The following is a 134,008-nucleotide window of genomic DNA, read 5'->3' as shown; positions in this document are numbered from 1 at the left end:
CTGCTCTCAGGCTGGAGAAGTGACGGGAAAGTAATTGATGGCCATCCAATGAGGCACTGCCCAACCAAAATGAAGGCTTGCCCTGCAGAACAACCCTCAACAGGAAGGACTAGGTATCCTTAAATAGAGCAAAGGTAAAAGAGGGCAAAACTGGGCAAAACTGTAGATAACCGCCACAAATGGGGATTAGCCACCAACACTGAATACCCATGTGGGGGAACACTACAAACAATGGAAAACATCCTACGATAGGACCACTGGGACCTCATTGCTTAGATTAAAGCCGGCCATACATGCAGAAGACTGACGCTCCAATCCTGTGAGAAATGCCCACACACGCTAAGGACTAGCCATCTGAGTTCAAGAGGATTGGGCACCCAGGATAGGCCCACATGCTTACGTTTTTGGTACTTATTAACTCAGTTTGGTACGTTATCGGTATCAAGTACAATCGGTAGCCTACGTCTAAGTTTGAGTAAGCCGAATTTTGGTACTTTTTTCTTTCTTTATTTTTTATATAAAATAAATCTATGAAATCTGACTTGCAATAATCATATGAAGGAGCGTGATAGGCATTCTCTGTCGGCTTCTATGTGGTGGTGATTTGGCTGCTATGGTTTTAATGTACTTATTTCTCTTGAAGTTATTATAGGATTACTTTTCCGTTTATCCCCATTAATCTGAGAGTCCAAGTGTGTCTGGGAGGAATATTCTAAATGGATTTTTAGAACTTTCCGGAGATTATCTCATGCTGAAGCACTAGTACACTTTTAATTAGGCATACTTGTTTTCGCTTTAATTTGTAGAAATTTTAAAACGATTGCGTTGATATAGGCAGAGAGAAAATGTGAGAGAGATATATACATAAGTTGATAGAATTATCAGTAGCTACTTTATTTATCCTCTAACCATCTTTTACACCTTCGTTGTTTCCTATGAAGAGAATTCATAAGACCTAATCCGAATATTAATTTTGTTCCTTTTGTTTCAGTATCAGTTTATTAACAGAATACAAGATACTATTACACGAATAAGGCAGATTACTGTGTGGTTTTAAAGATAAAATATACTATGAAAAAGGAGAGGAAATTTAAGGAAATCATAACTTGGTGAATGAAAATGTGAGGGGAAAACCTAAATTAAAGAGCAATGAACTTGTGAAATGCAATCGGTTTATCTTTATAATATAAAAAGTGCTCCGATCAAGGGACGAAGTATGGAATACTATTCTCACGGTTGAGACCGTGACTGTGCGCGTCAAAATAAGCAAGGCAACCCCGTCAGCATTCTAGACTGTGCCCACACATGCACAAGACTTCTGGGCCATACTGCCAATCGCGACGGGATTGACCTGTCCGGTCAAACATGCAGATAGAATGAGAGGATATGCTAGTTGCTATGGGTTTGTCCTGTTTATCCGCCCCCCCCCATACACGTTAGGGAATGGCGCAAACGCGCCAATCGCAATTAAGTCAGCGCTCCAATTCTCTGCATGTATGACCTGCTTAAGACCTCAGAGAGCCAAACGACAACACCCTCGTTTCGGTTCGACATTGGCTTGATAAGGTATAATGATGATGATGAATAAAAAATTGTCCACAACAGCTTCTGTCAATCAAAAGATATTTTGCATTTACAAAAGCTTCATCATCAACACCAATAAATTCTCAAAAGCTTCATCATAACACCAATGGCTTGCGAATAATTTTATAGCTCATGCACAATTGTGTCAAAAGCACTACTAGGATTTTAATGTCTTGATGCCACATTTGTCCTCATATATCACTTCTAGATCATACATTGGTTACTGTAGAAGGGAGAAACCCACAGCCAATGTCCAATGATGGTTGTGGTAAATAACTTCTAAAAGAAAAAGAAAATATAGCCTGTGTGTACTGTTAGGCTGTGTTAAATATTCTAAGGGAAGAAATCACCATCATTGTTTAGATTTGGGCCGCACAAATATTCTTACTTTGATCACTTTACTTTAGGGTTTTTTTTCTGGTCCATTGCTGCAGGGGAATCTTACTCTCTACAGGGCCTTTATAGTATGCCTCAAAATAATCAGTTAGATTTTCATTCCTATTTGCCTCCTTCAAATCAGCACTCTATTTATTTGACCCCATCTTCTCCACTTGAAGTAATCAACATTATAAAAAAACTAAAGAACAAAAAAGCAAATATTCATTCTCCCCCTACTAAACTATATAAGAATAATGCTAGTTTACTTGCCTTTCCTATATCCTTATTGTTCAACCGTTGTATTGCCTCTGGCATTTATCCTGACATTTTAAAAATAGCATGCGTTACTGTGCTACATAAGTCTGGTGATAAATCGGATGTCAATAACTATAGACCAATAAGTTACCTTCCCTTATTGAATAAAATTTTTGAAAAATTATTGTACAATCGACTCTACTCTTTCTTTACTAGATGTAATATCTTTTCTTCCTGTCAGTATGGCTTTCTGCGTGGCGTTAGTACAAGTGATGCTGTAAATGACCTTCTTGAAAATATCTACAATGCGATGAATAAAAATGAATACCTTGGTGCGGTCTTTTTAGATTTGAGTAAAGCCTTTGACACAGTGTCTCATGATGTGCTGCTTAAAAAGCTCGAACATTATGGAATACGTGGAAATGCATTACTCTTACTAAAATCCTACTTAACGAGTCGTAAACAATTTGTGACCCTCGATGGCCATCTCTCAGAGGTTATGGATGTCAAAATAGGTGTTCCCCAGGGATCAGTCCTAGGACCGTTATTTTTCCTCGCCTATATCAATGATCTACCTCGATCAGTAGGTAGGTTAAGCTCCATACTCTTTGCCGATGACACTACGCTTCACTTTAGACATAAAAATATCTACTCCCTCTGTGATACACTAACCAATGATTTAACTCATGTAAAAAACTGGCTACTAGCAAATAAGTTAACCTTAAATGAAAGAAAGACATACTTCATAATCTTTTCTCTACGAAGAGTTCCTGATAACATAAGGGTTTCTATAGGAAATCACACTCTGGATCAGAAGTCCAGTGGTAAATTTTTAGGGATAATTCTTGATAATAAACTAACTTTCTGTGAGCATGTAAATATGACAGTTAATAAAATTGCCAAAGTAATGGGTATCATATATAGATTAAAAGAGTATTTCCCCTTATATATTATAAAACAATTGTATCACTCGTTAGTATCTCCTCACCTAAATTACTGCAATACGGCGTGGGGGAGTAGTAGTAGAAATGTCTTGCAACCATTAATTGTAATTCAAAAAAGACTGGTAAGAATCATAAGCTCCAGTGATTACTTAGCTCATACATCGCCACTTTTCCGGTCTCTCTCGATATTGAAGCTGGAAGACAATTATAAGCTCTCCTTAATGAATATGATGTTCCAAACACTTATTTTGAACAAATTTCCAGATTTAAGACGAAAAATAATTCAGGAACAATCAGTTCATCCATATGGAACAAGAAATTCAAACTTAACTCTCCCTTTCATACGTATTAATAGATGCGAGCAATCGTATCTATACCAAGGTATTAAACTTTGGAATACTCTGCCCGCTTATCTAAAGGCACTGCTTAGCGTTCGGTCTTTTAAGAAATCATATACAAATCTCCTGTTATCTGGGTATTAAGCTTTATTAATAAATATTTATACTTGCCTACCTAACCACAACGCAAGTATGTTTCATTGTTTAGAATATTTTTTTATTTGTAAAACTAGTTCTTTTACTGAGTTTTTTGCTTAATATCTACAATTTTTTCAATGTATATACCATTAGCTTTCATATACCATCTTTCCTTATCATATAAATATGCATTTCCATTTGTTTTTAGGCTAAGATTCTCATTTATATGTATCTATTTGTATACATATGATTATGTATATGTATGCGTACATTTTGTATATCTATATCCATATTTACTTTATTTTTTATTTTTACTTAATTGATGATATTATTTTGTTGTATTATTGCCCGAAGAGCTCTGCTCCACATGGGCTTGGACTGAGTCTTTTTTTCTTTTTGTAAATCTTTGAATGTAAATATTTTTTGTCCAATAAACATTATTATTATTATTATTATTATTATTAAAACTCATAACTAGACGATAGAATGTCACAGGATTATGTCATAGCCCACACTGCCAATCTAATCTTACTGAAGATGCTGATCTGTCCTATGCCCTTACTATAGTGCAGTGCAGCAGGATCCAGTCTTGCTCATTTGCAGAAGGTAGCCGTACCATTCTATAGGTTCCAAGAGCAAGATTTTTGCTAGCATTAGATCTGCTTATAATGTGAAACAGGAAGGGAAATATGGCATCAGTAAAACAAGATGAGTTTCAGGCAGCTGGTCTGTTTAATTTGCCTATTTTTCAATTTTATAGCCATGGTAGGTTCAGTTATTTCACATAATTCCAAGTGATCTTTTGGTTGCCTTGTGTACTTCCGTAATGTGAGTATTAAGAAATACACATTAGGAGAATGTGTACCTTTATAAAGGGTCACAAGTATGTTTATACTTTGATAATTCAAACTAGACGCCAACTGAGTTTAGCAATTACAATTCGATTTAACAATTGGCTGTAGTTTGCTACAGTCACCATCTGCATAAAAAAAATTATGGTACATTAATATTTAATATCTGTGTATTCTTATCCACTAAGGTCTGTCTTTTGGCAAGAATTCACCAAATGTCATGTTATGGGTTCCTTAAGTAGGGCGAGTTAACCAATTGAAAACTACTACTTCTGTCGATTGCCCAGAGCTTTCCTCTGGATTGGGGCTTTTTGAGAAAATGTCGTAACAGGCCCCAATGAAAACTGGTGTGTGATCTCCACAGATGTTTTGTCATGGGCATACTTGTATAGCAGATGCAAAACAGTTGCATATGTATTCAGTTCAGCTATTTCTTTATTTATTTGGTATATTTTTAATTTTGTTACCTTGAATTCTTCTTATTTAATTTCTCGTGACTTGGTTGATGATTATTTTTCTTCTATTTTTTAGTTAAAGGGATGTTCTTTATCTTGGTGTATTACAACTGAAATCTTTATATGATAAAGATTTGTATTATAAAAACAGCTGATATAAACATTCATTGAATGAAAGTAACTGAAAAATATTTGAGAAAAAATATCTGTTCGCAATAATTCACAAAGACTTTTTTATTCATGGGATTCTAAAATAATTCAAGCTTCTACTTTTTAAGTTAAATGTTTTACATACATCAACTTGAAGAATTTATTACATAAAAATTAAAAGGAGGGGAGGTTTACTCAGTTCACCTCAGCTTGGATGCTGTGGTGTGTGGGAAGAGCATACTTACCTGGCACAGGGGACACCATGATCACGAAGGTGGTTCCCCCAAGGCGAGGCTCACCATTGCACTCCGGTGGTGCTGACCCTTGCGATTGACCCAAATGTGGTCAACTCGGGTGCGAAATTTTTGGTAGCGGGGGACTGCGTTCGCGCTATCCTCCAATAATATGAATCATTGTACAAGTTACTTTTTGGGTACACAAGAACATCCCATGAGTATTCCCAGCTTAAAGATACGTCTATAATAGTATTAGCAGCAAAAATATTCTGCTGTTATACATAATGCCGAAACATCCTATTAGTATTCAAGGTTGAAAGATCCTGGTAATATTCATAATGTAATCAGTTTGCTCGTGTTCATAGCAGAAATATTCAGCTAGTATTCATATACAAAACACTCTGCTAGTGTTCAGACTAGAAACCCACTGCTTGTATTAATAGCAGAAACATTCTAGTAGTCATAGCAGAAACATCCTACCGATATTCAAAGTTGTACCATTCATCTAATATTCATAATAGAATAATTCTGCTAGTATTCAGAATAGAAACACCCTGCTAGTATTCGTAGCAGAAGCACCCTGCTAGTATTCATATCAGAAACATCCTGTCAGTATTCATAGCAGAAACACCCTGCAAGTATTCAAAGCAGAAACACCCTTCTAGTATTCCTGGCAGAAACACCTTGATAATATTCATAGCAGAAAGACCCTGTCAGTTTTCATAGCAGAAACACCCTGCTCATATTTATAGCAAAATCACCCTGCTAGTATCCATAGCAGAAACATGTTGCTAGTATTCATCGCAGAAACACCCTGCTAGTATTCATAGCAGAAACACCCTGCTAGTATTCATAACAGAAACACCCTGCTAGTATTCCTGGCAGAAACACCTTGATAATATTCATAGCAGAAACACCCTGCTAGTATTCCTGGCAGAAACACCTTGATAATATTCATAGCAGAAACACCCTGCTAGTATTCATAGCAGAAAAATCCTGTCAGTCTTCATAGCAGACACACCCTGCTCGTATTCATAGCAAAAACACCCTGCTCATATTCATAGCAGAAACTCCCTGCTAGCATTCTTAGCTGAAACACCCTGCTAGTATTCATAGCAGAAACACTTTGCTAGTATTCATAGCAGAAACACCTGCTAGTATTCATAGCAGAAACACCATGCTAGTATTCATAGCATAAACACCTGCTAGTATTCATAGCAGAAACACCATGCTAGTATTCATAGCAGAAACACCATGCTAGTATTCATAGCAGAAACACCATGCTAGTATTCATAGCAGAAACACCATGCTAGTATTCATAGCAGAAGCACCCTAATAGTATTCATAGCATAAATACCTGCTAGTATTCATAGCAGAAACACCATGCTAGTATTCATAGCAGGAACACCCTAATAGTATTCATAGCATAAACACCTGCTAGTATTCATAGCAGAAACACCATGCTAGTATTCATTGCAGAAACACCCTGCTAGTATTCATAGCAGAAACACCATGCTAGTATTCATAGCAGAAGCACCCTAATAGTATTCATAGCATAAACACCTGCTAATATTCATTGCAGAAACACCTGCCAGTATTCATAGGAGAAACACCCTGATAGTATTCATAGCAGAAACACCCTGCTAGTATTCAAAGCATAAGCACCTTTCTAGTATTCATAACAAAAGCACCCTAATAGTATCCATAGCATAAACACCTGCTAATATTCATAGGAGAAACACCCTGCCAGTATTCATAGGAGAAACACCCTGCCAGTATTCATAGGAAAAACACCCTGACAGTATTCATAGCAGAAGCACCCTAATTGTATTCATAGCATAAACATCCTGCCAGTATTCATAGGAGAAACACCCTGCCAGTATTCATAGGAGAAACACCCTGATAGTATTCATAGCAGAAACACCCTGCTAGTATTCATAACAGAAGCACCCTAATAGTATTCATAGCATAAACACCTGCTAATATTCATAGGAGAAACACCCTGCCAGTATTCATAGGAGAAACACCCTGCCAGTATTCATAGGAGAAACACCTTGATAGTATTCATAGCAGAAACACCATGCTAGTATTCATAGCAGAAACATCCTGCCAGTATTTATAGCAGAAACACCCTGCTAGTATTCATAGCAGAAACATCCTTCCAGTATTCATAGGAGAAACATCCTAATAGTATTCATCGCAGAAACACCCTGCTAGTATTCATAGCAATAGCACCCTAATAGTATTCATAGCAGAAGCACCCTAATAGTATTCCTAGCATAAACACCCTGCTAGTATTCATAGCAGAAACACCATGCTAGTATTCATAGCAGAAGCACCCTAATAGTATTCATAGCAGAAACATCCTGATAGTATTCGTAGCATAAACACCCTGCTAGTATTCATAGCAAAAACACCCTGCTAGTATCCATCGCAGAAACATCCTTCCAGTATTTATAGCAGAAACACCCTGCTAGTATTCATCGCAGAAACATCCTTCCAGTATTTATAGCAGAAACACCCTGCTAGTATTCATAGCAGAAACACCATGCTAGTATTCATAGCAGAAGCACCCTAATAGTATTCATAGCAGAAACATCCTGATAGTATTCGTAGCATAAACACCCTGCTAGTATTCATAGCAGAAAGACCCTAATAGTATTCATCGCAGAAACATCCTTCCAGTATTCATAGCAGAAACACCCTGCTAGTATTCATCGCAGAAACATCCTGCCAGTATTTATAGCAGAAACACCCTGCTAGTATTCATAGCAGAAACACCATGCTAGTATTCATAGCAGAAACACCCTGCTAGTATTCGTAGCAGAAGCACCCTAATAGTATTCATAGCAGAAACATCCTGATAGTATTACTAGCATAAACACCCTGCTAGTATTCATAGCAAAAACACCCTGCTAGTATTCATCGCAGAAACATCCTTCCAGTATTTATAGAAGAAACACCCTGCTAGTATTCATCGCAGAAACATCCTGCTAGTATTCATAGCAGAAACACCCTGCTAGTATTCATCGCAGAAACATCCTTCCAGGATTTATAGCAGAAACACCCTGCTAGTATTCATAGCAGAAACACCATGCTAGTATTCATAGCAGAAACACCCTGCTAGTATTCATCGCAGAAACATCCTTCCAGTATTTATAGGAGAAGCACCCTGCTAGTATTCATCGCAGAAACATCCTTCCAGTATTTATAGCAGAAACACCCTGCTAGTATTCATCGCAGAAACATCCTTCCAGTATTTATAGCAGAAACACCCTGCTAGTATTCATAGCAGAAACACCATGCTAGTATTCATAGCAGAAGCACCCTAATAGTATTCATAGCAGAAACATCCTGATAGTATTCCTAGCATTAACACCCTGCTACTATTCATAGCAAAAACACCCTGCTAGTATTCATCGCAGAAACATCCTGCCAGTATTCATAGCAGAAACACCCTGCTAGTATTCATCGCAGAAACATCCTGCCAGTATTTATAGCAGAAACACCCTGCTAGTATTCATAGCAGAAACATCCTGCTAGCATTCATCGCAGAAATACCCTGCTAGTATTCATAGCAGAAATACGCTGCTAGTATTCATCACAGAAACATCCTTCCAGTATTTATAGCAGAAACACCCTGCTAGTATTCATCGCAGAAACACCCTGCTAGTATTCATAGCAGAAACACCCTGCTAGTATTCATCGCAGAAACATCCTTCCAGTATTTATAGCAGAAACACCCTGCTAGTATTCATAGCAGAAACACCCTGCTAGTATTCATCGCAGAAACATCCTTCCAGTATTTATAGCAGAAACACCCTGCTAGTATTCATCGCAGAAACATCCTGCTAGTATTCATAGCAGAAACACCCTGCTAGTATTCATCGCAGAAACATCCTTCCAGTATTCATAGCAGAAACACCCTGCTAATATTCATAGCAGAAACACCCTGCTAGTATTCATCACAGAAACATCCTTCCACTATTCATAGCAGAAACACCCTACTAGTATTCATAGCAGAAACACCATGCTAGTATTCATAACAGAAACACCCAGCTAGTATTCATCGCAGAAACATCCTTCCAGTATTTATAGCAGAAACACCCTGCTAGTATTCATCGCAGAAACATCCTTCCAGTATTTATAGCAGAAACACCCTGCTAGTATTCATAGCAGAAACACCATGCTAGTATTCGTAGCAGAAGCACCCTATTAGTATTCATAGCAGAAACATCCTGATAGTATTCCTAGCATAAACACCCTGCTAGTATTCATAGCAAAAACACCCTGCTAGTATTCATCGCAGAAACATCCTGCCAGTATTCATAGCAGAAACACCCTGCTAGTATTCATCGCAGAAACATCCTGCCAGTATTTATAGCAGAAACACCCTGCTAGTATTCATAGCAGAAACATCCTGCCAGTATTCATAGCAGAAACACCCTGCTAGTATTCATCGCAGAAACATCCTGCTAGTATTCATAGCAGAAACACCCTTCCAGTATTTATAGCAGAAACACCCTGCTAGTATTCATTGCAGAAACATCCTGCTAGTATTCATAGCAGAAACACCCTGCTAGTATTCATCACAGAAACATCCTTCCAGTATTTATAGCAGAAACACCCTGCTAGTATTCATAGCAGAAACACCCTGCTAGTATTCATCGCAGAAACATCCTTCCAGTATTTATAGCAGAAACACCCTTCTTGTATTCATCGCAGAAATATCCTGCTAGTGTTCATAGCAGAAACACCCTGCTAGTATTCATCGCAGAAACATCCTTCCAGTATTCATAGCAGAAACACCCTGCTAATATTCATAGCAGAAACACCCTGCTAGTATTCATCACAGAAACATCCTTCCAGTATTCATAGCAGAAACACCCTGCTAGTATTCATAGCAGAAACACCATGCTAGTATTCATAGCAGAAGCACCCTAATAGTATTCATAGCAGAAACATCCTGATAGTATTCCTAGCATAAACACCCTGCTAGTATTCATAGCAAAAACACCCTGCTAGTTTTCATCGCAGAAACATCCTGCCAGTATTCATCGCAGAAACACCCTGCTAGTATTCATTGCAGAAACATCCTTTCAGGATTTATAGCAGAAACACCCTGCTAGTATTCATAGCAGAAACACCATGCTAGTATTCATAGCAGAAACACCATGCTAGTATTCATAGCAGAAACACCCTGCTAGTATTCATCGCAGAAACATCCTTCCAGTATTTATAGCAGAAACACCCTTCTTGTATTCATCGCAGAAATATCCTGCTAGTGTTCATAGCAGAAACATCCTTCCAGTATTCATAGCAGAAACACCCTGCTAATATTCATAGCAGAAACACCCTGCTAGTATTCATCACAGAAACATCCTTCCAGTATTCATAGCAGAAACACCCTGCTAGTATTCATAGCAGAAACACCATGCTAGTATTCATAGCAGAAGCACCCTAATAGTATTCATAGCAGAAACATCCTGATAGTATTCCTAGCATAAACACCCTGCTAGTATTCATAGCAAAAACACCCTGCTAGTTTTCATCGCAGAAACATCCTGCCAGTATTCATCGCAGAAACACCCTGCTAGTATTCATTGCAGAAACATCCTTTCAGGATTTATAGCAGAAACACCCTGCTAGTATTCATAGCAGAAACACCATGCTAGTATTCATAGCAGAAACACCATGCTAGTATTCATAGCAGAAACACCCTGCTAGTATTCATCGCAGAAACATCCTTCCAGTATTTATAGCAGAAACACCCTGCTAGTATTCATAGCAGAAACACCATGCTAGTATTCATAGCAGACACACCCTGCTATACTCTATCGGCTCCTTCATGGCAATCCGGGCGTTGTCTCCTACGTTGCCAAATGTCCTTCTCTGGAGTGTTTAAAGGCCTACCGCTCCTGTTTACCCTTTTAATCCCTGCGCTCGAATGTCTCCTGGGGCAATATACTGGACCTTTCTAGGGATTATCCCATACTACTGAGTTTCCGCATTCTCTAATCAACTCGTATGTGTGAATTTATCTACCTACACTCACAAATTCCATCTCGTGGAGGCTCTACCATTTGTTATATATATATATATATATATATATATATATATATATATATATATATATATATATATATATATATATATATATATAATATATATATATATATATAATATATATAATATATATATATATTATACATATATATATATATATATATATATATATATATATATATATATATATATATATATATATATATATATATATGTGTGTGTGTGTGTGTGTGAGAGAGAGAGAGAGAGAGAGAGAGAGAGAGAGAGAGAGAGAGAGAGAGAGAGAGAGAGATCCTGTGTAAATTTAGGCAGGTAAACTGAAATAGTGTCATAAAGATACATGGGTTACACAGAATTATCGACAACAATTAAATATATTATCTATACGTAGTATAGACGCCCAATTATCTTCATTAAGAGTATCCGATACACTTTCTTTTTATATTCTCATGCCTTCTTTCTATGGACTTTGTTCTAGCTTTGCAATTTACTTTGAATATTTTGTTTTAGGTTTGGCACGTTTTTATCTTCAAAATATAAGATACTTTTGCTTGAGTGTCATACCTGATGAAAATCTCAATTTGTGTTTCATAGTCTTTGTAAGGATTTATCAAAACAAATAGATGATAGTTTTGAGTCATGAATGTTATACTGATAACGATACACAAGAATGCCAGGATTATAGAGATTTATATCTGCACATCTTTTATATTAAAAATATGTAACATTTTTTTATTTGTATAACGAGGACTTCCTTCCATGTTCTTGGTAGGGCTACAGACTCCTCAATGACTGACTGTTTTTGTTGAGCCGTCTTTATGGAGACACACGCTGTTTGACATATTCATACCCTGAGGTCAGCTTAACGCCTGAGAAGGATGTGGCAGAGCTGTAAAATTTTGCTGCCACGTTTAAGAAGAAACGTGTAATTTTATTGTTATTAAAAGTAAAGAAATTACGAGGGCATTTAATAATCGCGAATATTTATTATTAATTAATTATATTTACATTTTTCTAACTTATGCTGCCTCCATACACCATACAACGTGATGGTAATATTTGATATGGCATCGCCGCTCCCGGCCCAAACCCAGCCTTGTTCGCCTTAAAGGATCCGATGGAGTATAGTATTCATAGCAGAAACACCCTGTTAGTATTCATAGCAGAAACACCATGCTAGTATTCTTAGCAGAAGCACCCTAATAGTATTCATAGCAGAAACATACTGATAGTATTCCTAGCATAAACACCCTGCTAGTATTCCTAGCATAAACACCCTGCTAGTATTCATAGCAAAAACACCCTGCTAGTATTCATCGCAGAAACATCCTGCCAGTATTCATACCAGAAACACCCTGGTAGTATTCATCGCAGAAACATCCTTCCAGGATTTATAGCAGAAACACCCTGCTAGTATTCATAGCAGAAACACCATGCTAGTATTCATAGCAGAGACACCCTGCTAGTATTCATCGCAGAAACATCCTTCCAGTATTTATAGCAGAAACACCCTACTAGTATTCATCGCAGAAACATCCTTCCAGTATTTATAGCAGAAACACCCTGCTAGTATTCATAGCAGAAACACCCTGCTAGTATTCATAGCAGAAACACCATGCTAGTATTCTGAGCAGAAGCACCCTAATAGTATTCATAGCAGAAACATCCTGATAGTATTCCTAGCATAAACACCCTGCTAGTATTCATCGCAGAAACATCTTTCAGTATTTATAGCAGAAACACCCTGCTAGTATTCATAGCAGAAACACCATGCTAGTATTCATCGCAGAAACATCCTTCCAGGATTTATAGCAGAAACACCCTGCTAGTATTCATAGCAGAAACACCATGCTAGTATTCATAGCAGAAACACCATGCTAGTATTCATAGCAGAAGCACCCTAATAGTATTCATAGCAGAAACATCCTGCCAGTATTCATAGCAGAAACACCCTGCTAGTATTCACCGCAGAAACATCCTTCCAGTATTTATAGCAGAAACACCCTGCTAGTATTCATAGCAGAAACACCATGCTAGTATGCATAGCAGAAACACCATGTTAGTATTCATAGTAGAAGCACCCTAATAGTATTCATAGCAGAAACATCCTGATAGTAGTCCTAGCATAAACACCATGCTAGTATTCATAGCAAAAGCACCCTGCTATTATTCATCGCAGAAACACCCTGCTAGTATTCATCGCAGAAACATCCTTTCAGTATTTATAGCAGAAACACCCTGCTAGTATTCCTAGCAGAAACACCATGCTAGTATTCATAGCAGAAGCACCCTAATAGTATTCATAGCAGAAACATCCTGATAGTATTCCTAGCATAAACACCCTGCTAGTATTCATAGCAAAAATACCCTGCTCGTATTCATCGCAGAAACATCCTGCCAGTATTCATAGCAGAAACACCCTGCTAGTATTCATCGCAGAAACATCCTGCTAGTATTTATAGCAGAAACACCCTGCTAGTATTCATAGCAGAAACATCCTGCTAGTATTCATAGCATAAACACCCTGCTAGTATTCATCGCAGAAACATCCTGCTAGTATTCATAGCAGAAACACCCTGTTAGTATTCATCGCAGAAACATCCTGCCAGTATTCATAGCAGAAACACCCTGCTGGTATTCATCGCAGAAACATCCATCCAGTATTTATAGCAGTAACACCGTGCTAGTATTCATCGCAGAAACATCCTGTCAGTATTCATTGCAGAAACACTTTGGTGATAATTATAGCAGAAACACCCTGATAGTTTACATAGCAGAAACACCCTGGGAGTATTAATAGCAGTTTTCCTTGTATTTTTACAAAGACAATATTAATAAATCAAATTTATTATGAATTTTATGTTCCTTTTTGGATATCAATAAACTAAAGCAATGTTATTTATCATAATTTAATCAGAAATTAATATCTTTTTGCGAGGCAGTCGCTACTTCATCTTCTCTCTCCTTCCCTGACTCCGCTAATTTCGCCGGTATTACCCACTTTTGAGCTCTTATTAAAGCGAATTTTCTTATACCTTATGTTAGCGGGATGTTGAAATTGTATTCTCCTCTTTGGCATGATGAAATTCTAGCCGAAACCAAGAAAAACAGACGTAAAACGAGTGAATGTTCAAGGTTAAACTCAAACATTGTACTCTTTATGAGGTTTGTGCTAGGACTGAAGGTTGAAAGATATAATTACTATGTAATACATCGTCTTGTGACTCATGGAATCTATATAGATGCCATTTCCCATAATTTGTTTTATAATAACGATCAAAATTTACGATAACAGAAAAAATATTGCATTTTCTTGTAGGGAACAATGTATTTGCTTTATTGAGGTACTTTTATTAATTACCCTGTAAGTAAGATGAATTTTGACAAAATATTCCTTATAGACATTCTCCATTGCAAAGCTTAGTGATTTTTTTTTTAGGATTTTGTGTTTTTCGTCCTATACCCCCATATATTGACATACCGGCCAGGCCCCATAAGTATGTGAAGAATCATACGGCATAGTCCATGTCAATGGTGAAATCCATGTTATAGTAGCCCTATATAAAGAAAAAAAAGTCTTCAACTTCTTGAAAGCCTTTGTATCATCAGTCCTTCTCATATCAAGTTGGAGCTTGTAATACAAATTTGGGTCCGCATTTTCGAAGGCTCTAAAACCCACAGTCGAGCTCCAATAGCTTGTAACCATTTGTAACTAATCTCTTGTCAACATATGTTGGTTGAAAGATGTACAGCAGATCTCTTAAATATTTTGGACTTACATTTCCGATAACTTTGTGAGTCATTTCACATATTATTATTATTATTATTATTATTATTATTATTATTATTACTTGCTAAGTTAGAACCCTATTTGGAAAAGCAGGATGCTTTAAGCCCAGTGGTTCCAACAGGGAAAATAGCCCAGTGAGGAAGAGAAACAAGGAAAAATAAAATATTTTAATAACAGTGACAGCATTACAATAAAAATGTCCTACATAAGCTATAAAAACTAACAAAACAAGAGGAAGAGAAATAAGATAGAATAGTGTGCCCGAGTGTACCCCCAAGCAAGAGAATTCTACCCCAAGATGGGGAAAGACCATGGTACTGAGACTATGGTACTACCCAAGACAACAGAACAATGATTTGATTTTGGAGTGTCCTTTCTCCCAGAAGAGCTGCTTACCATAGCTAAAGAGTCTCTTCTACCTTTACCAAGAGGAAATTAGCCACTGAACAATTACAGTGCAGTAGTTAACCCCTCGAGTGAAGAAGAATTAATTGGTAATCTTAGTGTATGAGGACAGAGAAGAATATATAAAGAATAGGCTAGACTATTTGGTGTATGTGTAGACAAGGGGAAAATGAACCGTAACCAGAAAGAAGGATCCAATATAATACTGTCTGGGCAGTCAAAGGACCCAATAACCTTCTAGCTGTAGTATCTCAACGGGTGGCTTTAATAGACCGCCAATGTATAGGCCTATTATATTTTTTAACTTTCTAAAGTTGTAAATCGGGTAAATTTTAATAGAGTTTGAGTAGCTCTTTTGATATTTCTGTGATTATGTAAAATTGGGTGACATGTAGGGCAAAATAAATTGTCAACATTTTTATGGATGTGAGCAAGTTTGGTTTTTGTTTCCCACCCCTATGAACTCAGTTTTATTCTTATTTCATGTAATTGCTTAAATGTCATCCATTCCCTAACATTATTAAAACATGTATTAAATTCTCAGCTGTATCATCTTTGTACTGCAAGGAAAAATAAAGTTTTGTATTATCTGCAACAGCTGGAACTTTACTCCATGTATCTAAAATACTTTTGATAGACGAGTTGTATTAATACAAGATAGGATTGTTCCCAGGATACTTACCGGGGGCACCCATTTTCTTAAGTGTTCATATGATGAATAAGAAGGAAATTCTGCAAAATCTTCGTAACATTGGATTGACTAGAAATAATCTAGGTAGCTGTTTACAGGCTAGAGAAGGGCGGGAAGGGGACTGATGGCCATCCAATGAGGTGCTGCCCAGCCCAAACGAAGGCCTTCCTGGCGGAGCAACCCTCATCAGGAAGGACCCGGTAACCCTAGACAGGGCAAGGGTAAAAGAGGACAAAACTGGAGATAACTGCCAGCAATCCTGAAGACCCATGTGGGGCAACACAACAAACAGTGGAACACTCCTACGATAGGCCCACTGTGACCTCATTCCTCTGATTAAGTCCTCTGAGAGGTATTCAACAACACCCTCCTGTGGGTTTGACATTGGTACGATAAGATATGATGATGATGAATATGAATTTCCAATTTGTACACAAGTTTCTTTCAACCAAAAGATATTTTGCATTCACAAAAGCCTCATCATCAACACCAATAAATTCTCAAAAGCTTCATCAATAACACCAATGACTTGTGAAGAATTTAATAGCTCTTGCACAACTGTGTCAAAAAGCAGCACTAGGATTTTGAAATTAGGATGCCACATTTGTCCTCGTATATCATTTCTAGATTATATAGTGATCTCTGTAGAATTTAGTTGCCTGTATGCTAACTGCTTATCAGGCAATACTTATACCAGTATTCTTCCCAAATTACTAGCTAGTTATTAAAGAATTACATATTCTAGCATTTTTGACATGGAGGATGGATTCAAAACAGGTCTGTATGAAGTCCTAATAATTGTGAGCGCCTTTCCGAAATGGTGTAACTGTATCAGCTTACACTCTCTAACACATGTATTTACTATTTTTTTATTAAATTATGTCCACAAGATTTGAAAAGTATTTTTACTCTTACCACCTCAGGTATATGAATTGAATCAATTGGACAATTCCCATATTTACGCTTAATAATCCTAATAACATTTATCGCAGGTTACTTTGATAAATCCTGTCAATCTTATTTATGTATATGGTTCAGCACTACCACTAACCTGATAAGAAATCTCCACAAAAGATAATCCTACTTTTTATTTTGTTAAAGAATTCCAAGAAATTACTAGCTAGTTCTTGGTGTCTATAACCATTTGGGAGCCTTTTCTCATTCCCATATGCCATTAGGCAATTAAAAGGGTGATATAACTCATTCTTGTGAGTTACTGCACCATGTATTTTTAGATTTTCATATTCAGTTTTCCTCTTCTTACTTAGTTCCTGGTTGTGGTAGCCTATTGAAAACGCCCCAAGTTAGTAATTTATTAGACCTGCCAGCAGTTCGAGACTTGCTCAATAACGATAGTTTTCAAGTAGTGTTTGCATCCTCCCCTTCCTTGTGAACTAGGGATGTATGGGTGGGGAGAGGTGTTTGGGGGAACATGTAGATCTTGGAGGAAAAATGACTGGAGATGCCCTGACCCGGATTAAGTGAAGCGAGGCTTACCATTCAAACTGTCAGTTTTCGATTGCCAATTTAATCTCCGACAGTGTAATGGAACTTAGAGTCGGTTCTGTTCAGACCTTTGTTTATAGACGGTAACTATTTTCTTGTGCTTTTCATTAGTGATGGCTCCTTCTTGTATTGCTTTATCAGAAAAAAGTAATGTTAAACTTGTTGCTTAACTTATTGGTGAATTTATTACAAACTCCTTGGAATATTGAACTACAGTAAAGTCGTTACACTTTACAGCCCTCTATGAATTACATTGAATATAGCTTGTGATAATATCACAACTGTTGTTACTGATTTTTGCCTAAAGGAAGGCAGTTTTGTGTTATCATGGCCTCAATCAAATCCTATTTAATCCATCTTCCAGAGTAGTAAGTGATTTATTCGCGTATGGATTTTTTTTTTCTGTTATTGTTCTCGAAATTGAAAATTATTAATAAACCAAGTTTAAGAATTTTACATGAAAGGTATCATAAAGATAAAAATGTATAAAAGAGACAGTAAATGATTAACAATAACAATAGCTCCGTATGTATCTTTGGCTCCAAGACCCTTTTTACCTGTCGGAGATTAACTTGGGAACCGAGAACTGACAGTTTGACTTGTAAGCCTGGCTTCATGGGTTCAGGTAAGAACTCTGGGTGCTACTATAGCGTGAGGTCTACCACACTATAGCGTGAGATCTACCTCCCGTTAGCACTATAGCGTGAGGTCTACTGCTGAGTTATTCGTCCCTCGTAGATAAAACACATTTCGTACATTTGTTTAAGCAATAAACGCTTAATTTAAACATATCTTAGAAATGACTGAAATAGATAATTGGATCTAATTACATTGAAAAAAAAAGGAATAAAGGTAAAAATAAACATTATTTCCATACATTTATTCTAGGATACACTCTTCGTACATCAAACATGGTATCATATATTTCCATACATTTATTCTAGTGATACACTCTTCGTACATCAAACATGGTATCATATATTTCCATACATTTATTCTAGTGATACACTCTTCGTACATCAAACATGGTATCATATATTTCCATACATTTATTCTAGCGATACACTCTTCGTACATCAAACATGGTATCATATATTTCCATACATTTATTCTAGCGATACACTCTTCGTACATCAAACATGGTATCATATATTTCCATACATTTATTCTAGCGATACACTCTTCGTACATCAAACATGGTATCATATATTTCCATACATTTATTCTAGCGATACACTCTTCGTACATCAAACATGGTATCATATATTTCCATACATTTATTCTAGCGATACACTCTTCGTACATCAAACATGGTATCATATATTTCCATACATTTATTCTAGCGATACATTCTTCGTACATCAAACAGGTTATCATATATTTCCATACATTTATTCTAGCGATACAGTCTTCTTTCATCAAACAGGTTAATCTAGCGATACACACTTCGTACATCTAAGAATGACACAAATAGATCATTGGAATTTTTTCTCATCGCCTTCCAGCAAAAATGATCAAGATGAGACTGGAGCAGCTGACGAACAACACCTCGCATTCTCTTCAGAATCATCGTTTTAGCGTCCAACCACGATCGCTCAATTGATATCTCTTTTAGGCCGAGGGGAAAACTGATTTAGGAGCTCCATTTGCTTCCTCTTTTATGGACAGGTCACGTTTTTGATGGATTTGGGCAGTTCACATATTCGATGGTTAGGTGCGGGCCTCTGGGACGCTGGTCACGCGGTAGACCTCACCCTCCACCTGGGTAGGTGACATATGGCGGTAGACCTCACGCTATAGTAGCACCGAACTCTGAGTCAGGGCATCTCCAGTAGCATTAATCCTCCTAGCTATTGACCTACCTGCGGATTCATCAGTAGCCCTTGCCCTTGCCTGGCCCTCCCTTGTCCTAGCCTTGTTCCAGGTTCTATGGGGCCATGGTATATTGTCAAAAAAAAAAAAAAAAAAAAAAAAAAAAAAAAAAAAAAAAAAAAAAAACCTGTCCAGAGAAAAGCTTTGGGCAATTAACAGTAGAAGAAAAAATTCATAGGTTGATGGAGAGGGGGCTCGGGCATTGATCATAAGTATATAAGGTCAGTCTTTGGGGATAATATACTGTCTTTAGTGCATTGTCACTCTCCCTTGCCTCAGTCATTAAGGAGTGGCCTGTGAACCCTTTAAAGCACGATAATCAATCCAATTGAAGAAACAGTGGTCACACTACTTGATCTAGTGTGAGATTTTTTTAACTACGTATTGGACATAATTTGATGCAAAATAACCTAATAGGAATTTATTCTTCCTAATTCATATACTTGCCTTATCTCCATGGCTCTTATTATTAAGTCATTGCCTGTGTTGGGTCACCTTTGTCCTACAAGTAAATATGCGCTCCATTGTTTCCTCCCCAGCCCCTCAAAGGATTTGAATCGGCACTAGAATGTTATATTACTTCACTGTCTTTTACAAAAAATCCAATAAGAAGTTAACATAAAATGGTCGTTCATTTATTGAATTATATTTGTGCTTATGATAAGTTTTAGGCATCTTTAATCCACAGCAAATATATAATATACTTAAATATTTGAATAATATATTGCGTGCAAACTAAGAATAATTTGTTAAGAGCAGAACTAAATTCCATTGATCTACAAGTACACCATGTCAAGGATTAAGTCTAGTGTTTCTAACTGATAACCAGTAAAGCTTGTCACTTTAAAATAAGCATACGCCTTTCCACTGAACTTGGGCGACTTGACCAGATGACATTTAGTTTGTGGTTTCTTTTAGCTTTCTCCACAGCTTTCATTTTACTTGGGTAATATGCTTGGTAGATGATATAAGCTGGTAATATACTGAGGTGATGCTATAAGCACCTGGTTATCTGTACCGAACCGAACCAAGCAGATGCAAATCACTTATTATCAGGACATCGTAGTGTGTATTACAGCCAACTCATGTTGGCACAGGCCTTTCCTTTGGTCAGCCCGTAGGCCAAATATCAGGACAGCTAGTTGTTAGATATTGAGTATTCTATAAATTATGCAGCTTTCCATTCGTGTTACTTTGGCTATCTATGTATCAAGGGGTGTATGTATGAGTGCAGCCACCTGTATGTAAATCTATATGTATTTTTTGTAAAGAAGACATTTCCCTTCATTAGGATTTATTATAACAAAGGTTTTCCAAAACTTTGAATAGGTGAAATCTCCATTAGGACATAAGCTGTCAACAGACAAAGAATAAAAGATATTTGAAAATCACTTGGGGAAAATATCTCTTTTCAATATCTGTATACAATAATTCAGTAAGATATAATTATTTATAAGATTATAAAATGGTTCAAGCACGTACCCATTAACTTAAATGTATTATATACATAAACTTGAAGAATTTATTACATACAAACTAATATGAGGAGACGTTTACTCAGTTCACCTCAGCTTGGATGCTGTGATTTATGGGAAGAGCATACTTACCTGGCACAGGGGACACCATGATCACGAAGGTGGTTCCCCCAAGGCGAGGCTCACCATTGCACTCCGGTGGTGCTGACCCTTGCGATTGACCCAAATGTGGTCAACTCGGGTGCGAAATTTTTGGTAGCGGGGGACTGCGTTCGCGCTATCCCCCAATAAAATCTCTAATTATCTTGTAAAAACTAAAATAGTTTAATATGTTCGAGGACATTCCGGATCATAAAGTTTTCATACATGACCTCTTTAATATTTTCAGAGTAGGTCCAGTAGGATGATTCAACGTGTGAAGTATCACCCTATTGGTTATACTGAGGCTTGTCTTGGCTGGGTATGGCTCTTGGCCATGCTGATTCTCTTGCACATGTGTCTAGAAAACTCTGAAAAGATTGCTCTGGTCGGGGCAATACTCTGAAAGCAGATTCTTGTGAGCAGAGATTTCGTAAGACCACACTGGTCAGGTCTTCCACTCTTGGGGGCTATGACTGACAGTTAAAGAGCCCCTGTCCGGAAATATGGTCCGGGCAATCTGTGTGTGTATGTATTGGTTATACAGTTGGTAAACTGAAGAGAATTAGACATTTATGATTTTGGAGCATTTGTAGGCTGGCTCAGGCATAAAAGAATGGTTGACTTAATTTCTCTTAAGTTTAGTCCTCACATTAATTGTTTGCTTGGGGCAGTTGTAGGGGTGTGTGTATGATGCCGGCCATGCCCCGTAACTTCCTTATTTTCAACCCTATTGTTAAGAATACCTGGGTCGCAGATAAGGACAAGGCTTGTAGGTTAGGTGTGAAAGTTTATGTTAGTGGTATTCTGTACACGCTGGGGGCCTATCCATTATCATGCATGTTAAAATAATCTGATTATGTGATTCTCAGTTTTTTTTTTTATTATTTGACCCGCCCCATATGGCGAGACGAAACTGTAGTGTGTTGTCCTGTCACCCGTACCTTGAAACCTCAGTTGGACATTAAAACACAACGAGTATAAAGGTGTTTTTGTTAATCCGAGTATGAAGGTAGATAGAAAGTATATTAGAAAGAATATGAATTAAATTAAAAGAAATATCAAACAACTAAAAATCAAACTTTACCATGTTATGGGCCCAGGATGCTCCCAGATTTCCAACTGTGAAATAAATATCATAGAAAAAAGGAGAAAACTTGGAAGTAGAACAACATCCTGTACTACACCATTGAAGGACTGAACTACAAGGGTGCCGTGAAGCAGAGAAGTACACAAAATGGCGGGTTAAGACAGAAAAAAAAGAGGCATGAAATTCTGAAAGAATCAAATTATTTCCTTTGGGCGAAGAGAACTAAAGCCCCTCTCACTCAGAAGAGGTGGTGGGAATGTATAGATCCAGGATATGCTGACGATCAAGACGACTGGACGCAAATGCAACTTCAAAGAAATAACGATGCACCGAGTTATATAAACACAACAAATGGATAATTTAGATCAGGACGACATCATTGAATATAACAAAGCAAATGAAGCATGGGATATTTTAAGTGATATCCACACAAAAATGGATACATTTCAAATTGTTGATGTGCTTGAAGAACTGTGTAACTGCAGAAAAACTGAAGAAATGTCAATGAAGGAATATATAGCGTATGTATACTGATTGGGCAGGGATGTAAATGCAGCTTTAGGGGAAGAAGTAGCTCAATTTTGAAACTTAATGGTAGCTGCGTTTGTGCTGAGAGGTCTTAAACATATTCCCAAAAATCAAATTATGTTAAAATCACAGTTCTCAAAAATTGAAGATTTAAATATCAAAACTGTAAAGTCAGTGCTGCTTTTTGAGGAGATGCAAAATAAATCGAAGCAAGAAAAGAAGAAAACCTTTTAGTTTATAAAATGAACCTCAGAAGAGATTCAAGAAAAGAAGATGGAAATTCAAGTACAAGTTATGAAAGAGAAGAAGGCGCAAGAGGCTTTAAGAGAGAGGACAAAAGATTTCTCTGCTATGCTTGTAGCCAGCCTGGACATATAGCAAGATACTGTAAAAAATTTGAAGAAAAAGGAGATAAGGAAGAAAGAAGAGACAGAAGAAAGAAGACACAATTCTGAGGACAGACAAAATAAAAGAAGCAGGAAAAGAATATCAGGGAAGAAAGCACAATATGACAGTGATAAAGACCATGAAAGTGAATCCAAAGAAGAGGAGCTATCAGGGAAGGTTGCCAAAACCAGAACAGATACAAAGGCAATTGTTTCAGTAATTGAAAATGGAAGGGAAATGACAGAAAAAGTGAATGCTATTGTGAACAAGTCACCAGTGAAAGAAGATTAATATGGAACTTGGATTCTGGTGCTAGTGATCACATAACACCTCATAAAGACATAGTTGTTGATTTTGATAGTAGCATCACAGGTAACGTAAAATGAGGCAATGGCAAGAAGTCTTCAGTTCTAGGTAGAGGAAAAGTGATTATGAAAATGAAAGACCAGTATGGTGGATATGAGTTGAAATTACAAGAAGTATAATATGCCCCAAATCTAGATCAAAACCTAATGTCTGAAAGGATATTCTATGAAAAGGGTTTTAAGTTAGTTACCTACAAAGGTATCAAACAAGTAAAAGATGTAAAAGAAGTATTTCTGAAAGGATACTGGAATTAGGCATCGAAGATGTATTAGTGCAAAGGTAAGAAAAATTTTCAAGGAAAGGAAAGAAATTTTAATAAGAATGAAGATATAGAAGTCACAGGAAATAGAGCAACGATAAATTTGTGGCAGAGAAGATATTGACTTGTACTACCCTTACCCAAAGTTTGTGAAGCAATGGGAAAACTTGAATACTGTACTACACAACATGCATGGAAGGTAAGTCCAAAAATAAGCCAATGCCTGCAAGTCAATCAAGCAGTAGTGAAGTACTGGAAATAGTACATAGTGATGTTTGAAAGATTCCTGAGCATCATCGAATGCAAGTGGAAGCCACTACTTTGCTACCTTTTTAGACCGCGATTCAAGGTACAGTGGAATTGCTATAATGGAGAAGAAAAGTGAAACAATGGAGAAATTCAAGGAATACATGGACAAGGCAGAGAGGAAACACAACAGACTTTTGCAATGCCTCCACACTGATAATGGAGGAGAGTATGTCGGCGAGGAATTCTCGGTTTCTCTAATAGAGAAGGGAATAGAGAGACGTCTGACAATCCTGTTATCGCCTCAAGATGCATGATAATAGAGTCTGGAGTACCTCACAAATTCTGGACTGAAGCCATTTGTGGTGAAAGAATGATGGATAAAGTGGACTATATACTTAATGTTGTTACTGACTAAAAAGCCGCTACAAATGTCTTTTCGTAACAACTACTACTGCTCCCTTTACGGCTTCTAAGGAATAACGGGAGATATCTCTCCCCCAATAAACTATTAATTAGTATAACCGATATTCAATAGTACTACAGTCATATAATTCCCAATAATAGGACTACAATCCAAGTCCTTTCATCTACTGAGCAGTCTCTACTGACATGGACTCAGTTCGTAAGTCTCAATAAGATACAACGAGACAAGTTTGTTTTTCTCTCTCTCCCTCTCTCTCTCTCTCTCTCTCTCTCTCGTAAGTACTCACGGGTAGATTTTCCGACCTTAGAGGACCGCAGTTTGTAGCCTCGTTTTCTATAAGTTGCACAAACTTCTTACTATGAACACCTTGATGTTAAGTAAGTATTAGATCGATTCTTAATTACCAACTATGCATTAAAACAAGAACTTAAATCAGTGGAGGATATCGAAATGCACTTGTCAAATTGTAGTCAAACTTAGTTTAATAGCTAAAAGTTAAATTTTACATAAATGAGTGATTATGCAAAGACAAACTCAAGGGATTTTTGGGCTCAAGCCATGTCGTCCTGATGGTAGGTTCCTATAAGTAGCTTCCAAGGGATATTTGAACTACAGTGATATTCCTAGAGAATTTACCTTTAGGTCTCCAGAATTCTAACTCCTGGCGCGAATATCCTTAAAATTTCTCTTAAGGATATCGCATAAATCATGGGACGTATATCTTGATACGACACATAGCAATCTTCACCCCGAATAGCGTTTTCGCCTTGAGGGGGAAGAGTGGCAAATTAGAAGGGGAGCCGTTATCAAGGTTACCCTTCCTCCCATACTAATGTTGAGTATCTAGATGGCGCCATATCCAAGATGGCGGTTATTCCTATTTTTGTAGCGAATTCACACGGTGGTGTTCCCTTTTGATCTCTTCTTTTTTATTGATTTTGTGAGGATTATTATGCAACCCCCAGCTGTTTTGGCCTCTGGAAAGTTGAGTATTGATTCTTTACAATGTATAATTTTTAGCTCCTGTTCCACATTGAAATTAGAGTAATTAATTGTGTTAGGAGCTAGGCCTGTCACCAGAGGCACCATGGGTGTTATGGTTCATTATGCAAGAGTTATTTAGTTAGCAGAACGATTCCCGGTTGTAATAGCAATAATAAATTGTGAAAGCTATTTAGGCACAATTATACTTGTAAATATATTTATTTTATGCATAATTTCCTCTTCCTTTTGTCGATCATATAGGTTAGAGTTTCGGTGATTTAGGTAACCGAGATCTCGTCTTGCTTAGGCTAGCTAGCCTAGGCGATGTAGTATACTTTCAGACATTATCCCCGTTTACCCTCGTGTATCGTCTTATTAATTCAATGGGAGATAGTACATCTCTTAGAATTATATAACTCGATACTTGTCTCCTGTGGAGATTTAAGGGTAATCTCTCCTTCCCTCTGAGTGTAGCCATAGGCTAAAACCCTATCTTGGTCTTGCCATTGAGTAGACACTCCGGCTTGACTAGGCTAGTGTTTTCTGTTTCTTTCCCTGGCCGGAAGATAGCTGACATTGGGTTTTTGACAGAACCTTAGAGTATTCAGTCTTTTGCCGGTGGCCAGCCGGCAGGGTGAGTAGCCACTCCCCTGCTGGCCTTAGCCGCCGACATAGGAGGCTAGAGCTCCCTAGGCTGCACTTGAAGTGGTTGTATGATGCCGCCACCTTCTCTCCTGCGGTCTAGAAGACTAGTCCTGTGCTCGCAGACCCTAGGCTGAAGAATATACATTCTTCTGCTGCCTAGGATGGCTCCGACACTGAAATGATGTCTCTCTCAGGTTGAGAGGGGACGGCAAGCCTGCCGCCTCCCCCTTAACTCTATTAGCAGACCCTAGGTTGAAGAATAGGTATTCTTCTGCCTTCTAGGACAGCGCCGATATTGAAATAGAGTTTCTTCGTTGTGTGGTAGGACCGGCAACCCTGCTGCCTCCTTCCACACTTCATACAGGACCCTTTTCCCTACCCCCTCTGTCCTTTAGCGATGACTTGGACATCGCATTCCTTGTGGCCGTCGTCCTGCAATCTTACCGCTTGCCGGCGGGTTGCGGGGGCGGCCGGGCTCCTACTTAAGCAGCTGTTTAGCAACTCAGTCTTTCTCTTACGGACATAGGATCCGGGAAGGTTGTGCCGGCTATGGCGGCTGCCGGTGGGAGACCCCTCTGCTGCTGAAGGTTCTTGAGTCCTCCCATGGACTGCCATCCACAGTCCTGTCAACGGTCTTTGCGGCTGGATGGAAGCCTAAATGATGCATTCTCCCCTTCCATTTGAACCTTCCTTCTGGAGGAAGGCAGTAAGTTTATATACTTACGTCCTTATTTAGTGTAATCATACATTGTGATAAGGAAGTCCTTCACTCCATGCTTTCTCTCTCTGAGCTAGTGCTGCTGCTAGCCAGGACGGCGCCGTCAGGTACTTACTTAGTCGGAGGCATGCCGACTGTAACGGTGCCGCCGGGTACAAACCTGCTGGCCATGCTGATGGCCGGGCCGGCGCTGTCAGGTACTTACTCAGTCGGCGGCATGCCGACTCTACCAGTGCTGCCGTATACAAACCTGCTGGCCATATGCCGGCCGGACTGTGCCGCCAGGGACTAGCTCTGCCGGCAATATGCCGGCTGAATTACGGTATATGATTATACAGTAGCCAGTATATTTGCAGTAGAGTATATACTGCAGATAGAAAACTATTGTATATATTATACAGTAGTTATTTTCCAACATATATTGTGTATCCTTACCCAGTCTTTTGCTGATACCAATCCTATATTGAAAGAATAGAATTCCTTCAATACTCTGATTAGAAATCAGTCAACAATTTACCCCACAATATTAAATATTTAGAAAGGTCAGTGGTAGTACACTATCTATCCCTAAAGGTTAGAACCCTTATCTTTGAGCTTCCCTGATCAGGAAGCTCTATAGTTTTAATATTGGAAGGGAAAGTCACAACAATTGGCTGGGTGGGATACACAAGTATGTGTCTTTTCTAATTTCTTGTGCAGTCGGCGAGATGCCGGCCGGACCGTGCCACCAGGTGCTAGCCATGCCAGCAACACACTGGCTGAACTACAGTATATGATTATACAGTAGCTAGTATATTTGCAATATAGTATATACTGCAAACAGAAAACTGTAGTATTATTATACAGTAGTTTATTTCTAACATATCTTGTGTACCCTTGTAAAGGCTTTTGCTGAGACCGAACCTATATTGAAAGAATAGAATTCCTTCAATACTCTGATTGGAAATCAGTTAATACTTACCCCACAATATTAAATAATCAGAGGGGTCAGTGGTAGTGTACACTTCTTCTATCCTTAGGGGTTAGAACCCTTCTCTTTCGAGTTACCCTGATAAAGGAAATTCTTTATCTTCAATATTGGGGGGAGGTTACAGCAATTGGTTGGGAGGGATACACAAGTATGTGTTTCCCTATTTCTTTCTTGATTACTATCCTAAGCTATAATGATTGAAATATGAATAATTGCATATTTGTTTATCATGTAAGATAAACAATCGTATACTCATTTTGTTTTCCTTTCTTTACCGAAGAAACCCCAGATTACATGCGATGCGATCTTCTGCAATCTTAAGAGTAAGTATTTCTACGGTCATACAGCATGCAGGTCTCATGCCCCCTGCACCATTATTACCGAATCCCTGCAATATAGGGACCCTTAAGTCAGCAATATCCGCCGGACCTTAGTGACCGAAGGTTTTGATGACCCCAAGTCAACAGTGTCTAGGGATGCAGCACGTAAAAAGCTACGCAAATGGGTAAGAGGGCTCCAGGAAAACTCTCAGGAGCCATACCTACCTAACGATAGGATGCATAGTTTACTGTTCCTGAAAGCGGGTAGTGAAATGGTTGTGCCCCAAGCACGACTCGCACCTCCCTGCGTCCAAATTACCATCGAGACGGTTGGCGGGGAGGCACCTTCTTCCATCTCTGCCGGCCCCGGAGCCGTTACCCTCGACGTCTTCACTTTCTGCCCCTCCATTGGACAACACGAGCCAGGCGCTGGCCCATCTTATGGATTTAATGGAGAACATTCGCAAACGAGGCGAGCAAGGGAAGCGAAATCCAAGAGAGAGCTCAGTGAAGCTCCACTTATCGCCTCCCGAGGGTCATTCAAGCGACCGAGAGACCAAGACCTCCCGACCTGCTCCAAAACCAATCCCTGGAGGTATGCGGAGGTTATGCCGATTTTGAACGTCAAACTCTATATCTCAGAGAAGATGGGAGCTGTCCCCTTAGACGATATCCAGTTTTGGCCAAGCTTTAACGCTTTCCCTGATTGCTTCATTCGACTGAAGCATGAACCAATATCAAAAGAGGAGACAGAATCGGGGGAAGTCATGGTTTCGACCACGATAAGGCACAGGCTCTCTTGTTAAGTAGCCTGAGAAAGGCGGGTTATTCGGTATCGAAAGTATCCGCCTTGAGAAAGAAACGCCCTACCTTTCTTGCTCCTGCTTCAATAGCATTCCCCTTTATGTGGAAGACATTTAAATCTGTTGCCAAGGCAGTGGAGGCAGGCAAACCATGCCCTGCACTTGAGGAGTGCAGGCCTCTGTCACTAGCCTTACCCATGCTGGAGAAGGAATGGAAGGAAGTCCACCTAACCTTCTCAGTAGGGAAACTGGACGCGGACGTCGCTGGACGACAGTTTAGCGATAATCTCCCTGAAATTTTGGAGTTTCTCTTGTGCAAGGAACAAGAGAAGAAGGAGAGACTTGCTGCCTCTTTATCCCTACAAAACTGCATAGAGATGTGTGTAGGCCAACGAAGTACCCCCGACATGCTCATGGTCTTGGCCAAAATGCATATGGCCACCTTAGTAGAAGACCTATATGCTTTTACGAAGGCTAGGAGTGCCTGTAGAGAGTTCTTGTTCGCTGCTGCAACAGTGAAACATGAACCCAGGAAGCTGATATCTTCAAACATCTGGGGTAAAGACCTCTTCCCAAACGATGTAGTCAAAGAGGTGGTCGAGAAAGCCATCACGGAGAATAGGAACCTTCTACAGAAGTGGGGCATCTCTTCAAAGAGGAAGTCTTTCCCGGATGTGGGTCCCCAACCTAAAAGGAAGACGAAAAAGCCTATACTTTTCCCTCGGCCTGCCCAACAACATCCCACAGTTTCTATGACAGCGGTGCCCTAGGTAGGCGGTTGAGGAGGTAAACCCTCCGATCAATCAAAGCAAGGAGACGCTTCCGGTAGGAGGGAGGCTCCAACAATTTTAGGATCGTTGGACCTTTGATCCTTGGGCCCAAGGCCTAATCAAGATTGTACTAGGACGGAAACTAGACATATCTCTACCATTATTTCCTCAACTCTTCCAACACTTCAACGCTGTATTAGAAGAGTATACCCTACAGCTCTTGAGCGTACAGGTTATAAGGAAAGCAAAGTCCATTAAATTCCAGGGAAGTCTGTGTTGTGATCCCAAGAAGGACTCAAGAAAACTCAGAGTCATTCTGGACTTGTTGCCACTCAACAAGTTCATAAGAAACAGCAAGTTCAGGATGTTAATCCTTCTGCACATAAGGACCCTATTGAAGAAAGGGGCGTTCACAGTCTCGATAGACCTGACAAATGCCTATTGGCATCTTCTAGTCAGTCGCCCCCTCTCCTCCTACCTAGGATTCAAGTTTCAGAAGATAAAGTATGTTCTAAGAGCCATACTCTTCGGACTAAACATAGTCCCAAGTATCTTCACGAAATTGGCAGACGCAGTCGTGCAACAACCACGCCTAGAAACTGTTCAGGTAACAAAGTACCTGGACGACTGGCTGGTGCGGGCAGCACCCAAAGAGGCTGGTCTGCAAGCATCCAAGGAAGTTACCCAGTTCCTGGAACTTCTGGGATGCAAAATCAACTTCAAGAAGTCTCGACTCTCTCCAGCTCAAAGGTTTCAATGACTTAAAGTCCATTGGAACCTGATGTCACATTGTCTCTCCTTTCTTTTAGGGAAGAAGGAGATCGCAGGGTTGGTCAAGAAACTACTGTAATCCGACAGGATTTCAAGACGCTAACAGGAAAGAGTACTGAACTCTCTCCAGTTTGCAGCAGTGACAGACCCAGTGCTAAGAGCACAGCTGAAAGATGTGTCAGGAGTCTGGTGAAGATAACGCATCAACGCTCGAAGAGATCTAAAATGACCAATATAGGCCTTACTTTGATCACTTCTCAACCCATGGTTGAAGGCCAAGAGCCTAATGAGGACCGTGCCCTTGCAACCACCTCTACCATCGATTATCATCCACATGGATGTCTCGACGGAATAATGGGGATTTCACTCCCATCAAAAGATAGTCCAAGGGTCTTGGTCATCTCTGTTCAAGGCTCTTCTCATCAACATTTTGGAAGCCATGGACAGCGAAGTGATAGCGAGACGTCTGAGCCGACAAGGCTCGAGATCGTCCCAGATGATCTAAGCGATATTAGCTATCCCTTGCCTAAAGAAACGGCACCTATCAGTAGTTCACTTACAAATGATCCGCAATGTGACAGCGGAGGCTTTTCTCAGGCTCAAGCCGATAGAGTCAGAATGGCCCACAGATGCAGACTCATTCTCTTCCATCTTGGAACAAGTCCCGAAACTGCAGATGGACTTCTTCGTGACGAGCGTCATCAAGAAACTACCTCAATATGTAGCCCCATACGAGGACCCTCTAGAGAAGGTAACGGACGCCATGTCCCTAGTTTGGAACGGATGGACCCGGAATTTCCTGTTCCTTACATGCAATCTCCTGCCGAAGGTCCTCAACATGCTGAGATCCTTCTAAGGAACGGCAGCTCTAGTGGCTCCCAAATAGCCCAGGAGCAACTGGTTCCCCCTTAGTGAGGGAACTGAGGCTGATGCTGGCCCTTGTACTGAACCCAGCACTATTTCAACAGGTTCAGAAGTTAACTGTCTTCGATTCATCACAGAGAACCCAAAACCTTCATTTCATGATTTTCTCACCCTAGCGGTTAAGAAAAGATTTGGGATCTCAAAAGGCAGTATAGACTTCTTAGAAGAATACAAGTCCAAGTTAACCAGAAGACAATATGAATCGTCTTGGAAAAAAGTGGGTTGCTTTTGTTAAAGAAAAAGGACCGAACGAAATTTCAATAGACTTCTGTCTGTCCTTTATCCACCTTCATAATCAAGGTCTGGCAGCTAACACGATAACTACGTGTAAGTCAGCCTTGACTAGACCTCTTCTAGATGCCTTTCAAGTGGATCTGACGAACGAAATCTTTAACAAGATCCCGAAGGCATGCGCTAGTCTAAGGCCTACGGCTCCTCTGAAGCCCATTTCATGGTCTTTGGACAAGGTCCTACATTATGCTTCATCTGTGAACAATGAAGATTGTTCTCTCAAGGATCTAACCCAGAAGGTTATTTTCCTGTTCGCTATATCCTCAGGGGCTAGAGTTAGTGAAATAGTAGCCCTGTTAAGAAATGAGGGCCACATTCAGTTCACAGAAGTGGGAGAACTGAATTTCTTTCCTGATCAAGCTTTTCTCGCCAAGAACGAGCTACCCACTAAAAGATGGGTCCCTGGAGAATCTTCCCTCTGAAGGAAGATGTCTCTCTATGTCCCGTAGAGTGTCTAAAGGTCTATCTTTGTAGAACTTCAGACTTCAGGGGAGGACAGCTCTTCAAAAGAGAAACCTCAGGATCAGACTTATCCCTAAAACAACTGAGTGTGAAGCTCACCTACTTTATTCGCAAAGCGGATCCAGACAGTACACACGCAGGTCATGATCCGAGGAAAATTGCTTCATCACTGAACTTTTTACAGTATATGGACTTTGAGCGTCTTCGCTCATATACTGGATGGAAATCATCCAGAGTGTTCTACAAACACTACGCTAAACAAGTCCATGAACTGAGGCATTATGTGGTGACGGCAGGTAGTGTATTAAAACCTGTCGTCTAGTGCTGCGATGAACAATTAATATATTAGGACTATCAATTAAGGTGAAAAAGGTTGACACTTCCAGTGTGATACCTTTCAAATGAGTGGCACCATGGTGACACTAAGACTGTTCAAAATCTCAGTGTGGAATTATACAGATAACTCTTGTGCCGTGTGTACATAGTACACAGTGTTGATAGTATACAACATTTACAGAATTTATATTGGAAAAATTTATCAAAATTTTTAGTTTTAGAGTGGCACTCATCATTCCTTCCTTTTCAGGGAGGAAAAATATTTTCTGTACGTTGCACGTATAATTCCTTTAACCCGTTACATTCGTTACACTCGTTATTCCATTTAATCATTTATTTGAAATAAATGTCTAATAGAATGTAATTGCGTCCTATTGTGCCCTGCAATTTGCACATTAAATATGCCAGAGTTCTCTTAATTATTTATTTAAGTAAACCTCATTTCATAGTATGCTTACAAACAATGGATATAGTTGACACTGATATTGTTCTGACAATATATTCAAACCGTGAGACCGTTTGTATTTCAGGTGGATACTTGTGTTTGTTCATACAATATATGCTAACCTTGAGGCCCCTTTTCTACTGTCTAATATGACTCTTCCCTGCAGGGGGCCGGAAGCACTAACACTGTCTATGATTAGTGGTAATGACGGATAACAGTAAAGTCATTTGTCTTAATGGTCCAGATGACCTTAGAAAAATTGTCCCAAGGCTAAGAGACCTATGAAAATCCACAGATACAGTACTTTCTAGTAATTCTCTGGTAAACTTCCATCATGACGACATGGCTTGAGCCCAAAAAACGGATTTTGAGCGAAGCGAAAAACCTATTTTTGGGTGAGATAGCCATGTTGTCCTGATGGACCCGCCCTCCTTTTCTATAGAAAAGGCCTTGGCAGGATCCCTCCCAAAACTACTATATCTGTAGCACCATGCTCAATGCTACAAGGAATAATCGCCATCTTGGATATGGCGCTATCTAGATACTCAATAGTAGTATGGGAGGAAGGGTAACCTTGATAACGACTCCTCTTCTAATATATCACTCTTTCCCCTCGAGGCGAAAACGCTGTTCTGGGTGAAGATTGCTATGTGGTATATCAAGATATACGTCCCCTGATTTATGCGATATCCTTAAGAGAAATCTTAAGGATATTCGCGCCAGGAGTTAGAATTATGGAGACCTAAAGGTAAATTCTCTAGGAATATCACCGTAGTTCAAATATCCCATGGAATCTACTAATAGGAACCTTCCATCAGCATGACATGGCTATCTCACCCAAAAATAGATTTTTCGCTTCGCTCAAAATCCGTTTTATAAGGCAATGGCACTTTAACAAAATTACGACAAAGTTTAAAGAATAAGGGTAAATCACCACTTCTAATCTTATACACACACACACATCCACCACCGCCACGACACCCAATAACATATCAGCTCAAAGTTTGAGCCTGAGGCCCAGAGCAAAAAGCTGTCTCCTTCGTCATGCATTCAGATTTTATTTGAGGAAAGGAGACAAGTTATACAATTACAAAGTATGTAAGACTGCCTACAAGATTTACATTAACACAAAAATCCTTGATACAATTTCAAAGATCAACATAAAAACAAATCCAAAACACACAGCATGTAATTTTAAACACATTTCTTAAATGTAATTAGCTGTTTGGTGGTGTGTGACAAATACGTTCATGGGTAGTGTCATGCCCATACATCTATGGAGGAGCGCGAACTAGGTGAATCATAGTGCGAACACTGCTCTCGTTGTGTTCTAGCCTTTGACCTCAACTGATAGATTCTCTGGCGAGATGTAAACTAGTTACCTTCAACTACTACCACAGGTACAACACATTCGCCAGAAGCACATAAACGAAACTTCTTATTAAAACTGAAATTTATATTAACATTTTGTAAGCATATTTTACAGTGATTGACCATACGTGAAATGCTACATACTAAAACCATAGTCATGCATGAAACAAACAATAACGTAAGAGTGTCATTCTCTCGTAAAATGTGGTTCTTTAACTCTTAACATAATATGCAATTAAGAACATACTTCTACAAAATACGAAGACATGCAAATTTCGGTTTCATGAATAAAGACACAAACGAAATAACAAATTCTGTTTGCCAATTACCCGACATATGAAAATTCTCAATAATAAATCAATCAATAACCTGTATGAACACGCAATACTTATAACCTAACGGTAAGAGGAAGATTATGGTTATACAGACGCATACACAAAAATGTTATGTTAAATCGTTGTGAGAGGAATTTCTCGCACTATTCTTCATGCAAATTACATCAAGAATAGAACAATGTCAATTGCCATAAACAAAATTCTATTCATGCTGTGGAATGGGAGAAACCTCAAATGTGACAACCTGAAATTGATTAAAGTGTTTGGCTGTGAAGCTTGAGCTAAGCTAAAGGAGAGACTGAAGCTCGAAGTTCAAGCAGAAAGATGTGTCTACATGGGGGTTTGCCCAAGCCAAAAGGGATTCAAGTAGCGGAACATCAACAAACAAGTCATGATCAATGCCATTAACATTGACTTTAAATAAGAGATTTACCCTTTCAAGATAAGGGAACCAGCAGTAGAAACTGCACCCAAGAAGCAAGTAGTAACTTTCTTCTTATCTGACTCAGACACTCATAACAACTCCTATTGGGAGAACCATTTCTCAGATGATAACACCAGCAATGAAAACAGGGAAGAAAATCAAGATAATCAAGAAGACAAACCTTAAAATTTTGAAAACAGTAAAGAAAATCAATAAGAATTTCTTGAAAAACAAGAAAATCATCAAGAGAACCATGACGAGGAACGTATTTTTGTCAACGATCCCAAAGGACGAGGAAACCAAGGAAGTGCCAATGTTGCAAGGTCAATACATATTTCCAGCATTTTCCAAAATACCTATTGACTGTTGAAGAAGCATTCAATTGTCCTGACAAAGACAAATGAGAAGCTGCAATGCTGCAAGAAATGAAATGTTATAAAGCATGGACTCCTTGAAAACAGTGCCAAGACCAACAGGACACAAAATGATTGATTGCAAGTGTGTATTCAGAAGAAAATACGTCGAAGTAGGTGAGGTAGGGGTACACAAAGCAAGACTTGTGGCCAGGGGGTTCTGCCTAACACCTGATGTGGACTACCTCGAGACTTATGATCCTCTAGTGAGGAAAATCAAGCATTTGACTGTTACTTGCATTAATTGCTGAAAATTCATGGTCTGTTGAACAGCTTGACTTTAATTCAGCCTATCAAAACTAGATTCCAATGATCTACAAGTTACCCATGTCAAGGATTAAGTCTAGTATTTCTAACTGAACCAGTAAAGCTTGTCACTAGTATTTCGATAGAAGTTTAAAGAGAATTTGAATAACCATACGGATTTCAACTTAACTTGGGCGACATGACCAGATGACCTTCAGTATGTGGTTTTTCTTAGCTCTCTCCACAGCTTTCTTTTTCCTTGGGTAATATGCTGAGCAGATGATATAAGCTGGGTAATATGCAGGGCAGAGGATATAAACTGAGTATTATGCGGAGCAGGTAATATAAGCTGGGTAATATGCTTGGTAGATGATATGAGCTGGGTAATATGCTTAGTAGATGATATAAGCTGGTAATATGCTGAGGAGATTGATATAAGCTCCTGGTAATCTTTACCGAATCGAGCCAAGCAGATGCAAATCACTTATTATTAGGACATCTACTTATTTAGATATTGAGAAGATGCAAAGCTCTTGTTATAAGGACATCTACTTATTGAATATTAAATTTTCCTCTTAATTATTAATATTAATCTTCATTTTTTTTTAACAATCTTGGATTCTATAAATTGTGAAGCTTTCCATTTGTGTTACTTTAGCTATCAATATATATCAAGGGGTGTATGTATGATAGCAGCCACCTGTATGTAAATCTATATGTATTTTTTGTAAAAGAAGACATTTTCCTTCGTTAGGATTTATTATAACTAAAAGGATTTCCTAAATATTGAATAGGGGAAATCCCCTATGGGTGGGGGGGGGGAAGGTTTAGAACTTAAGCTGTCAACAAAGAATAAAAGATATTCAAAAATCACTTAAGCAAAATATCTTTTTACAATAATTCACTAAGATGCATTATTTATATTATAAAATGGTTCAAGCACGTTCCCATTAACTTAAATGTATTATATACATCATCTTGAAGAATTTACTGCATACAAACTAATATGAGAAGAAGTGTACTCAGTTCACCTCATCTTGGATGCTGTGATGTGTGGCAAGAGTGGAAGTTCCTTTAGGTAGGAAAACAATTTGGAATGCCTCATTTACTTGAGGCAAACATATGACACGAGATCGACGGGCTGCCAACGCAAGAGCCCGTGTTCAGTCTATGTAGACTGAACAATCTATAAACAAGCAAGCAAGCAAGCGAGTGGCAAGAGCATACTCACCTGGCACAGGAAACACCGTGTGACCGTGATCACGGAGGTGGTTCCCCCAATGCGAGGCTCACCATTGCACTCCGGTGGTGCTGACCCTTGCGATTGACCCAAATGTGGTCAACTCAAGTGTGAAATTTTTGGTAGCTGGGGACTGCGTTCTTGTTATCCCCAATAAAAACCCTAATTATCTTGTAAAAACTTAAATTTTAATATGTTTGAGGATATTCTAGGTAATAAAGTTTTCTTACATGACCTTATTAATATTTTCAGAGTAGGATAATTCAACGCCGCGTGAGGTATCACCATATTGGTTTACTAAGGCTTGTCTTGGTTGGGTGTGGCTCTTGGCCAAGCTGATTCTCTTGCATATGTGTCTAGCAAACTCTGAAAAGTGTGATTGATCTGGGCGGAGCAATACTCTAAAAGCAGATTCTTGTGAGCTGAGATTTTGCAAGACGCTGACAACACCGGTCAGGTCTTCTACTCTTGGGGGCTATGACTGACCGTTAAAGAGCCTCTGTCCGGAAATATGGTCCGGGCAATCTGTGTGTGTGTATTGATTATACAATGGATAAACTGAGGAGAAATAGACATTCATGATTTAGGAGCATTTGTAGGCCTGCTCAGGCATAGAAAATTGGTTGACTTAATTTCTCTTAAGTTTAGTCCTCACATTAATTGTTTGCTTGGGGCAGTTCTAGAGGTGTGTGTATTTTCAACCCTATTGTTAAGAATACGCTGGGTCGCAGGTAAGGACAAGGTTTGTAGGTTAGGTATGAAAGTTTGATAGTGGTATTGTGTACATGCTGGGGGTCCTGTCTATTATTATACATGTTAAAATAATCTGATCATGTGATTCTCAGTTTTGTTTCTTTGTAATTATTTGATTTTCATTTTTACCGCCTGGAATTAAACTTTACCAAGTTATGTGCCCAGGATGCTCTGAGCGCCAACAGTGAAATAAATCTCGTAATAAAAAGGGGAAAATTAGGAAGTAGAACAACATTGTGTACTACATCGTGGAAGGACTGAACTACAAGGGTGCCGTGACACAGAGAGGTATACAAAATGGCGGGCGAAGACATGGGAAAAAAAGGCATGAAATTCTGAATGAATTGAATTATTTCTATTGGGCGAAGAGAACTAAAGCTATTCTCATTCATAAGAGGTGGTGGGAATGTATAGATCAAGGATATGCCGACGACCAAGACAACTGGACGCAAATGCAACTTCAAAGAAATAACGATGATGCACTGAGTTATATCACACAACAAGAGGATAATTTAGAGCTGGACGACATCATTGAATATACCAAAGCAAAGGAAGCATGGGATATTTTAAGTGATATCCACACAAAAATGGATACATTTCAAATTGTTGATGTGCTTGAAGAACTGTGTAACTGCAGAAAAACTGAAGAAATATCAATGAAGGAATATATAGCGTATGTATACAGATTGGGCAGGGATGTAAATGCAGCTTTAGGGGAAGAAGTAGCTCAATTTTGAGAGGTCTTAAACATATTCCCATATATCAAATTTTGTTAAAGTCAGTTCTCAAAAATTGAATATTTATATATCAAAACTGTATAGTCAGTGCTGCTTTTCGAGAAGATGCAAGATAAACTCGAAGCAAGAAAAGAAGAAAACCTTTTAGTTTATAAAATTAACCTCAGAATAGATTCAAGAAAAGAAGATGGAAATTCAAGTACAAGTTATAAAAGAAAAGAAGGCGCAAGAGGGTTTAAAAGTGGGGACAAAAGATTTGTCTGATATGCTTGTAGCCAGCCTGGACATATAGACAGATACTGTCCAAAATTTGAAGAAAGAAGAGATAAGGAAGAAAGCAGATACAGAAGAAAGAAGAAACAATACCGAGGACAGACAAAATAACAGAAGCAGGAAAAGAATATCTGGGAAGAAAGCACAATATGACAGTGATAAAGACCATGAAAGTGAATATAAAGAAGAGGAGCTATCAGGAAAAGTTGCCAAAACCAGAACAGATACAAAGGCAATTGTTGCAGTAATTTAAAATGGAAGCGAAATGACAAAAAAAAGTGAATGCTATTGTGAACAAGTCACCAGTGAAAGAAAATTCCAAATTAATATGGAACTTGGATTCTGGTGCTAGTGATCACATACCACCTCATAAAGACATAGTTGTTGATTTTGATAGTAGCATCACAGGTAACGTAAAATAGGGCTATGGCAGGAAGTCTCCATTCTAGCCAGAGGAAAAGTGATTATGAAAATGAAAGACTAGTATGGTGAATATGAGTTGAAATTACAATAAGTATACTCTGCCCCAATTCGAGATCAAAATCTGATGTCTGAAAGAAAATTCAATGAAATGGGATTTTAGTTAGTTACCTACAAAGGTGTTAAACAAGTGAAAGATGTAAAATAAGTATTTCTGAAAGGATACTGGAATTAGGCAGTGAAGATGTATCAGGGCAAAGGCAAGAAAATTTTTCAAGGAAAGGAAAGAAATTTTAATAAGAATGAAGATATAGAAATCACAGGAAATAGAGCAACGATAAATTTGTGGCAGAGAAGATATTGACTTGTACTTTATTACCAAAAGTTTGTTAAGCAAAGGGAAAACTTGAATACTGTACTACACAACATGCATGGAAGGTTAGTCCAAAAATAAGCCAATACCTGCAAGTGAACCAAGAAGTAGTGAAGTACTGGAAATAGTACATAGTGATGTTTGTCAGATTCCTGAGCATCATCGAATGCAAGTGGAAGCCACTACTTTGCTACCTTTTTAGACTGCCATTCAAGGTACATTGGAATTCTATAATGGAGCAGAAAAGTGAAACAATGGAGAAATTCAAGGAATACATGGCCAAGGCAGAGAGGAAACACAACAGACTTTTGCAATGCCTCCACACTGATAATGGAGGAGAGTATGTCAGCAAGGAATTTTTGGTTTTTCTTATAGAGAAGGGAATAGAGAGACGGCTGGCAATCCTGTTCTCTTCTCAAGATGCATGATAATAGAGTCTGGAGTACCACACAAATTCTGGACTAAGCCATTTGTGGTGAAAAAATGATGGATAAAGTGGACTGTATACTTAATATTGTTACTGACTAAAAAGCTGCTACAAATGTCTTTTCGTAACAACTACTACGGTTCCCTTTACGGCTTCTAAGGAATAACGGGAGATATCTCTCTCCTCAATAAACTATTAATTAGTATAACCGATATTCAATAGTACTAGAGTCATATAATTCCCAATAATAGGACTACACTCTCAAGTCCTTTCATATACTGAGCAGTCCCTACTGACATGGACTCAGTTCAAAAGTCTCAATAAGATACAACGGGACAAGTTTGTTTTTCTCTCTCTGCCTCTCTCTTCCTCTCTCTCTCTCTCTCGCGTGTTCTCACGGGTATTCAGAAGAAAATACATTGAAGTAGGTGAGATAGGGGTACACAAAGCAAGACTTGTGGCCGGGAGGTTCTCCCTAACACCTGGTGTGGACTACCTGGAGACTTATGATCATATAGTGAGGAAATCAAGCATTTGACTGTTACTTGCATTAGCTGCTGAAAATTCATGGTCTGTTGAACAGCTTGACGTTAATTCAGCCTATCAAAACTAAATTCCAATGATCTACAAGTTATCCATGTCAAGGATTATGTATAGTATTTCTAACTGATAACCAGTGAAGCTTGTCACTAGTATTTTGATAGAAGATTAAAGATAATTAGAATAACCATACGGATTTCAACTCAACTTGGGTGTCATGACCAGATGACCTTTAGTTTGTGGTTTCTCTTAGCTCTCCACAGCTTTCTTTTTACTTGGGTAATATCCTGAGCTGATGATATAAGCTGGGTAATATGCGGAACAGATAAAATAAGCTGGGTAATATGCGGAGCTGGTGATATAAGCTGGGTAATATGCAGATCACGTGATATAAGCTGAGTAATATACGGAGCAGGTGATATAAGCTGGGTAGTATGCTGAGCAGGTGATATAAGCTGGGTAATATGCTGAGCAGGTGATATAAGCTGGGTAATATGCTGAGCAAATGATATAAGCTGGGTATTATGTGGAGCAGGTGATATAAGCTGGGTAATATGCGGAGAAGATGATATTAGCTGGGTAATATGCGGAGCAGGTGATGTAAGCTGGGTAATATGTGGAGCAGGTGATATAAGCTTGGTAATATGTGGAGCAGATGATATAAGCTGGGTAATATGCAGAGCAGGTGATATAAGCCGGGTAATATGCTGAGGAGATGATATAAGCTGGGTAATATGCGGAGCAGATGATATAAGCTGTGGTAATATGCTGAGGAGATTGATAAAAGCTCCTGGTAATCTGCACCGGACTGAACCAAGCGGATGCAAATCACTCATCATCAGGATATCTACTTGTTTAGATATTGAGAAGATTCAAAGCTATTATTATGACATCTACTTATTGAATATTAAAATTTAATCTTAATGATTAACATTGGACTCTTAATTTTTTTTTTTTTTTTTTTTTTTTTGCAATCATGGATTCTATAAATTGTGCAGCTTTTCCCCCCCAGATGCTGAAGCCTTGATGAGGATGGGGGGCTTAGGGATTAGCAGCTGGGCTCTAATGAACAGTGGGAACTATTTCCCATTGGACCTCGGTGCCCAGCTGTCGATCCAACTAAATCAGTCAGCACTTTCTCTTTTACTTTTGATAATTTCTTTTTTCTCCCATCTCTTCCTTTTGGGCTCGATATTGTTGACGACTTTGGCATGTTCGATTTTACATTGGATGCTGCTTTGGATTTGGCAGAGTGTGGGATGGACTGCATTCCATCTCAACCTGTGCCAATTTAGACGCCATCACCCTCTGGCAGACCCCATTGGGTGCAGACCAAGTCTGTTAAGAGTCGGGCTCCAGTGATCCGGTTTTAAGTCACCCATATTTGCGGGTAATGGTTGACGCCAGGCATTGGAGTCGACGGTGGGAGTGGCTAACTACTCCCACTGACCAGTGTACGCCCACCTTAAGAGAGGCAGCCCCTCTCTAATAGAGGACTGGTCCCCGCTGAAGCCTCTTCTCGTGTTGGGCCACATGGGATAGGAGGACTGACATCCTCCGATAAGAGGTGGATAACCCGGCTTGCTTTTTCAAAAAAACCCAACACCTCTGTTGACGACCTGGAAAATACAAACATGGACCTCGGTACAGACAGCTCCAACTCGGGTTCTAACATTGTAACGTTAGAACCTTATTCACGTCATGTGAATAATAAAACGCTAGAGAAGAAGAGAGAGAGAGTGAAAAATGATGACAGTACAGAAAGATATAGAAAAGTAGAAGTATTACCTGGTCACTATGAAGTAGTGAATTATGAAAATTTTTTTATCTTGGAATTTGAAAACGGAAGAAATGAGCGTATAAATGTTTTTAAAGCTAATAGGGAAATAGTTACTTTATGTGGAGGGCAGCCAAAAATTTTACCCCAGGGAAATGGAAGTCTCTTGATAGAGACACTGTCCCCATTACAAGGTGAAAGGTTAAAAACACTTACAACATTGAATGGTCATAGCGTAAAATGCGTTTCGCACCCTACTTTCAACCAGAGTAGAGGTGTGATATATGCTCCAGAATTGTTGGATATAGAGGAGAAAGAAATAGAGGATGAACTGAAAAATCAAGGAGTAGTTAAAGTAGTCAGAATGAGAAAGAGAGTTGGAGAACAACGTATCCCTCTTGTTACTCTGATTATAACATTTGATCAATGCCGATTACCAAATGTTATAAAAGCTGGATGGCTATCTTTGAAGGTAAAACCATATATCCCGTCACCATTGCGATGTTATCATTGCCAAATGTATGGCCATTTAAGCCAGAAATGTAAAGAAAAACTAAACAATAAGCCAGCTATTTGTGCCAACTGTGGAAAAAGTAGTCATGGAGTATGCATAGAAAACCCTAATTGCATACATTGTGGGGAAGCACACCCAGCTACATCTAAAAGCTGTGTAAAGTTTATATTTGAAAAAGAAATCCAGGCCATTAGGACCATGGAAAGGGTTACTTTTAAAGAGGCTCGTAAAAGAGCTCTTGAAAAGCAAATAAGACCAGGGCAACCTTTTTCAATGGTTCTGAAGAAAAACTTGCCAAACCACTCAGACGAAAATTATATCTCTACTTCTAAGATAAAGAAACAAATGAAAGTAGTTCAAGAGGTTAAAAATCCCATCGAAAATCTATATCCAGAAATTGTAGAAAAATCAAAACGGATACTTAAAGATCTGAAAATTATTCAAAAGCCAACTACTCCGATTTTAAACAATAGTACAAACCTCTCACAGGCCGTGTCCTTGCCTGATCTGATGGAGGTTGCACTTGAAACCAATTTACCTGGTGAACCCGTAGTGGGGAAGGTGCAAAAACCTGACAGATCACAACCTTTTAATCGGAAAAGAGAGAGACCTCCCTCCCTCTCTCCTCCTACCATAAGAAACATTAAAGTCACGACTTCCAATAAATATGATATCTTGTCTGCTGATGTTTCTGAACAACTAGAAGGTAAATTGAACCAATCAGAAATTCAAGTTGAGGTCCACCATCCTCCTCAACAATTAGATCAAAAGGACACAAAGAAAAAGAGAAACACAAAACCCACTATATCAAGATCCTCTCTAGAGTTACCTCCGGGAAATATTGTTAGATCAAATATTGCCAATGGGAAGACTTCATCTAAGGTGTCTTCCAAAAAATAAAACATAGTTTTTTCCTCCATTCTGCAATGGAATTGCCAGGGTTTAAGGGCGAAATATGAACAACTTAAGCTCCTCATGCGTGAGCACTCCCCTATAACAGTATGTCTACAAGAAAGCAAGCTCGATGCTAATACTCCTTGTCCTCGAGAGTATGTTAGCTATAGGACACCATATGATCAACGAGCAGGGAGCCATGGGGGAAGTCTTATATACGTTTGTCGAGATGTTCCCCAAATATCTTTGTCTATCTTTTCCCCTCTGCAGGCAGTGGCTGTACAGATTGATATAGGGAGAAAATACACAATCTGTTCTCTTTACTTGCCTCCAAATGATAACATCTCATATGATAATATAGTAGAGGTGATTAAACAACTCCCACAACCCTTTCTCTTACTAGGAGACCTTAATAGTAGACATCCTTTATGGGGTGATGTTTTAGCAAATGCAAGGGGTAATATTATATCGTCAATTTTGGAGAATGAAGATGTCGGACTCCTCAATACAGGAGAGCCCACACATTTTCATGTACAGACAGGTACCTTGTCCTGCATTGACCTATCAGTCGCAAGCTCTAACTGTCTTCTCGATTTTAATTGGAGAACATTAGATGATTGGCCTACTAGTGATCATGCACCAATCATTATAAACACCAACAATGGTCCACCTTTACAAAGATCACCTCGATGGAATCTTGATAAGGCGGACTGGAATAGATTTCGGGAGTTAAGTGAAATTGAAGGAAATGCAGAACAGTTTGAAAGTGTTGATGATACCATAGACTTACTTAATGGAACTCTTCACACAGCAGGAGTGAATTCCATTCCCAAAACAACTGGGATATTCAGACGACGACCAGTCCCCTGGTGGTCATCAGAACTAACTGCCCTGCATAGAGCTACAAGTAAGTCTTTAACTCGATTGCGCATGCGCCGTAATGAGGAGAATTTAGTCATATACAAGAAATGTAGAGCACAGTTCCGCCGTGCCATGAAAGAAGCTAGGCGCCAGTCTTGGATGACCTTTTTTTCCTCCATTAACAGTAGAACACCAACATCATCTGTGTGGAGGAAAGTCAAAAAGATAGCAGGCAAATTCACCCCAAACCCACCACCAGTGTTAAAGATAAATGGCAAGTATATGACTGGAGCAACCGAAGTTAGCAATGCCCTGGCTGACCATTTCTCAAATGTATCGTGCAAGTGTGAAGCAGCTCCTGGTCACCAGTATAGGAGCAATGAAGAAAAGAAAGTTTTAAACTTTGCAACAAGAAAGCAAGAGTCATACAATTCTCCTTTTACTGAAAGAGAATTTGATTCTGCTCTTGCTACTTGTAACGATACAGCCCCTGGACCCGATGGAATTCCATATGCAATGATTAAACATGTACCTTTTAATACAAAGTTATTTATTTTAAGCATTTGTAATAGAATATGGCATGATCATAGTTATCCAAGTGTTTGGGAACTAGCCATTATTTTAGCCTTTTTAAAACCCGGTAAGGAAAAGTTTTTAGCAGCAAACTACCGACCTATTGCATTGACATCTTGTTTATGTAAAATCATGGAGAAGATGGTCAACGAAAGACTGATTTGGTACCTTGAAAAGAAGAATATTTTATCACCCATTCAATGTGGATTCAGGAAAATGCACTCAACGACTGATGTGCTGATACAACTTGAGTCCTCCATTTGTGAAGCCTTTGCTTCCAAACAGCACCATGTGACAGTTTTTTTTTATCTTGAAAAGGCATATGATACCACATGGAGATACGATATACTTAAAAGAATCCATGAGTGCGGATTGAGAGGTGAGCTACCACTATTCATCCAGTCATTTCTTTCACATAGAGTTTTCCAAGTGAGAGTTGGGGAAGCTCTATCACAGAGTAAGTGCCAGGAAGAAGGAGTTCCTCAGGGGAGTGTGCTGAGTGTAACCCTTTTTGCACTAGCAATTAATGGGATATCCTCAGTCATTCCCCGGGATGTTCTCGCAACATTATTTGTGGATGATCTCTCCATATCATTTGCTGGGGCCAGAATGGCAATGGTTGAGAGAAAAATCCAACTCTCTATTGATAAAATTATCCATTGGGCCGATATGAATGGATTTAAGTTCTCAACAAGTAAAACTACAATTGTCCATTTCTGTCGTATACGGGGAGTACATCCAGACCCGGATATATACATCAAAGGTCAACGGATCCCATGTGCAAGTGAAGCAAAATTTTTAGGGTTGATATTTGATTGTAGGCTTACATGGGTTTCTCACTTAAAAGCATTAAAAGCTAAATGTGTTGAAGCTATGAATCTTTTAAAAGTCTTGTCCCATACGTCATGGGGGGCAGACCGCAATACAATTCTAAAATTATACAAGGCCTTGATATTTTCCAAAATTAGTTATGGTTGTGAGGTATATTCTTCAGCCACCCCAAGCCGGTTAAAAATACTAGATTCAATACATCATGCTAGCATTAGATTGTCCACAGGAGCCTTTAGAACCTCCCCTATCACAAGTCTCCTTGTTGATGCTGGGGAGTTGCCTCTGGACCTTTACCGGATGTCTTCTATTATTCGGTATTGGTTTAGATTGCAAAGACTCCCCAATTCTTCAGCCTTTCAAACTGCAAGCCTTGTAAGGCACTCAACCTACTTTGAGTTGCACCCAAAATCTCCTCAACCTTTTGGGTTTCGGGTTAACCAGTTATTAAACAATCTGGATATAATTAGAAATAAGGTGCTTCCATTCAAGGTATCATCAACGCCTCCATGGAAATTACCTGACATATCTTTTTGTAAATACTTTATTGGAGTTAAGAAGAATATGACTGACTTAGAATCCAGGTCTCTTTTTATGGAACATGTCGAAGAACATAGGGGATCGACTTTTATATATACTGATGGCTCCAAATCTGATGCTGGCGTTGGATTTGGAGTACATAGTAATGATTTTAATTGTAGAGGTGCACTTCCTCTAACAGCTTCCATATTTACTGCCGAACTGTATGGCATATTAACCGCTATTGAGAAAATAGCTTTGGAAAAGGAGGGTAATTTTACAATTTTTAGTGATGCAAGGAGTGTTCTACAAGCTTTAGAAGTTTTTAATTCTAGTAACCCTCTAGTTTTAAAGATTTTAGAATGGCTTTTTATTATTGGACGGAAAGGTATAACTGTTCGATTTTGTTGGGTTCCAGCACATGTAGGTGTGTCTGGGAATGAGAAGGCAGATTTACTGGCGAAGAATGCGGCATCCGAGTTGCTACCAAGGAGGTATCCCATTCCATGTAATGATCTCCTACCTTACATCAAGAAATTGGTTTGTGATAAATGGCAACAGCACTGGGACAGTCAAGATGGCAATAAAATGAGGGAAGTAACAAATATCATATCACCTTGGAGGTATAACATGATACCCCGAAAATGGGAGACGACTCTTTGTCGTCTCCGTATTGGTCACACACGGTTGACACAGGAGTTTCTGCTGAAGGGCCAACACCAACCGTATTGCGAGGACTGCTTAGTACCTTTAACAGTGAGGCATTTGTTGACCGAATGCCCTAATTTTACTTACTTAAGAAATAGATATCTGTTTGAGGCTCGAGGTGAGGATGGCAGGTTTATCCTTGCCAATATTCTTGGACATGATGTGTCTTACTATGCGAGCGGAATTTTTAGATTTATTTCAGAAGCAGGTCTTCTGAAAACTATTTAACTATTGTAATGACTTCTTAATTTTTATGGTTTTAATCGAATTCTCTTTTAATTTTCATATACAGTAAATGGTATCGGCGTCAATGACCTTAGATGTCAGGATGCCAGAAAACTTTCAATCAATCAATCAATCAATTGTGCAGCTTTCCATTTGTGTTACTCTGGCTATCAATATATATCAAGGGGTGTATGTATGATAGGAGGCAGCTGTATGTAAATCTATATGTATTTTTTTCAGAAGGAGGCATTTTTCTTTGTTAGAATTTATTATAACTAAAACATTTTCCGAAATATTGAATAGGGGAAATCCCCTTTGGGGTGTTTTAGAACTTAAGCTGTCAACAGACAAAGAATAAAAAAAATATTTAAAAATCACTTAGGAAAATAACTCTTTACAATAATTCAGTGAGATATATTTTTTGGGCTCAAGCCATGTCGTCCTGATGGAAGTTCCTTAAAGGCAGCTTCCTAGGGTATATTACAACTACGGCGATATTCCCAGAGAATTTACCTTAAGGTACCCAGAATTCTAACTCCTGGAGCGAGTATCCCTAAAAAAGACCTTAGGGATATCGTAAATATCAGTGGACGTATTCTTGACACGCCTCATAGCAATCTATACCCCGAATAGAGTTAACACTTCGTAGGGGTCAAATAGCAAGAAAACGAAAACGATAAGAAAGGGGGGAGCCGTTCGTAAGGCATCTCTCCTCCCCGTTTCGTAAGCGTGCCCTGCGCCGCTCGCGGCGCCATCTGTATTCCTTTTTGCGTAGCTATACGACTCGGTGTTTTTCCCTGTGTTACTACCAAAATCTTGGATTTACTCGTTTATAATGCTTTCTCCAACTTCTTCTGCTTCGGATAAGTTGAGTACTATTTCTTTTATGTATAAATGTAGGCTCTTGTTTAAAATTAAAGTAATTAAAAGAGTTATCTTTGATACAAGAGCTATTGCCTGCTGGAGGCGTCATGGACGCTGTCGCTCGCTAGAATAGGATTTATTTGTTAGCAAGAGCGACGTTCCCAGCCCCTTTGCGCTTTAATAATTAGCTGCTTAGCTTAATTAGGAATTCTGTTATGATGCGATAGTAGTGTGCCTGGCGAAAGTTTTGCCTAGGCTGACCAACACTAGTCTTCGTAGGCTAGCTGTTGGCCCTCGTACTTCCTGCATGATAATTAGTCTTCCAAGTGTGATTTTATATTGCTTAAAGCGTTAGGCAACGTTATACATATAAGCTTTTTTCGAGTACTTTCCAAGATAGTATTGGAGTGAGTTTCGGTGAATTAGGTAATCGATTCTCTTAGTGCCTAGGCTAGGTTGTCTTAGGTCATTATAATATTATCTGTTTCCCCGTTTGCTCCCTTCTCTTCGGGGAAGGGGCAAACCCTTTCCCTCTGTTTAAGCCTTAGGCTTAACTCTAGTGGTTTGTTTGAATTAAATTTCAAATATATCTATGCTGGAGTAGTACTGTACCTTCCTGTTCCAACTGAATTGGTTCGGAGGGGGACAGTACAGCAGTGTATTAGTCTGAGTCCGTGTTGGTCTAGCGTGGGGCAGAGTCTCCCTTGCTGACTGACACGGGCATAAGGGGTTTATCCCCCTTGGATCACCTTGTTGGGTTCCTGTAGTGATCCCTTCGCTCGGTGACCCCTCAGACTTGTCCTCTTTGCCGTTCTGGATTCGGGATATGTTCCCTTTCTGGAATAGCAATTCCTTCCTTGCCTTGGTTTTAGGGAGGCAGCCAGTAGTGCCGGCCTCCCTCCCGGGATTTCTCTGGCTGAGATGAGCTCTCTTAGTTGGGAATAACCCTTAACCAAGGCAAGGTTGGATAGGACCCTCTGTCATTCCCTTCTATTTTTCCGTTTCCTTTGTGTCAGTCGTCCGCATCCGTACCTAGCCTAGGTTAGGATGGGGAACTGACGTGGTCCCCTGTCGGCCGGCAGAGTGTGCCGACCGGCAGAGACCCTTTCTTTTGAGTGCTGCCCGGTCCTTTCTTGGTCCCTCCACCGCTGCCGTCTGTAGATTCAGTAAGCAGCGGTTAGGAAGCCTGACTTAGTGTCTCCCCTTCCTCTCGGCACTCTTTCGGGTGCCGGGCACAGAGGCTCATAGCCTCTTAGCCCGGCACTCATTCTGTTGTCTTCTTATGTGTTGTCCTTGCCGTCTGCCGGCCTACAGACCGGCCGCCGGTGGGGGGGGTGTTCTCCAGTTCTCTTGCTGTCGGTCGGCGGTGGTTATATACCTTTGCCGGCCGGTCTCTTGCTCATCTGCCGGCCACTATGAGTGGCGGCCGGCAGCCGAGCGCTACCTGGTGTGGAGGCCAGCCGGCAGGGTTTGCTTACCGCTGCCGGCCGGCCTGCTACACTGCCCGGTTAGCCGGCCACTAAGAGTGATGGCCGGCAACACAGTGCTACCCGGGTGGCTGCGGACCGGCAACCACTGCCGGCCGGTTCAGGCATGAGATCTGGAGTTCTCCCCAATAGGGGTGATCTGGAGTTGTGTACTTGAGATCTACCTTTGGAAAAAAGGGGGGGGGGGGTACTGACCGGCAATAGCCGGCCGGCACACCACCCTCATGTACTGTATCAGTTCTTTCTTGGGTGGTGTATTCAACCAAGGGAGACCATGATATAGTAGGTTACAACACTGTCTTTTCTAACTTACTTGTGTTACTTTGTGCAATCACTTGGTGTCGCCTTACAAGGATAAAAAAGAGAATTCTTTTCATCCCTGGCCAGAATGGTAAAATTTTACCTTAGGTGTGAGCTACACCTAATTTCCTTGGGAAATATGATCTCTGGTTATTCGAGTAAAGACTAACTACGTGATTTTTGGCTGGTGGGCTTCCACAGGTGATTGTGTGGGTTTCACAAGTAGGTGTCTTTCCCTTATTCTTTGTGAATACTCATATTTACATGTGAATTGAAATTCACTTGATATTCATGGAAATTTTCTTCTTTTACAGGAGGAGCATCCGAAATGTGATAGTGTCTTCTGCAATGTCCGCAGCAAGAACTTTTGCGGACATGTCTCGTCTAGGAGGCACGCGGCTTGCGCAGCCTCCAATGATGACCATCGCTACTGGGATCCGCAGGTATGTGCAGTATGTACTAACCTGCTATCAGAGGCTTTTGAATCCCCTAGGTCGGCGGAGTCAAGGGATGCAGCGAGGGAGAAGCTCCGTTTATGGGTAAGGGGTTTTCAGAAGAACACCACTGGACCTTATCTTCCTAATGAGAAGATGAGGGCATACCTTTTTCCCAAAGCTTCCACTGACGCTGTTGTTCCCCAGCCTCGGCCGGAGATCCCTCTCGTCCAGATCCCAGTGGAGGAGGATGTTACGGATGCCATGCAGGACATCCAGCTGGATGACAAGATGTCTGACTTGTCCGATCGTGCGGAACAGGATCTCCTCGCAGAGGGTGAGGAGGAGGATCAAGATCCTATTGCCGTGGAGGAAGAGGTTCCCGTACCTTCAGACGTTCCGGCTCAGACCCCTGAACCTATCCCCTCTACTTCGTCCGCTCTTCCAGCAGAGCTGGGACAGGCTCTCTCTTCCATCGTTGGTATGATCCAACAGATGCAGAGGGAGAATAATCAGAAGGCCGCTACTTTGGAGCTCCAGATGCAGAAGATCACAGCATCACGTGGACCTCCAAAGAAGCTCAACGTGAAGGACCTTCCTCTGTGCTCGGATGCCAACCCGTGGAGATATGCCGAGCACATGCCGATGACGATCGGGAAGATCGTCATGTCGGAGAAACTGGGCTCAGTTCCCCTTGAGGAGGTGGAATTCTGGCCCAGTAGAGGGGCCTACCCGGACTGTTATGTCCGTCTGAAGAAGGAGCCGGCCTCGAAGGAGGAGACGGAACCGAAGGAGGTGATCATCCTGGATCACTCCAAGGCTCAAGCTACCCTAACATCTGCATTGAAGGAGAGGGGGTTCTCAAACTCTAAAGTTGCTGCTTTGAGTAAGAAGCACCCCTCCTTTGTATCCTCCCCGGCTAGGGCCTTCCCCTTTATGCAGAAAGGGTTCGCGGCCGTCTTGAAGGCGGTTGAAGCTGGCAAACCGTGTCCATCTCTGGAGGAATGCAAACCACTGTCGTTGGCCTTGCCGCTGGATAATAAGGACTGGAAGGGGGTACACCTCACTTTCTCGGTTGGGAAGTTGGACGCCGACATTGCAGGTCAGCAGTTCGGCGAAAACCTTCCCAAGTTGTCGGAATTCCTCCTACGGAGGGAATTGGACACAAAGGAGCGCCTGGCAGCCTCGATGTCTCTCCAGACTAACATGGAGACAATGGCTAGCGACCCCAAGATGCCTGAGATGTTCATGGTAATGGCCAAGATCCATCTGGCCACGGTGACTAAGGACCTCTATGGCTTTGTCAAAGCGAGGAGGGCCTGTAGAGAGTTTGTTTTCGCCTCGGCCACAGTGAGGCATGAACCCAAGAGGCTCATTTCATCTAGCATCTGGGGTAAAGATCTCTTTCCCAACGAAGTGGTCAAAGAGGTGGTGGACAAGGCAGCCACTGAGAACCGTAATCTTCTCCTTAAGTGGGGCCTGTCCCTTAAGAGGAAGTCTTCCCCTGATGAGGGCCCTCAGCCAAAAGGAAAGGCGAAGAAATCGAGGTTTTCTTCCCGTCCAGCCAAGCCTTTCAGACCACAACGACAGCAGCAGCAGCAGCCAGCTTTGCCTCCGGTACCACAACTGGTAGCCCAGACCCCGACCACCTTCCAATGGGTACCCCAAGCCGTGTCATCAGCATCCCCGGCATTCAATCCAGTGTTCGAAGGGCAATCGACCACGTTTCGAGCAAAGCCCAGAGGTGCAGCCAGAGGTTCGGTGAGACGCCCCTCTAGGGGAAGAGGATTCAGAGGTGGTCGCGGCCAGGGAGGCAAGACTGCAGGGCAGTCAAAGTGAAGTGTCGCCGGTAGGTGGGAGACTACAGTATTTCCGGGATCGCTGGACCTTCGATCCCTGGGCCCACAGCCTGCTCAAAAATGGACTGGGTTGGAGTTGGTACAGTACTCCGCCCCAGTGCCCTCAATTTTTCCAACACTCCACCCCCGTTTTGGAGGAGTACATCCAAGATCTGTTGGAGAAAAAGGTGATCCGGAGGGTAAAGTCCATCAAGTTTCAAAGGAGGCTGTTTTGTGTTCCCAAGAAAGACTCGGGGAAACTCAGAGTCATTCTGGACTTGTCACCACTCAACAAGTTCATAGTGAACCACAAGTTCAAGATGTTAACGTTACAACACATAAGGGCCTTACTGCCCAAGAGGGCATATACCGTCTCCATCGATTTGTCAGACGCATATTGGCACGTTCCAATAAGTCGCCATCTCTCCCCCTACCTAGGATTCAAGCTACAACAAAAACTTTATGCTTTCAGAGCGATGCCCTTCGGGCTAAACATAGCCCCAAGGATCTTTACGAAGCTTGCGAGCGCAGCGCTCAAACAGTTACGCCTAAAAGGGTTCCAGGTAGTAGCCTACCTGGACGATTGGTTGGTGTGGGCAGCATCCAGAGCGGAATGCTTGCAGGCTTCCCTACAAGTGATCCAGTTCCTGGAATATCTAGGTTTCATGATCAACAGAAAGAAGTCTCGTCTTTCTCCAGCTCAGAGGTTCCAGTGGTTGGGAATTCACTGGGATCTAGTGTCACACCGTTTTTCCATTCCGATGTCGAAAAGGAAGGAAATAGCGGGGTCTGTCAGGAGACTTCTAGGTTCCGAGAGGATATCAAGACGCGAACAAGAGAGGGTTTTGGGCTCTCTTCAATTCGCATCAGTAACAGACCCAGTGCTAAGAGCACAGCTAAAAGATGCAGCGGGAGTCTGGAGAACCTTTGCATCGAAAGAGCGAAAGGACTTGAAGAGACCGGTCCCACTTCGGCTACGTTCTCTTCTCAGACCGTGGTCTCAAGCCAGTCGTCTAAAGAGGTCAGTACCTCTTCAACCACCCCACCCGTCAGTGACAATCCACACAGACGCCTCAAAGGTAGGGGGGGGGGTCACTCCCATCGGAAAAAAGTGGAAGGGACCTGGTCCAAGCTATTTGGGACTTTTCACATAAACTTTCTAGAAGCTATGGCAGTGCTTCTTACCCTGAAGAAAGTATCCCCACGTCACTCGATCCATGTAAGGTTGGTACTGGACAGCGAGGTGGTAGTGAAATGTCTGAATCGGCGGGGATCGAGATCTCCACCTCTCAACCAGGTAATGTTAGCCATATTTCGACTGGCGGAGAAGAAGAAGTGGCACCTGTCAGCAGTTCACCTTCAAGGAGTCCGGAATGTGACCGCGGACGCTCTATCCAGGGTTACACCGATAGAGTCGGAATGGTCCCTAGACGCAGGATCATTCTCCTTCATCTTGAGACAAGTCCCAGAACTGCAGATAGACCTCTTCGCGACGAAGGACAACAAGAAGCTGCCGAGATATGTGTCCCCATACGAGGACCCCTTGGCGGAAGCAGTAGATGCGATGTCCCTCGATTGGAACAGATGGTCCAGGATCTACCTGTTTCCCCCTCACAATCTGATGTTGAGGGTCCTCAACAAACTGAGATCCTTCAAGGGAGTAGCAGCAATAGTGGCCCACAAGTGGCCGAACAGTGTATGGTTCCCTCTGGCTCTGGAACTACGACTAGAGTTTCTACCACTCCCGGACCCAGTTCTGTCCCAGCAAGTCCAGAAGTCGACTGTCTACGCTTCATTACAGAAAACCCGGACCCTGCAGCTCATGATTTTCTCTCCCTAGCGGTGAAGAAACGGTTCGGAATCTCGAAAGATAACATCGACTTCCTGGAAGAATATAAGTGTAAGTCTACTAGAAGGCAGTACGAATCAGCATGGAAGAAATGGGTAGCCTTTGTCAAAGACAAGAATCCGCACGAGATCTCTACGGAGTTCTGCCTATCCTTCTTCATCCACCTCCACGGACAGGGGCTGGCGGCTAACACGATTTCTACATGTAAGTCAGCTCTGACAAGACCCATTCTATATGCCTTCCAGGTAGACCTCGCTAACGAGATGTTTAATAAGATCCCGAAGGCCTGTGCTAGGCTTAGACCTTCAGCTCCTCCAAAGCCTATTTCGTGGTCGTTAGACAAAGTCCTTCATTTTGCCTCATTACTGGATAATGAGGAGTGCGCATTGAAGGACCTGACTCAAAAAGTGATCTTCCTTTTTGCCCTTGCTTCTGGGGCCAGAGTTAGTGAGATTGTGGCCCTCTCGAGAGAGGAGGGCCGGGTTCAGTTCCTGGATGGGGGAGAACTGAACCTGTTTCCGGACCCTACGTTTCTCGCTAAGAACGAGTTGCCCACCAACAGGTGGGGTCCCTGGAGAATCTGCCCTCTGAAAGAAGATGCATCTCTATGTCCCGTAGAATGCCCAAAGGTCTATCTTCGTAGAACTTCAGACTTCCATGGGGGCCAACTATTCAGAGGAGAAACATCGGGCTCGAATTTATCTTTAAATCAGCTTAGGGCGAAAATTACATATTTTATTCGCAGAGCGGATCCTGACAGTTCACCCGCAGGTCATGATCCGAGGAAAGTTGCTTCATCCTTAAACTTCTTTAACTTTATGGATTTTGAACAACTTCGTTCATACACTGGCTGGAAGTCTTCCAGGGTATTCTTTCGCCACTATGCTAAGCAAGTGGAGCAGCTAAAGAGGTCTGTGGTAGCAGTTGGTTGCGTCGTTAACCCTGCTGTTTAACTCTGCGAGGAACAGTGGAATTATTTGGGACTTTGATTCTTGGGTGAGTGTATAGTTATATGCGTTGGTATAACTAGTAGTGAAGGCTCTGGGAGCCCACAGTGACTGTTCCAGCGTTATGGTGATGGTAGCACAAGTACAGACAGGTGTGCCGAGCGTTGCTGACGCCAATGTCAGTGGATAGTAACATGGACGTTAACTTTGATACCTTGGTATGCGACAAGTGACCTGATTGTTTTCTTTCAGATAACCATACATCCATGCACTACGGTACTTGTGTAAATTGTTGGTCATCCACCTATCATATGTATATATTTGTGGTAACCATGTCTATTTATTGTTACTCAATAAACTTGTTCTCGGGAACCTTGCGTCTCCTTCACCTATATTGATTTCATGTTAATTATTGAGCATTTAGCCTATGTATATTAATCGGGGATATCTATAATAGCCTATTCCTTAATGCAAGCCTTGTTGCACTGGTTTATACTTTCCTTAGCATAAAGGGCTCCACCCCTCTCTGAGGACGGTGGCGGCAGCAAGTTTAATCCTACGCAGATATAACCTTTTTGTCTATTTTTACTTCGACCAGGGTGCTGGTCGGGATTTTTTCCCTTGGATGCTGTAGTTCCGTAAGGACTATGCTTTACTTCATATAGAGTGAGACCACTATATTGTACTGGCTGGCGAGTGATTCATACATAGGTATATGTACTCTTCGTTCGTTTCTAGAGTCTAGTAGGACTCCTCCCTGTAGGGGGCAGGAAGCGCTTTCATGGCTTATGATTAGTGAAAAGATGTATAACGGTAACATCTTAGGTCTTTCAGTCGAATTGACTAAGAAACATTCCTGAGGAGTACGGCACGTATTGAGAATCCACAGATACAGTAATGCTCTGGTATACTTCCATCAGGACGACATGGCTTGAGCCCAAAAAACGGATTTTGAGCGAAGCGAAAAATCTATTTTTGGGTAAGATGGCCATGTCGTCCTGATGGACCCGCCCTGTCCCTTTTCGAAAAAAAAAAAAAGAGAAAAGGGTTGTAGGACCCCTCCCTACATACAGTATCTGTAGCACCTCGTGTATCGCTACAAGGAATACAGATGGCGCCGCGAGCGGCGCAGGGCACGCTTACGAAACGGGGAGGAGAGATACCTTACGAACGGCTCCCCCCTTTCTTATCGTTTTCGTTTTCTTGCCATTTGACCCCTACGAAGTGTTAACTCTATTCGGGGTATAGATTGCTATGAGGCGTGTCAAGAATACGTCCACTGATATTTACGATATCCCTAAGGTCTTTTTTAGGGATACTCGCTCCAGGAGTTAGAATTCTGGGTACCTTAAGGTAAATTCTCTGGGAATATCGCCGTAGTTGTAATATACCCTAGGAAGCTGCCTTTAAGGAACTTCCATCAGGACGACATGGCCATCTTACCCAAAAATAGATTTTTCGCTTCGCTCAAAATCCGTTTATTTATAAGATTATAAAATGGTTCGAGTACGCTTTTTTTAACTTAAAATGTATCATATACATCCACTTGAAGAATTTATTGCATACAAACTAATATGAGGAGAAGTTTACTCAGTTCACCTCAGCTTAGATGCTGTGATGTGTGGCAAGAGTGGAAGGTTCCTATTAAGTAGGAAAACAATTTGGACTGTCTCATTTACTTGAGGCAAACATATGACTCAAGATTGATGGGCTGCCAACGCAAGAGCCCGTGTTTAGTCTATGTAGACTGGACCAAGGTCTATAGATTAAGGAGGTCTTCTCAACCCCGACCAAAAATATGACTCTTCTGCGCAGGTACAGACTGTGACGTAGGCAGGACCTATAGGTGCGGCCAAGGTCTATAGACTATTTCTACCCAAGCATACCAAAGGTCGATCACCCCTTGACCGGGCAGTTGTTTACAAGCAAACGTGGTGTACATTTCCGCCTTGCTGATTAAAGCTGTTTTATATATAACAAAAGGCCCAATTACTGTCCAAAACAACATATAAATGCCTTCAGTACTTCGGTAAGAAAGGTCTGCTTGAAAATAAGCATTGGGAAACCACAACTCAGTTTATATATCTTGTAGATTCCTGATTCGATTTATTCAATTCTCGAGTACCTCGTGATAGGAAGCCATCAAGAAATGCCTATGGGATGAATTTGGACCTACAAAATAAAACGTTGCAAGATATGATTCGAGTATCTAAAGAAATGAAAGTAATTAAAAGCAATAGGCTCTATCCTCTCCAAAAAATGACTAATTATATTGTGCAATTCTCTAATGAAGCTGCTGAAAATGGTCAAAGCTAATTTTGATACATCATATATTCTCACTTATAGGCTAAATCAAGATGGTCTTGAACACTTTTTTGGCTGCATAAGACAGATGGGTGCATGCCATCAACACCCATCACCCGTCGCATTTAAGCACCGAGTCAGAGCCCACATTCTAGGAAAAGACAGCAAACTGTTAGGATCAAACTGCAACGTTGAAAGTTGCAATAGTGATATGATGACGTCAGGCTCATTTTCCAGTTTTCCTGTTGAACAAAGCGCATCCTTTGTAGATGAAGAAACTTCTATTAAAAAATTGAGTCTATCAGGAATGCTGTTTTGTTTGCCAGTGGAATTTGTTAATGATTTGCAAAATGATGAATATGTGGAATATGACACTGAAAAAGAAGCATTAGGGAAAGCGATAGAAGATGGAGGCTTACAATACGTAGGTGGTTATATAGCTCGTAAGTTTCCTAAATATGAATTCCTTGGAACTGTAGCGACGAAGGGAGATCGCACGTGGATTGGCGCCATAAATGTAAGAGATGGAAAACTAATGCAACCAAGCGAAGAATTTTTGGTGCATTTAAAAACGATGGAAAAAATGTTTCTTTGTCATCATGGGGAAAAGTATCTAAAACCTGGAAAAGGAGCGACAGATAAATTGACTGATTTAATTAGAGAGAGTTTTAAAAGCAATGATATCCCATTACCATAAGAAGTGATTAAATTTTTTGTTAGATGTCGTACATTTTTTAGAATTCGTGTTTTAAATAGGAATATTAGTTCATCAAGAAAAGCGCAGAATAAAATGAAAAAGCTTTCAACGTGATATAAAACATAACCGAAATATATATTGTGTATATATCATTTTTTATTTTATTAATTTAAACTGTCTGTTGCTCGACAAATTTCAGTTATTTACATCATCAAATATTTGTTTGGTTGTTTGAGTGTAATAAAGTTATGTATTTGTAATCTTACTTTTATTATCCTAAAAGAATAAAATATAAATCTTCGAAAAGATTGAAAAATACAAAGCAGAAATCATGGTTCCTTTATTTTCTTATGAAGTTCCACAGCTTACTCAGCCACGGTTAAGTCTGAGTGACGTCACGCTCTGACCGACCCGACTCCCACCATCCGGCTACCTGCGCACTAAGGTGGCCTGAGAAGACCTCTTTATCTATAGACCTTGGACTGGACAATATATAAGCATGCAAGCAAGCAAGTGGCAGGAGCATACTTACCTGGCACAGGGGACACCATGATCACGAAGGTGGTTCCCCCAAGGTGAGGCTTACCATTGCACTCTGGTGGTGCTAACCCTTGCGATTGACCCAAATGTGGTTAGCTCGGGTGCAAAATTTTTGGTAGCGGGGGACTGCATTCACGCTATCCCCAATAAAACTCTATCTTGTAAAATCTAAAAGTTTAATATGTTTGAGGATATTCTGGGTAATAAAGTTTTCATACATGACTTTATTAATATCTTTAGAGTGGGATGATTCAACGCGTGAGGTATCATCATATTGGTTATACTGAGGCTTGTCTTGGTTGGGTTTGGCTCTTTACCAAGCTGATTCTCTTGTATATGAGTCTAGCAGACTGAAAAGTCTGATTGATTGGGCGGAGCAATACATTAAAAGCAGATTCTTGTGAGCTGAGATTTTGCAATATGCTGATAACACCGGTCAGGTCTTCTACTCTTGGGGGCTATGACTGACCGTTAAAGAGCCTTGTCCGGAAATATGGTCCGGGCAATCTGTGTGTGTGTATTGGTTATACAATGGATAAACTGAGGAGAAATAGACATTCATGATTTAGGAGCATTTGTAGGCCGGCCCATGCATAGAAGAATGGTTGACTTAATTTCTCTTAAGTTTAGTCCTCACATTAATTGTTTGCTTTGGGCAGTTGTAGGGGTGTGTGTATGATGCCGGCCATGCCCCGTAACTTCCTTATTTCCAACCTTATTGTTAAGAATACGCTGGGTCGCAGGTAAGGACAAGGTTTGTAGGTTAGGTGTGAAAGTTTGTTAGTGGTATTCTGTACATGCTGGGGGTCTTGTCCATTATTATACATGTTAAAATAATCTGATTATGTGATTCTCAGTTTTGTTTCTTTGTATTATTTGATTTCCATTTTTACCTCCTGGAAGTAACGAATGCCAACGTCGGTCGTTCCCTTACCATAATGTAAACAAACCCGCGCCATACGGCGAGACGAAACTGTAGTGTGTTGTTCTGTCACCCGTACCTTGTAACCTCAGTTGGACATTAAAACGCAACATGTGTAAAGTTGTTTTTGGTAATCCAACTCACGGAGGTAGATAGAAAGTATTAGAAAGAATGTATAATAAATGAAGAGAAATATCACACAGATAAAAAATCAAACTTTACCAGGTTATGGGCTCAGGATACTCCGAGCGCCAACAGTGAAATAAATCTCGTAAAAAAGGGGAAAATTAGGAAGTAGAACAACATCGTGTCCTACATTGTGGAAGGACTGAACTACAAGGGTGCCGTGACACAGAGAGGTACACAAAATGGCGGGCGAAGACAGAGGAAAAAAAGGCATGAAATTCTGAATGAATTAAATTATTTCTATTGGGTAAAGAGAACTAAAACTACTCTCACTCAGAATAGGTGGTGGGAATGTATAGATCAAGGATATGCCGACGATCAAGACGACTGGACGCAAATGCAACTTCAAAGAAACAACGATGATGCACTGAGTTATATCACACAACGAGAGGATAATTTAGAGCTGGACAACATCATTGAATGCACCAAAGCAAAGGAAGCATGGGATATTTTAAGTGATATCCACACAAAAATGGATTCATTTCAAATTGTTGATGTGCTTGAAGAACTGTGTAACTGCAGAAAAACTGAAGAAATGTCAATGAAGGAATATATAGCATATGTATACAGATTAGGGAGGGATGTAAATGCAGCTTTAGGGGAAGAAGTAGCTCAATTTTGAAACTCAATGGTAGCTGCGTTTGTGCTGAGAGGTCTTAAACATATTCCCAAATATCAAATTTTGTTAAAGTCAGTTCTCAAAAATTGAATATTTATATATCAAAACTGTAATGTCAGTGCTGCTTTTCGAGGAGATACAAGATAAACTCGGAGCAAGAAAAGAAGAAAACCTTTTAGTTTATAAAATGAACTTCAGAAGAGATTCAAGAAAAGAAGATGGAATTTCAAGTATAAGTTATAAAAGAAAATAAGGCGCAAGAGGCTTTAAGAGAGAGGACCAAAGATTTGTCTGATATGCTTGTAGCCAGCCTGGACATATAGCAAGATACTGTCCAAAATTTGAAGAAAGAAGAGATAAGGAAGAAAGCAGATACAGAAGAAAGAAGAAACAATACCAAGGACAGATAAAATAAAAGAAGCAGGGAAGAAGTAGCTCAATTTTGAAACTCAATGGTAGCTGCGTTTGTGCTGAGAGGTCTTAAACATATTCCCAAATATCAAATTTTGTTAAAGTCAGTTCTCAAAAATTGAATATTTATATATCAAAACTGTAATGTCAGTGCTGCTTTTCGAGGAGATACAAGATAAACTCGGAGCAAGAAAAGAAGAAAACCTTTTAGTTTATAAAATGAACTTCAGAAGAGATTCAAGAAAAGAAGATGGAATTTCAAGTATAAGTTATAAAAGAAAATAAGGCGCAAGAGGCTTTAAGAGAGAGGACCAAAGATTTGTCTGATATGCTTGTAGCCAGCCTGGACATATAGCAAGATACTGTCCAAAATTTGAAGAAAGAAGAGATAAGGAAGAAAGCAGATACAGAAGAAAGAAGAAACAATACCAAGGACAGATAAAATAAAAGAAGCAGGAAAAAAATATCTGGGAAGAAAGCACAATATGACAGTGATAAAGACCATGAAAGTGAATATAAAGAAGAGGAGCTATCAGGAAAAGTTGCCAAAACCAGAACAGATACAAAGGCAATTGTTTCAGTAATTGAAAATGAAAGTGAAATGACAGAAAAAATAAATGCTATTGTGAAGAAGTCACCAGTGAAAGAAGCTTGCAAATTAATATGGAACTTGGATTCTGGTGCTAGTGATCACATAACACTTCATAAAGACATAGTTGTTGATTTTGATAGTAGCATCACAGGTAACGTAAAATGGGGCGATGGCAAGAAGTCTCCATTCTGGCCAGAGGAAAAGTGATTATGAAAATGAAAGTATGGTGAATATGAGTTGAAATTACAAGAAGTATACTGTGCCCCAAATCTAGATCAAAACCTGATGTCTGAAAGAAAATTGAATGAAAAGGGATTCTAGTTAGTTACCTACAAAGGTGTCAAACAAGTGAAAGATATAAAAGAAATATTTCTGAAAGGATACTGGAATTAGGCAGTGAAGATGTATCTGGGCAAAGGCAAGAATATTTTTCATGGATAGGAAAGAAATTTCAATAAGAATGAAGATATAGAAATCACAGGAAATAGAGCAACGATAAATTTGTGGCAGAGAAGATTTGGACATGTACTACCCTTACCCAAAGTTTGTGAAGCAAAAGCTAAACTTGAATACTGTACTACACCACCTGCATGGAAGGTAAGTCCAAAAATAAGCCAATGCCTGCAAGTGAATCAAGAAGTAGTGAAGTACTGGAAATAGTACATAGTGATGTTTGTCAGATTCCTGAGAATCATCGAATGCAAGTGGAAGCCACTACTTTGCTACCTTTTTAGACAGCCCTTCAAGGTACAGTGGAATTGCTATAGTGGAGAAGAAAAGTGAAACAATGGAGAAATTCAAGGAATACATGGACAAGGCAGAGAGGAAACACAACAGACTTTTGCAATGCCTCCACACTGATAATGAGAAGAGTATGTCAGCAAGGAATTTTTGGTTTTTCTTATAGAGAAGGGAATGGAGAGACGGCTGACAATCCCATTCTCTCCTCAAGATTTATGATAATAGAGTCTGTAGTACTTCACAAATTCTGGACTGAAGCCATTCTTCATGCAAATTACATCAAGAATAGAACAATATCAATGGCCATAAACGAATTCCATCCATGCTGTGGAATGGGAGAAACCTCGAATGTGACGACCTGAAATTGATGAAAGTGTTTGGCTGTGAAGTTTGAGCTAAGCTTGGGGAAAATCCAAAGCTAGAAGTTCGAGCAAAAAAATGTGTCTACCTGGGGGTTTGCCCGAACCGAAAAAGATTCAAGTTGCGGTACATCAACAAACAAGTCATGTTCAATTCCATTAACGTTGACTTTAAAGAACAGATTTAACCTTTCAAGATGAGGGAACCAGCAGTAGAAACCACACCCAAGAAGCAAGCAGTAACTCTCTTCTTATCTGACTCTGACACTGATTGCAACACTGATTAGGACCCACTTAAATAAGGTCGGCCAAACGATGGTCAGTATTTTTTCTTTCTTTCTTTCTATCCTGTCAACTGAGCCATGGCCCGGCCTAGTCTCGTGCGTTCTGATAGGACCATATTATCAATTTGTATAAATTTTGATAGTTAACACGTACTAGGATATATGTTTTTTTCTATCGAAGTATTCAAACAATATCCTAACATATGATAGTAAAGAATGTAAAGTATGTATTATCAATGTATTGAAACCATATTCTATCATAGGATAATGAAGAACGAAAAGTATATTAGTCTTCATTTGATATAGCATGAAATTTTCCGACTAATTTAAGATTTATGGGAGCCAGTTTTCTGTTTAAGACCTAGAGAACAATGATGGATAAAAATACAAGATCAGAATTTGGTATAGTTTGTTTTTACTGATAGTGATGGCACATCAAAATACAATATCAATATAGTAACAAATCATAGTTCATATGGACATTCATACACAAACACACCCTTTTATATATATATATATATATATATATATATATATATATAATATATATATATATATATATATATATATATATATATATATATATATATATATATATATATATATATATATATAGAGAGAGAGAGAGAGAGAGAGAGAGAGAGAGAGAGAGAGAGAGAGAGAGAGAGAGAGAGAGAGAGAGAGAGAGAACTGGGAAATATAATATTACATAAGTTTAATTTCTTTCCTATATTGTTTTCCGTCAGATTTGTTTTTCAACTTTTTGATTAATCTGATGGCGTTGTTGAGGTAGCATATTCTGAAAAATGCAGACATCTTGGCAAAAAAATTCAACACTTCTTCAGGAATCTCCTTTTCAAGTTCTCTTGAAGCCTTTTTAAGTTCTTCCTCGAGTGTTTTAAAACAGATTTTTCCTACACCTCTTTAACCCCGACTTTTGAATTCAATCCATGATTTACCTGAAGTTTAACTAGTTTCTTGATTGCCCAAATGTGGGTATTTGATGAAATTTTATTTAACTATGTAACCACCAAGATACTTCAGAGCTTCTTCTATAACAATGTTGACCGGTTTTTCAAGTTTGCATCATCAATTGGCATGTCATCTTGCGTTGAAAAATCAAAATAATTTTCACAATCAGGCACCAAATCTTTAAACAAAAGGCTTGTCAGGCACAATTCTAGCGCCATCTCCATTTCTTTGGCTTGATTTTTTATTTCATTTGCTGACATATTAGTCAACATGTCCTGATTGTTAAACTTTCCATTAGAGTTAGTTTTTCCACTCAAGATTTCAACATTTTTGCCAAGCAATAGTGTTCTCATCGTATACTTGAAATCTACAGGATTTGGATGATCATATGGACCGTTCATCCTGCTTATGCCACCAAAGAAATGTTCTAGGCAGTCCTGATTCAGCCTTTAAGTTAAGATATAGTTAACGCCGAAATTGTTTTTCACCATATTGAAAAGTCCAATCAGTGACATTGACGAAAGTATCACCCCTTTCTGATATCTATAGATACACTTGGTTTTTAGAAATTTGACTTTCATTTTACTCAAACAGTCTATCATTTTATCATTAATTACATTTATTTGTTGGTTCATGTGCATTCCAAATCCACTGCGCATTTGCAAATCTCCAATCATTTGGTTTGAATTCATGACATCAAACCAATCATTTATGAGAGATATGAAGTCAGACTGAGAGAGCCTTGGTCCACGTGATAAGCCTGGTTGGTGAGTCATTCATAATCCTCTATGTCTGGCTGACCTTGTTTATGTGGGTCCTGGGAGAACCATTTCTCTGATGATAACACCAGCATTAAAAACAAATATGACAATCAAGATAATCAAGAAGACAAGCCAGAAAACTGGGAAAACAGTAAAGAAAATCAAGAAGAAACGCATGAAAAAAAAAGAAAATCTCGATCATCAAGAGAACCATGACGAGGAACGTAATTTTGTCAAAGATCCCAAAGGATGAGGAAACCAAGGAAGTGCCAATGTTCCAGCATTTTCCAAAAGACCCATTGACTGTCGAAGAAGCATTCAATTGTCCTGGCAAAGACAAATGAGAAGCTGCAATGCAGCAAGAAATGAAATGTTATAAAGCATGGACTCCTGGAAAATAGTGCCAAGACCAACAGGACACAAAGTGATTGATTGCAAGTGTGTATTCAGAAGAAAATACGTTGAAGTAGGTGAGGTATGGGTACACAAAGCAAGACTTGTGGCCAGGGGGTTCTGCCTAACACCTGGTGTGGACTACCTCGAGACTTACGATCCTGTAGTGAGGAAATCAAGCATTTGACTGTTACTTGCATTAGCTGCTGAAAATTCATGGTCTGTTGAACAGCTTGACTTTAATTCAGCCTATCAAAACTAGATTCCAATGATCTACAAGTTACCTGTGTCAAGGATTAAGTCTAGTATTTCTAACTGATAATCAGTAAAGCTTGTCACTAGTATTTTGATAGAAGATTAAAGACAATTAGAATAACCATACGCCTTTGGACTCAACTTGGGCGACATGACCAGATGACCTTTAGTTTGTGGTTTCTCTTAGCTCTCCACAGCTTTCATTTTACTTGTGTAATATCCTGAGCAGATGTGATATAAGCTGGGTAATATGCGGAGCAGATGATATATGCTGGGTAATATGCGGAGCAGGTAATATATGCTGGGTAATATGCGGAGCAGGTGATATAAGCTGGTTAATATGCGTAGCAGGTGATATAAGCTGGGTAATATGCGGAGCAGATGATATAAGCTGGGTAATATGCGGAGCAGAGGATATAAGTTGGGAAATATGCGGAGCAGATGATATAAGTTGGGTAATATGCTTGGTAGATGATATGAAATGGGTAATATGCTTAGTAGATGATATAAGCTGGGTAATATGCAGAGCAGATGATATAAGCTGGGTAACATGCAGAGTAGATGATATAAGTTGGGTAATATGCGGAGCAGATGATATAAGCTGGGTAATATGCTTGGTAGATGATATGAGCTGGGTAATATGCTTAGTAGATGATATAAGCTGGTAATATGCTGAGGAGATTGATATAAGCTCCTGGAATCTGCACCGGACCGAACCAAGCAGATGCAAATTACTTAATATCAGGATATCTACTTGTTTAGATATTGAGAAGATGCAAAGCTCTTATTATGACATCTACTTATTGAATATTAAATTTTTCTCTTAATGATTACTAATGGAGTCTTCATTTTTTTTTTTCGTGGATTCTATAAATTGTGCAGCTTTCCATTTGTGTTACTTTGGCTCTCAATATATATCAAGGGGTGTACGTATGATAGCAGTCACTTGTATGTATATCTATATGTATTTTTTGTAAAAGAAGACATTTTCCTTCGTTAGGGTTTATTGTAACTAAAACATTTTACAAAATATTGAATAAGAGAAATCCCATTGGGGGTTTTAGAACATAAGCTGTCATCAGACAGAGAATAAGAAATATTTAAAGATCACTTGAGGAAAATATCTCTATACAATAATTCAGTAATATTTAATTGTATTATATACATAAATTTAAAGAATTTATTACATAAAAACTAATATGAGGAGAGGTATACTCAGTTCCCCTCAGCTTGGGTGCTGTGGTGTGTGGTAAGAGCATACTTACCTGGCACAGGGGATACCATGATCACGAAGGTGGTTCCCCCAAGGCGAGGCTCACCATTGCACTCCGGTGGTGCTGACCCTTGCGATTGACCCAAATGTGGTCAACTCGGGTGCGAAATTTTTGGTAGCGGGGGACTGCGTTCGCGCTATCCCCCAATAAAAACTCTTAATTATCTTGTAAAAACTAAAATAGTTTAATATGTTTGAGGACATTCTGGGTTATAAAGTTTTCATACTTGACCTCATATAATTATATTTTCTAAGTAGGATGATTCAACGCTTGAAGTATCACCCTATTGGTTATACTTAGGCTTGTCTTGATTGGGTCTGGCTCTTGGCCATGCTGATTCTCTTGCACATGCGTCTAGAAAACTCTGAAAAGTAAGATTGCTCTGGGCAGAGCAATACATTAAAAGCAGATTCTTGTGAGCTGAGATTTTGCAAGACCCTGACCACCCCGGTCAGGTCTTCTACTCAAGGGGGCTATGACTGACCGTTAAAGAGCCCCCGTCTGGAAATATGGTCTGGGCAATCTGTGTGTGTGTGTATTGGTTATACAGTTGGTAAACTGAGGAGAATTAGACATTTATGATTTTGGAGCATTTGGAGGCCGGCTCAGGCATAGAAGAATGGTTGATTTAATTTTTCTTAGGTTTAGTCCTCACATTAATTGTTTGCTTGGGGCAGTTGTAGGGGTGTGTTTATGATGCCGGCCATGCCCCTTAACTTCCTTATTTTCAACCGTGTTGTTAAAGATACGCTGGGTCGCAGGTTTGTGGGTTAGGTGTGAAAGTTTATGTTATTGGTATTCTGTACATGCTGGGGGTCCTGTCCATTATTATACATGTTAAAATAATCTGATTTGTTATGTATTATTGTAATAATGTACTATATTATTTCAAGTGTTGCAGGTATTGCGCAACATTGCATCATATTGCATGAATAAAACATGTTATGCTTTGTACATAAGTGTAATGATTTGTTTTGGTATTAGGATTCAAACATTTGTTGATTACCTCAGAGATAGGATGTGATTCTTTATAGTTTTGTACTGGAGTAGGATTTGAGTCTTTTCAGAGCGATGCTCTTTTGTTTAGCAATGTTTTGGTTTTGTCAGATTGTGTATGACGCTCCACACACACTTGGGAGTCAGCTGTCATAGAACAATGTAGTCATAAGTTGCATTAAACTTATTTTTTAAGAATACCAACGTCTTATTTAATCCAATACAGACAAATTGACGACAAGAGATGGGATCAGCTGAGAAATAATTACTAACAATTGTTCATCTATGTTCCAGGTAATTATTATGGTTAATAGAACTTCCTACAGGAGCCTTTGTAGATCAGCGGCCAGGTCCTCCCGCGGACATAGAAAACGGGAATTTCTTCCCGGTTTCTAACCCTTCGTAAGACGTGGCCGTTGTTCTACAACAGAATGTTCTGCCAAAACTCTAGAATAGAACACTGCCTAACCTGAATGTGCCCACCTAACCTTGCCTACAACTCGTGTCTCTCCTTAACGGGGGGGCTAGCGCCCCCCTGCGACCCCCCGTACATAGCCGTATAATTATTCTTAAACACCTAAACGGGGGGGGCTACCGCCCCCCTGCGACCCCCCTTACACTTGCCTATTCTTAATCGGCCGACATCATGCATACATGTGGCCGCGATCACACAAACCAGAAACGGAGAGGGTTGTACTTACATTATTTCCTGTTCAGCTTGCGGGTTTATTCGTAACCTCTACAACGGCGCCCCACACTTATTCAAAGTCACTGAAGTCCGAGTCTTCAACTGGTATTGGCTTTCTGCCGAGAGACAACTTCTTCTTCTTTTGGGGAGGGCACGTTGGAGGGGCACTTTTAGGAGATGTACGGTGATGGGACACCTTTTTTTGTGGAGGGGACGGGTGTTGGGACGGACCAGGACTTTCGGAATCAGAATTGTGGGTATTGAGCGGATAAACACGTTTAACTAATTCCAGGAATGCCTTCAGTCTACACCCCTTACCGATCAAATAACGTTTTTGAATTATATACATCGCAAAGTAGCTTTCGTATAAATGTTTCTGAGTACCGAATTTCGGTAGAACAGATCTTTTTAGTACTCGCCACTGTGATTCGATTGTATTGGTGTGCACACTGGGATCTTTTGGACTCACAAAGTTAATGCTATGATTAACAGTTTTGTGTTGAAGAAATTGATCCTTGATATTATTATAGGCCTTCCAACAGTCCGAAATTATTGTAGTTTCGGGATGGACGCACTCTAATAATATCGGGAGCAATGTCTTTTCCGAACGATCCTCGACAACCCTGAAAAAAGTCTCACGTGTTTCCCGGTCAATCCCGCCGAACACCCATTTGCCATCGACCTTGCTGCCAACGTTATATTTTCTTTTTCCGAATTTACTCTCGTCTATCTCGACAATATGTCCTGGTCCGCCAATTTTTTTACTGTCCATCACTAAGATGTCCGCACACACGTCGCGACAGAAGTTGTACCAATCAACTAGTGTGTGAGAGGCAAACTTTTTGTACATAGGGAGAATCTGGTTCTGAGAAAAACCATAAATAAAACTTGCTAATATAACGAACACATCTTCGTACGGTAGCTTTGATCGTGAAAAAAAGCTACCGTGGTTAGGGGCGATCTTCTTTCGGCAATAACTATATGAACAACGCCAAAAAAACTTAGCTTTTCCACTATTCGCCGATTTTCCATCATACTTGTAGCGCATTTCACCGATATGACATTTTGCACAAATGCCGGAAAAGTCGCCTAAAAGTCCCATTTTATATAAATATTTTGAAAACTCAGCACTTGTTGTAAAGTTCATAATCCTCAACATACTAGGATTGACTGAATTGAAAAAAGATTCACAAGTATCTACACACTGGTTAGTTGCCATCGCGCCACGTTGGTAAAGAATGAGCATTTCCGACCCTCGATGGGTGCTCCCGTTTCCGTATTTGAATTTTAGAAAAAATGAGTTATGATTGGGTGAAAAAGTTAATCCCCGTTAATCCCCAGGTCAAGTGGGGTCCCATTGGGTCGTTTCAAATTGCCGCGGCCGATTAATAATTCAGAATTCCGCCGCTATGGCGCTGTTGATTCGATCAGAACGTCATCTATAGGGAATTCTAGGAACTATGGGAGCGAGAAACTGCGTGGCAAGGTACAGAGCTCGTTCGACTTATAAATTTCACGTCGAATTAGATGGTTTTCAAAATCTTTGTATATCGGTATAGTAAGTACTTACCCTGGATATTTATAACATTCTGAACAGTTAATATTCTATACAAGTTTCCGATAAAGTTGAAAATAAGGCGGCCGCTATCATACATGCAGTTGGCCGCCATCCTACACACATCCCCCTGTCCATTATTATACATGTTAAAATAATCTGATTTGTTATGTATTATTGTAATAATGTACTATATTATTTCAAGTGTTGCAGGTATTGCGCAACATTGCATCATATTGCATGAATAAAACATGTTATGCTTTGTACATAAGTGTAATGATTTGTTTTGGTATTAGGATTCAAACATTTGTTGATTACCTCAGAGATAGGATGTGATTCTTTATAGTTTTGTACTGGAGTAGGATTTGAGTCTTTTCAGAGCGATGCTCTTTTGTTTAGCAATGTTTTGGTTTTGTCAGATTGTGTATGACGCTCCACACACACTTGGGAGTCAGCTGTCATAGAACAATGTAGTCATAAGTTGCATTAAACTTATTTTTTAAGAATACCAACGTCTTATTTAATCCAATACAGACAAATTGACGACAAGAGATGGGATCAGCTGAGAAATAATTACTAACAATTGTTCATCTATGTTCCAGGTAATTATTATGGTTAATAGAACTTCCTACCAAAGTAAAACACCACATGATTATGTGATTCTCAGTTTTGTTTCTTGTAATTATTTGATTTCAATTTTACCGCCTGGAAGCAACGAACGGCAACGTCGGCCGTTCCCTTACCATAATGTAAACAAACCCGCCCCATACGGCGAGACGAAACTGTAGTGTGTTGTCCTGTCACCCGTACCTTGTAACCTCAGTTGGATATTAAAACGCAACATGTGTAAAGGTGTTTTTGGTAATCTGACTCACGAAGATAGATAGAAAGTATTAGAAAGAATGTGTATTAAATGAAGAGAAATATCACACATAATATAAAATCAAACTTTACCAGGTTATGGGTCCAGCTTGATTGCTTGCTTACAGATTGTCCAGTCTACAGAGATTGAACACGGGCTCTTGCTTTGGCAGCGCGTCGAGCAGTTACCTGGCTCACGGGAAACCTGCTCTATTTTACTGGAGCTCTTTTCAGAGCATATTATTCAACATAGGCAATATTGTTGACTACAGTATAATATAAAGCAGGGCCACACTGCTCTCACATAACTAGTCCTGCAGCCGCTCAGCTCATTGAGCATTGCTGCAGGTGCAACCGCTCAGCCCTAAGAGCATAGTCGCAGAAGCCTTCATCCGCCTGGTCTTGCAACCGCTCAGCACCTTGAGCGTGGTTGCAAGTGCGGTCGCTCAGCACCAAGAGCATGACCGTTTGTAGACCAAGAAAACCCAGTCCAATTGGAACCAAAGTGAAAAGTTTTAGTTGTAGGTAAAAGTGTTGATAGAAGTGAGTCCCAGTAAGTAGGAGAGACTGGGAGAGGAGAGAAGGATCTCAAGTAGTAGAGTAAAGGAGCAGTTTAAAGTAAAGATGCTTATCCCTGCTCAAGTGGGAGTGCAACTAAGATGGAGAGGAGGGATTGAATATTACTGTCAGAAGTATTGACAAGGGAGAAGACTTTGATTATGAGCTGTGTTAGCAAGGGGATCAGCTCTTCCAATGGCAAGGATGTAGCTTGGGCAATGATGGAAGGGATTGAAGGAGGGGAAGGAGGATTCTGAATAGGATTGGGGTTAGGATCAGGGTTGGACACAGGAATAGCAGCTGGCGTTGGAGCTGGAGCCAGCCTCCGAGGAGGTCTTTTTCGAGGTTTCCTCTTCGGCTTTGGTTTTGTCGTTTTTGTGGTCACTGCAGTAGGGTTAGAGACTTGCTGAGGATTCAGTCTTTTCTTCAGCCTTTTCAGGCGTTCTGGACATCTTTTGTTCCATGCATGATGTGGTTGGGAACATTTGGGGCACTTAGCCCACGTTTCTCTCCCTTCATTATGTTCATCAATGCAGTTCTGCGTTGGATGTTTGCCGCTACAGATTCCGCAGACGGTCCAACTTTTGCAATCAGACTTATGGCGCCCAAACCGTTGGCAGTGGAAGCATTGGAGTGGTTCCTTTTCTAAGTCCCTAATGGGAAAAGTTCCCCACAATCCGAGCTCTAGGGCAGGTGGTATAGGTCCAATGAAGGTGACAATGACTTCTTTGGTGGGTGTCTTGCCACTGCCCAATTTCTTCTTGACTTGGGCAACATTGTGGCATTCTTCAATGAAGGAGAGAGGCAGTTTAGTTTGGTAGTTGTAAACCTCCGCTTTCTTCTGTCTCTTGGCAGGATTCAGATAGGTAAGGGTGGTTTCCTTGTGGAGGTGATTCGTGCTTTCTTGCTCCTTTGGGGTGATAATGATATCACTTTTTAAGTTGGGCCTGGGTGTGAACTTGAGGCCAGGTTTGGCAGCTGCCATGGTGGCTACTGCCACAAATGATGGAGTTTCTCAGGTGACAGAGAGCTTGAATTTGGGTAGCTGGGATGAGCCTGGTTGTGCTGCTGCAACTGCGGTCTGTGTGTTGTCAATGGCCGTGGCCTCAGCTAGCGGCTGAGTAACAGCGGTCTGTGTGTTGTCAATGGCCGTGGCCTCAGCTAGCGGCTGAGTAACAGCGGTCTGTGTGTTGTCAATGGCCGTGGCCTCAGCTAGCGGCTGAGTAACAGCGGTCTGTGTGTTGTCAATGGCCGTGGCCTCAGCTAGCGGCTGAGTAACAGCGGTCTGTGTGTTGTCAATGGCCGTGGCCTCAGCTAGCGGCTGAGTAACAGCGGTCTGTGTGTTGTCAATGGCCGTGGCCTCAGCTAGCGGCTGAGTAACAGCGGTCTGTGTGTTGTCAATGGCCGTGGCCTCAGCTAGCGGCTGAGTAACAACGGCTAGGTTAAGGCTTGGGGCTGGTTGATTTCCAGCAATTGTTGTGGCCTCCTTCAAGAGTTGCAGATGATATAAGCTGGGTAATATGCGGAGCAGGTGATATAAGCTGGGTAATATGCTGAGCAGATGATAGAAGCTGGGTAATATGCAGAACAGGTGATATAAGCCGGGTAATATGCGGAGCAGGTGATATAAGCTGGGTAATATGCGGAGCAGATAATAGAAACTGGGTAATATGCGTAGCCAGTGATATAAGCTGGGTAATATGCGGAGCAGATGATATAAGCTGGGTAATGTGCGGAGCAGATGATATAAGCTGGGTAATATGCGGAGCAGATGATATAAGCTGGGTAATGTGTGGAGCAGATGATATAAGCTGGGTAATATGCGGAGCAGATGATATAAGCTGGGTAATATGCTTAGTAGATGATATAAGCTGGTAATATGCTGAGGAGATTGGTATAAGCTCCTGGTAATCTGCAGTGGACCGAACCAAGCAGATGCAAATCACTTATTATCAGGATATCTACTTGTTTAGATATTGAGTAGATGCAAAACTCTTATTATGACATCTACTTATTGAATATTAAATTTTTCTCTTAATGATTAATATTAGAGTCTTCATTTCTTTTCTTCTTTTTTTTTTGTCAATAATGGATTCTATAAATTGTGTAGCTTTCCATTTGTGTTACTTTGGCTATCAATATATATCAAGGGGTGTATGTATGATAGCAGCCACCTGTATGTAAATATATATGTATTTTTTGTAAAAGAAGACATTTTCCTTCGTTAGGATTTATTATAACTAAAAGATTTTCAAAATATTGAATAGGGGAAATCCCCTTTGGGGGTTTTAGAACTTAAGCTGTCAACAGACAAAGAATAAAAAATATTTAAAAATCACTTAGGAAAATAACTCTTTACAATAATTCAGTAAGATATATTTATTTATATGATTATAAAATGTTTCAAGCACGTCTCCATTAACTTAAATGTATCATATACATCAACTTGAAGAATTTATTGCATACAAACTAATATGAGGAGAAGTTTACTCAGTTCACCTCAGCTTGGATTCTGTGATGTGTGGCAAAAGCGGAAGGTTCCTTTAAGTAGGAAAACAATTTGGAATGTCTCATTTATTTGAGGCAAACATATGACACGAGACCGACGGGCTGTCGACGCATGAGCCCGTGTTCAGTCTATGTAGACTGAACAATCTATAAGCTGCGCAAGCAAGCAAGTGGCAGGAGCCTACTTAACTGGTACAGGGGACATCATGATCACGAAGGTGGTTCAAGGCCAGAGCAGGGTTAAGAATGGTCCTACGCGTCCCGAGTAGTGCTATCATACTGCTCCTATAGGCTTCAAGTAAAGGGGTCGCGCTCTATTTCTTTACATTTTTTCTGCTGTTATTCCAGAAATTTTACTGTTCTGGAATCCAGGCTGGAACCTATTATAAGGTGTGTACCAAACTGCAAAGAGAGTTACCGAAATGGACCAAAAGTATGTGTTTTCCTTTCCAAATACTGAGAAGGAAAAAACCAAGTGATTGCATGTTATCAGGAGAGCCGAATATGCCCTAACTAAAATAGTACAGGAAGTACTATATCTATTGTTGTAATAATTATAATTGCATTACATTGTTCATGTGGTATTGGTCACAGAATATCAGCCTCTTGTATAAGGATTTAATTCAAAGATTACCTAGCTGTTTACAAAATTACTTGGGTATTCACACATTCTTCCCTTGCTACTTACTCCTTCATTCTCTTTGATATCTTTCTCTCTCTCTCTCTCTCTCTCTCTCTCTCTCTCTCTCTCTCTCTCTCTCTCTCATTTTATGAAAATGTGTTATGCACTTTAATATTGCATTTAAACACTTTTCCGGTAACACAGCTACACTTCAAATCTAGTGATATTGAATCTGACACATCCTTCTTCGATAAGACAATTGGGAAGAACCTCACAGCTAAGAGCATTGCAAACATTAATAGTAAAAGATTAAAAATAAATCCGTCAAATACTTCAAGTAAAGAAAATATAGGCTACGGCAAGATCATGTGATTGTGCAAAAGATAATATTAAATAATTTCAAATTGCCTGAAATGTTTATTTATCTTGTTTTATTTTTTTAATTAATTTGTTAGAATCATTATTTTTTTCAGTATACAAGCGTAGTTTGGAATCAGTGGGTCTTGGAATAAGGCTACTGCCTCGGGAAAGTTTTATTTTAATTTTATTACTTTTTTCTGTCTAATTTTTCTTAGCCAGATTATTCAAAGTGTGAATGATCTCTTTAATTTTTCTATGAGGATTATCAGCTGTAAACTGTAACGAGAAACAACGTGTATATACTGTATAGTGAGTGGTGTATGATAGAAAGAAGGGTTGAGGATGGCCAGGTGTCCCGTCTCCATATCAATCGACCTACTCATGCCGACTTCTTCCCCCACTGACCAGGCCTGTACTTGAGAGGGCATTGGGTGGTTCCCCAAGGCGAGGCTCACCATTAAACTCTGGTGGTGCTGACCCTTGCGATTGACCCAAATGTGGTCAACTCGGGTACGAAATTTTGGGTAGCGGGGGACTGCTTTCGCGCTATCCCCAATAAAAACTCTATCTTGTATAAACTAAAAGTTTAATATGTCTGACGATATTCTGGGTAATAAAGTTTTCATACATGACCTTATGAATATTTTCAGAGGAGAATGATTCAATGCGTGAGGTATCGCCATATTGGTTATACTGAGGCTTGTCTTGGTTGGGTGTGGCTCTTGGCCAAGCTGATTCTCTTGCATATGTGTCTAGCAGACTCTGAAAAGTGTGATTGATCTGGGCGGAGCAATACTCTAAAAGCAGATTCTTGTGAGTTGAGATTTTGCAAGACGTTGACAACACCGGTCAGGTCTTCTACTCTTGGGGGCTATGACTGACCTTTAAATAGCCTCTGTCTGGAAATATGGTCCAGACAATCTGTGTGTGTATTGGTTATACAATGGATAAACTGAGGAGAAATAGACATTCATGATTTAGGAGCTTTTTTAGGCCGGCTCAGGCATAGAAGAATGGTTGACTTAATTTCTCTTAAGTTTAGTCCTCACAATCATCTTTTGCTATGGGCAGTTGTAGGGGTGTGTGTATGATGCCGGCCATGCCCCGTAACTTCATTATTTTCAACCGTATTGTTAAGAATACGCTGGGTCGCAGGTAAGGACAAGGTTTGTAGGTTAGGTGTGAAAGTTTATGTTAGTGGTACTCTGTACATGGTGGGGGTCCTGTCCATTATTATACATGTTAAAATAATCTGATTATGGGATTCTCAGTGTAATTATTTGATTTCCATTTTTACCGCCTGGAAGCAACGAATGCCAACGTCGGTCGTTCCCTTACCATAATGTAAACAAACCCGCGCCATACGGCGAGACGAAACTGTAGTGTGTTGTTCTGCCACCCGTGCCTTGTAACCTCAGTTGGACATTGAAACGCAACATGTGTAAAGTTGTTTTTGGTAATCCAACTCACGGAGGTAGATAGAAAGTATTAGAAAGAATGTATATTAAATGAAGAGAAATATCACACAGATAAAAAATCAAACTTTACCAGGTTATGGGCTCAGGATACTCCGAGCGCCAACAGTGAAATCAATCTCGTGAAAAAGGAGAATATTGGGAAGTAGAACAACATCATGTCCTACATTGTGGAAGGACTGAACTACAAGGGTGCCGTGACACAGAGAGATACACAAAATGGCGGGCGAAGACAGGAAAAAAAGGCATGAAATTCTGAATGAATTGAATTATTTCTATTGGGCGAAGAGAACTAAAGCTACTCTCACTCAGAATAGGTGGTGGGAATGTATAGATCCAAGATGTGCCGACGATCAAGACGACTGGACGCAAATGCAACTTCAAAGAAACAACGATGATGTACCGAGTTATATCACACAATGAGAGGATAATTTAGAGCTGGACGACATTATTGAATATACCAAAGCAAAAGCAGCATGGGATATTTTAAGTGATATCCACACAAAAATGGATATATTTCAAATTGTTGATGTGCTTGAAGAACTGTATAACTGCAGAAAAACTGTAGAAATGTCACTAAAAGAATATATAGCGTATTTATACAGATTGGCCAGGGATGTAAATGCAGCTTTAGGCGAAGAAGTAGCTCAATTTTGAAACTCAATGGTAGCTGCGTTTGTGCTGAGACTCTAGAGGTCTTAAACATATTCCCAAATATCAAATTTTGTTAAAGTCACAGTTCTGAAAAATTAAAGATTTAGATATCAAGACTGTAAAGTCAGTGCTGCTTTTCGAGGAGATACAAGATAAACTTGAAGCAAGAAAAGAAGAAAACCTTTTAGTTTATAAAATGAACTTTAGAAGAGATTCAAGAAAAGAAGATGGAAATTCAAGTACAAGTTATAAACGAGAAGAAGGCGCAAGAGGCTTTAAGAGAGAGGACAAAAGATTTGTCTGATATGCTTTTAGCCAGCCTGGACATATAGCAAGATACTGTTCAAAATTTGAAGAAAGAAGAGAAAGAAAAAAAGAAGATACAGAAGAAAGAAGAAACAATACCGAGGACAGACAAAATAAAAGAAGCAGGAAAAGAATACCTGGGAAGAAACCACAATATGACAGGGATAAAGACCATGAAAGTGAATATAAAGAAGAGGAGCTATCAGGAAAAGTTGCCAAAACCAGAACAGATACAAAGGCAATTGTTGCAGTAATTGAAAATGAAAGTGAAATGACAAAAAAAAGTGAATGTTATTTTGAATAAGTCACCAGTGAAAGAAGATTCCAAATTAATATGGAACTTGGATTCTGGTGCTAGTGATCACATAACACTTCATAAAGACATAGTTGTTGATTTTGATAGTAGCATCACAGGTAACGTAAAATGGGGCTATGGCAAGAAGTCTCCATTCTAGCCAGAGGAAAAGTGATTATGAAAATGAAAGACTAGTATGGTGAATACGAGTTGAAATTACAAAAAGCATACTGTGCCCCAAATCTAGTTCAAAACCTGTTGTCTGAAAGAAAATTGAATGAAAAGGGATTCTAGTTAGTTACCTACAAAGGTGTCAAACAAGTGAAAGATGTAAAATAAGTATTTCTGAAAGGATACTGGAATGAGGCAGCTCAGATGTATCAGTGCAAAGGCAAGAAAATTTTTCAAGGAAAGGAAAGAAATTTTAATAAGAATGAAGATATAGAAGTCACAGGAAATAGAGCAACGATAATTTTGTGGCAGAGAAGATTTGGACTTGTACTACCCTTACCCAAAGTTTGTGAAGCAAAAGCTAAACTTGAATACTGTACTACACAACATGCATGGACGGTAAGTCCAAAAATAAGCCAATGCCTGCAAGTGAATCAATAAGTAGTGAAGTACTGGAAATAGTACATAGTGATGTTTGTCAGATTCCTGAGCATCATCGAATGCAAGTGGAAGCCAATACCTTGTTACCTTTTTAGACCGCCATTCAAGGTACAATGGAATTGCTATAATGTAGACGAAAAGAGAAACAATGGAGAAATTCAAGGAATACATGGCCAAGGCAGAGAGGAAACACAACAGACTTTTGCAATGCCTCCACACTGATAATGGAGGAGAGTATGTCAACAAGGAATTCTCGGTTTTTCTTATAGGGAAAGGAATAGAGAGACGGCTGACAATCCCATTCTCTCCTCAAGATGCATGATAATAGAGTCTAGAGTACCTCACAAATTCTAGACTGAAGCCATATTTGGTGAAAAAATGATGGATAAAGTGGACTATATACTTAATGTTGTTACTGACTAAAAAGCCGCTACTAATGTCTTTTCGTAACAACTACTACTGCTCCCTTTACGGCTTCTAAGGAAAACGGGAGATATCTTTCCCACAATAAACTATTAATTAGTATAACCGATATTCAATAGTACTACAGTCATAAAATTCCCAATAATAGGACTACACTCTAAGTCCTTTCATCTACTGAGCAATCTCTACTGACATGGACTCAGTTCATAAGTCTTAATAAGATACAACGAGACAAGTTTGTTTTTATCTCTTTCTCTTACACGAGTAGTCACGGATAGATTTTCCGACCTTAGAGGACCGCAGTTTGTAGTCTCGCTTTCTATAAGTTGTACAAACTTTTTAGTATGAACACCTTGATGTTAAGTAAGTATTAGATCAATTCTTAATTACCAACTATGCATTAAAACAAGAACTTAAATCAATGGAGGATATCGAAACGCACTTGTTGAATTGTTGTCAAACTTATTTCAATAGCTAAAAGGTCAATTTTACATAAATGAGTGATTATGCAAAGACAAACTCAAGGGATTTATAAGGCAATGGCACTTTCACAAAATTACGACAAAGTTAAAAGAATAAGGGTATATCACCACTTCTAGTCTTATACACACACCACCACCACCACCACGACACCCGATAACAGATCAGCTCAAAGTTTGAGCCTGAGGCCCAGAGCAAAAAGCTGTCTCCTTTGTCGTGCATTCAGATTTTATTTGAGGAAAGCAGACAAGTTATACAATTACAAAGTATGTAAGACTGCCTACAAGATTTACCTTAACACAAAAAACCTTGAAGCAAATTCAAAGATCACCATAAAAACAAATTCAAAACATTCAGCATGTTATTTTAATCACATTTCTTAAATGTAATTAGCTGTTTGGTGGTGTGTGACAAATATGATCATGGGTAGTGTCACGCCCATTCATCTATGGAGGAGCGCGAACTAGGTGAATCATAGGGCGAACACTGCCCTCGTTGTCTTCTAGCCTTTGACCTCAACTGATGGATTCTCTGGCGAGATGTAAACAAGATACCTTCAACTACTACCACACATACAACACATTCGCCAGAAGTACATAAGTGAAACTTATTAAAACTGAAACATATATTAACATTTTGTAATCATATTTTACGTTGATTGACCATACGTAAAATGCTACATACTAAAACCATAGTCATGCATGAAACAAACAATAACGTAAGAGTGTCATTCTCTCGTAAAATGTGGTTCTTTAACTCTTATCATAATATGTAATAAAGAACATATTTCTACAAAATACGAAGACATACAAATTTCAGTTTCATGAATAAAGATACAAACGAAATAACATAATATCTGTTTGCCAATTACCCGACAAACGACAATTCTCAATAATCAATCAATCAATAACCTGTATGAACACGCAATACTAATAACCTTACGTTAAGAGGAAGATTATGGTTATACAGACGCATACACAAAAATGTTATGTTAAATCGTTGTGAGAGGAATTTCTCGCACTATTCTTCATGCAAATTACATCAAGAATAGAACAATGTCAATTGCCATAAACGAAATTTTATTCACGCTGTGGAATGGGAGAAACCTCGAATGTGACAACCTGAAATTGATTAAAGTGTTTGGCTGTGAAGCTTGAGCTAAGCTAAGGGAGAGACTGAAGCTCGAAGTTCAAGCAGAAAGATGTGTCTACATGGGGGTTTGCCCAGGCTGAAAGGGATTCAAGTTTCGGAACATCAACAAACAAGTCATGATCAATGCCATTAACATTGACTTTAAATAAGGGATTTACCCTTTCAAGATAAGGGAACCAGCAGTAGAAACTGCACCCAAGAAGCAAGCAGTAACTTTCTTCTTATCTGACTCGGACACTCATAATAACTCCAATTGGGGGAACCATTTCTCGGATGATAACACCAGCAATGAAAACAGGGAAGAAAATCAAGATAATCAAGAAGACAAACCTTAAAATTTTGAAAACAGTGAAGAAAATCAATAAGAATTTCCTGAAAAACAAGAAAATAACGATCATCAAGAAAATCATCAAAAGAACCATGACGAGGAACGTAATTTTGTCCAAGATCCCAAAGGATGAGGAAACCAAGGAAGTGCTAATGTTCCAGCATTATCCAAAAGACCCATTGACTGTCGAAGAAGCATTCAATTGTCCTGGCAAAGACAAATGAGAAGCTGCAATGATTTCCTACCTTACATCAAGAAATTTGTTTTTAATAAATGGCAACAGCACTGGGATAGTCAAGATGGCAATAAAATGAGGGAAGTAACAAATATCATATCAGCTTGGAGGTATGACATGATACCCCGAAAATGGGAGACGACTCTTTGTCGTCTCCGTATTGGTCACACACGATTGACACACGAGTTTCTTCTGAACGGCCAACACCAACCGTATTGTGAGGACTGTTTAGTACCTTTAACAGTGAGGCATTTGTTGCCCGAATGCCCTAATTTTACTAACTTAAGAAATAGATATTTGTTTGAGGCTCGAGGTGAGGATGGCAGGTTCATCTTTGCCAAGATTCTTGGACATGATGTGTCCTACTATGCGAACGGAATTTTTAGATTTCAGAAGCAGGTCTTCTGAAAACTATTTAACTATTGTAATGACTTCTTATCTTTTATGGTTTTAATTGAATTCTCTTTTATTTTTCATATATATAGAAAATGCTATCGGCATCAATGACCTTGGATGTTAGGATGCCAGAAAACTTTCAGTCAATCGATCAATCAATCTGCCTAACACCTGGTGTGGAATACCTCGAGACTTATTTGCATTCACTGCTGAAAATTTATGGTCTGTTGTACAGCATATCAAAACTAGATTCCAATGATCTACAAGTTACCCATGTCAAGGATTAAGTCTAGTATTTCTAACTGAACCAGTAAAGCTTGTCACTAGTATTTCGATAGAAGTTTAAAGAGAATTTGAATAACCATACGGATTTCAACTTAACTTGGGCGACATGACCAGATGACCTTCAGTTTGTGGTTTTTCTTAGCTCTCTCCACAGCTTTCTTTTTCCTTGGGTAATATGCTGAGAAGATAATATAAGCTGGGTAATATGCGGAGCAGATGATATAAGCTGTGTAATATGATGAGCTGATGATATAAGCTGGGTAATATGCTTAGTAGATGATATAAGCTGGTAATATGCTGAGGAGATTGGTATAAGCTCCTGGTAATCTTTACCGAATCGAACCAACCAGATGCAAATGAATTTTTATTAGGATATCTACTTGTTTAGATATTGAGAAGATGCAAAGCTCTTGTTATAATGACATCTTATTGAATATTAAATTTTTCTCTTAATGATTAATATTGGAGTCTTGATTTTCTTTTTTTTTTTTGCAATCATGAATTCTATAAATTGTGCTGCTTTCCATTTGTGTTACTTTGGCTATTAATATATATCTAGAGGTGTATGTATGATAGTGGCCACCCCTGTGTATATGTATATGTATTTTTGGGGTGTCTGCCGTTTATGGGGACAGGGATATCTTTCTTATTACTAGCCAAATCGTATTTCATTATGGGGTTGATGTTCTTTACAATTTTCTAACTTACCATAATATGATGTTAATTTATCGTTTTGACTAATAACACAATTTACCTTTACCACGGCAATATTTTCTAAGTTCAGCATGGTCCGTACGCAAGTCACGGGTAGCTCCTGCATAGTTTCCAACTTTCCCGATAGACAGAGCCCGTGTCATCCCAGTCTAAGAAACGTTCGGTTTTACAAATTAATACTGTCCCGTCAATCTACATATTTACCCCTTAGTTAAGTATGTAGTTTTTAAGGACACGTCATGTTTAGTGACATTTGATACTGCTGGGATATTTATCATGAAATGTTATGTTAGAAAAAGGCCGTTACAATGCGTCGTACGCTGAAGCCACGGCCAACTTACTCGGTCGTAAAATTTCCCGCAATCATTGTTTCCTGCCTGATTATAATAACACACGTTTGGCGGCGCTCGATTCGCATATCAGCTGGTCGCGCAAGCATGAACAGTTTTCGATGTTCGTACGTATGTTTTCGCTAATTTCAACAATTTTCATTTTAATCTCTTGTTAAGATTGTTATTTCTTTCGAAATCGTCCTAAAATTATGCCGAATACTATTTTGTTTTATATACAAACAAAGGTTAGGTTATCCAGCATCTAGTTAAGATATTTCGTCAGATAAAGCCAGTGTCAAACAAAGCAACCGAACTAACCCTTTCGTGGGCCGCGTGATTTCAAATTTTTAATCCCCCCCATGACCCGAGATTGACCTACAGCCGACCCTTTCCAGCTCTAACCGCCGTGATGGATAGACCTGTTCCGTATAGTTTCTCTGTGAGTGATATTTTCGAGTTTATCTCCCGTATTGATCAGATTGATGCAATTAAGACCCTCAGATATATACATCTACGTGATTTCACTCGTGTTACCCCCGAATTCTTTCACTATTTATTTCGAGAAGGCCTCTTAAGGGATTTTAGAGGTACATGTAAAAAGTGTAAAACAGGTGATGTGGCCCTGATGTGGTTTTAGCGACTACGAAATTTAAGGTAAGCCTGAGTAACCTATAATATGATCATGTGGATAAGATATAATTTTGAGTGCTGCCCAAAGCTTCTTTTCTGTAGGAGAGAGACTTACGAAGGGGGTCCGGGGGCTTGCCCCCGGGTAGGGGTAGTGACCTGGGAACTACTAGGATTGGTTAGGTTTGGTTTGTGGGGTTTGTATGTTAGCAACAGTGTTTGGGGGGTCGCAGGGGGGCGTCAGCCCCCCCGTTTAGTTCACGATGAAGGTAAGGACATGGAACTTCTTTTCTGTAGGAGAGAGACTTACGAAGGGGGTCCGGGGGCTTGCCCCCGGGTAGGGGTAGTGACCTGGGAACTACTAGGATTGGTTAGGTTTGGTTTGTGGGGTTTGTATGTTAGCAACAGTGTTTGGGGGGTCGCAGGGGGGCGTCAGCCCCCCCGTTTAGTGCACGATGAAGGTAAGGACATGGCTTGTAGGTCAGGTTAGGAGGGGAATTTTGGGTTAGTTGTCCATTTTTCTCGCACATTTCCGACATCCATGACCAGAGGGTTCCTAGTATGTAGATTGTTGGGACAAGCATTTACAAAACCAGTGAATTTAATATTTCATTCCGTGATCATTCCCGCGAAAAAGAGCAGATTTTCCTACTTAGTTTCCAACTTTCCCGATAGATAGAGCCCGTGTCATCCCAGTCTAAGAAACCTTCGGTTTTACAATTTAATACTGGTTTTACAATTTAATACTGTCCCGTCAATCTACATATTTACCCCTTCGTTAAGTTTGTAGTTTTTAAGGACACGTCATGTAATCATTCCCGTAAAAAGAGCCGATTTCGGACTTTTTTTTACTCGATTTCAAGAAACATTCGGTTTTACAATTTAATACTGTCCCGTCAATCTACATTATTTAACAAATCATTCCCGTAAAAAAGAGCCGATTTCGGACTTTTTTACCTCGATTTTCGGCCGGTCAAAGGGCTGTCCCCATAAACGGCAGAGGCTCCGTATTTTTTGTAAAGAAAGCCATTTTCTTTCGTTAGGATTTATTATAACTAAAAGATTTTACGAAATATTTAACAGGAGAAATCCCATTTGGGGGTTTTAGAACATATGCTGTCAACAGACAAAGAATAAAAAATATTTAAAGATCACTTGAAGAAAATATCTCTACAATAATTCAGTAAGCTATATTTATATATAAGATTTTAAAATGGTTCAAGCACGTTTCCATTATTTTAAATGTATCATATACATAAGCTTGAAGAATTTATTACATACAAACTAATATGCGTAGACGTTTACTCAGTTCACCTCAGCTTGGATGCTGTGATGTGTGGCAAGAGCATACTTACCTGGCACAGGGGACACCATGATCACGAAGGTGGTTCCCCCAAGGCGAGGCTCACCATTGCACTCCGGTGGTGCTGACCCTTGCGATTGACCCAAATGTGGTCAACTCGGGTGCGAAATTTTTGGTAGCGGGGGACTGCGTTCGCGCTATCCCCCAATAAACATTCTACATTATTTTGTAAAAACATAAGAGTTTAATATGCTTGTGGATATTCTGGGTAATAAAGTTGTCATATATGACCTCATTGATATTTTCAAAGTAGGATGATTCAACGCGTGGAGTATCACCCTATTGGTTATACTGAGGCTTGTCTTGGCCATGCTGATTCTCTTGCACATGTGTCTAGAAAAGTCTGAAAAGTAAGATTGCTCTAGGCGGAGCAATACTCTAAAATTAGATTCTTGTGAGCTGAGATTTTGCAAGACCCTGACAACAATGGTCTGGTCTTCTACTCCTGGGGGCTATGACTAACCGTTACAGAGCCTCTGTCCGGGCAATCTGTGTGTGTGTATTGGTTATACAATGGTAAACTGAGGAGAAATAGACATTCATGATTTAGGAGCATAGATGAATGTTTGACTTAATTTCTCTTAAGTTTAGTCCTCACATTAATTGTTTGCTTGGGGCAGTTTTAGGGGTTTGTGTATGATGCCGGCCATGCCCCGTAGTTTCCTTATTTTCAACCTTATTGTTAAGAATATACTGGGTCGCAGGTAAGGACAAGGTACGTAGGTTAGGTATGAAAGTTTATGTTAGTGGTATTCTGTTCATGCTGGGGGTCCTGTCCATTAATGTTCATGTTAAAATAATCTGATTATGTGATTCTCAGTTCTGTTTCTTTGTAATTATTTGATTTCAATTTTACTGCCTGGAAGCAACGAATGCCAACGTCGGCCATTCCCTTACCATAATGTAAACAAACCTGCCCCATACGGCGAGACGAAACTGTAGTGTGTTGTTCTGTCACCCGTACCTTGTAACCTCAGTTGGACATTAAAACGTAACATGTGTAAAGGTGTTTTTGGTAAATCAACTCACTAAGGTAGATAGAAAGTATTAGAAAGAATGTGTATTAAATGAAGAGAAATATCACACACAATAAAAAATCAAACTTTACAAGGTTATGGGCCCAGGATACTCCGAGCACCAACAGTGAAATAAATCTCGTAAAAAAAGGGGAAAATTAGGAAGTAGAACAACATCATGTACTACATCGTGGAAGGACTGAACTACAAGGGTGCCGTGACACAGAGGTACACAAAATGGTGGGCGAAGACAGAGAAAAAAAAGGCATAAAATTCTGAATGAATTGAATTATTTCTGTTGGGCGAAGAGAACTAATGCTACTCTCACTCAGAAGAGATGGTGGGAATGTATAGATCCAAGATATGCCGACGATTCAGACAACTGGATGCAAATGCAACTTCAAAGAAACAACGATGATGCACTGAGTTATATCACACAAAGAGAGGATAATTTAGAGCGGGACATCATTGTATGTACCAAAGCAAAAGAAGCATGGGATATTTTAAGTGATATCCACACAAAAATGGATACATTTCAAATTGTTGATGTGCTTGAAGAACTGTGTAACAGCAGAAAAACTGAAAAAATGTCAATGAAGGACTATATAGCGTATGTATACAGATTGGGCTGGGATGTAAATGCAGCTTTAGGGGAAAAAGTAGCTCAATTTTGAAACTCAATGGTAGCTGTGTTTGTGCTGTGAGGTCTTAAACATATTACCAAATATCAAATTTTGTTAAAGTCACAGTTCTCAAAAATTGAAGATTCAAATATCAAAACTGTAAAGTCAGTGCTGCTTTTCGAGGAGATGCAAAATAAACTCGAAGCAAGTAAAGAAGAAAACCTTTTAGTTATAAAGTGAACTTCAGAAGAGATTCTAGAAAAGAAGAAAACCTTTTAGTTTATAAAATGAACCTCAGAATAGATTCAAGAAAAGAAGATGGAAATTCAAGTACAAGTTATAAAAGAAAAGAAAGCGCAAGAGGCTTTAAGAGAGGAAAAAAGATTTGTCTGATATGCTTGTAGCCAGCCTAGACATATAGCAAGATATTGTTCAAAATTATAAGAAAGAATAGATAATGAAGAAACAAGAAACAATACCGAGGACAGACAAAATAAGAGAAGCAGGAAAAGAATATCAGGGAAGAAAGCACAATATGACAGTGATAAAGATTGTGAAAGTAAATCCAAAGAAAATGAGCTATCAGGAAAACTTGCCAAAACCAGAACAGATACAAAGGCAATTGTTGCAGTAATTGAAAATGAAAATGAAATGACAGAAAAATAGAATGCTATTGTGAACAAGTCACCTTTGAAAGAAGATTCCAAATTAATATGGAACTTGGATTCTGGTGCTTGTGATCACATAACTCCTCATAAAGACAGTTGTTGAGTTTGATAATAGCATCACAAGTAACATAAAATGGGGCAATGACAGGAAGTCTTCAGTTTTAAGTAGAAGAAAAGTGATTATGGAAATGAAAGACCAGTATGGTGGATGTGAGTTGAAATTACAATAAGTATACTATGCCCCAAATCTAGATCAAAACCTGATGTCTGAAAGGAAATTCGATGAAAAGGGTTTTAAGTTGGTTACTTACAAAGGTGGCAAACAAATGAAATATATAAAAGAAGTATTTCTGAAAGGATACTGGAATGAGGCAGCTCAGATGTATCAGTGCAAAGGCAAGAAATTTTTTCAAGGAAAGGAAAGAAATTTTAATAAGAATGAAGATATAGAAATCACGGGAAATAGAGCAACGCTAAATTTGTGGCAGAGAAGATTTGGACTTGTACTACCCTTACACAAAGTTTGTGAAGCAAAAGCTAAACTTGAATACTGTACTACACCACCTGCATGGAAGGTAAGTCCAAAAATAAGCCAATGCCTGCAAGTGAATCAAGAAGTAGTGAAGTACTGGAAATAGTACATAGTGGTGTTTGTCAGATTGCTGAGCATCATCGAATGCAAGTGGAAGCCAATACTTAGTTACCCTTTTAGACCGCCATTCAAGGTACAATGGAATTGCTATAATGGAGACGAAAAGTGAAACAATGGAGAAATTCAAGGAATACATGGCCAAGGCAGAGAGGAAACACAACAGACTCTTGCAATGCCTCCACACTGATAATGGAGGAGAGTATGTCAGCAAGGAATTCTCTGTGTTTATTATAGAGAAGGGAATGGAGAGACGGCTGACTATCCCGTTCTTTCCTCAAGATGCATGATAATAGAGTCTGGAGTACTTCACAAATTCTGGACTGAAGCCATTTGTGGTCGAAAAATGATGGATAAAGTGGACTATATACTTGATGTTATTACTGACTAAAAAGTCGCTATAAATGTCTTTTCGTAACAACTACCACTGCTCCCTTTACGGCTTCCAAGGAATAACGGGAGATATCTCTCCTCCAATAAACTATCAATTAGCATAACTGATGTTCAATAGTACTTCAGTCATATAATTCCCAATAATTATGAGCAGTCCCTACTGACATGGACTCAGTTCACAAGTCTCAATAAGATACAAAGAGACAAGTTTGTTTTTATCTCTCTCTCTCTCTCTCTCTCTCTCTCTCTCTCTCTCTCTCTCTCTCTCTCTCTCTCGTGAGTACTCACGGATAGATTTTCCGACCTTAGAGGACCGCAGTTTGTAGTGTCGTTTTCTATAAGTTGCACAAACTTCTTAGTATGAACACCTTGATGTTAAGTAAGTATTAGATCGAGTCTTAATTACCAACTATGCGTTAAAACAAGAGCATAGATCAATGGAGGATATCGAAACGCACTTGTTAAATTGTTGTCAAACTTATTTTAATAGCTAAAAGTTAAATTTTACATAAATGAGTGATTATGCAAATACAAACTCAAGGGATTTATAAGGCAATGGCACTTTCACAAAATTACGACAAAGTTAAAAGAATAAGGGTAAATCACCACTTCTAGTCTTATACACACACACCACCACCACCACGACACCTGATAACAGATCAGTTCAAAGCTTGAGCCTGAGCCCCAGAGCAAAAAGCTGTCTCCTTCGTCGTGCATTCAGATTTTATACGGGGAAAGAAGACAAGTTATACAATTTCAAAGTATGTAAGACTGCCTACAAGATTTACATTAACACAAAAAACCTTGAAGCAAATTCAAAGATCAACATAAAAACAAATCCAAAACACACAGCATGTTATTTTAATCACATTTCTTAAATGTAATTAGCTGTTTGGTGGTGTGTGACAAATATGATCATGGGTAGTGTCACGCCCATACATCTATAGAGGAGCGCGAACTAGGTGAATCATAGGGCGAACACTGCCCTCGTTGTCTTCTATCCTTTGACCTCAACTGATGGATTCTCTGGCGAGATGTAAACAAGATACCTTCAACTACTACCACACATACAACACATTCGCCAGAAGTGCATAAACGAAACTTATTATTAAAACTGAAACATCTATTAACATTTTGTAATCATATTTTATGGTGATTGACCATACGTAAAATGCTACATACTAAAACCATAGTCATGCATGAAACAAACAATAACGTAAGAGTGTAATTCTCTCGTAAAATTTGGTTCTTTAACTCTTATCATAATATGCAATTAAGAACATATTTCTACAAAATACGAAGACATGCAAATTTTGGTTTCATGAATAGAGACACAAACGAAATAACATAATTTCTGTTAACCAATTACCCGACAATTGACAATTCTCAATAAAAAATCAATCAATAACCTGTATGAACACGCAATTCTAATAACCTTACGGTAAGAGGAAGATTATGGTTATATACATGCATACACAAAAATGTTATGTTAAATCGTTGTGAGGGGAATTTCTTGCACTATTCTTCATGCTAATTACATCAAGAATAGAACAATGTCTATTGCCATAAACGAAATTCTATTCGCGCTGTGGAATGGGAGAAACCTCAAATGTGACAACCTGAAATTGATTGAAGTGTTTGGTTGTGAAGCTTGAGCTAAGCCTAGGGAGAGACTGAAGCTCGAAGTTCAAGCAGAAAGATGTGTCTACATGGGGGTTTGCCCAAGCCAAAAGGGATTCAAGTTGCGGAACATCAACAAACAAGTCATGATCAATGCCATTAACATTGATTTTAAAAGAAGAGATTTACCCTTTCAAGATAAGGGAACCAACAGTAGAAACCGCACCCAAGAAGCAAGCAGTAACTTCTTATCTGACTCGGACACTCATAGCAACTCCAATTGGGATAACCATTTCTTAGATAATAACACCAGCAATAAAAACAGGGAAGACAATCAAGATAATCAAGAAGACAAACCATAAAATTTTGAAAACAGTGAAGAAAATCAATAAGAATTACCTGAAAAACAAGAAAATAACAATCATCAAGAAAATCATGAAGAGAACCATGACGAGGAACGTAATTTTATCAAAGATCCCAAAGGACGGGGAAACCAAGGAAGTGCCAATATTGCAAGGTCAATACATATTTCCAGCATTTTCCAAATTACTTATTGACTGTCGAAGAAGCATTCAATTTTCCTGTCAAAGACAAATGAGAAGCTGCAATGCTGCAAGAAATGAAATGTTATAAAGCATGGACTCCTGGAAAATAGTGCCAAGACCAACAGGACACAAATTGATTGATTGCAAGTTGTTATTCAGAAGAAAAAACATTGAAGTAGGTGAGGTAGGGGTACATAAAGCAAGACTTGTGGCCTGGGGGTTCTGCCTAACACCTGATGTGGACTACCTCGAGACTTACGATCCTGTAGTGAGGAAATCAAGCACTTGACTGTTACTTGCATTAGCTGCTGAAAATTCATGGTCTGTTGAACAGCTTGACGTTAATTCAGCCTATCAAAACTAGATTCCAATGATCTACAAGTTACCCATGTCAAGGATTAAGTCTAGTATTTCTAACTGAACCAGTAAAGCTTGTCACTAGTATTTCGATGGAAGTTTAAAGAGAATTTGAATAACCATATGGATTTCAACTTAACTTGGGCGACATGACCAGATGACCTTCAGTATGTGGTTTTTCTTACCTCTCTCCACAGCTTTCTTTTTCCTTGGGTAATATGCTGAGCAGATAATATAAGCTAGGTAATATGCAGGGCAGAGGATATAAACTGAGTATTATGCGGAGCAGGTAATATAAGCTGGGTAATATGCTTGGTAGATGATATAAGCTGGTAATATGCTGAGGGGATTGATATAAGCTTCTGGTAATCTGTACCGAATCGAACCAAGCAGATGCAAATCACTTATTATGAGGACATCTACTTATTTAGATATTGAGAAGATGCAAAGCTCTTGTTATAAGGACATCTTATTGAATATTAAATTTTTCTCTTAATGATTAATATTGGAGTCTTCATTTTTTTTTTCATGATTCTATAAATTGCGCAGCTTTCCAATTGTGTTACTTTGGCTATCAATATATATTTAGAGGTGTATGTATGATAGCGGCTACCTCTATGTATATGTATATGTATTTTTTGTAAAAAAAAGACATCTTCCTTCGTTAGGATTTATTTTACCTAGAATATTTTCCGAAATATTAAATAAGGGACATCCCCTTAGGGGGTTTCAGAACATAATCTGTCAATAGACAAAGAATAGAAAATATCTCTTTACAATAGTTCTATAAGACATATTTATTTATAAGATTTTAAAATGGTTCAAGCACTTTTCCATTAACTTGAATGTATTATATACATAAGCTTGAAGAATTTATTACATACAAACTAATATGAGGAGACGTTTACTCAGTTCACCTCAGCTTGAATGCTGTGATGTGTGGGAAGAGCTCAGTGTTCGCTTAGACTCGGTGTCGACAACTACTCTTGGATTATGTGCATCGTAACCTACCGAAATTTTCACTGTGATTCCCGTAGAGTTCAACCACGATGTCTATTCGGTATCTGGGAGAACCTGGGTGGGGTTATTACCCTATAGAAAACAGACATTGTGATGAGTATCCAACCTGTACATGTGATTTCTGTGATGGCTATAAGGAGCAACGTAAATTCATTTTCAAGAAATTGAAAGGATATAACTACACTGTAAATCCAGTAGTGAAATACCACCATTCCCACTGTCTCTGTGAGGAATGTAAAGATCTCTCTGACCAGCTTATAAAGTGTACTAAGGAAATAACCCGTATGGAAAAGAACAAGAAAAAGAAGACTTCTATAGACTCTTCACCAGTGCCAGAACCAGCCCCAGCATCGCCACTTGTGACTCCAAGGACTGAGAGCACAGACTCGTCCTTGTCTGTCCCTACAACTCCTCAGCAATTAGGTGCAACTGCAGTCATCCCTCCTACCAACGAGCCTGAGTCCTCCAACGCCATGGAGACCGAACAGGGGGCCCACTCTATGGACTGCAACTGCACAGATTGCCTCCAGACACTTCTGCAAGAAGCCACTGTTATACAAGAGAACATCCCAGCTACACAGCCAAAGAAACCTCTGCCAAAGTTTCGACTTTCACAGGCAAACCACGAGCTCTCTTATGCCTCTGTTGCTGCCATGGCTGCCAAACCTGGCATGCAACTCACTGCAAGACCTAACAGGAAAGGTGATCTTATCATCTATCCCAAGGACATTGAGACAGCCAGATTCCTTCAGGAAGACTCCACCTTAACACTGCTGGATCCTGCTTTTATCAGGAAGAAGGCAGTCATTACCAGGTATCCTGTGACGATGCCTATCTCCATTGTGACCTCGTGCAGCAATATTGACTGTGCTGTTCGCTGCACAAGCAAGGATGACGTTCCTGTTCAACGCCTAATTGCCACCTTTATAGGTCCAGTTCCTTCCAAACTGGACTTAGGAGTCTGGGGTACTTTCCCCATCGAGGATTACACACCTGAGCCCCTTCGATGTTACAGATGCCAACGCTTTGGACATCATAAAGAAGAATGCAGAGGCCCCATTATTTGCGGTGTCTGCAGCCAGCGACATAGCACAGAAGTGTGCATAAAGGCCCATAAAGAAGGACGACAAACCACATCCAAGTGCCCCAATTGTTCCAAGCCACACCATGCTTGGAATAAGCGCTGCCCAGAGCGTCTCAAGAGGATAGCAGCTATGAAGAATACATCCTCTTCAAACCAAAACAAACCAGCTTCATCCCAGCCACCTAAAGAACAGAGAACTCCTCGCCAGAGAAGACCAACTCAGCCAACTCCTGCTCCTACTTCTACATCTACAATAGCTCCTGCATCTACACCTACAACTGCTCCTAAAAAGGATCAGCAACGACCTGCAACTGTTCCTAGGAAAGATCAGCACCGACCTGCAACTGCTCCCCAAAGGGACCAACAACGACCTACAACTGTTCCTAAGAAGGATCAGCACCGACCTGCAACTGCTCCCCAAAGGGACCTGCAACGACCTTCATCCTCTTCCCCTTCCCAAACCTTGACTCAAGCAATTGAGTCTCTCACCTTGCAAGACCTCATACCTATCGCCTTCCAGATCCTTACCAAAGTCCTCTCCCTCTCATCAACCTCCACCTTCCAGCAACTCCTGCAACAGTTCCAGTTCTCAGCCACTGAGCAGAGATAATCCTTCCCTACTTGCAATCCTTCCCTTCCCAATTCCCTATTCCTAAATGGAGAATAGTTATTACAAGGCTGTCTTCCTCATAAGGAAACAGCTCTTGTTTTTCCTGTCTCCCACCCTCTTTCCCTGTTAACCCTCCTCTTACCCTATCCTTAGGGGGCCTTTCTCGTGCCAGCTGACCGAGCGCAGCACAGTTTTGGCCTCCTCCCCCTTTTCCACCACAAAGAGCAGGAATAAACTTCTTTGTTTAAACCTACTCCTTTACTCTCCTACTAAAAATTCCTTCACTCCTCTCCCAGTCTCTTTTACTTACTGGGACTTACTACTATCAATACTTTATCCTCTTACTAAAAACTTTCTTTCGTGGACCTAAAAGGGAGACCCCCTTTTCGGGTTACTATCTACCCCTTGTCACGTCTTGTACCATTCCATTCCATTCCATCATTCATTTATCATCCTTACATATCATTTCCTTTAACTATCCCTAACCTGACATTCCTTTTCCTATTATTACCTAACGTTCCATTTACTAATACAAATTTTACTCCTTGGAGTATACCTTTTACAAACCCAATCCTATTACGGGCTGCCCAAAGGCAAGAGCCCGTGTCATGCTATATGCATGGCAATCTACACACACACACACACAGGGAAGAGCATACTTACCTGGCACAGGGGACACCATGATCACGAAGGTGGTTCCCCCAAGGCGAGGCTCACCATTGCACTCCGGTGGTGCTGACCCTTGCGATTGACCCAAATGTGGTCAACTCGGGTGCGAAATTTTTGGTAGCGGGGGACTGCGTTCGCGCTATCCCCCAATAAAAACTCTACATTATCTTGGAAAAACTAAAAGTTTAATATGCTTGAGGATATTCTGAGTAATAAAGTTTCCATACTTGACCTCATTAATGTTTTCAGAGTAGGGTAATTCAACGCGTGAAGTATCACCCTATTGGTTATACTGAGGCTTGCCTTGGCTGGATGTGGCTCTTGGCCATGTTGTTGTTGTTGGTGTATTAAAGCCAACACTTCTTGTTGGCACGGGCCTTTCTATTGTTCGGCCCGTAGGTGATCAAACGCAAAAAAGTAGGTACTAAGTTAAAAGATTGCCCAGCCTTACTGCTGGACACGGGCTTTTGCGTAGCAGCCCGTAGTATTTATTGCCCTAAGTAGGCAATAGTGTCACAGCAGTACCAGTCTCTCATGTCTGGATTTGCAGCCGCTCAGCTCCTTGAGCGTAGCTGCAGGTGCGACCGCTCAGCCCCTTGAGCATAGTCGCCAGGTTGGCAAAGATAGGTCTTGCAACTGCTCAGCCCCTTGAGCGTGGTTGCCAGTGTGGTCGCTCAGCACCAAGAGCATGACCTTGCGGACCAAGAAGCAGGACCATTTGGAGCCGAAATGAAAGGTTTCAGTAGTAGGTAAAAGTGTTGATAGCAGTAAGTCCCAGTAAGTAGGAGAGACTGGGAGAGGAGGGAAGAATTCGAGTAGTAGGAAAAAGTGGCAGATTTAAGCATAGATGCCTATCTCTGCACCGGGGAGGGTGAAACTAAGGGACTGAGGAGGGAATGAATTACAGAGGAGGGAGTCTTAGCAAGGGAGCAGACTTTGACTAGTAGTTGCAGTACTAGGGGGATCAAGGTATCCACTGGCAGGGCCTCTGCCAGGGATAAGATGGCAGATATTGCTGGGGGTTGGGGAGGAGATTGCACAGCGCTGGAGGTTGGCTCTTCAGCTGGGCTAGCGACAGCGCTGGGTTCTTGGTCCGTGGCTGCAATAGGGGCTCCTGGAGGGGGAGTCTCGGATTGTCGCCGGGGAGGCCTGGTTCGCTGAATCCGCTGGGGTTTCGGTGTCTGCCTTGGTGCAGCCTCAGGTTTGTTAGGTGTCTGCCTTGGTGCAGCCTCAGGTTTGGTCGGTGGGGCTGCCAGTGGGGTTGGTAGCCTCTTCAAGAATTCAGGACATTTCTTGTTCCATGCATGGTGAGGTCCCGCACAATTAGGACATTTTGCCTGGGTTTTTGTCCCATTCCGATGTGCGTCAATGCAGTCCTGTGTGGGATGGCGGTGGCTGCAGACTCCGCATATTGTAGGGTTCCTGCACTCTTCTTTATGGTGCCCATAGCGCTGGCAGTTGTAACAGCGCAGTGGTTCTCTCTTTGGACTTCTGATGGGAAACTTTCCCCAGAGGCCCAAATCCAGTGCCTTAGGGACTTGCCCAATAAAGGTGACTGTTACTTCGTTGGTGGGAAGTTTGCGGTGGTCAAGCTTCCTCTCGGCTTTTGCAACATTGCTGCAGTCGGTGACGAATGACAGTGGCATGTTGACAGGAAACCGATAGATCACTGCCTGTCTGAGTCTCTTCTCGGGGTCCAGGAGGGTCAGGGAGGTTTCCTGTTGGAGGATGTTGACGCTGGCAAGGTCCTTCGGAGATATAATTAAATCCCCTTTTAGGTTGGCCCTGGCTGTGATCTTGATGCCAGGGTTGGTGGTGGCAATAGCAGCAACTGCTGCATATGACGGTGAGCCTTCTACAGCTGCCATCTTGAATTTGACAAGCTGTTTGGGTTGGCTGACAGGTGGTTGTGGTTCCTCAGCAGCGGCCAAGTTTAGGTCTAAGCTTGGGTCGTTCTCAGTGATTGCCCGAGCCTCCATTAGGAGCTGTGAGAGGCATGGTGTGCAGTTGCAATCCTCTGGGTGCATTTCTGCTAATTGCGGTGGTTGATTGTCCTCAGTCAGGTCTAGAGCCATGGCTGAAACGTTGGTCTCAGGTTCCGGAGTTGCGGTGAGTGGAGCGTCCTCTGCTTCCATTTTTTCAGGTGTCTTCTGGACAGGTGGTGCCGGAGATGGGGTGGGTGGCTCCGGGATAGGTGGGTCTTCGGAGTCCATAGCTGGTTTGGCATGAGTGGGGGAGCTATGGCCTACAGTGTTGCTCCAGATAGCATACACACATGACTGGCAGTCACAGTCCCGTTCAAAGGGGAGAGAGTTACTGCAACTGGGTGCAGAGACTGTCTCTTTGTACCGTGCTTGCACCCGGTATTTTCTCTGGAAGACATCTGGATAAGGTGGCTGTGGAGGGTAGGATGGTATATCCATGTATCCTGGCCTGTGCTTCCTTTGTAGGAGGTGGTAGATACTCTCGAGTACCAGGCTGTAGCATTGAAAACAACTACATGTCTTCCTGTAAGAGAGTACCGTTGGGTCCCTAACTTTGAACCCTATGTAGTCTGCTAGCTGCTGCCTGTAGTTCTGGTACCTTAGGCAGCGATTACACTTGCATTGTTGAGCCCCATTCTTGCAGGGATTGATCCAGGATGGGTATAAGCTCCTTCTATAAGTACGGAGACTGTCATGACCGTCATCAGCCATACTGGATGGTAATTGAGCCAGTCACTGTGGTCAAAAACAGTTATTTAATTGGCAAAAAGCCAAAGAAAATAACTGGATTCTTTTCTTATATGTGGCCTCTTCAACCAAAGTTGAGAGGTCCTAGTGACTATGTGGATATAAGTCCACCCATCCAGGTGTTGCCAAGTCCGGTGCTGCTGAACTTCAGAAGGCTGGAGAGCTCTTGTCGGCGCGAGAGCTGGGCCGAGACTGCTTGGCCATGCTGAATCTCTTGCATATGTTTCTAGAAAAATCTGAAAAGTAAGATTGCTCTGGGCGGAGCAATACTCTAAAAGCAGATTCTTGTGAGCAGATATTTTGCAAGACCCTAAAAACACCAGTCAGGTCTAAAACTCCTGGGGGCCATGAAGGACCGTTAAAGAGCTTCTGTCCGGAAATATGGTCAGGCGATCTGGGTGTGTTATACAATGGTAAACTGAAGAGAAATAGACATTCATGATTTAGGAGCATAAAAGAATGGTTGACTTAATTTCTCTTAAGTTTAGTCCTCACATTAATTATTTGCTTGGGGCAGTTGTAGGGGTGTGTATGATACCGGCCATGCCCCGTAGTTTCCTTATTTTCAACCCTATTGTTAAGAATATGCTGGGTCGCAGGTAAGGACAAGGTTTGTAGGTTAGGAGTGAAAGTTTATGATATTGGTATTCTGTACATGCTGGGGGTCCTGTCCATTATTATACATGTTCAAATAATCTGATTATGTGATTCTCAGTTTTGTTTCTTTGTAATTATTTGATTTTTATTTTACCGCCTGGAAGCAACGAATGCCAATGTCGGCCGTTCCCTTACCATAATATAAAAAAATCCGCGCCATACGGCGAAACAAAACTGTAGTGTGTTGTTCTGTCACCCGTACCTTGTAACCTCAGTTGGACATTAAAATGCAACATGTGTAAAGGGGTTTTTGGTAATCCAACTCGTGAAAGTAGATAGAAAGTATTAGAAAGGGTGTGTATTAAATGAAGAGTTATGGGCCCAGGATACTCCGAGCACCAACAGTGAAATAAATCTTGTAAAAAAAAAGGGGAAAATTAGGAAGTAGAACAACATCGTGTACTACATCGTGGAAAGACTGAACTACAAGGGTGCCATGACACAGAGAGGTACACAAAATGGCGGACGAAGACAGAAAAAAAAGGCATGAAATTCTGAATTAATTGAATTATTTCTATTGGGCGAAGAGAACTAAAGCTACTCTCACTCAGAATAGGTGGTGGGAATGTATAGATCCAAGATGTGCCAACGATCAAGACGACCGGATGCAAATGAAACTTCGAAGAAATAACGATGATGCACTTAGTTATATCACACAAAGAGAGGATAATTTAGAGCTGGACATCATTGTATGTACCAAAGCAAAATAAGCATGGGATATTTTAAGTGATATCCACACAAAAATGGATACATTTCAAATTGTTGATGTGCTTGAAGAACTGTGTAACTGCAGAAAAACTGAAGAAATGTCAATGAAGGACTATATAGCGTATGTATACAGATTGGGGAGGGATGTAAATGCAGCTTTAGGGGAAGAAGTAGCTCAATTTTGAAACTCGATGGTAGCTGCGTTTTTGCTGAGAGGTCTTAAACATATTCCCAAATATCAAATTTTGTTAAAGTCACAGTTCTCAAAAATTGAAGATTTAAATATCAAAACTGTAAAGCCAGTGCTGCTTTTCGAGGAGATGCAAAATAAACTCAAAGCAAGAAAAGAAGAAAAGCTTTTAGTTTATAATATGAACTTCAGAAGAGATTCAAGAAAAGAAGATGGAAATTCAAGTACACGTTATAAAAGAGAAGAAGGTGCAAGAGGCTTTAAGAGTGAGGACAAAAGATTTGTCTGATATGCTTTTAGCCAGCTTGGACATATAGCAAGATACTGTACAAAATTTGAAGAAAGAAGAGATAAGGAAGAAAGAAGAGACAGAAGAAAGAAGAAACAATACTGAGGACAGACAAAATAAAAAAAAGCAGGAAAAGAATATCAGGGAAGAAAGCACAATATGACAGTGATAAAGACTGTGAAAGTGAATCTAAAGAAGAGGAGCTATCAGGAAATGTTGACAAAACCAGAACAGATACAAAGGCAATTGTTGCAGTAATTGAAAATGAAAGTGAAATGACAGAAAAAGTGAATGCTATTGTGAACAAGTCACCAACCAGTGAAAGAAGATTCCAAATTAATATGGAACTTGGATTCTGGTGCTAGTGATCACATAACACCTCATAAAGACATAGTTGTTGATTTTGATAGTAGCATCACAGGTAACGTAAAATGGGGCTATGGCAGGAAGTCTCCATTCTAGCCAAAGGAAAAGTGATTATGAAAATGAAAGACTAGTATAGTGAATATGAATTGAAATTACAAGAAGTATACTGTGCCCCAAATCTAGATCAAAACCTGATGTCTGAAAGAAAATTCAATGAAAAGGGATTTTAGTTAGTTACATACAAAGGTGTTAAACAAGTGAAAGATGTAAAAGAAGTATTTCTGAAAGGATACTGGAATTAGGCAGTGAAGATGTATCAGGGGAAAGCCAAGAAAAATTTTCAAGGAAAGGAAAGAGATTTTAATAAGAATGAAGATATAGAAATCACAGGAAATAGAGCAACGATAAATTTGTGGCAGAGAAGATTTGGACATGTACTACCCTTACACAAAGTTTGTGAAGCAAAGGGAAAACTTGAATACTGTACTACACAACATGCATGGAAGGTAAGTCCTAAAATAGGACAATGCCTGCAAGTCAATCAAGCAGTAGTGAAGTACTGAAAATAGTACAATGCAAGTGGAAGCTAATACTTTGTTACATTTTTAGACCGCCATTCAAGGTACAGTGAAATTGCTATGATGGAGAAGAAAAGTGAAACAATGGAGTAATTCAAGGAATACATGGTCAAGGCAGAGAGGAAATACAACAGACTTTTGGCATGTCTCCAGACTGATAATTGAGGAGAGTATGTCAGCAAGGAATTCTCTGTTTTTTCTTATAGAGAAGGGAATAGAGAGACGGCTGACTATCCCGTTCTTTCCTCAAGATGCATGATAATAGAGTCTGGAGTACTTCACAAATTCTGGACTGAAGCCATTTGTGGGGAAAAAATGATGGATAAAGTGGACTATATACTTAATGTTGTTACTGACTAAAAAGCCGCTGCAAATGTCTTTTCGTAACAACTACTACTGCTCCCTTTACGGCTTTTAAGGAATAACAGGAGATATCTCTCCCCCAATAAACTATTAATTAGTATAACCGATATTCAATAGTACTACAGTCATATAATTCCCAATAATAGGACTACACTCTAAGTCCTTTCATCTACTGAGCAGTCCCTACTGACATGGACTCAGTTCAGAAGTCTCAATAGGATACAACAGGACAAGTTTGTTTTTCTCTCTTTCCCTATCTCTCTCTCTCTCTCTCTCTCTCTCTCTCTCTCTCTCTCTCTCGCGAGTACTCACAGGTAGATTTCCCGACCTTAGAGGACCGCAGTTTGTAGTCTCGTTTTCTATAAGTTGCACAAACTTCTTAGTATGAACATCTTGATGTTAAGTAAGTATTAGATCGAATCTTAATTACCAACTATGCATCAAAGAAGAACTTAAATCAATGGAGGATATCGAAACGCACTTGTCAAAATGTAGTCAAACTTAGTTTAATAGCTAAAAGTTAAATTTTACATAAATGAGGGATTATGCAAAGACAGACAAGGGATTTTTGGGCTCAAGCCATGTCGTCCTGATGGTAGGTTCCTATAAGTAGCTTCCAAGGAATATTTGAACTACAGTGATATTCCTAGAGAATTTACCTTTAGGTCTCCAGAATTCTAACTCCTGGCGCAAATATCCTTAAAATTTCTCTAAAGGATATCGCATAAATCAGGGGACGTATATCTTGAGCAATCTTCACCCCGAATAGCGTTTTCACCTAGAGGGGGAAGAGTGGCCAATTAGAAGGGGAGCTGTTATCAAGGTTACCCTTCCTCCCATACTAATATTGAGTATCTAGATGGCGCCATATCCAAAATGGCGGTTATTCCTATTTTTGTAGCGAATCTCACGGTGGTGTTCTCTGTTGATCTAACCTTCTTGATTGATTTTGTGAGGATTATTAAGTAATCTCCAGCTATTTTTGCTTCTGGAAAGTTGAGGATTGATTATTTACAATGTATAATTTTTAGCACCTGTTCCACAGTGAAATTAGAGTAATTAATTGTGTTAGGAGCTAGGCCCGTCACCAGAGGCACCATGGGTGATATGGTTCATTATGCAAGAGTTAGTTAGCAGAATGATTCCCGGTTGTAATAGCATTAATAAATTATGAAAGCTATTTAGGCACAATTATACTAGTAAAGATATTTATTTTAAGCATAATTTCCTCTTCCTTTTGTCGATCGTATAGGTTAGAGTTTCGGTGATTTAGGTAACCGAGATCTCTTGCTTAAGCTAGCTAGTGTAGGCGATGTAGTATACTTTCAGACATTATCCCCGTTTACCCTCGTGTATCGTGTTATTAATTCAATGGGAGATAGTACATCTCCCAGAATTATATAACTCGATACTTGTCTCCTGTGGAGATTTAAGGGTAATCCCTCCTTCCCTCTGAGTGTAGCCATAGGCTACAACCCTATCTTGGTCTTGCCATTGAGTAGACACTCCGGCTTGACTAGGCTAGTGTTTTCTGTTTCTTTCCCTGGCCGGCAGATAGCTGACATTGGGTTTTTGACAGAATCTCAGAGTATTCAGTTTTTTTCCGGTGGCTGGCTCGGAGGGTGAGTAGTCACTCCCCTGCTGGCCTCAGCCACTGGCATAGGAGGCTAGACCTCCCTAGGCCGCACTTGAGGTGGTTGTATGATGCCACCACCTTCTCCCCTGCTGTCTAGAAGACTAGTCCTGTGATCGCAGACCCTAGGCTGAAGAATAAACGTTCTTCTGCCGCCTAGGATGGCGCCGACACTGAAACGATGTCTCTCCCGGGTTGAGAGGGGGCGGCAAGCCTGCCGCCTCCTCCTTAACTCGGCAGACCCTAAGTTGAAGAATAGATATTCTTCTGCCGCCTAGGACGGCGCCGATATTGAAACAGAGTTTCTTTGTTGTGTGTTAGGACCGGCAACCCTGCCGCCTCCTTCCACACTTCATACAGGACCTTTTTCCCTACCCCCTCTGTCCTTTAGCGATGACTTAGACATCGCATTCCTTGTGGCCGTCGTCCTGCAATCTCACTGCTTGCCAGCGGGTTGCGGGGCCGGCCGGGCTCCTACTTAAGCAGTTGTTTAGCCACTCAGTCTTTTCCTTACGGACATAGGATCCGGGAAGGTTGTGCCGGCTATGGCGGCTGCCGGTGGGAGACCCCTCTGCCGCTGAAGGTTCTTCAATCCTCCCTTGGACTGCCATCCACGGTCTTTGTGGCTGGATGGAAGCCTGAATGATGCATTCTCCCCTTCCATTTGAACCTTCCTTGTGGAGGAAGGCAGTAAATTTTCATACTTACGTCCTTATTTAGTGTAATCATACATTGTAATAAGGCAGTCCTTCACTCCATGCTTTCTCCCTCTATCAGCTAGTGCCGCTGCCGGCCGGGACGGCGTCGTCAGGTACTTACTCAGTCGGGGGCATGCCGACCGTACCGGTGCTGCCGGGTACAAACCTGCTGGCCATATGCCGGCTGGACTCTGCCGCCAGGGAGTAGCTCTGCCGGCAATATGCCGGCTGAATTAGTGTATGATTATACAGTAGCCAGTATATTTGCAGTAGAGTATATACTGCAGATAGAAAACTATTGTATATATTATACAGTAGTTATTTTCCAACATATCTTGTGTATCCTTACCCAGTCTTTTGCTGAGACCAATCCTTTATTGAAAGAATAGAATTTCTTCAATACTCTGATTAGAAATCAGTCTACAATTTACCCCACAATATTGAATATTTAGAAGGGTCAGTGGTAGTACACTTTCGATCCCTAAAGGTTAGAACCCTTATCTTTGAGCTTCCCTGATCAGGAAGCTCTATAGTTTTAATATTGGAAGGGAAGGTCACAACAATTGGCTGGGTGGGATACACAAGTATGTGTCTTTAATAATTGCTAGTCCAGTCGGCGACATGCCGGCCGGACCGTGCCGCCAGGTGCTAGCCATGCCGGCAACACTCTGGCTGAACTACACTATATGATTATACGGTAGCTAGTATATTTGCAATATAATATATACTGCAAACAGAAAACTGTAGTATTATTATACAGTAGTTAATTTCTAACATATCTTGTGTACCCTTTTACAGGCTTTTGCTGAGACCGAACCTATATTGAAAGAATAGAAACCCTTCAATACTCTGATTGAAAATCAGCTAATACTTACCCCACAATATTAAATAATTAGAAGGGTCAGTGGCATTGTACACTTCTATTCCTAGGGGTTTGAACCTTTCTCTTTCGAGTTACCCTGATAAAGGAAACTCTTTATCTTCAATATTGGGGGGGAGGTTACAGCAATTGGCTGGGGGGGATACACAAGTATGTGTCTTTCCCCATTTCTTTCTAGCTTACTATCCTAAGCTATAAGGAATAAAATATGAATAATTGCATATCTGTTTATCATGTGAGATAAACAATCGTATACTCATTTAGTTTTCCTTTCATTACAGGAGGAACCCCAGATGACATGTGCAATCTTAGGAGTAAGTATTTCAACGGTCATACAGCATGCAGGTCTCATGCCCCCTGCACCATTATTACCGAATCCCTGCAATATCTGCCGGACCTTAGTGACCGAAGGTTTTGATGACCCCAAGTCAACGGAGTCTATGGATGCGGCACGTAAAAAGCTACGCACATGGGTAAGAGGGTTCCAGGAAAACTCTCAGGGGCCATACCTACCTAACGATAGGATGCGTAGTTTACTGTTCCCGAAAGCGGGTAGTGAAATGGTTGTGCCTCAAGCACGACTCGCACCTCCCTGCGTCCAGATTACCATCAAGACGGATGGCAGGGAGGCACCTCCGGGAGATGTCGACGATGTCTTGTCGGAAATTCTTCCGTCTGTGCTGGCCCCGGAGCCGTTACCCTCGACGTCTTCACCTTCTACCCCTCCATTGGAGAACACGAGCCAGGCGCTGGCCCATTTTACGGATTTAACGGAGAACATTCGCAAACGAGGCGAGCAAGGGAAACGAAATTCAAGAGAGAGCTCAGTGAAGCTCCACTTATCGCCTAACGAGGGTCATTCGAGCGACCCAGAGACCAAGACCTTCCGACCTGCTCCAAAACCAATTCCTGGAGGTATGCGGAGCTTATGCCAATTTTGAACGGCAAACTCTACATCTCAGAGAAGATGGGAGCTGTCCCCTTAGACGATATCCAGTTTTGGCCAAGCTTTAACGCTTTCCCTGATTGCTTCATTCGACTGAAGCATGAACCAATATCAAAAGAGGAGACAGAATTGGAGGAAGTCATGGTTTTCGACCACGATAAGGCACAAACTCTCTAGCCTGAGAAAAGCGGGTTATTCGGTATCGAAAGTATTCGCCTTGAGTAAGAAACACCCTACCTTTCTTGCTCTTGCTTCAGTATCATTCCCCTTTATGTGGTAGGCTTTTAAATTTGTTGCTAAGGCAGTGGAGGTAAGCAAACCATGCCCTGCACTTGAGGAGTGCAGGCCTCTGTCACTTCCTTACCCATGCAGGAGAAGGAATGGAAGTAAGTCCACCTAATCTTCTCAGTAGGGAGTTGATATCTTCCAACATCTGGGGTAAAAACCTCTTCCAAAACGATGTAGTCAAAGAGGTAGTCGAGAAAGCCATCACGGAGAATAGGAACCTTCTCCAGAAGTGGGGCATCTCTTCAAAGAGGAAGTCTTCCCCGGATGTGGGTTCCAACCTAAAAGGAAGACGAAAAAGCCTATACATTTCCCTCGGCCTGCTCAACAACATCCCACAGTTTCTATGACCGCGGTGCCCCAGGTAGGCAGTCAAGGAGGTAAACCCTCCGATCAATCAAAGCAAGGAGACGCTTCCGGTAGGACGGAGGCTCCAACAACTTTAGGATTGGTGGACCTTCGATCCTTGAGCCCAAGGCCTAATCAAGATTGGACTAGGACGGAAACTAGACATGTCTCTACCATTATTTACTCAACTCTTCCAACACTTCAACCCCGTATTAGAAGAGTATACCCTATAGCTCTTGAGCGTACAGGTTATAAGGAAACCAAAGTACATCAAATTCCTGGGAAGGCTGTGTTGTGATCCCAAGAAGTTCTCAAGAAAACTCAGAGTCATTCTGGACTTGTTGCCACTCAACAAGTTCATAAGAAACAGCAAGTTCAGGATGTTAATCCTTCTGCACATAAGGACCCTATTGAAGAAAGGGGCGTTCACAGTCTCGATAGACCTGACAAATGCTTATTGGCATCTTCTAGTCAGTCGCCCCCTCTCCTCCTACCTAGGATTCGAGTTTCAGAAGATAAAGTATGTTCTAAGAGCCATACTCTTCGGACTAAACATAGTCCCAAGTATCTTCACGAAATTGGCAGACGCAGTCGTGCAACAACCACGCCTAGAAACTGTTCAGGTAACAAAGTACCTGGATGACTGGCTGGTGCGGGCAGCACCCAAAGAGGCTGGTCTGCAAGCATCCAAGGAAGTTACCCAGTTCCTGGAACTTCTGGGATGCAAAATCAACCTCAAGAAGTCTCGACTCTCTCCAGCTCAAAGGTTTCAATGACTGAAAGTTCATTGGAACCTGATGTCACATTGTCTCTCCTTTCTTTTAGGGAAGAAGAAGGAGATCGCAGGGTTGGTCAAGAAACTACTGTAATCCGACAGGATTTCAAGACGCTAACAGGAAAGAGTACTGAACTCTCTCCAGTTTGCAGCAGTGACAGACCCAGTGCTAAGAGCACAGCTGAAAGATGTGTCAGGAGTCTGGTGAAGATAACGCATAAACGCTCAAAGAGATCTAAAAGGACCAATATCGGCCTTACTTTGATCACTTCTCAACCCATGGTCGAAGGCCAAGAGCCTAATGAAGACCGTGCCCTTGCAACCACCTCTACCATCGATTATCATCCACATTGATGCCTCGACGGAAGAATGGGGATTTCACTCCCATCAAAAGAAAGTCCAAGGGTCTTGGTCATCTCTGTTCAAGACTCTTCTCATCAACATTTTGGAAACCATGGACAGCGAAGTGATAGCGAGACGTCTGAGCCGACAAGGCTCGAGATCGTCCCAGATGATCTACGCGATATTAGCTATCCCTTGCCTAAAGAAACGGCACCTATCAGTAGTTCACTTACAAATGATCCGCAATGTGACAGCAGAGGCTTTTCTCAGGCTCAAGCCGATAGAGTCAGAATGGCCCACAGATGCAGACTCATTCTCTTCCATCTTGGAACAAGTCCCGGAACTGCAGATGGACTTCTTCGTGACGAGCGTCATCAAGAAACTACCTCAATATGTAGCCCCATACGAGGACCCTCTAGAGAAGGTAACGGACGCCATGTCCCTAGTTTGGAATGGATGGACCCGGAATTTCCTGTTCCTTCCATGCAATCTCCTGCCGAAGGTCCTCAACATGCTGAGATCCTTCTAAGGAACGGCAGCTCTAGTGGCTCCCAAATAGCTCATGAGCAACTGGTTCCCCCTTAGTGAGGGAACTGAGGCTGAGGCTGGCCCTTGTACTGAACCCAGCACTATTTCAACGGGTTCAGAAGTTAACTGTCTTCGATTCATCACAGAGAACCCAAAACCTTCATTTCATGATTTTCTCACCCTAGCGGTTAAGAAAAGTTTTGGGATCTCAAAAGGCAGTATAGACTTCTTAGAAGAATACAAGTCCAAGTTAACCAGAAGACAATATGAATCGTCTTGGAAAAAAGTGGGTTGCTTTTGTTAAATCAAAAGGACCGAAAGAAATTTCAATAGACTTCTGTCTGTCCTTTATCCACCTTCATAATCAAGGTCTGGCAGCTAACACGATAACTACGTGTAAGTCAGGCTTGACTAGACCTCTTCTAGATGCCTTTCAAGTGGATCTGACGAACGAAATCTTTAACAAGATCCCGAAGGCATGCGCTAGTCTAAGGCCTACGGCTCCTCCGAAGCCCATTTCATGGTCTTTGGACAAGGTCCTACATTATGCTTCATCTGTGAACAATGAAGATTGTTCTCTCAAGGATCTAACCCAGAAGGTTATTTTCCTCTTTGCTATATCCTCAGGGGATAGAGTTAGTGAAATAGTAGCCCTGTCAAGAAATGAGGGCCACATTCAGTTCACAGAAGTGGGAGAACTGAATCTCTTTCCTGATCAAGCTTTTCTCGCCAAGAACGAGCTACCCACTAAAAGATGGGTCCCTGGAGAATCTTCCCTCTGAAGGAAGATGTCTCTCTATGTCCAGTAGAGTGTCTAAAGGTCTATCTTCGTAGAACTTCAGACTTCAGGGGAGAACAGCTCTACAAAAGAGAAACCTCAGGATCAGACTTATCCCTAAAACAACTGAGGGTGAAGCTCACCTACTTTATTCGCAAAGCGGATCCAGACAGTACACACGCAGGTCATGATCCGAGGAAAATTGCTTCATCACTGAACTTTTTACAGTATATGGACTTTGAGCGTCTTCGCTCATATACTGGATGGAAATCATCCAGAGTGTTCTACAAACACTACGCTAAGCAAGTCCATGAACTGAAGCATTATGTGGTGGCGGCAGGTAGTGTATTTTAAAACCTGTCGTCTAGTGCTGCGATGAACAATTAATTGATTGGGACTATCAATTAAGGTGAAAAAGGTTGACACTTCCAGTGTGATACCTTTCAAGTGAGTGGCACCATGGTGACACTAAGACTGTTCAAAATGTCAGTGTGGAATTATACAGATAACTCTTGTGCCGTGTGTACATAGTACACAGTGTTGATAGTATACATCATTTACAGAATTTATATTGGAAAAATTTATCAATATTTTTAGTTTTAGAGTGGCACTCATCATTCCTTCCTTTTCAGGGAGGAAAAATATTTTCTGTATACGTTGCACGTATAATTCCTTTAACCCGTTACATTCGTTACAGTCGTTATTCCATTTAGTCATTTATTCGAAATAAATGTTTAATAGAATGTAATTGCGTCCTATTGTGCCCTGCAATTTGCACATTAAATATGCCAGAGTTTTCTTACTTATTTATTTAAGTAAACATCATTTCATAGTATGCTTAAAAACAATGGATATACTGTAGTTGACACTGATATTGTCCCGACAATATATTCAAACCGTGAGACCGTTTGTATATCAGGTGGATACTTGTGTTTGTTCATACAATATATGCTAACCTTGAGGCCCCGAAAAACCTGTTTTTGGGTGAGATAGCCATGTTGTCCTGTTGGCCCCGCCCTCCTTTTCTATAGAAAAGGCCTTGGCAGGATCCCTCCCGAAACTACTATATCTGTAGCACCATGCTCAATGCTACAAGGAATAACCGCCATCTTGGATATGGCGCTATATAGATACTCAATAGTAGTATGGGAGGAAGGGTAACCTTGATAACGACTCCCCTTCTAATATGTCACTCTTTCCCCTTCTAATATGTCACTCTTTCCCCTCGAGGCGAAAACGCTGATCTGGGTGAAGATTTCTATGTGTCATATCAAGATATACGTCCCCTGATTTGTGCGATATCGTTAAGAGAAATCTTAAGGATATTCGTGCCAGGAGTTAGAATTATGGAGAACTAAAGGTAAATTCTCTAGGAATATCACTGTAGTTCAAATATCCCTTGGAATCTACTAATAGGAACCTTCCATCAGGATGACATGGCTACCTCACCCAAAAATAGATTTTTTGCTTCGCTCAAAATCCGTTTTATAAGGCAATGGCACTTTAACAAAATTACGACAAAGTTTAAAGAATAAGGGTAAATCACCACTTCTAGTCTTATACACACACACACATCCACCACCGCCACGACACCCGATAACATATCAGCTCAAAGTTTGAGCCTGAGGCCCAGAGCAAAAAGCTGTCTCCTTCGTCGTGCATTCAGATTTTATACGAGGAAAGGAGACAAGTTATACAATTACAAAGTATGTAAGACTGCCTACAAGATTTACATTAACACAAAAAACCTTGATACAATTTCAAAGATCAACATAAAAACAAATTAAAAACACACAGCATGTAATTTTAAACACATTTCTTAAATGTAATTAGCTGTTTGGTGGTGTGTGACAAATACGTTCATGGGTAGTATCATGCCCATACATCTATGGAAGAGCGCGAACTAGGTGAATCATAGGGCGAACACTGCTCTCGTTGTGTTCTAGCCTTTGACCTCAACTGATAGATTCTCTGGCGAGATGTAAACTAGTTACAGTACCTTCAATTACTACCACAGGTACAACACATTTGCCAGAAGCACAAACGAAACTTCTTATTAAAACTGAAATTTATATTAACATTTTGTAAGCATATTTTACGGTGATTGACCATACGTGAAATGCTACATACTAAAACCATAGTCATGCATGAAAATAACAATAACGTAAGAGTGTTATTCTCTCGTAAAATGTGGTTCTTTAACTCTTAACATAATATGCAATTAAGAACATATTTCTACAAAATACGAAGACATGCAAATTTTGGTTTCATGAATAGAGACATAAACGAAATAACATAATTTCTGTTAACCAATTACCCGACAATTGACAATTCTCAATAATCAATCAATCAATAACCTGTATGAACACGCAATACTAATAACCTTACGGTAAAAGGAAGATTATGGTTATACAGACGCATACACAAAAATGTTATGTTAAATCGTTGTGAGGGGAATTTTTTGCACTATTCTTCATGCTAATTACATCAAGAATAGAACAATGTCAATTGCCATAAACGAAATTCTATTAGCGCTGTGGAATGGGAGAAACCTCAAATGTGACAACCTGAAATTGATTAAAGTGTTTGGCTGTGAAGCTTGAGCTAAGCCTAGGGAGAGACTGAAGCTCGAAGTTCAAGCAGAAAGATGTGTCTACATGGGGGTTTGCCCAAGCCAAAAGGGATTCAAGTTGCGGAATATCAACAAACAAGTCATGATCAATGCCATTAACATTGATTTTAAAGAAGAGATTTACCCTTTCAAGATAAGGGAACCAACAGTAGAAACTGCACCCAAGAAGCAAGCAGTAACTTTCTTCTTATCTGACTCGGACACTCATAACAACTCCACTGGGGAGAACCATTTCTCAGATGATAAAAACAGGGAAGAAAATCAAGATAATCAAGAAGACAAACCTTAAAATTTTGAAAACAGTAAAGAAAATCAATAAGAATTTCTTGAAAAACAAGAAAATCATGATAATCAAGAAAATCATCAAGAGAACCATGACGAAGAACGTAATTTTGTCAAAGATCCCAAAGGATGAGGAAACCAAGGAAGTGCCAATGTTGCAAGGTCAATACATATTTCCAGCATTTTCCAAAATACTTATTGACTGTCGAAGAAGCATTCAATTGTCCTGACAAAGACAAATGAGAAGCTGCAATGCTGCAAGAAATGAAATGTTATAAAGCATGGACTCCTGGAAAACAGTGCCAAGACCTACAGGACACAAAATGATTGATTGCAAGTGTGTATTCAGAAGAAAATACGTTGAAGTAGGTGAGGTAGGGGTACACAAAGCAAGACTTGTGGCCAGGGGGTTCTGCCTAACACGTTATGTGGACTACCTCGAGACTTACAATCCTGTAGTGAGGAAATCAAGCACTTGACTGTTACTTGCATTAGCTGCTGAAAATTCATGGTCTGTTGAACAGCTTGACTTTAATTCAGCCTATCAAAACTAGATTCCAATGTTCTACAAGTTACCTATGTCAAGGATTAAGTCTATTGTTTCTAACTGATATTCAGTAAAGCTTGTCATTAGTATTTTGATAGAAGATTAAAGAGAATTAGAATAACCATACGCCTTTCGACTGAACTTGGGCGATATAACCAGATGACCTTTAATTTGTGGTCTCTCTTAGCTCTCTCCACAGTTTTTTTTTTTTACTTGGGTAATATCCTGAGCAGATGATATAAGCTGGGTCATATGGGGAGCAGATGATATAAGCTGGGTAATATGCTGAGCAGATGATATAAGCTGGGTAATATGCGGAGCAGGTGATATAAGCTGGGTAATATGCTTTGTAGATGATATAAGCTGGTAGTATGCTGTGGAGGTTGATATAAGGTCCTGGTAATCTTTACCGAATCGAGCCAAGCAGATGTTAATCACTTATTATTAGGACATCTACTTATTTCGATATTTAGAAGATGCAAAGCTCTTGTTATAAGGACATCTACTTATTGAATATTAAATTTTCCTCCTAATGATTAGTGTTAATCTTCATTTTTTTTTTTTTTTTTTTTTACAATCATGGATTCTATAAATTGTGAAGCTTTCCATTTGTGTTACTTTAGCTATCAATATATATCAAGGGGTGTATGTATGATAGCAGCCACCTGTATGTAAATCTATATGTATTGTTTGTAAAAGATGACATTTTCCTTCGTTAGGATTTATTATAACTAAAAGGATTTCCGAAATATTGAATAGGGGAAATCCCCTAGGGGTGGGGGGGGGGAGGGAGGTTTAGAACTTAAGCTGTCAACAGACAAAGAATAAAAAACATTGAAAAGTCACTTAAGAAAAATATCGTTTTACAATAATTCACTAAGATGCATTATTTATATTATAAAATGGTTCAAGCATGTTTCTATGAACTTAAATGTATTATATACATCATCTTAAAGAATTTATTGCATACAAACTAATATGAGAAGAAGTGTACTCAGTTCACCTCATCTTGGATGCTGTGATGTGTGGCAAGAGTGGAAGTTCCTTTAGGTAGGAAAACAATTTGGAATGTCTCATTTACTTGAGGCAAACATATGTCACGAGATCGACGGGCTGCCAACGCAAGAGCCCGTGTTCAGTCTATGTAGACTGAACAATCGTTCAGCAAGCAAGCAAGCAAGTGGCAAGAGCATACTTACCTGGCAGGAAACACTGTGTGGCCATGATCACGAAGGTGGTTCCCCCAATGAGAGGCTCACCATTTCACTCCGGTGGTGCTGACCCTTGCGATTGACCCAAATGTGGTCAACTCAGGTGTGAAATTTTTGGTAGCGGGGGACTGCATTCTCGTTATCCCCCATAAAAACTTTAATTATCTTGTAAAAACTTAAATTTTAATATGTTTCAGGATATTCTGGGTAATAAAGTCTTATTAATATTTTCAGAGTAGGATAATTCAACGCCGCGTTAGGTATCACCATATTGGTTATACTAAGGCTTGTCTTGGTTGGGTGTGTCTCTTGGCCAAGCTGATTCTCTTGCATATGTATCTAGCAGACTCTGAAAAGTGTGATTGATCTGGGCGGAGCAATACTCTAAAAACAGATTCTTGTGAGCTGAGATTTTGCAAGACGCTGACAACACTGGTCAGGTCTTCTACTCTTGGGGGCTATGACTGACCGTTAAAGAGCCTTGTCCGGAAATATGGTCCGGGCAATCTGTGTGTGTGTATTGGTTATACAATGGATAAACTGGGGAGAAATAGACATTCATGATTTAGGAGCATTTGTAGGCCGGCTTAGGCATAGAAGAATGGTTGACTCAATTTCTCTTAAGTTTAGTCCTCACATTAATTGTTTGCTTGGGGCAGTTGTAGGGGTGTGTGTATGATGCCGGCCATGCCCTGTAACTTCCTTATTTCCAACCTTATTGTTAAGAATACTCTGAGTCGCAGGTAAGGACAAGGTTTGTAGGTTAGGTGTGAAAGTTTATGTTAGTGGTATTCTGTACATGCTGGGGGTCTTGGCCATTATTATACATGTTAAAATAATCTGATCATGTGATTCTCAGTTTTGTTTCTTTGTAATTATTTGATTTCCATTTTTACCGCCTGGAAGTAACGAATGCCAACGTCAGTCGTTCCCTTACCATAATGTAAACAAACCCGCCCCATACGGCGAGACTTAACTGTAGTGTGTTGTTCTGTCACCCGTACCTTGTAACCTCAGTTGGACATTAGAACGCAACATGTGTAAAGGTGTTTTTGGTAATCCAACTCACGAAGGTAGAAAGAAAGTATTAGAAAGAATGTATATTAAATGAAGAGAAATATCACACACAATAGAAAATCAAACTTTACCAGGTTTTGGGCCCAGGATACTCCAAGCGCCAACAGTGAAATAAATCTCGTAAAAAGGGGGAAAATTAGGAAGTAGAACAACATCGTGTCCTACATTGTGGAAGGACTGAACTACAAGGGTGCCGTGACACAGAGAGGTACACAAAATGGCAGGCGAAGACAAAGGAAAAAAGGCATGAAATTCTGAATGAATTGAATTATTTCTATTCGGCGAAGAGAACTAAAGCTACTCTCACTCAGAAGAGGTGGTGGGAATGTATAGATCCAAGATATGCCGACGATCAAGATGACTGGACGCAAATGCAACTTCAAAGAAACAACGATGATGCACTGAGTTATATCACACAAGGAGAGGATAATTTAGAGCTAGACAACATCATTGAATGCACCAAAGCAAAGGAAGCATGGGATATTTTAAGTGATATCCACACAAAAATGGATACATTTCAAATTGATGATGTGCTTGAAGAACTGTGTAACTGGAGAAAACTGAAAAAATGTCAATGAAGGAATATATAGCGTATGTATACAGATTGGGGAGGGATGTAAATGCAGCTTTAGGGGAAGAAGTAGCTCAATTTTGAAACTCAATGGTAGCTGCGTTTGTGCTGAGAGGTCTTAAACATATTCCCAAATATCAAATTTTGTTAAAGTCAGTTCTCAAAAATTGAATATTTATATATCAAAACTGTAATGTCAGTGCTGCTTTCCAAGGAGATACAAGATAAACTTGAAGCAAGAAAAGAAGAAAAGCTTTTAGTTTATAAAATGAACTTCAGAAGAGATTCAAGAAAAGAAGATGGAATTTCAAGTATAAGTTATAAAAGAAAATAAGGCGCAAGAGGCTTTAAGAGAGAGGACCAAAGATTTGTCTGATATTCTTGTAGCCAGCTTGGACATATAGCAAGATACTGTCCAAAATTTGAAGAAAGAAGAGATAAGGAAGAAAGCAGATACAGAAGAAAGAAGAAACAATACCAAGGACAGATAAAATAAAAGAAGCAGGAAAAAAAATATCTGGGAAGAAAGCACAATATGACAGTGATAAAGACCATGAAAGTGAATATAAAGAAGAGGAGCTATCAGGAAATGTTGACAAAACCAGAACAGATACAAAGGCAATTGTTTCAGTAATTGAAAATGAAAGTGAAATGACAGAAAAAATAAATGCTATTGTGAACAAGTCACCAGTGAAAGAAGCTTGCAAATTGATATGGAACTTGGATTCTGGTGCTAGTGATCACATAACACTTCATAAAGACATAGTTGTTGATTTTGATAGTAGCATCACAGGTAACGTAAAATGGGGCGATGGCAAGAAGTCTCCATTCTGGCCAGAGGAAAAGTGATTATGAAAATGAAAGACTAGTATGGTGAATACGAGTTGAAATTACAAAAAGCATACTGTGCCCCAAATCTAGTTCAAAACCTGTTGTCTGAAAGAAAATTCAATGAAAAAGGATTTTAGTTAGTTACCTACAAAGGTGTCAAACAAGTGAAAGATATAAAAGAAGTATTTCTGAAAGGATACTGGAATTAGGCAGTGAAGATGTATCAGGGCAAAGGCAAGAACATTTTTCAAGTGTAGGAAAGAAATTTCAATAAGAATGAAGATATAGAAATCACAGGAAATAGAGCAACGATAAATTTGTGGTAGAGAAGATTTGGACATGTACTACCCTTACACAAAGTTTGTGAAGCAAAAGCTAAACTTGAATACTGCACTACACAACATGCATGGAAGGTAAGTCCTAAAATAAGACAATGCCTGCAAGTGAATCAAGAAGTAATGAAGTACTGGAAATAGTACATAGTGATGTTTGTCAGATTCCTGAGAATCATCGAATGCAAGTGGAAGCCACTACTTTGCTACCTTTTTTAGATGGCCCTTCAAGGCACAGTGGAATTGCTATAGTGGAGAAGAAAAGTGAAACAATGGAGAAATTCAAGGAATACATGGCCAAGGCAGAGAGGAAACACAACAGACTTTTGCAATGCCTCCACACTGATAATGAGAAGAGTATTTCAGCAAGGAATTTTTGGTTTTTCTTATAGAGAAGGGAATGGAGAGACGGCTGACAATCCCATTCTCTCCTCAAGATTTATGATAATAGAGTCTGTAGTACTTCACAAATTCTGGACTGAAGCCATTCTTCATGCAAATTACATCAAGAATAGAACAATGTCAATGGCCATAAACGAATTCCATCCATGCTGTGGAATGGGAGAAACCTCGAATGTGACGACCTGAAATTGTTGAAAGTGTTTGGCTGTGAAGTTTGAGCTAAGCTTGGGGAAAATCCAAAGCTAGAAGTTCGAGCAAAAAAATGTGTCTACCTGGGGGTTTGCCCGAACCGAAAAAGATTCAAGTTGCGGTACATCAACAAACAGGTCATAATCAACGGATTTTGAGCGAAGCGAAAAATCTATTTTTGGGTGAGATAGCCATGGCGTCCTGATGGAAGGTTCCTTTTTGGTAGCTTCCTTGGGTATAAGACTACTAAGATATTCCCAGAGAATTTAACCACAGGTTATCACAGAATTCTAACTTCTGGAGCGAGTATCTCAAAGGTTTCCCTTTAAGACATCGTAATACAACAGGGGACGCGCATGTCTGAACGCGCCACATAGCCATCTTCACCCCGAACAGAGTTAATGCTTCGGTGTGTAAGGACTGAGAATAGCTGGGAGCCGTTCTACAGCTAATCTCACTCGTGGCTACTACTGATACTCGAGACGTAAACAAACGGACGCCATTGCTCTAATGACGTCACGCCCGTCTTCATCCTGAAGCCAGTTGCTGCCCATCACCATGATACAGTAGCACAGGGTGGGAACAAAACTGGACGAAGTAGTAGGGAGGGTCCATCAGGACGCCATGGCTATCTCACCCAAAAATAGATTTTTCGCTTCGCTCAAAATCCGTTTTTTGGGCTCAAGCCATGGCGTCCTGATGGAAGAGTACCAGAGAATCAATGTATCGTGGTAGATTTTCCCCCCAGTATTAAGTGCCTAGGCATTGACAAAACAGCAAAGTAATCTTAGGTAAAGAACCATAGGAACGAAGTATCCTGCCCCCCTTGGCAGGAAGTTCCCATGGGCTATGCCGACGTCAAAGTGGTATTGAAGGGCTATTCATCCTGAGAGAAGAACTTGAAGAACTTAGAGATGAAGCGGAATGTTTGGTATTTGTATAGGAACATTCTGAAATTAGACCAGTGGTGGTTGGGCACTGTGTATAGAGTTCATCTCTTGGTTATCAGAAGTAAGTATTCGTGTAGGAACCTTACTTAGTCAGGGTGAATATAATTTAGGATTAAACATCTTAAATTCTTCATAACCATAAGAAAGGAGGAATAAATAAAACTATGACAGGTATGTATTTCATAGTAAGTAGGAGCTGAAAGAGACGCATAAGTAATAAAATAGAAATTTTATTTCACAATGCAGAAATTGAATAATTTACAGCAAAAGTAAAGTTCATTTACAGTAATAATAATGTACATAGAAATAAAGGCTTGCTCTTGAATCTGAAAAGGAATTTCAGGATATTAGTAGGTACTCGTTCTCGAGGAACGCAAGTCTTTAAATAACACATCATGCTCAAGGCATGCGGCACTTGTGTGACACTATGACATTTCACCTGGGATAAGAACAGTTATAAAAGCACTAAGTGTTTTTAGACATCACTATGAATCGCTCGAGGGTCAACATAGGCACCCGAAGAGTTAGAGTCCCAAGTAACTCACTGTTCTACGCAGAGTTAGGTGCAGGTTTCATAACACTACCTGCGGCTACCACAAAATGTTTGACTTCGTGCACTTGTTTCGCATAATGTTTAAAGAAAACTCGCGAGGACTTCCAGCCCGTGAAGTTTTTAAGGCTTTCAAAGTCCATGCTCTGAAAGAAATTCAGAGAAGATGCCACTTTTCTAGGATCATGACCAGCGGGTGTACTGTTCGGATCCGCTCTGCGAATGAAGTAGGTGATTTTCGCTCTTAATTGTTTCAGTGACAGGTCGCTGCCCGATGTTTCTCCTTTGAAGAGTTGGCCTCCACCAAAGTTCGAAGTTCTGCGAAGATAGACCTTTAGACTCTCTACTGGACATAGAGAGACATCCTCCTTCAGGGGGCATATTCTCCAAGGGCCCCATCTTTTGGTGGGTAATTCATTTTTAGCGAGAAACGTCGGATCAGGGGAGAGGGTCACTTCTCCTGAATCGGTAAACAGGATGTGTCCTTCTTCTCTTGATAATGCCACTATTTCGCTGACTCGAGCTCCCGAAGCGAGAGCAAATAAAAATATAACTTTCTGAGTCAGATCCTTGAGGGGGCATGAATCATTGTCCAAGTTGGAGGCGAAATGGAGTACCTTGTCTAGTGACCAGGAGATCGGTTTCGGAGGGGGTGCTGGACGTAGGCGAGCACATGCTTTTGGTAGTTTGTTGAAGATGTCGTTGGACAGATCAATTTGGAAAGCATATAGAATTGGTCTAGCCAAGGCCGATTTGCAGGTGGAAATCGTATTGGCTGCTAATCCTTGTCCATGAAGGTGAATGAAGAAGGACATACAGAAATCAATTGTGATTTCTTTAGGATTTTTTGCCTTGACAAAGGAGACCCATTTCCTCCAGGATGATTCATATTGCCGTCTCGTGGATTCGGTCTTGTATTCCTCTAGGAAGTCTAGACTTTTCTTCGAGATCCCAAACCTCTTCTTTGCGGCAAGGGAGAGAAAATCATGAGATGAAGGTCCTTGATTTTCAATGATGAAGCGAAGACAGTCGACTTCTGTACTTGTTGAGAGAGAACTGGGCCCGGGAGAGGGATCAGCTTGGGCTGCAGCTCCAGGACCAGGGGGTACCAGTTGCTCCGGGGCCACTTGGGAGCCACTAGGGCCGCTGTCCCTTTGAAGGTTCTCAGTTTGGAGAGGACTTTCAACAGAAGGTTGGTGGGAGGGAACAGGTAGATTTTGGACCACCTGTTCCAGTCCTGTGACATGGCGTCCACTGCTTCTGCTTTGGGGTCCTCGTACGGGGCTACGTACAGAGGAAGTTGATTGTTGTCGCTCGTTGCAAAGAGATCTATCTGAAGTTCTGGGACTTGGTGAGAGATGAAGGAGAACGATCTTGCGTCTAGAGACCATTCCGACTCTATCGGGTTTGTCCGAGATAGAGCATCCGCTGTCACATTGCGGAATCCTTGTAGGTGAACTGCAGACAGGTGCCACTTCTTCTTCTCCGCCAGACGGAAGATTGGGAGAAGCACCTAATTTATCTGGGGCGATCTTGAGCCTTGGCGATTGAGACAACGAACTACCACCGAGTTGTCTAGGGTTAGACGGATGTGGATCGAGGGCGGCGGGGATAACTTCTTCAGAGTTAGAAAGACCGCCATGGCCTCCAAGATGTTTATGTGGAACGTCTTGAATAGTGGAGACCAGGTACCTTGAACCTGTTTCTGGTGGGAGTGACCTCCCCAACCTTCCAGTGAGGCATCCGTGTGGATGTTGAGTGATGGAGGAGGGTGTTGGAGAGGAATGGACCTTTTCAGGGCCTTTTCTTCCGACCACGGCTTTAGGAGGCGTCGTAGTCTGTTTGGAAGCCGTCTCTTGAGGTCTCTTCGAGCGATGGATGCCGAGCGTCTCCAGACTCCCGCGGCATCCTTTAGCTGTGCACGAAGCACTGGGTTTGTCACTGAGGCGAATTGTAGAGAGCCTAGAACTCGTTCCTGCTGTCGTCTTGAAATGCGTTTGGATTTCAGTAGTCGCTTGACAGACCCTGCTATTTCCTTCCTTTTCTTCTGGGGGATGGAAAGGCGGTGTGACTGAAGATTCCAGTGGATTCCCAACCACTGAAACTTCTGAGCTGGAGAGAGGCGAGATTTTTTCTCGTTGATCTTGAATCCCAGGTGTTCTAGGTACTGGGTAACTTCGTTGCAAGACTTTGCACACTCTTCGGGCGATGGAGCCCAGACTAGCCAGTCGTCGAGGTAGGCCATCACCTGGACGTTTCTTAGGCGGAGCTGTTGTACTATGGCATCCGCCAGTTTTGTGAAGATCCGAGGGGCCACATTGAGGCCGAAGGGCATGGCCCGGAAGGCGTAGCTTTTCCTTTGGAGTCGAAATCCTAGGTAGGAGGAAGCGTGATGGTTCATTGGAATGTGCCAGTAGGCATCCGCCAGGTCTATAGAGACCGTGTAGGAACCTTGAGGCAGAAGGGTCCTTATTTGTTGAAGCGTCAGCATCTTGAATTTGTTGTTCTCTATGAACTTGTTGAGGGGGGATAAGTCCAGAATGACTCTGAGTTTGTCTGAGTCCTTCTTGGGAACACAAAACAGTCTCCCTTGGAACCTGGTGGACTTTACCTTCCTTATCACCTTCTTGTTCAAGAGGTCTAGAACATATTCTTCCAGAAGGGGGGGTTGATTGCTGGAAGAACTGCTGGAAGATTGGGGGTGGTTGCGTCCAACTCCAGCCTAGACCGTTCTTGATGATGCTGTGTGCCCAGGGATCGAAGGTCCGACGATCCTGGAATTGGCGGAGTCTTCCTCCCACCGGAAGCACTTCATTGCTTCTGGTGTCCCGAGGACTTGTTGCCTCGGCCGCTAGCTCCCTTTCCTCCTCTACCTCTGGAGGGACGGCGAGATGCGTCTTTGCTTGCACCCCTGAATGAGCCTCTACCTTTGGCATGAAAGGTAGTTGATGGTTGCTCAAAGGCAGGGGTGAAGACCGGTGACTGTGACAACACCGGTTGGGGGACCAATTGAAAGGTCTGTTGTGGTTGGGCAACCACTTGGGAGGTAGCGGGTCCCGGAAACTGACGTCTTTGCTGAGGTTGCTGGGGTTTTGACTTTTGAGGTTTCCTCTTAGGCTGAGGTCCGTCGTCCTGAGAGGGTTTCCTTTTCTTGGACATGCCCCACTTGTGGAGAAGGTTCCTATTCTCCGTGGCGGCTCTGTCAGTTATTTCCTTCACAAGGTCAGAAGGAAACAGGTGCTTTCCCCAGATGTTGGAGGAAATCAGCCTCCGGGGTTCGTGTTTCACGGTGGCACCGGCAAACACGAATTCACGACAGGCTCTTCGAGCCTTTATGAAGTGGTACAAGTCCTTCATTACCGTCAGTAAGTGGGATTTGGAGAGTACCATGTATTGATCTGGTACTCTAGTGTCACAGGCCATAACTTCCAGTTGGACTTGATGAGAAAGAGATGCCGCAAGCCTCTCCTTCGTGTCTTGTTCCCGGCGAAGGAGGTGATCGTTGAGCTTAGGGAGGTCTTCATTAAACTGACGTCCGGCGACGTCAGGATCGAGCCTTCCCACGACGAAAGTATGCTGAACATCTTTCCAGTGTCGAGCGTCAGGGGGGGTCACGATGGAGAAGGGTCTGCACTCCTCCAGTGCAGGGCAGGGTTTCCCTTCTTCCGCCGCTTTAAGGCATGCAGCTAAGGCCTTTTCCAAGAATGGAAGAACCGCAGTATCAGGTGCAACGTAAGTAGGGTGCTTCTTGCTCAATGCCGGAAGCTTAGAGCAGGTAAAGCCTCTACTCTTAAATGCGGAGGCTAGCATAGCCTGGGCCTTTGCGAGATCGAACACTATCTCTTCCTTAGGTTCGGTCTCTTCCTTCGAGGCAGGTTCGGAACGAAGCCGGACGTAACAGTCCGGGTAGGCCTCAAAGCTTGGGAAGAACTCCACATCTTCCAAAGGGACCGTGCCGATCTTATCACTGACAAAGATCCTGCCGGTCGCAATAACCATATGCTCTGCATACCTCCACGGGTTGGCATGAGAGCAAGCGGGGAGATCCTTGACCGAAATCTTCTTCGGCTCTCTGGATCCTATCATCGACCTGATGGACTCCTGGTTCTCCTTCAGCCTGTCGTCCATGACGGCTCTAATCAGCCGGATCAGTTCTTGAGTAGAAGAAGAAGGATCCGGAGTCGAGGAGGTAGACGGAATAGACATTTCCGTCGGTGTAGGAGTAGGAGGGGGGATGGACGAGGGAGCAGCTTCTAGCTCCGACTCGGTGTACTCCACCTTGTCTTCGTCCTCTTCGGCTCCTTGAGCCATAAGCGTCTTCTCCGTGTCTTCCGAGACGTCTGAAATCTGTTCGTCATCCTCGGAATCCAAACGACACTCGTGCATGGACTGAGCCATGACCACATCAGGTTCCACCGTAATTTGGACAGTGGGGATCACATCTTTGGGTACCACTGAGTCAGAGGAGGCCTTAGGGAACAATAGTGACCTCAGTTCTTCGGTGGCCAGGTACGGTCCGGTAGCATTTTTCTGGAAGCCACGCACCCACTTGCGCAGCTTTTCACGAGAAATGTCTCTAACCTCCGCTGAAGGAGGGTTATGGAAGGCCTCAACTAGGTAGGCCTGGCAGACCGTACAATCCAGTGGATTCCAAAACTTCAAATCCCCTTTCTTGTCTGCACAAGGGGCGTGAGTCCTGCAAGCCGTATGCCCGTAAAACTGCGGGCGTTTCACAGCGCAGAAGGCGAAATCACACTTCATCTGCTCCTCCTGTGGAAGAAAGAGAAAATGAGTATGGGGGAGTCATAAGAATGGCTCTTAAACTAAGTTAATATTAATCATTAATTTTAACTTAAAGAAGGTGTGATGCATAGAGAATGAAAATAGTAAAGGAGAACATGCTCCATGCATCTCGCCCGGCTGGTTACCATAAGCTTGGTCCCTGGATAATCCGAGTGACCGAGGGCACTGGATATAGTTTCCTAGAATTCCGAGTATTTTGGAATTCCATGGAAAAAACCAAGGACAAGATTGGGACCGAATTCATTCGGTTCCCAGTTAAGGGCCAGAAGGCCTCATTTAAAAGGTAACTGCTTCTGGCAACCAGCCGTGCTAAGATGCACATAGCATGCTGGAATTAGAAGAATGCAAAGAGACAGCATGATCACTAATAGAGCAGTACTAGGTACTGATCTTAATAGCAGAAGCAGCTTATCTGTTTGCGACATAGGGCTATCATAGTCTTATGATAGCTACAGTAAGGGGGTGCAAGTATTCTTGACGCCTCCGGGGCATCCGGCAAGCCACCGGCATGCCGGAGCTCGCTCCAGCATAGATTCTGGCATTAGGACAGACAATGTTCAAAGTCAGTCAAATACCAGGATGGCGGCCGCCGGCACAACGGCGGCACGCCGGCAGGGAGCGGCGGCTCCGGCAGTCGGAGGATGCCAGGTTGGTGACTGGGATAAGGATGGTAAAGGCTGTATCGGGTTGCCGGCAGTATATGCCGGCACTCCGGCGGTCGACCGGCAAGCGGACGACTAGATAGGAGTAGGAGAGCCGCCGGTAGTAGCCGGCGGCAGCCGGCAGTCCCTCGGTACACGGGGGGCTGGCGGCAAGGTTAGGGAGAGTCACCAAGTAGGAGGCAGGTATTGCCGACAGTAGAGGCGGCAAGAGACCGGCACCCGGATAGGAGGAGAGACAGGGGGGAGGGGGGAAGGGATGTAGGAAGTACCATCAGGATTCCAGACATCCCTCCCCCTCCCTGAGGGGGTGTACCCATGATAGAGGCAGGCTCTAACATCCATGAGCAGGGGTCACTAGGGACCGGGAGCAAGGTAGCCCAAGGGAGGGCTAGGGAACACCCAAAGGGGGGGGGGGGAGACTCCCATATGCAGAACTATACTGGTAACTAACCTTATAGGACACTATGAAGGTATATGTACCAGAGCGGACTGCACAAGGAAGCTCGGGTAGCCCTACTATTCCACCCTAAGGAGGAGTTGTAGGACAGGGGACAGATGGGTATAAACTAACCTAAGCATAGGCTAGGCTATACAAGAGATAGGTGGGGAGGGAGAAGAGAGAAGTCTTCCCAGGAAGGGTTTCTGTACCAGAGCGGCCACTAAGGAAAGGGAGGACACTCCCTAACCTAAGATCAGGCAGATCAGCTAAAACGGTGCAAGAGTACAGTTTCAGCATGGAACAGAGAAACCTTCCTAACCTAACCTAGAACAGGGCTAAGAGTCCTGAACTAGGAAAGGAAGAAGACATATCGCTATCGCAGGAAAGTCATAGACTATCCTAGCCATAGAGGTAGGCTAGCCTAACCTCACTCTCGGACTCAGCCCTAAAGGGGGTTCATTCCTTTAGGGAGGACAGAGAGGCGATATATACTCTATTAGACAATTAATCCCTTTACTCAGAAAAGGAATCAAGGCTAAATAGAGGGAATGCCAAGGCAGGGGATGAAGGAAGCATATAGGGGTCCTAACATTAGGTTAGGCTAGAAAGAGTCACTGACTAGCCTATCCCCTATATGGTCCCTGAAGGCGAAAACATTTGCATCACTGTCAAAAGTATTGTAAAATAATGCCACTATCTTCATGCCACTACGTTCATGGGTAGTATCATGCCCATACATCTATGGAAGAGCGCGAACTAGGTGAATCATAGGGCGAACACTGCTCTCGTTGTGTTCTAGCCTTTGACCTCAACTGATAGATTCTCTGGCGAGATGTAAACTAGTTACAGTACCTTCAATTACTACCACAGGTTCAACACATTTGCCAGAAGCACAAACGAAACTTCTTATTAAAACTGAAATTTATATTAACATTTTGTAAGCATATTTTACGGTGATTGACCATACGTGAAATGCTACATACTAAAACCATAGTCATGCATGAAAATAACAATAACGTAAGAGTGTTATTCTCTCGTAAAATGTGGTTCTTTAACTCTTAACATAATATGCAATTAAGAACATATTTCTACAAAATACGAAGACATGCAAATTTTGGTTTCATGAATAGAGACATAAACGAAATAAAATAATTTCTGTTAACCAATTACCCGACAATTGACAATTCTCAATAATCAATCAATCAATAACCTGTATGAACACGCAATACTAATAACCTTACGGTAAAAGGAAGATTATGGTTATACAGACGCATACACAAAAATGTTATGTTAAATCGTTGTGAGGGGAATTTTTTGCACTATTCTTCATGCTAATTACATCAAGAATAGAACAATGTCAATTGCCATAAACGAAATTCTATTAGCGCTGTGGAATGGGAGAAACCTCAAATGTGACAACCTGAAATTGATTAAAGTGTTTGGCTGTGAAGCTTGAGCTAAGCCTAGGGAGAGACTGAAGCTCGAAGTTCAAGCAGAAAGATGTGTCTACATGGGGGTTTGCCCAAGCCAAAAGGGATTCAAGTTGCGGAATATCAACAAACAAGTCATGATCAATGCCATTAACATTGATTTTAAAGAAGAGATTTACCCTTTCAAGATAAGGGAACCAACAGTAGAAACTGCACCCAAGAAGCAAGCAGTAACTTTCTTCTTATCTGACTCGGACACTCATAACAACTCCACTGGGGAGAACCATTTCTCAGATGATAAAAACAGGGAAGAAAATCAAGATAATCAAGAAGACAAACCTTAAAATTTTGAAAACAGTAAAGAAAATCAATAAGAATTTCTTGAAAAACAAGAAAATCATGATAATCAAGAAAATCATCAAGAGAACCATGACGAAGAACGTAATTTTGTCAAAGATCCCAAAGGATGAGGAAACCAAGGAAGTGCCAATGTTGCAAAGTCAATACATATTTCCAGCATTTTCCAAAATACTTATTGACTGTCGAAGAAGCATTCAATTGTCCTGACAAAGACAAATGAGAAGCTGCAATGCTGCAAGAAATGAAATGTTATAAAGCATGGACTCCTGGAAAACAGTGCCAAGACCTACAGGACACAAAATGATTGATTGCAAGTGTGTATTCAGAAGAAAATACGTTGAAGTAGGTGAGGTAGGGGTACACAAAGCAAGACTTGTGGCCAGGGGGTTCTGCTTAACACGTTATGTGGACTACCTCGAGACTTACGATCCTGTAGTGAGGAAATCAAGCACTTGACTGTTACTTGCATTAGCTGCTGAAAATTCATGGTCTGTTGAACAGCTTGACTTTAATTCAGCCTATCAAAACTAGATTCCAATGTTCTACAAGTTACCTATGTCAAGGATTAAGTCTATTGTTTCTAACTGATATTCAGTAAAGCTTGTCATTAGTATTTTGATAGAAGATTAAAGAGAATTAGAATAACCATACGCCTTTCGACTGAACTTGGGCGATATAACCAGATGACCTTTAATTTGTGGTCTCTCTTAGCTCTCTCCACAGTTTTTTTTTTTTACTTGGGTAATATCCTGAGCAGATGATATAAGCTGGGTCATATGGGGAGCAGATGATATAAGCTGGGTAATATGCTGAGCAGATGATATAAGCTGGGTAATATGCGGAGCAGGTGATATAAGCTGGGTAATATGCTTTGTAGATGATATAAGCTGGTAGTATGCTGTGGAGGTTGATATAAGGTCCTGGTAATCTTTACCGAATCGAGCCAAGCAGATGTTAATCACTTATTATTAGGACATCTACTTATTTCGATATTTAGAAGATGCAAAGCTCTTGTTATAAGGACATCTACTTATTGAATATTAAATTTTCCTCCTAATGATTAGTGTTAATCTTCATTTTTTTTTTTTTTTTTTTTTTTACAATCATGGATTCTATAAATTGTGAAGCTTTCCATTTGTGTTACTTTAGCTATCAATATATATCAAGGGGTGTATGTATGATAGCAGCCACCTGTATGTAAATCTATATGTATTGTTTGTAAAAGATGACATTTTCCTTCGTTAGGATTTATTATAACTAAAAGGATTTCCGAAATATTGAATAGGGGAAATCCCCTAGGGGTGGGGGGGGGGAGGGAGGTTTAGAACTTAAGCTGTCAACAGACAAAGAATAAAAAACATTGAAAAGTCACTTAAGAAAAATATCGTTTTACAATAATTCACTAAGATGCATTATTTATATTATAAAATGGTTCAAGCATGTTTCTATGAACTTAAATGTATTATATACATCATCTTAAAGAATTTATTGCATACAAACTAATATGAGAAGAAGTGTACTCAGTTCACCTCATCTTGGATGCTGTGATGTGTGGCAAGAGTGGAAGTTCCTTTAGGTAGGAAAACAATTTGGAATGTCTCATTTACTTGAGGCAAACATATGTCACGAGATCGACGGGCTGCCAACGCAAGAGCCCGTGTTCAGTCTATGTAGACTGAACAATCGTTCAGCAAGCAAGCAAGCAAGTGGCAAGAGCATACTTACCTGGCAGGAAACACTGTGTGGCCATGATCACGAAGGTGGTTCCCCCAATGAGAGGCTCACCATTTCACTCCGGTGGTGCTGACCCTTGCGATTGACCCAAATGTGGTCAACTCAGGTGTGAAATTTTTGGTAGCGGGGGACTGCATTCTCGTTATCCCCCATAAAAACTTTAATTATCTTGTAAAAACTTAAATTTTAATATGTTTCAGGATATTCTGGGTAATAAAGTCTTATTAATATTTTCAGAGTAGGATAATTCAACGCCGCGTTAGGTATCACCATATTGGTTATACTAAGGCTTGTCTTGGTTGGGTGTGGCTCTTGGCCAAGCTGATTCTCTTGCATATGTATCTAGCAGACTCTGAAAAGTGTGATTGATCTGGGCGGAGCAATACTCTAAAAACAGATTCTTGTGAGCTGAGATTTTGCAAGACGCTGACAACACTGGTCAGGTCTTCTACTCTTGGGGGCTATGACTGACCGTTAAAGAGCCTTGTCCGGAAATATGGTCCGGGCAATCTGTGTGTGTGTATTGGTTATACAATGGATAAACTGGGGAGAAATAGACATTCATGATTTAGGAGCATTTGTAGGCCGGCTTAGGCATAGAAGAATGGTTGACTCAATTTCTCTTAAGTTTAGTCCTCACATTAATTGTTTGCTTGGGGCAGTTGTAGGGGTGTGTGTATGATGCCGGCCATGCCCTGTAACTTCCTTATTTCCAACCTTATTGTTAAGAATACTCTGAGTCGCAGGTAAGGACAAGGTTTGTAGGTTAGGTGTGAAAGTTTATGTTAGTGGTATTCTGTACATGCTGGGGGTCTTGGCCATTATTATACATGTTAAAATAATCTGATCATGTGATTCTCAGTTTTGTTTCTTTGTAATTATTTGATTTCCATTTTTACCGCCTGGAAGTAACGAATGCCAACGTCAGTCGTTCCCTTACCATAATGTAAACAAACCCGCCCCATACGGCGAGACTTAACTGTAGTGTGTTGTTCTGTCACCCGTACCTTGTAACCTCAGTTGGACATTAGAACGCAACATGTGTAAAGGTGTTTTTGGTAATCCAACTCACGAAGGTAGAAAGAAAGTATTAGAAAGAATGTATATTAAATGAAGAGAAATATCACACACAATAGAAAATCAAACTTTACCAGGTTTTGGGCCCAGGATACTCCAAGCGCCAACAGTGAAATAAATCTCGTAAAAAGGGGGAAAATTAGGAAGTAGAACAACATCGTGTCCTACATTGTGGAAGGACTGAACTACAAGGGTGCCGTGACACAGAGAGGTACACAAAATGGCAGGCGAAGACAAAGGAAAAAAGGCATGAAATTCTGAATGAATTGAATTATTTCTATTCGGCGAAGAGAACTAAAGCTACTCTCACTCAGAAGAGGTGGTGGGAATGTATAGATCCAAGATATGCCGACGATCAAGATGACTGGACGCAAATGCAACTTCAAAGAAACAACGATGATGCACTGAGTTATATCACACAAGGAGAGGATAATTTAGAGCTAGACAACATCATTGAATGCACCAAAGCAAAGGAAGCATGGGATATTTTAAGTGATATCCACACAAAAATGGATACATTTCAAATTGATGATGTGCTTGAAGAACTGTGTAACTGGAGAAAACTGAAAAAATGTCAATGAAGGAATATATAGCGTATGTATACAGATTGGGGAGGGATGTAAATGCAGCTTTAGGGGAAGAAGTAGCTCAATTTTGAAACTCAATGGTAGCTGCGTTTGTGCTGAGAGGTCTTAAACATATTCCCAAATATCAAATTTTGTTAAAGTCAGTTCTCAAAAATTGAATATTTATATATCAAAACTGTAATGTCAGTGCTGCTTTCCAAGGAGATACAAGATAAACTTGAAGCAAGAAAAGAAGAAAAGCTTTTAGTTTATAAAATGAACTTCAGAAGAGATTCAAGAAAAGAAGATGGAATTTCAAGTATAAGTTATAAAAGAAAATAAGGCGCAAGAGGCTTTAAGAGAGAGGACCAAAGATTTGTCTGATATTCTTGTAGCCAGCTTGGACATATAGCAAGATACTGTCCAAAATTTGAAGAAAGAAGAGATAAGGAAGAAAGCAGATACAGAAGAAAGAAGAAACAATACCAAGGACAGATAAAATAAAAGAAGCAGGAAAAAAAATATCTGGGAAGAAAGCACAATATGACAGTGATAAAGACCATGAAAGTGAATATAAAGAAGAGGAGCTATCAGGAAATGTTGACAAAACCAGAACAGATACAAAGGCAATTGTTTCAGTAATTGAAAATGAAAGTGAAATGACAGAAAAAATAAATGCTATTGTGAACAAGTCACCAGTGAAAGAAGCTTGCAAATTGATATGGAACTTGGATTCTGGTGCTAGTGATCACATAACACTTCATAAAGACATAGTTGTTGATTTTGATAGTAGCATCACAGGTAACGTAAAATGGGGCGATGGCAAGAAGTCTCCATTCTGGCCAGAGGAAAAGTGATTATGAAAATGAAAGACTAGTATGGTGAATACGAGTTGAAATTACAAAAAGCATACTGTGCCCCAAATCTAGTTCAAAACCTGTTGTCTGAAAGAAAATTCAATGAAAAAGGATTTTAGTTAGTTACCTACAAAGGTGTCAAACAAGTGAAAGATATAAAAGAAGTATTTCTGAAAGGATACTGGAATTAGGCAGTGAAGATGTATCAGGGCAAAGGCAAGAACATTTTTCAAGTGTAGGAAAGAAATTTCAATAAGAATGAAGATATAGAAATCACAGGAAATAGAGCAACGATAAATTTGTGGCAGAGAAGATTTGGACATGTACTACCCTTACACAAAGTTTGTGAAGCAAAAGCTAAACTTGAATACTGCACTACACAACATGCATGGAAGGTAAGTCCTAAAATAAGACAATGCCTGCAAGTGAATCAAGAAGTAGTGAAGTACTGGAAATAGTACATAGTGATGTTTGTCAGATTCCTGAGAATCATCGAATGCAAGTGGAAGCCACTACTTTGCTACCTTTTTTAGATGGCCCTTCAAGGCACAGTGGAATTGCTATAGTGGAGAAGAAAAGTGAAACAATGGAGAAATTCAAGGAATACATGGCCAAGGCAGAGAGGAAACACAACAGACTTTTGCAATGCCTCCACACTGATAATGAGAAGAGTATTTCAGCAAGGAATTTTTGGTTTTTCTTATAGAGAAGGGAATGGAGAGACGGCTGACAATCCCATTCTCTCCTCAAGATTTATGATAATAGAGTCTCTAGTACTTCACAAATTCTGGACTGAAGCCATTCTTCATGCAAATTACATCAAGAATAGAACAATGTCAATGGCCATAAACGAATTCCATCCATGCTGTGGAATGGGAGAAACCTCGAATGTGACGACCTGAAATTGTTGAAATTGTTTGGCTGTGAAGTTTGAGCTAAGCTTGGGGAAAATCCAAAGCTAGAAGTTCGAGCAAAAAAATGTGTCTACCTGGGGGTTTGCCCGAACCGAAAAAGATTCAAGTTGCGGTACATCAACAAACAGGTCATAATCAACGGATTTTGAGCGAAGCGAAAAATCTATTTTTGGGTGAGATAGCCATGGCGTCCTGATGGAAGGTTCCTTTTTGGTAGCTTCCTTGGGTATAAGACTACTAAGATATTCCCAGAGAATTTAACCACAGGTTATCACAGAATTCTAACTTCTGGAGCGAGTATCTCAAAGGTTTCCCTTTAAGACATCGTAATACAACAGGGGACGCGCATGTCTGAACGCGCCACATAGCCATCTTCACCCCGAACAGAGTTAATGCTTCGGTGTGTAAGGACTGAGAATAGCTGGGAGCCGTTCCACAGCTAATCTCACTCGTGGCTACTACTGATACTCGAGACGTAAACAAACGGACGCCATTGCTCTAATGACGTCACGCCCGTCTTCATCCTGAAGCCAGTTGCTGCCCATCACCATGATACAGTAGCACAGGGTGGGAACAAAACTGGACGAAGTAGTAGGGAGGGTCCATCAGGACGCCATGGCTATCTCACCCAAAAATAGATTTTTCGCTTCGCTCAAAATCCGTTTTTTGGGCTCAAGCCATGGCGTCCTGATGGAAGAGTACCAGAGAATCAATGTATCGTGGTAGATTTTCCCCCCAGTATTAAGTGCCTAGGCATTGACAAAACAGCAAAGTAATCTTAGGTAAAGAACCATAGGAACGAAGTATCCTGCCCCCCTTGGCAGGAAGTTCCCATGGGCTATGCCGACGTCAAAGTGGTATTGAAGGGCTATTCATCCTGAGAGAAGAACTTGAAGAACTTAGAGATGAAGCGGAATGTTTGGTATTTGTATAGGAACATTCTGAAATTAGACCAGTGGTGGTTGGGCACTGTGTATAGAGTTCATCTCTTGGTTATCAGAAGTAAGTATTCGTGTAGGAACCTTACTTAGTCAGGGTGAATATAATTTAGGATTAAACATCTTAAATTCTTCATAACCATAAGAAAGGAGGAATAAATAAAACTATGACAGGTATGTATTTCATAGTAAGTAGGAGCTGAAAGAGACGCATAAGTAATAAAATAGAAATTTTATTTCACAATGCAGAAATTGAATAATTTACAGCAAAAGTAAAGTTCATTTACAGTAATAATAATGTACATAGAAATAAAGGCTTGCTCTTGAATCTGAAAAGGAATTTCAGGATATTAGTAGGTACTCGTTCTCGAGGAACGCAAGTCTTTAAATAACACATCATGCTCAAGGCATGCGGCACTTGTGTGACACTATGACATTTCACCTGGGATAAGAACAGTTATAAAAGCACTAAGTGTTTTTAGACATCACTATGAATCGCTCGAGGGTCAACATAGGCACCCGAAGAGTTAGAGTCCCAAGTAACTCACTGTTCTACGCAGAGTTAGGTGCAGGTTTCATAACACTACCTGCGGCTACCACAAAATGTTTGACTTCGTGCACTTGTTTCGCATAATGTTTAAAGAAAACTCGCGAGGACTTCCAGCCCGTGAAGTTTTTAAGGCTTTCAAAGTCCATGCTCTGAAAGAAATTCAGAGAAGATGCCACTTTTCTAGGATCATGACCAGCGGGTGTACTGTTCGGATCCGCTCTGCGAATGAAATAGGTGATTTTCGCTCTTAATTGTTTCAGTGACAGGTCGCTGCCCGATGTTTCTCCTTTGAAGAGTTGGCCTCCACCAAAGTTCGAAGTTCTGCGAAGATAGACCTTTAGACTCTCTACTGGACATAGAGAGACATCCTCCTTCAGGGGGCATATTCTCCAAGGGCCCCATCTTTTGGTGGGTAATTCATTTTTAGCGAGAAACGTCGGATCAGGGGAGAGGGTCACTTCTCCTGAATCGGTAAACAGGATGTGTCCTTCTTCTCTTGATAATGCCACTATTTCGCTGACTCGAGCTCCCGAAGCGAGAGCAAATAAAAATATAACTTTCTGAGTCAGATCCTTGAGGGGGCATGAATCATTGTCCAAGTTGGAGGCGAAATGGAGTACCTTGTCTAGTGACCAGGAGATCGGTTTCGGAGGGGGTGCTGGACGTAGGCGAGCACATGCTTTTGGTAGTTTGTTGAAGATGTCGTTGGACAGATCAATTTGGAAAGCATATAGAATTGGTCTAGCCAAGGCCGATTTGCAGGTGGAAATCGTATTGGCTGCTAATCCTTGTCCATGAAGGTGAATGAAGAAGGACATACAGAAATCAATTGTGATTTCTTTAGGATTTTTTGCCTTGACAAAGGAGACCCATTTCCTCCAGGATGATTCATATTGCCGTCTCGTGGATTCGGTCTTGTATTCCTCTAGGAAGTCTAGACTTTTCTTCGAGATCCCAAACCTCTTCTTTGCGGCAAGGGAGAGAAAATCATGAGATGAAGGTCCTTGATTTTCGATGATGAAGCGAAGACAGTCGACTTCTGTACTTGTTGAGAGAGAACTGGGCCCGGGAGAGGGATCAGCTTGGGCTGCAGCTCCAGGACCAGGGGGTACCAGTTGCTCCGGGGCCACTTGGGAGCCACTAGGGCCGCTGTCCCTTTGAAGGTTCTCAGTTTGGAGAGGACTTTCAACAGAAGGTTGGTGGGAGGGAACAGGTAGATTTTGGACCACCTGTTCCAGTCCAGTGACATGGCGTCCACTGCTTCTGCTTTGGGGTCCTCGTACGGGGCTACGTACAGAGGAAGTTGATTGTTGTCGCTCGTTGCAAAGAGATCTATCTGAAGTTCTGGGACTTGGTGAGAGATGAAGGAGAACGATCTTGCGTCTAGAGACCATTCCGACTCTATCGGGTTTGTCCGAGATAGAGCATCCGCTGTCACATTGCGGAATCCTTGTAGGTGAACTGCAGACAGGTGCCACTTCTTCTTCTCCGCCAGACGGAAGATTGGGAGAAGCACCTAATTTATCTGGGGCGATCTTGAGCCTTGGCGATTGAGACAACGAACTACCACCGAGTTGTCTAGGGTTAGACGGATGTGGATCGAGGGCGGCGGGGATAACTTCTTCAGAGTTAGAAGGACCGCCATGGCCTCCAAGATGTTTATGTGGAACGTCTTGAATAGTGGAGACCAGGTACCTTGAACCTGTTTCTGGTGGGAGTGACCTCCCCAACCTTCCAGTGAGGCATCCGTGTGGATGTTGAGTGATGGAGGAGGGTGTTGGAGAGGAATGGACCTTTTCAGGGCCTTTTCTTCCGACCACGGCTTTAGGAGGCGTCGTAGTCTGTTTGGAAGCCGTCTCTTGAGGTCTCTTCGAGCGATGGATGCCGAGCGTCTCCAGACTCCCGCGGCATCCTTTAGCTGTGCACGAAGCACTGGGTTTGTCACTGAGGCGAATTGTAGAGAGCCTAGAACTCGTTCCTGCTGTCGTCTTGAAATGCGTTTGGATTTCAGTAGTCGCTTGACAGACCCTGCTATTTCCTTCCTTTTCTTCTGGGGGATGGAAAGGCGGTGTGACTGAAGATTCCAGTGGATTCCCAACCACTGAAACTTCTGAGCTGGAGAGAGGCGAGATTTTTTCTCGTTGATCTTGAATCCCAGGTGTTCTAGGTACTGGGTAACTTCGTTGCAAGACTTTGCACACTCTTCGGGCGATGGAGCCCAGACTAGCCAGTCGTCGAGGTAGGCCATCACCTGGACGTTTCTTAGGCGGAGCTGTTGTACTATGGCATCCGCCAGTTTTGTGAAGATCCGAGGGGCCACATTGAGGCCGAAGGGCATGGCCCGGAAGGCGTAGCTTTTCCTTTGGAGTCGAAATCCTAGGTAGGAGGAAGCGTGATGGTTCATTGGAATGTGCCAGTAGGCATCCGCCAGGTCTATAGAGACCGTGTAGGAACCTTGAGGCAGAAGGGTCCTTATTTGTTGAAGCGTCAGCATCTTGAATTTGTTGTTCTCTATGAACTTGTTGAGGGGGGATAAGTCCAGAATGACTCTGAGTTTGTCTGAGTCCTTCTTGGGAACACAAAACAGTCTCCCTTGGAACCTGGTGGACTTTACCTTCCTTATCACCTTCTTGTTCAAGAGGTCTAGAACATATTCTTCCAGAAGGGGGGTTGATTGCTGGAAGAACTGCTGGAAGATTGGGGGTGGTTGCGTCCAACTCCAGCCTAGACCGTTCTTGATGATGCTGTGTGCCCAGGGATCGAAGGTCCGACGATCCTGGAATTGGCGGAGTCTTCCTCCCACCGGAAGCACTTCATTGCTTCTGGTGTCCCGAGGACTTGTTGCCTCGGCCGCTAGCTCCCTTTCCTCCTCTACCTCTGGAGGGACGGCGAGATGCGTCTTTGCTTGCACCCCTGAATGAGCCTCTACCTTTGGCATGAAAGGTAGTTGATGGTTGCTCAAAGGCAGGGGTGAAGACCGGTGACTGTGACAACACCGGTTGGGGGACCAATTGAAAGGTCTGTTGTGGTTGGGCAACCACTTGGGAGGTAGCGGGTCCCGGAAACTGACGTCTTTGCTGAGGTTGCTGGGGTTTTGACTTTTGAGGTTTCCTCTTAGGCTGAGGTCCGTCGTCCTGAGAGGGTTTCCTTTTCTTGGACATGCCCCACTTGTGGAGAAGGTTCCTATTCTCCGTGGCGGCTCTGTCAGTTATTTCCTTCACAAGGTCAGAAGGAAACAGGTGCTTTCCCCAGATGTTGGAGGAAATCAGCCTCCGGGGTTCGTGTTTCACGGTGGCACCGGCAAACACGAATTCACGACAGGCTCTTCGAGCCTTTATGAAGTGGTACAAGTCCTTCATTACCGTCAGTAAGTGGGATTTGGAGAGTACCATGTATTGATCTGGTACTCTAGTGTCACAGGCCATAACTTCCAGT

General features: G+C 40.8%; 1 protein-coding gene, 9 non-coding genes and 1 pseudogene across 10 annotated transcripts; all 11 read left to right on the top strand.

The window, feature by feature from the left end:
* The first annotated feature begins 5,330 nt into the window (after nucleotides 1–5,330).
* Nucleotides 5,331–5,493, top strand: LOC137659364 (U1 spliceosomal RNA). Its single transcript, XR_011047494.1, has one exon. It is a non-coding gene; the product is annotated as a U1 spliceosomal RNA (small nuclear RNA).
* Nucleotides 5,494–21,258: 15,765 nt separating this feature from the next.
* LOC137659351 (U1 spliceosomal RNA) lies at nucleotides 21,259–21,421 on the top strand. Its single transcript, XR_011047483.1, has one exon. It is a non-coding gene; the product is annotated as a U1 spliceosomal RNA (small nuclear RNA).
* A 15,605-nt stretch (nucleotides 21,422–37,026) lies between these two features.
* Nucleotides 37,027–37,197, top strand: LOC137659372 (U1 spliceosomal RNA). The gene has a single exon (XR_011047501.1). It is a non-coding gene; the product is annotated as a U1 spliceosomal RNA (small nuclear RNA).
* A 21,512-nt stretch (nucleotides 37,198–58,709) lies between these two features.
* On the top strand, nucleotides 58,710–58,872 carry LOC137659369 (U1 spliceosomal RNA). The gene has a single exon (XR_011047498.1). It is a non-coding gene; the product is annotated as a U1 spliceosomal RNA (small nuclear RNA).
* Nucleotides 58,873–66,477: 7,605 nt separating this feature from the next.
* LOC137659340 (U1 spliceosomal RNA) lies at nucleotides 66,478–66,640 on the top strand. Its single transcript, XR_011047474.1, has one exon. It is a non-coding gene; the product is annotated as a U1 spliceosomal RNA (small nuclear RNA).
* An 8,414-nt stretch (nucleotides 66,641–75,054) lies between these two features.
* Nucleotides 75,055–75,198, top strand: LOC137659377 (U1 spliceosomal RNA; annotated as a pseudogene).
* An 881-nt stretch (nucleotides 75,199–76,079) lies between these two features.
* On the top strand, nucleotides 76,080–86,624 carry LOC137659328 (myb-like protein X). The gene is made up of 6 exons (XM_068394347.1): nucleotides 76,080–76,116; nucleotides 76,873–77,010; nucleotides 77,128–77,361; nucleotides 77,725–77,942; nucleotides 85,644–85,945; nucleotides 86,408–86,624. The coding sequence occupies exons 1-6, from the start codon at nucleotides 76,080–76,082 to the stop codon at nucleotides 86,622–86,624; spliced, it is 1,146 nt and encodes a 381-aa protein (XP_068250448.1).
* Nucleotides 84,304–84,466, top strand: LOC137659350 (U1 spliceosomal RNA). Its single transcript, XR_011047482.1, has one exon. It is a non-coding gene; the product is annotated as a U1 spliceosomal RNA (small nuclear RNA).
* A 6,935-nt stretch (nucleotides 86,625–93,559) lies between the features above and the next one.
* On the top strand, nucleotides 93,560–93,722 carry LOC137659348 (U1 spliceosomal RNA). Its single transcript, XR_011047481.1, has one exon. It is a non-coding gene; the product is annotated as a U1 spliceosomal RNA (small nuclear RNA).
* A 17,599-nt stretch (nucleotides 93,723–111,321) lies between these two features.
* Nucleotides 111,322–111,490, top strand: LOC137659375 (U1 spliceosomal RNA). Its single transcript, XR_011047503.1, has one exon. It is a non-coding gene; the product is annotated as a U1 spliceosomal RNA (small nuclear RNA).
* A 14,164-nt stretch (nucleotides 111,491–125,654) lies between these two features.
* LOC137659374 (U1 spliceosomal RNA) lies at nucleotides 125,655–125,823 on the top strand. Its single transcript, XR_011047502.1, has one exon. It is a non-coding gene; the product is annotated as a U1 spliceosomal RNA (small nuclear RNA).
* The last annotated feature ends 8,185 nt before the right edge of the window (nucleotides 125,824–134,008 follow it).

The sequence above is a fragment of the Palaemon carinicauda genome, chromosome 19 (assembly GCF_036898095.1).
Source record: "Palaemon carinicauda isolate YSFRI2023 chromosome 19, ASM3689809v2, whole genome shotgun sequence".
Lineage (NCBI taxonomy): Eukaryota > Metazoa > Arthropoda > Malacostraca > Decapoda > Palaemonidae > Palaemon > Palaemon carinicauda.
This window is presented reverse-complemented; position numbering and strand designations above follow the sequence as displayed.

Bases quoted from the DNA above. Each gene is read 5' to 3' on its own strand.
- LOC137659328 (XM_068394347.1), top strand. From the start codon at position 76,080: ATGTGTAAAGTTGTTTTTGGTAATCCAACTCACGGAG. The intron at 76,117-76,872 runs GTAGATAGAAAG...GAAAAATTAAAG, and splicing joins TGGTAATCCAACTCACGGAG to ATTTAGATATCAAGACTGTA. The intron at 85,946-86,407 runs GTATGTATACAG...ATTATAAGAAAG, and splicing joins TCAATGAAGGACTATATAGC to AATAGATAATGAAGAAACAA.